This window comes from Trifolium pratense, linkage group LG6 (genome assembly GCF_020283565.1).
Source record: "Trifolium pratense cultivar HEN17-A07 linkage group LG6, ARS_RC_1.1, whole genome shotgun sequence".
Lineage (NCBI taxonomy): Eukaryota > Viridiplantae > Streptophyta > Magnoliopsida > Fabales > Fabaceae > Trifolium > Trifolium pratense.
The window spans coordinates 25,315,232-25,459,410 of NC_060064.1; the positions used below are offsets into that span (position 1 = coordinate 25,315,232).

At 32.3% G+C, this 144,179-nt stretch overlaps 11 protein-coding genes and 1 long non-coding RNA gene across 25 annotated transcripts; 6 read left to right on the forward strand and 6 right to left on the reverse strand.

Annotated features, from left to right (window-relative positions):
- Nucleotides 1-5,395: 5,395 nt before the first annotated feature.
- LOC123888402 (glycerol-3-phosphate 2-O-acyltransferase 6-like) lies at nt 5,396-9,148 on the forward strand. Its single transcript, XM_045937456.1, has 2 exons — nt 5,396-6,148; nt 8,160-9,148. The coding sequence occupies exons 1-2, from the start codon at nt 5,522-5,524 to the stop codon at nt 9,027-9,029; spliced, it is 1,497 nt and encodes a 498-aa protein (XP_045793412.1). The 5' UTR covers nt 5,396-5,521; the 3' UTR covers nt 9,030-9,148.
- Nucleotides 9,149-30,168: 21,020 nt separating this feature from the next.
- On the reverse strand, nt 30,169-30,825 carry LOC123891978 (putative F-box protein At3g16210). The gene has a single exon (XM_045941836.1). It carries the CDS (start codon nt 30,823-30,825, stop codon nt 30,169-30,171), a length of 657 nt encoding a protein of 218 aa, XP_045797792.1.
- Nucleotides 30,826-32,930: 2,105 nt separating this feature from the next.
- On the reverse strand, nt 32,931-36,320 carry LOC123888403 (alpha-glucosidase-like). The gene is made up of 5 exons (XM_045937457.1): nt 36,063-36,320; nt 35,123-35,832; nt 34,796-35,026; nt 34,048-34,694; nt 32,931-33,950 (listed from the first exon to the last, which is right to left on the reverse strand). Exons 1-5 carry the CDS (start codon nt 36,293-36,295, stop codon nt 33,138-33,140), a joined length of 2,634 nt encoding a protein of 877 aa, XP_045793413.1. The 5' UTR covers nt 36,296-36,320; the 3' UTR covers nt 32,931-33,137.
- A 5,198-nt stretch (nt 36,321-41,518) lies between these two features.
- Nucleotides 41,519-47,221, forward strand: LOC123888405 (sulfoquinovosyl transferase SQD2-like). The gene is made up of 11 exons (XM_045937458.1): nt 41,519-42,112; nt 43,768-43,834; nt 44,020-44,090; nt 44,764-44,881; nt 44,995-45,068; nt 45,184-45,239; nt 45,323-45,406; nt 45,494-45,581; nt 45,653-45,730; nt 45,861-45,917; nt 46,530-47,221. The coding sequence occupies exons 1-11, from the start codon at nt 41,760-41,762 to the stop codon at nt 47,023-47,025; spliced, it is 1,542 nt and encodes a 513-aa protein (XP_045793414.1). The 5' UTR covers nt 41,519-41,759; the 3' UTR covers nt 47,026-47,221.
- A 2,934-nt stretch (nt 47,222-50,155) lies between these two features.
- LOC123888406 (putative UDP-rhamnose:rhamnosyltransferase 1) lies at nt 50,156-51,975 on the reverse strand. The gene is made up of 2 exons (XM_045937459.1): nt 51,115-51,975; nt 50,156-51,019 (listed from the first exon to the last, which is right to left on the reverse strand). The coding sequence occupies exons 1-2, from the start codon at nt 51,856-51,858 to the stop codon at nt 50,456-50,458; spliced, it is 1,308 nt and encodes a 435-aa protein (XP_045793415.1). The 5' UTR covers nt 51,859-51,975; the 3' UTR covers nt 50,156-50,455.
- A 10,943-nt stretch (nt 51,976-62,918) lies between these two features.
- Nucleotides 62,919-65,928, reverse strand: LOC123888407 (transcription factor DIVARICATA). Its single transcript, XM_045937461.1, has 2 exons — nt 64,798-65,928; nt 62,919-63,876 (listed from the first exon to the last, which is right to left on the reverse strand). The coding sequence occupies exons 1-2, from the start codon at nt 65,238-65,240 to the stop codon at nt 63,375-63,377; spliced, it is 945 nt and encodes a 314-aa protein (XP_045793417.1). The 5' UTR covers nt 65,241-65,928; the 3' UTR covers nt 62,919-63,374.
- A 1,626-nt stretch (nt 65,929-67,554) lies between these two features.
- LOC123888408 lies at nt 67,555-70,387 on the reverse strand. Of its 11 annotated transcripts, none has more exons than XR_006802060.1 (6): nt 70,130-70,387; nt 68,950-69,985; nt 68,718-68,860; nt 68,515-68,628; nt 68,138-68,325; nt 67,555-68,021 (listed from the first exon to the last, which is right to left on the reverse strand). It is a non-coding gene; the product is annotated as an uncharacterized LOC123888408 (long non-coding RNA). The 11 variants fall into 11 exon arrangements; XR_006802057.1 differs by having other exon boundaries at nt 68,950-69,715; nt 69,898-70,382; XR_006802058.1 differs by having other exon boundaries at nt 68,950-69,228; nt 69,351-70,372.
- Nucleotides 70,388-74,847: 4,460 nt separating this feature from the next.
- On the forward strand, nt 74,848-79,748 carry LOC123888409 (protein NRT1/ PTR FAMILY 8.1). 2 transcript variants are annotated; one of them, XM_045937463.1, is made up of 5 exons: nt 74,848-75,090; nt 76,542-76,741; nt 77,025-77,242; nt 77,467-78,017; nt 78,694-79,748. In XM_045937463.1, the coding sequence occupies exons 2-5, from the start codon at nt 76,636-76,638 to the stop codon at nt 79,523-79,525; spliced, it is 1,707 nt and encodes a 568-aa protein (XP_045793419.1). In that variant the 5' UTR covers nt 74,848-75,090; nt 76,542-76,635; the 3' UTR covers nt 79,526-79,748. The 2 variants fall into 2 exon arrangements, with proteins under 2 accessions (XP_045793419.1, XP_045793418.1); XM_045937462.1 differs by lacking the exon at nt 74,848-75,090 and adding an exon at nt 75,190-75,349.
- An 862-nt stretch (nt 79,749-80,610) lies between these two features.
- LOC123888412 lies at nt 80,611-81,807 on the forward strand. The gene is made up of 2 exons (XM_045937465.1): nt 80,611-81,057; nt 81,139-81,807. Exons 1-2 carry the CDS (start codon nt 80,728-80,730, stop codon nt 81,583-81,585), a joined length of 777 nt encoding a protein of 258 aa, XP_045793421.1. The 5' UTR covers nt 80,611-80,727; the 3' UTR covers nt 81,586-81,807.
- Nucleotides 81,776-84,380, reverse strand: LOC123888411 (pentatricopeptide repeat-containing protein At3g09060). Its single transcript, XM_045937464.1, has one exon. The coding sequence runs from the start codon at nt 84,286-84,288 to the stop codon at nt 82,201-82,203; it is 2,088 nt and encodes a 695-aa protein (XP_045793420.1). The 5' UTR covers nt 84,289-84,380; the 3' UTR covers nt 81,776-82,200.
- A 7,466-nt stretch (nt 84,381-91,846) lies between these two features.
- LOC123888413 lies at nt 91,847-102,584 on the forward strand. 3 transcript variants are annotated; one of them, XM_045937467.1, is made up of 4 exons: nt 91,866-91,963; nt 93,257-93,446; nt 100,729-100,896; nt 101,899-102,584. In XM_045937467.1, exons 2-4 carry the CDS (start codon nt 93,342-93,344, stop codon nt 101,947-101,949), a joined length of 324 nt encoding a protein of 107 aa, XP_045793423.1. In that variant the 5' UTR covers nt 91,866-91,963; nt 93,257-93,341; the 3' UTR covers nt 101,950-102,584. The 3 variants fall into 3 exon arrangements, 2 of the variants coding, with proteins under 2 accessions (XP_045793422.1, XP_045793423.1); XM_045937466.1 differs by lacking the exons at nt 100,729-100,896; nt 101,899-102,584 and adding an exon at nt 94,116-95,387 and having other exon boundaries at nt 91,847-91,963; XR_006802061.1 differs by lacking the exon at nt 100,729-100,896.
- A 34,730-nt stretch (nt 102,585-137,314) lies between these two features.
- LOC123891979 lies at nt 137,315-139,618 on the forward strand. Its single transcript, XM_045941838.1, has 2 exons — nt 137,315-137,500; nt 138,950-139,618. The coding sequence occupies exons 1-2, from the start codon at nt 137,387-137,389 to the stop codon at nt 139,616-139,618; spliced, it is 783 nt and encodes a 260-aa protein (XP_045797794.1). The 5' UTR covers nt 137,315-137,386.
- Nucleotides 139,619-144,179: the final 4,561 nt, after the last annotated feature.

The window sequence follows — 144,179 nt, forward strand, 5'->3', positions numbered from 1 at the left end:
ACTCTTTATATTTTAAATTTTGCTTATTAAAAAAACAAAAACATATATAGAAAATATGAATATATGAATATTATTTCTTAAAAGTTTTAGATACCGTTTGTTCTAGCTTTTTTAGGTGTAGAATTTATTTTAACTATAAAGCTAGAAGTAATAGTTTTAAAATTAAAATTAAAGTTATTTGATAAATCTTACTTTTTTAAAAAGGATAAGTGTTGCCATCCAAAAAAGATTAGTAACATCACTTATTGTTAGGTTTTTGTATGTTGACTACATTTTGCAAAAACATCTTTTACCCAAATGTTGGACCAATGTTGTAGCACGTGAGTACAACATTAATACTGACCTGAAGCGCGCCTAATTTTTATATCATATCTTTGGAAGAATTGTTTCAGATATAATTTCGTGCTTATCTAACAAGTCAAGACGTGCCTTCCACTGCAAGTTACCTAAGACAGTTTGTTTGTTTTATTCAGTCCAAAAATATGTTCAATAGTTTTGGAATGCATCAATTTTTTTTTTGGAGTGAATCTTTTCTTGAAGAATTATTTGAAGAAAATCTTTGTGAACTGGCCATCGTTTTTTCGGCTGCCAAATATATTTGATGCTAATATATTTATGTGCTACAAAAAAAAAAATTGGACAACAAAAATATTTGATGCAAATATATTTGTGGAAGATTTAATTTTGAAATATATCCACTGAAAGTTTCTTGGAGAAGAAGTAGCTTTAAAGCCCAAATCCACAAAGTTTTGTCTATTTAAAGAAAGGTGCATAACCTAATTTGTTCACCGAAGCCATTATTCATAAAAGATGAAATCTTTAGGGTTTCGTGTCTTGTAGCCACTCTCTAGGAGAGTTGGTGTAAGTGAACCACTCGGATTGTGAGATGTCACTGTGTCATCACTCAGAAACCTGTAGATAATGAGTTGAGTATTGTACTTGAAGGAAGCTTGTAAGCAACTCCAAATTGTGAACTTAGTCAAGGGTGTTGGCTCTGTATTAGTTTCAGAGGAGGGTGTCTCCATCATTGGTCGTTATTAAGTTGATAACAACGCTATATGTGTTGTTAGCGGGAATTGAGACAGAGTCTCATATCTAGGAGTTCCTAGGTAGGATTTGCACAAGTATTGTCTAGGCGATAAGTCGTAAACCGAGGTGTTTGATGAGAGCTTTGAACTAGAGCTATTATAGTCAATTCATTCCTAGATTGGTATCCTCCAGATTAGGTAACGTTGCACCGAACTGAGTTAACAAATAACTTGTGTTATTTATCTTCATGCACTTAATTTATTTTTAACTTGTCTATTGTGTTCTGTATTGGTGCGAGATGTTGTATCATCTTTCGCAGCATCTGTCCACCAGCCTGCCAGAATTTCAGTTATTGTCATGTTTGTCTTCAATTCATGTATGTGTAATTATTTTAGATGTATAATGTGATTTTCTTTTAGTTGATAATGTTTTTAATAATAAAATAAATAAATATATACTATGTTCTAGTATAAATTATCAATTTTAGTGGAAATAATTTTTAACAAAATTTTACTTATTAACTTGTGGCCGAACTGTAAGTTACCAATTTTCCTTTCATATAAAACAAAAATAATGGTTAGAGTCTTTAAAGCTATATATTTTTCAAGAGGGAACTTTTTGGGTGCCAATCTTGGTCACAACCCGAGTTTCATATGGTGTAGTATCCATGCTTCACAGGTAGTAGTTAAAAGTGGATTAAGATGGAAAGTGGGCGATGGGAGAAACATCAATGTGTGGCAAGATGCATGTGGTTAAGAGATGATGAAAATTCTTTTGTTACTAGCTCAGTCATTCCGGTAGCGGAGAGTTTGCATGTGAATATGATAATAAACTAGCTTGACAAACTTATAATAATATATAAAAATTACATAAGCTGTTTGCATAAGTTCAAAAGTAAGCTAATCCAAACAGGGCCATATTAATGATTATGCAGGTGTTGTTATGCAGCAAACTGAGATAGCAGAGGCCAAGAAAAAACACAATATATTGTTTATAAGCATGATACTAATTTTTCTAATATTTTCTTAGAAAAAAATTCAATATTGACTATAATGATGAATAAAAAATCAAAAAATATCAAATTTAATATTTTTGACAATTTTGATGAATAATATTTAGTTACTATAATCATTTTAATGATAAGAAAAATGATTTCCTTTAAAAAATATTCATTTACATATTAATTTAGTTACCTGATGTACCGATACATTAAGAATTATCATATGTACCATAGAATTTGCCTTATAGCAATTATGTAGTCGGCAGAGCATATGACAGAGATAGAAGGCGAGAACAGCAGCGCGACACTGCTGGTGCAGTTGTTATAACAGATGGACGACATCAATTTGGAATGAATAATTCCATTTGGACAACTCCGGAGCAAGGAACATTGAAGTGCAATATTGACGCCGCTATTTTCAAGGATAGAAATTGTTATGGAGCAGGTATGTCCATTCGAGACGTGGAAATTTCATTAGAGCACAAACCATGTGGAGGAAAGGTAGCCCACTACCTCATGAAGCCGAAGCTTGGAGCTTGAAGGAAGCACTACATTGGATCAAGAATTTGGGTTATACTAACATATCATTAGAACTAGATTGTAAACTAGTTGTACATGGTGTCGCCGGTAATCTCAATTCTAAAACTGAATTTGGTGCTATTTTATCTCTTTGTAAGGCAATAAAATTGTTATTACAAAACTTGAAGATATGTTTTATTAGGAAATAAGTCAACAATGTTGCTCATTTGTTAGCTAGAGCATCATTGTCTTTTGCTAGCTAGTCACCAAGAGTTTGAATACCTACCATTAGGGACGGATTGAAAGGGGGGCAGGTAGTGGCCAAGGCCCCCGCCTCCCCCTCATATATGTATATTATTATGTCTCAATTATCTATCTATAACACATTAGTTTAGTATTATGAATTATACTATGGTAAAAATAAATGACTAACATAAAATATATCGGTCCTTAAATATATGAAATATTAATTGTCAAATAAAGTGTATTGAAATTACAAAATATTCTCAAATATGTCTATTATTAGTAATTTTTGGACAAACTGACTAGCATAAAACATATTTGAGGACCAAACTAACAAAGGAAAAATAAATTTGAAAATTAAAATGACTAAAAAAAAATATGTTTAAGGCTCAAAATAATTATTCTTATTTCCGGCCACCCGTGCAATAAGTTTGTGGATCCGTCCCTGCCTACCATCTTGTATTATGAATGTTTTGTCGAATGAAATGAGTTAAATTTCTTACCGTAAAAAAAAACAAATAATAAAAATTAAAGACTGTCGTGAATAATGCAATGATCCGCTTAAAATGTAAGGTGTCGCACACAATTGAAAGAGAAATTTATTAGTAAATAGACAATTTCAAAATGGTTGGCCGTGAATCATACGTACAATTCATTAAATTTATAAATAGTTTATACAATACTATACTATATATTTACAGAATGTAGTACTACTAGCTATCCTTTTTTTATCAAGTAGTTTTTTTTTATTTTTATAAGCAAAATAGTATTACAATATAAGGGAATACAAGAGATACTCAATCTCTTACAATGCAAAACAAATTATAGTATATTTTGAAAACAACCATAAGGATTAAAACACTACTCAGAAAAAGACAACAAACAATGACATTCAGATCGGCCACTAAACCAAACCCAAGATATAGCTTTAATATCGTCCAATATAGAGACGGCATTAGGCAAAGTCCCATTGAAAATCACATTATTCCTAAGCTTCCATATGCACCTTGTGGTATCTAACCAAATCAAGTGTCTAATAACCTTTTTTAGATTTAATCATATTTCCGAAGTGCATAAAGTTATTCAATCCTTCCATATCCGGTGACAAACTACATCCTACCCATCTAAAAACCTCATTCCACACACCTTTGATAAAAGAACAACGAAAGAAAAGATGAGAACAGTCTTCAATGTCCATAAAGCACAAAATACAAGGGAGATCATGCAGATTGAGTACAATACCTCTGTGGTTTAACGTTGTCCTGATAGGTAATTTCTGTAATAATAACCTCAGACAAAAAAAATTAACCTTCGATGGAACATCATTTTTCCACAAATTTCGAATGGCGTCCAGCACATTAGAATCCCAACTACCGAAGTTTTGAAATTCAAGCAATAAGGTATAACAAGATTTTACTGAAAAAATACCAACCGAGTTCGGCACCCACCTCCACCTGTCAATACCATTCAGATGTAACGAGATACCTGTAAGCAAATTCTGAAGTTCAAGCAGCTGTCGATTTTCAATATCACGCCACTATCAATTTTATTAAGTAGTTTAATGGCTTAGAAATTTCACCTTAAAGTAGAATAAGTGGAATATCCGGGGTTCGAACCCGACTACTACACATATAGTGTGATATCCCTACCAAACTGAACTAAGCTCACAGGGACTACAAGCTATCTTTTTTTAATGGTGAATTGGTCAAAGTCGTTAAAGTTTTAAACATGTGGTCAGAGTTTCATTTTCTACTTTATACGAATGGAGAAAATTTGGTTAGAAGGGAAGAACTTATCTTATATGTTTCACATATTCTCTGACATAGATTAGACATCGTTGAAAGTTAATACAAATATCATATTAACCCAATCACTAACTATCATTTTATTCTAGAAAATTATTCCACCACCTATTATTAATTTCTTCAACCGTATTCCTTTTTCTAAGAGAAATTTATCAACATGTGTATATATTGTCCTTTTTTTTTCATTAAAAAGATACGTTGATTGCACATGCACACCTTTAAATGAAGGTGCAGAGAAAATCATGTTATGGACATGGAAACAAAAATGCTCTTACTCAATCAATGATACTATGCCGTAAGAGAGTCACAACGTAATGGTGGAGATTTTGTGGTGGATATAGGAAACTAAAATCATATATTAGTGTCCAAAAGGTTCAAATAAAATTCTACTTAATCATGCATATCAAAGAAACAGAAAATGTGAGAAGGGATTTTAATTATAAATTTAAAGTTCGCAAGGTGTCATTTCACTAGGGTTTTTGTTGTTAATTTTAAAAAAGAATAAGGATATTAAAAAGTATCTAATTACATAAAAAAGTTTTAGGAAAATAACATGTTAATAAGACAAATGTGTTAAATTTTTATTGGAATTTGCACACTCAAATTTCTAAACATTAATATTTTGTATCATTAAACTTAAATTTTTACTTTTAGATAGCTTAATATGCACCTTAGGTAAACTTTTGCATGACCCAAAATTGTAAGCACGAATCATGATATATGGAGACATATGGTGTGGTCTCCCACACCCTACCCCTTCCCATTTATTATAACTGCGCAACAATAGGTCAACAACATTACCATTTTTCTTCCCCAACTCCTTTTAAAAACCCCTCCTCCTTTTATCTCCTCATAACATTTCTAACTTTTCTATATATCTCATTCACTTCACACCCATCATCTCAACCTCACATCCCATTTTCTTATGATCATGGGAGCTTTTCACCATTTCAAACCAATCTCAAAATGCAACAAGACCCAAGATAGATCAAACCAAACCGTGGCATCCGACTTAGATGGCACGCTTCTTATATCTCGAAGCGCTTTCCCTTACTACATGCTTGTTGCTACCGAAGCCGGTAGTTTCCTAAGAGGAATCATCCTCTTAATCTCCGTCCCTTTCGTCTACTTCACGTACCTTTTCATCTCTGAAACCATTGCCATCAAAACATTGATCTTCATAACCTTTGCAGGTCTAAAGATCAATGACGTTGAAATGGTTTCAAGGTCGGTGTTGCCAAGGTTCTATGCTGAGGACGTGCGTCCTGAGACATGGAATGTGTTCAATTCTTTTGGTAAGCGTTACGTTATCACGGCTAGTCCGAGGTTGATGGTGGAGCCATTTGTTAAGAATTTGTTGGGAGGTGATAAAGTGATTGGAACTGAACTTGAGGTGACAAAAAGAGGGTGGTTGACTGGGTTTGTTATGGAACCTGGAGTTCTTGTTGGGGAGCTCAAGAAAGAAGCTGTTGTCAGAGAGTTTGAGTCTAATTTGCCTGATTTGGGACTGGGAGATAGTGAAAGTGATCATGACTTTATGTCAATTTGCAAGGTTAGTATAATTCACATTTCTCTCACAAAGTGTATGTTTCTAACTTTTCATCAAACATATTTAACATAGATTTATTTATGCTTGTGTTATTAGTGATAGCTAGATTACTCTTAAATTACTCTCCAAGTTTTTATTTTTAGGATATTTATTGTCCAAGTTGATAAAATACATTTTATATAAAGTATCAATGAATACCAAAAGAATTTGTGTAATATAATGTAAAGTTTAATTTTAAATTGCGGTTGTGATTGCATTGTTAAGATCTTTTTTTTTTGGTAGAGGCATTGTTAAGATCTTTAATAAATTACGAAATCAAACTCAGATATAATTAGAATTGTGAACGAAATTTAGTCATAAAAATTACCTCAAAATCTTAATGTTATGTCCATAATTAGTGTTGCGGACCACAATATTTAAAATCGCATCCAACAAAATAAATGGACATTTTTTTTAGGTTACAAAATGGACATTAAAATATCCATTTATTTTGATACATCAGAAAATAAAATAAATGGACATCATCATTGTAGTATCATTATCATTCTAATTTATATTCACTCAATGTTGATTTGATTTTTGTTCAACTTAATTTCTATTATTGGAAAGATGCCAGTTGTGAGCTTTCATTGGACTGTTTCTTAGCTCAATCAACCTATATTTTTTTTCATAAAAAAAGTTAGTACTATACTCTTTTCTAAATTTAAATTTATGTTTGGTGTGAGAATTAATGACTATGACATATGTTGTTATTGGCCATAATGAGCCTCTCTTCCAGTTCCAGTCTTTGTTTCTACTATCTCACGGCATACCCCTCCATTGTTTGATCTATATCATTCTTTTTCCATATACTTACCACCATCAACATGTGGTCCCTCAATGTTTTTGTTTTTTGTCGAGTAGCTAAGTAGATAATAATTTTACTTTTAAGATGAATAACTAGGGTATCTGAAATCCGAACCTGACCCATAGATATATAATACAACGCCCCTGCTAACTCAATTAAACTTACCGGGAAGTGGTCCTCGATGTTCTATATGCACTATTTTGGATAAAGTTTAGTTCCTTTATTTTTATTTGCCACTCTGTTTTTCAGTTGAGTAGCTCTTCTCTCTATTGTAAACCATAACTCTTAACTACTTTCATATATACACTAATTATTGTGACTTATAAGTCATGCATCAACCATATTTAATTTCCAAATTGAGTGGTATGTAGTACTTCCACAAATTTCTAATGTCTAACCACTTTGAACATAAAATCCAAACCCTATACTTTGTTATTCATGTAAATGATATGCAAAAAGTGTAAAATTATAATCTCACTCCATAACTAATCATGAGTTACTAGTAAGCACAATCCTTGTGACTTTGACTGTCTCACAACTTAATATGGTCAAGGAATTCTTAAAGATTGTTTGATTAAAATCAGACGGTTTAAATTTAAAGTTCAGCAAATAAGTTAAAACTATAATTACAAACCATGGATCAAAATCACATGACTGAGATAGGGAACAAATTTCAGAAATTAATCTATACAATATTATATAATTGTGCAAGCCAATTTTTTTTTGCTATTCTAGTTAGAGAAACATTCATAGGACTAATTTTAGACAAGAGTTGGTAATGAAATTTTGTAATAAGACAGCATATCAGCCAAATTAAAAACTAGCTCAACTAATGATCATGTTTTTTTTTAATTAAGGCAATATTAGAAATTTAATCAACGGTTACAACTTTTAATTGGGGTCACTAGCTATAAAGTACTAATACGGACACAAATATCTAACACGATATATTGACACAAAAGTGAGTGAATGTAACATCATGTGCCAATGTCATATAATTGTTGGATAGTGACACATGTCAGATACTAGACACACATTTAATCTGAAGTGTCAGTGTCACATATAAGTTAATAGAAGTTAAATGCATGAATTTGATGAAAAATGTCACTCATGATTACTATAGATCTTACAAAAGTCATTAACTACAATATTATTTTCCCCTTGCAGGAAGGTTATATGGTTCCAAGAATTAAATGTGATCCTCTACCAAGAACTAAACTTTTAAGCCCCATTATTTTCCATGAGGGTAGATTTGTTCAAAGACCAACACCAATTATTGCCCTATTGACATTCCTATGGTTACCAATTGGCATAATACTTTCCATCTTAAGGGTATACCTTAATATCCCATTACCTGAAAAAATTGCTTGGTATAATTATAAACTACTAGGAATCAAAGTAATTGTTAAGGGTACCCCTCCACCAGCACCCAAAAAAGGACAAAAAGGTGTACTATTAGTTTGTAACCACCGCACAATTTTGGACCCTGTGGTTACAGCAGTTGCATTAGGGAGAAAAATTAGTTGTGTCACATATAGTATAAGTAAATTCAGTGAAATAATTTCACCAATTAAAGCTGTGGCACTATCAAGGGAAAGAGAAAAAGATGCGGCAAATATAATGAAATTACTTGAAGAAGGCGATTTAGTGATTTGTCCAGAAGGAACGACTTGTAGGGAGCCGTTTCTTCTAAGATTCAGCGCACTATTTGCTGAATTAACTGATAGGATTGTACCGGTCGCAATTAACACAAAACAAAGTGTGTTTCATGGTACAACGGTTCGCGGATTTAAAGTGTTGGATCCTTATTTCGTGTTCATGAATCCGGTTCCTACTTATGAAATCACTTTCTTGAATCAAATTCCTAAAGAACTTACATGTAGTGGTGGAAAACCTGCTATTGAAGTTGCTAATTATATTCAAAGGGTTCTTGCAGGAACACTTGGATTTGAGTGTACCAATTTGACAAGAAAAGATAAGTATGCTATGCTTGCTGGTACTGATGGAAGAGTTGCATCTAAGAAGGAAAAAGCTTGAAGTAGAAAAAAGGGACAAAGTTTTTTTCCCTTTTGATTGATTTCTATATAGCTACCAAATTATGTTTTGAAATGTTTAGATTTTTATGATAGTAATAAAAACTTATTCTTATGATGCCATTGAAAAAATTACATTTTATGTATATTTTTTTATTACTATTGATGATATATACAAACTAAAGTTCCTATTATTGGGCCAATTCATGAACTTTAGTTCATTTTGTTCCTTATAAGAACATGTGGGACAAGACAAGGTAGATAAGCTAGGGTAACATACCATATTTTTTATCTGAATTTGTGTGATACAACATGTAGAAATAAGTGAATACATGTAATGTCTTTTTCTGTCATGTGTCTGGAAGAGCAGCTGAGATGGTGAATTAAGGTTAAGAAAAAATATTTAATATATTAGAGGCACGAGTTTAAATTGAAAACAAAAATACCCCATATTAAAATTCAAATGATCAGGTCTCAGATTCAAAACCTTCTAGGACTACAATTTATGTGATAGATCACTCTATACAAGACTTTGCTCTGCTTTCAAATAATTAATGAAAGAAAAAATTCAGTTAAACCAAGGGGAATCATTTAAGAGTCTGGGTTAATTCTTCATATGTGATTAAACTTTACCTATCTTGAAAAATGTTGATTTTTTTTTTTAAAAAAAAATGTTGATTTTGTTATTATAGGGTGATTCATTAGGTAATATTTACTCTACCCTTTCATAACTTAGGGACATATTTATCCATTACCCAATGTGAACAAACCACATAAGTATTTTTGTATGTGGTACTCATAATTAACTTGTAACCTACTTTTATTTTACATGCATATGATTTGTTCTCATTAGTTAATGAGTAAATACTATAAAATAATAAAATTATAAAGAAATAGTTAAGAAAAAACCGATTTATTATGAAGTTAGGGAGGAATTTGGGCATAATCTTTTTTTCAGAAGAATGAATATGTACTGATAGTGTAAATTAATTTTACAGTGTTGAGCAATGACAATCATGTTTTTCGTCACGTCACTCTACTTAACTCCACTTTCTTGATATGACATGAAAAGATTGAATCATTCTTATTAGTTGTCGGTGTAAAATTCATTTACATTTTAAACTTTTTTTTTTATTGGTGATGTAACTCAATAGTTTTAATGGGTGATGTACTCGATAGGTTTCCTTCAAACATGTTAGTTTACTGTCTTTATAACCGGTTGAAGTACTCCCGTATACTATCAATCTATCATTGCTTTTTCAGGGCGTCATTCCTGATACTGCGGCGCTATTGGACTCTATTAAACTCTATTCGTGGATATGGTTTAATGGTAGATATGGTCGTAATGTTTTTTGTCCTTTTTCTAATTGGTGTTTGAATCCAATATCTTGTATTCAAAGTGCCTAATCTTTTTGTTGTAAGGGTTTGAGTACCCCTTGTACTCCCTTATAATAAAATTTGCTTATCAAAAAAAAAAATCTATCATTGCTTATTTGACACAACTACTGCAAAATTAAAAATTCTGTATTTTAAGAAAATTCCAAATTCCAGGCTTCAAGAACCAAATTAATCTTTTCTTTCGAAAAAAAGAAACCTTATTAATTTCGAATTTTTGTTCATTCAACTACATAATTTTTTAATATATAAAAAAAATTAGGCTTTAATGCACTTTTGATCTCCTATTTTGAAAATCACGAACTTTTGATTAAAAGCCAACTTTTTTATCCTTATTTTGAAAAATCTGAACTTTTGATCCCCTATTTTAGATATTTCTGAATTTTAGTCCCCGAACTCAATTTGGTCAAATTTTTGCTGATGTGTCAAGCTCGTTAATGATGTGGCAATGTCCATATTGACAAAACGCTTCCATGTCTTTAATTTTTTTACATCAAATATTTTAAAAGTATTAAACAATAAATTAATTAAATAATTAATTACCAATAATTAAAAAAACATAAATTACACAAAAAAATTAACTATTAAGAACAAAGTCAATGAACGATTGAGAGGGAGCGAACAAAGACGAATCATGTTAACATGAGCGTGATGATTTGTGTTTCTAGTTTCTTAGGGTTCCATAATTTAGGAACCAACATTTACTTTTCTCACTTCTTTGAGTAAATTATTGATTTTTAATTATATAATAATGTAATGAGCTTGACACATCAGCAAAATGTTGACCAAATTGAGTTGGGAGACTAAAATTCAAAAAAATCTAAAATAGAGGATCAAAAATTTAGATTTTTTAAAATAGAAAATCAAAAAATTAACTTTTAAAATAGGGGATCAAAAATTCAGATTTTTTAAAATAAAAATCTAAAATACATTAAAACCAAAAAATTACATGATCCCAAAAATGAGGCCATGTGAAGTCCTACTACTCGAACGTCATGCTCATGAGTAGTGTGGTTTAGTTGGAAATGGTATGAATGTGTGTGTCACTTTGATAGATATATCTTCAAAATCATGGAAATGGTATTTAGATGACTTGGTAGTATTGATGGAGTTGCGGCTGTAGCACGTGGAACCATGAGGTTGCATTGATTTCCTATGTCGCAAAAATTGCTTCTTCGTCCTTATTTGTCCTCCCTTCGTCTCAAAATAATTGTCATAATTTGACTAGGTGACAACTTCGTTGCCCATTTACAGAAATTGGGCATATCAGCCCATCCGACCTGTCACATAAAGAGTGGTAGATAGATCTCCACTTCCAATGTCATTAAGATTAGAATAATTTTTCAATTTTGGCAATGAAACTTTTGTTATTATCAAACAGACCCCTGGCCATTTCGTTTTCCAAGACTAATGAAGGGCCACACACACAATTCAAAGTAATCTTTTACTATTACTTAAAAGAAAAAATTAATTAAGTAATCTTTTATTACTTTTTTCCTTTCACGGAAGTAATATTTTATTACTTATTACTTGTGTTAATACTTCCCCTGTCTTAAAATATAATGACTAATGATACATAATTTTAATTACGAATATTTTTAATTGTGTATTAGTAAAAATTATAGAAATTTGATATTTTGAAAATACTCGTCGAAACAAATCAAATAAGATCTTATATGATAATATTTATATTTATATATTTTTAGAAAAATACGATCAAAACAAGACATATAAATAGTGCACTTAGTCAAATGAGATCTTATAAAATGGGACGGAGGGAGTATAATACAAGTAGATTGATTTTTTATTTCAACACATTATATTTTAAGTAATAGATGACGAAAATTTCATTATACTGTTTTAAATAAATTGATAATTCATTTAAAAGATATTGTTTCCTCTATTTCTTTTTAATCGTTGTTTTTTACCACTCCATGAATGTAAATGTTCAATTTAGAAAGAAAAAAAAAACTAATATATTTAATTATTTATTATAAAAATCATCAAAATTTTATATTTTAAAAATATTCATTGAGACAAATTGAACAATCTCTTATTTTCTAACATTTTGTTTTATATATTAGTAAAAATTTATAGTATGTGAATAATGCATACCGGTTAAAAGCGGTACTTAAAAAGAAATGAATGGAGTATATTTTAAAATAAAAATATAAAATATATAGTTAATTATGATCATAGACGATGCTGATAAATGATTTTATAAAAGACTTATATAGTCTATAATTTTTAACTGAACTAACAATGCCTAATCGTCGGTATTCTTATATTAGATGCCTTTCGCTCAGATTTGAACTTATGATCTTGCAGTGTGTTGTGATATTTATCACTTTGTCTAAAAAAAAGGAGATATATTATCGTATTTGAGACTTATATAGAATTCGACTTGATTAGGTATCAAGCTAAATCTCTTTTTTGTGGTTTTCACCACCAGTATCCAGCCTACTGAATCGCCTAATCTGGTTCGGATGTCAGTTATGGCATCTAGTGGTTTCAGCCCCCTCCCAATCGCAGTTGCGAGGAATCGAACCGTGCTCTTACCTACCAGAGAAATACATATTTTAATTATATTCTAATTTTAGTGGGTTTTTAATTTTTTTTAAGGTTGTGTAAATTACAAAATCACCCTTGTGAAAAAAATAGATTTTTATTTTACATTTTTTATTATTTTACATTTTTTTATTATTTTTTATTATTTTATATTTTATTTTTAAATCACTCTTATTTTTAAATTTTTTTTTACGAACATATCATGTCTCTTATGTTGACCACCAAACGACCCTTAATAATCTTATGCACGTGCGAGTTGTGGGTTATACATGTCGATTTGCATACCTTAACTCATATATACAATTTGTTGGAAGCTACCAACTGAACTACATTTATGAGACAAGTTACATTTTTTAATATGAAAAGTTACATAAATTTTAATAAATACTAATGTGTATAATTTTTAATAAATAACTAGTTTGGAGACCTGTGCATTCGCACATATCATTAATTTTTATTCAATATTTAAGTTTATTATTATATTAAGGTAGAAAATTTATTTAAAATAAAATATTTAAAAATTTGTTAAAAAATATTGTTAGAATGTAAGTAAAATTATTGTGCTATTGTAAAACTTGTCAAATCAATAAATTTAATTTATTAAAGTCATTGTCCCGTGTATATTTTTAAATAAATTATATTATTATATTTTGAGGATCGAATCAATGACCTCTAGCATACTACCCAAACCTCTCACCAATAGACCAAACCTAGTGACTTATGTTTGTGATAATTTAGTAAATTTGGATGTAATTAAATTTATTTATTATTTTATAGGAATTAACTTTATTATATTATTTTATGCGTATTTACTTCTAAAAGAAACTAAGCTGATCGCTTTGCTAGGGTTTGTTACACAACACAACCCATCGCAACCCACCATTTTATTATATTAGAAATAGATATGTATAACCGGGACAATAATTTTATACTAAATACACCCGGAAAATAAAAATACTTTTCCTAAAACATTATCTAACTTGAACAATAACTATTTTTTTTCGTGATAAAATAATATTAAATTTTTAATATGGACAATAGCTTATATTTTTAATAATATTCTATTATAATACTCAAAAATAATATTCTATTATAATATATTTATTATATTATAAATATATTAAGGATCTGTTTGGATTGACGTATTTTTAATACATACAATTTTTGTTCTTATCTTAGATTATGCAAATAAATACTCTAAGTTTTTCTTTTTATTGGACCACCTAATCTGGTTCGTAGTCAGTTCTGACATCAAATGGTTTCAGCCCCTCGATAGGATTTGAGGGAGTAAGTTTGTACGTTAATTGATACCCTCTCCGTGACACTTTATAAGCAAAATTGTACCTTTTCAATTTATTGTATGTAGACCAGATAAATTAAATATACAATGAACTTAAAAAATGCAATTTTGTTTATAAAATATCGCAGAAGAAGTAAATTTTTACTAATGAAAATTATATATTTATAAGATGTTTTTTCATAAACTATATTGACAAACTTATAAATAATATACAAAAATTTCTATATTTTTAAAAATTATTTTTTTACGAACCTTAAATATCAAATGCAAAAGAAGAAAAAAAATTGTATAAGACTATAAGTTTTTTTTTTACTAAAAAAAAAAGTGTGCACTATAGATGCTGGTGGAATAAAAAAAAAAGTAGCAAATTTTCTCATAAAAAAAGAGTAGCAGATTGAGAAGGTTGGTACTATAGAAGATTATCAAGTGCCGATGGATCGAAAATATTGTGAGCAATGTTAATGTGAGAGAGAATAATAGGTTTTTTTTGGGAGAACATTAATGTAAGGGGTTAAACTGCAATTGCATAAAATAAATTGCTAATAATAGAAAATTATACACTTTTAATGAGAATAGAAAGTGAATATGGATAGACCAATATACTTTTGACAACTAAGTTGGGTAATTCTAGCCCAATCACCTGGGATGGGTAGTTAAGAATTTGCCATTTGACTATGTCCACTATTTATGCAAACTATTTTGACCATATTTTTTTACTAATATATAAAGATAAATAGTAGCATATGAGATCTTGTTAGATTTGTCTCGATGAGTACTATTAAAATATCAATTTTTCATAATTTTTAGTAATACACAACTAAAAATATTAATGATCAAAATTGTGCATCGACAAATGTGCAGTTATAAAATGTGACAACTATTTTGGGACGGAGGGAGTATAATGGATGGATGAAATCCCTCCATTTCATAAAAAAAAAATAGAAATGTCTATTACTATATTTTTGAAATAAATAAATAATATAAGTCACTTGGTTTGATATAGTGGTGAAAGGTTTGGATAGTATGTTAGAAGTCCTGAGTTCGATCATTAACTCGATTGTAAACCAAAAATAAATAAATAATATAAATATATATATTATTAGAATTGTTGACATTAAATTGAGCTTTTTATACATCAAAATCGTAATTTTGATGTCCATTTACTTGAAGAAATGACGAAGAGCTTTGATTTATATTTTTCTTTCTTTTTGTATTTGTTTTTTTTCCTTTATATAATCTTTAGATGTCCGCTTTTAAAAATAATATTCTCTCCGTTTTTTTTAAAGTGTCTATTTAGAATAGTAACATCAAATTAAAAAAGTGTATTTTTGCATTTTATTTTCCTATTATATCCTAATTTTAATCCACCAATAAATTTCTATTTTTTTTGTACACACTTTCTCTTTTCAATAAATTTAATATATTATGTAAAAAAATTAATATGTTATGTACCAAAAAAAAAATTAAAAAAAACTTTAGTTTTCTAATTATATAACATTAATTAGTTTTATTGAAAAAGATAAGAGTAATTGACAATAGATATAATCGACAAATCGTACCCTTAAAATACCAAATAAATAGTTAAATAGAAACACTACATTCGACATAAATAAACATTTAAAAAAACGAAAAGAGAATATATTCATTATCCTTTAAGTTTATCCATAAAAGTGGATAACCATACTTAAAGGTGGATAAAATATATTCATTATCCTTAAACTTAATTTCAGGTAACATTTAAATTCTTTAACTTCTTTTTTCACCGAGTAAGTATTTTATGTTTTATTTTTTTTTTAAACCGGGTATCCTCTGCGCGTAATTGTAGAGACTAATTCCTCGAGTCTTGTGGGATCTAAATGGATGGCAAACTCTCCCTAAGAGTTTTAACATTGCTGCATGCCCAAGCCAGAGATCGAACCCAGGACATTGATTAAGCTAGAAGAGACCAGCGTCATCTCATCTAAGTGCTCTTAGGTAAGTCTTTTACTTTTAAATTGTTAACATTGTTATTCTTTTTGAGAGATAAAGACTTGGCAGAACATTTGGAAGTTGAGGTTCATTGTTTGGTTTGAGGTTTGGTATAATGGACATGGCTGTTGCAATTTTGCAGTTTGGAGGAAGTTGAGGTTTTACTTTTTTTGGAGGAAATAATGATTGTATCTCTTATTGTGGAGTTGGTGGACTTTGTTGTTTGAAGGTGATTAGAAGAATTTCGTTTTCCATTGCTGAAAATAAAGAAAGTCGTGAAAGGAAGCAGAGAAAAACATGTGCAGTGAATTAACAAATTCTTATTAAATTCCAAGCCTGCAGTGAATTATCTTTGCAGGCTGGTTGTGTTATTGGTAATACTAATAGGAGCTAGCTTTTTTCATCCATGCCAGTGTGTTAAGAAGTGCCTTGAAGATATTATAACATGTTTGTTAGGAATCATAAAATGATGTTTATGAGGGACTAAATTGAAGGATGTGAATATAGTTTAGGGACCTTTTAGTTATTTTTAATAGTTTGGGGACTAAGTTGGTGAGAGAGTGATAGTTTATGGACTAAATTGACGGATGAAAAATAGATTAGGGACCTTTTAGTTATTTTTAATAGTTTAGGGACTAAGTTGGTGAGAGAGTGATAGTTTAGGGATTAAATTGACTTATTACTCTAGAGAAAATAGTTAGATATTAGGGTTAAATATTTTTATTTATAATGGGTTGAATATGTTTATAATCCTTCTAGATATATTAAATTTTATTTTTAACCCCTCTAAAAATTTCTTTCGAATTTTTATCCTCTAAATATTTTGTTTTCAATTTTAGTACCTACTTTTTTTTGTAAATGTTCAAGAGTAATTTGACAATTGATACTCCATCATTATTCATTGGTGTTTCAAGAGAAGGATCACCCATAGATGAACAATTTGTGCTTCAAAAGTGGAAAAAAAAATGTCTCAAATATCATCTAATTGTGAGGGCTTGGGACACTTGCTTCCCTAAGTACATGCGATTTTCACACAAAGGGATTTTTTTTTAAACAGCTAAATTTTATTAATAATACAACCAAGCTCACGACGAGCACAATATATATATAAATACGTCATAATGAAAGATAAATAAACTAGCGTAAACACTTAATTCTACCGGTACCAATTTCAGGCTCGTAACAACCCCTAAACAAATTAAACTATTCCAAAAGTACAACAAAAGTAAAAGAATCATGTACCAACAACGCCCCACCCATCCTATTCAACATTAAACCTCGTCACATCAGCCACAACCAAAATGACACCCCCTAAACCAAATAAGAGTCTCTGCACCAAACATCAACACCTCTAAAAAACCCGAATCGAGAAAATGAATTATTCTTCTTAACAATTAATAGAGTATTAATTTTTTATTTTATGTTAGTATATATGTTAATATATGTTAATTGATAAGTGTCGAATTTTAATAGCCGATATATATTTTATTAAAGTTAATTAATTAATTAATTAATAATAATAATGCCATCTATTAATAATGAATTGGTCCAAGTGATAAGGGTTTTGATTTCCTTAAATATGTGGTTAGGGGTTCGATTCCTAACTCATGCGTATGAGAAAATTCGGTTGGGAGGGGAGAATCCACCTTGTGTGCTCCACATGTTCTCTGACGGAGATTGGTTATCACTAACAACGGTGAAAACTTCGTACCAATATAATGCTAAAAAAGTAAAAATAATAATACCATCTTTAAACCTTCCTAGCTAAGAGATCCATATTAGACAAACATATATAAATCGTTAAATTGATAATTATTCCCAAACTCACCGAGAAGCACTTAAAATTTAATTGCAATGTTGAACCTAACTTGTTAGGAAGGTATTAATGGAAAAGCTAATTGTATTACTAAATGAGATTGTGGTCCTTTCCTTCTTTACAATAAAGCTGGAGGATCAATGGGACCATATGCCATTACAATGAAATCTGCAAGACATGTTTGTTATTATTATTTAATAATAATGTGGAGGTGCCATCCAGCTGCGATCGATCGATTTCAATGGGAGTTATTTTGCAGTGTACTAGTCCGTATCTGTATAGTGTATATATAGTAGATAGTAATTACCACGCCAAAGTTACTCAATTATTATGGAAGTATCATGTGTCAATGTTGAGTACCCTCTCCATATCATAAATATGTATTAACAAAGAAGAAAAATAATAATCAAGTTATTGAAATCAAGCGGTTAATGAGTTTCACTAAATGTTTGGGAGAATTCGAGTTCGATTCTTAGGTTGAATAATTTTTTGATCAGATTTTACTTATCCGACTAAGTTTATTTAATGATGAGAAATTTAGATAGTATACTACTATATAGGTCTTGAGTACCCTCTCCAAATCATAAAATACGTATAACTAGGGGTGCTCAAATCCAAATCAATCCAAATAAAAACCGTAAACCGATAAAAAAAAACCGAAAATCGCAAAAAACCGAATATTTTTGTATGTGTTTGAATGTCCTTTGTGAAAACCGCCGGATCGGATCGGAGATCAATTTTTCAAAACCGAACTAAATCGCATACATATGTTTTAATATTTATTTATCTTTTTATTAGCATGAATATATATTGCATTAACCTATTTTTTATTCATTTTAAATTTTGTTAATACTATTTGTTAGTTTAATTTAATTAATTTTTCACTTTTTGATATGTTTCAAAATATAATTGACAATTTTTGTAAAAAAAAAAATATAATTGACAATTGTCATTCCAAATTATTAACTTTTAATATATTATATGTTATTTCTTACATCAAACTAAATATTTATTTTGTCAAAAAAGTCAAATTATTATTTTATAGTGGTTTTTATAATATTAATATTTAATTAAAAATTTACATTTTATAATTTGGATGTCCAAAAACCGATCCAAATTAAACCGCATAAAATTGGATTGGATTTTTTTTGTTTGTCATCCAAAACTTAATCGAACCGCAAATAAATTTATTTTTGGATCAGATGAGTTTTTCCCTCAAAACCGATCCAAACCAAACCGCGAACACTCCTACGTATAACATGTTTACTGCCATTTGGAATATTAACTAGAATTTGAAGATTAGTTAAAAATGTGCCTTAACAAAAATATAACAATCTCATTTGTTTGTTCCTACAACCTTCTAATAAAATCACCATTAGTGTTTATATAAAAGAAGAAAAGACAGTTTTATAATTATGGATGTATATATCAACAAATTAAATTTCGTCAAGTTCTTTCTATTAGAATAAAGGGTTTGTGACCAATAATGAATTGGTGTGAATGGTAACAGTCATAATCTCCTTAAGCATGTTGTTTGGGGTTCAATTCCTAACTCATGTGTATAGAGAAAATTTGATGAGCACAAAAGAACCAACTTTGTGTGTCCCACAGATTTCCCGACGGAGATTAGTTATCGCTAACAGCGATGGAAAACTTCGTACCAATATATATCATGATAAAAAATAAAGGGTTTGTGTTATGTGTGTAATATTGCACATATTAAGAAACAAAAGTAGTGATTTTTTTTTTATTGAAAAACAACAATTTTTTGTTAAAAAATTATATATTTAATATAAAATATACATAATTTGCAATACAAACATACTATTTTAAACTTCTTAACATCTCCAAATTTGCACATATAGAAAAATCATAGTATAAAATTAGTTTAGCTCAAAGTCAATGGGTCTCAAATCAAGTTCATCAACCGCCCCAAAATTATTATATTCACCAATGTACTCCCTCTCCATTCCAAATCATATGAAAAAACAACGTGGAGCATTTGGCATATGCGAAATAATATTGTATTTCGAGGAGCTTGTGCTAATGCTTCGTCTTTGTTAGACGAAATTATTTATATTTCATGGTTTTGATTCATAGGCCATTTAAGGAAGAATGTTAATTTAACTTTTTCTGATTGGTGTAGTAATCCCTTAGTTTGTTTTCAACGCACTTAAGACGAATTTGTTCGAATTGTAAGGGTTGAGTACCCCTTGTACTCCTTATAATTCAATTTTGCTTATAAAAAAAATGAAAAAACAAAATCACATTTATTAAGAAAAACTAAAATATCATAATTTGGAGTATACTCTTTTGTGTTTGTTTTAAATAAATTTCATACGAAGATATGAAATTAATTTTCATTAGTTATTGTTTATTTTGAAAAATAGAGACAGGACAAATTAAATGTATTTTGCTTTTAATTTCATGAGAGTGTGTAAAAATAATTCTTGAAAGGGTGAAATAATATAATTTGGGACAAATTAAAGAAATTAATTTTTTTCTTTCTAATAATTTGGGACAAAGGAAGTATTTATGATGATAATGAATATACAAATGATATTTGATTCGTCCCTTATTATAGGATCCTTTGACAAAAATTACTGATATTAAAATAAATTATTAGAATAATAAATTTGTCTTAAAAATGCGTGACTATTACTAAATCATATTTGTGCATAAATGTATTCATTGTTTACTTTTTATATTCTAAGACAAGTTAATCGTATTAATATGGGATATGTATGAAAATAAAATAAAATAAGTATATCTAAAAAATTATAGATGATTTTATATTTAGGGCACATTTCTTTATAAAAGAGTTTTATTGAAATTTTGTTCTTCAAAGGACAGATGTTTTACACGTTGTTTAGGACAATTATATAAGTTGTATGATGTCTGAGAGAATGTGCAGGACAATATGGCACAACAATATAAATAGTAAGGAGAGCAATAAAGAACACAAGCAATTGTTAACACAGCTCAGTGAAACCTACACCTATATTCTAGGGGTTACCAATCCATGAAATTTTTTTTACTATTTCGAATTAATACTTAAGTAACAATTACCTAAAAAGTGTCTCAATTACCTAAAAAGTGTTTTTGAACCATGTCATAAAGAACATTAGAATAAAAATAGAATTCATGAGATTAAGAATAGAGAATAACACTAACTAATACTTCAATGTTCTTGCATGGTTTGTTCTCCTATCCACTTGTTTCTCAAATTCTTTCTTATGCATTGAGATTAGCTTAATTTTGTCTCACCTCTCCGCCCCAGTAAGCCTCCGTTCAAAAATACTTTGTTCCCAAATATTTTTTCTTAAGTGGTAAGAATTTTTTTTGATAATTTCTCTTCCCTTGTCCTTGAATAAAAACTTTAGAACGCGCTGTCCGAAATTATTTTAGTTCAAATTTGGAAACAATTCGGAAAAAACATTCCAAAATTTGTATTCAACACAAAAAACAATTCGAAAAATGTGTTCCGAAATTTTGATTCTAAAGATAAAAGTGGAAATTCAGGACGAAAAAAGATATGAGGAAGAAAATATTTCCTTTCTTTTACTCTTGTATCACCGCCAGCTCAGACCTCCTTGTTCCACTTTCTTTCCCAAGCTCTAACTTTCTATTGGGCCATCATTGCCTAATTTTACTTGGGCTTGTAGTCCTGTTTTTATTAAAAAAAATTCTCTCCCCATCCCGTGTTTATTTTCTACGGCTGTTTTTTTAATTTTGTCTTTAAATAAATATTTCGGAACGCGTTTTTTGAATTTATTTTTCCTTGGAAACTATTATATATTAACTCAAGGAATAAAATGAAAAATAAAATTTACAAGGACTAAAATCAAAATTTTCTATAATTAAAGGGACCACTTTCATATTTAAGTCTTTTATTTTTTATGCAATCAATGTCAAACATCTATCCGATCTATGAATATTATTAACAATGTGTTTGTTTGTAATAATCAATGACAAATACGTGTCTTGTGTTATTTTTATATACCAATGAAGAACATGGTCCATTAGTGTTATATTTGTTTGTATCAAATTATATGGTACTACTCTTATAAAAAAAAAAAAATGGTACTACTTTTTTTTCAAAGAAACTATTAATTTAAACAAATTTCTTTGAGGCTGTATTTTATCGGACAACTCAATTTTTTTTTTTTAGTATATGGATTAAATAAGTTTTTATTCCCTATAAATATTTCAAATTTTATTTTTGTGTTTGGCACGAGCTTAGAGACTAGTATCGTACACATGTCACAACTCATAATTGACTAGTCCAATTAATTAGATTTTGGTACGAGTGTTAAACAGTTGAAGAATCAAATCTCATGTTAATATAAGGCTTTATTCGTTATAGTGTTACTTACGACTTGTGCACAATGCATCATTTGACCAACTGCTTAACCATAGACTTGGCCCTTATACAAATGCTTATAGTATTAGAGCTTATAACATGAGAGCTTATATATCAAAAATTCTTATACTCAATAAACTATTTACGTTTGAATATATATACACTAAAAAGTACTTAATTACATAAATTGAAGTGTTTAGATGCGTCATTACATAAACAATTTTTTATTTAAGATCGAGTAAAAAAGATAAATTTTAAAAAAGATAGGGATACTTTTAACAAGATAAGTGCGAAGAAGAAAAAAAATAACGGTATAAAAATAAGAAAGTAAGTTTAAAATTGACTCAAAAAATATATTTTAAAAAAATATGTTAAAATTGTGTAGAATGGTGTAGGCGAGATTCAAAGTGAGATATTTTTTCATAAGTTCCTTGTTAAGTCTAATGATAAACATATTGTGAGAGCTTATCATAAATATGACATAAATAGCTTATGAAATTGTGATAAACTTTTTTTACTAATTTATTCATTCAAACACTAATACAACGACTTAGTATATCAATAGATAAACTTACATAAACTTAAAATAAGTCAATCCAAATAGGACCTAATTCAATAACATAATTTAGGCAAGTGAAGTTTATACAAGGGAGATTTAGGCAAGTTTTTATATTTATCAGCTAGTTGAAACGTTAATTTTACCGAACACATCAATTAGTTTATCAGCTATATATAAACTATCAATCATCAGCCATCAACCATAAACTATAAGCTATCAGTTAGCTTATTAGCCATCCACTATTTTTGCCAAATAAAATTCGTTGGTTGGAACCTTTTAGACAATAGGAGTATATATACAGCTCTTCAAAACTTTGACACATTAACTCGTGACTATACACGGTAGTAGACTAGTAGTACTCCTCACTAAGATTCATAAATCCTTGATTATTATTCAAGTGTGAACATTTTATTATACATTTAATTTATATATATATTGGTATAATGTTAAAATGGATAATTATGATAGGTTCAAAAATTAATAAATATTATTTATAAATTTATTAGAATTATTTGTCTCAATGATATATCGAAAGTTATGCAAATACGATATGTATCCAAGAATTCACTTAATCGTATTCCAGCTTGCGGGAATCTTAGTAAGCATGATTTTGTTCACTCAAATCCACTACCTAGAGTTCCTAGGAGACACATGCATTAATTAACAATTGAAAATCATATCTTATTGGATTCTTGATCATGCCATGCACTGTTTATTCACAATACCGTCTGGAATTTTTGTTTTATCTAAAAATATTTTCTGTGATGACTAAACTCACATATTTTAAATATGGACAAATAATTTTTTTTTTAAAAAAATCGAATGAATTCAAGCATCTGCATGCAAATCATTATTTATGACAATTATCAATTAGGTTGTACTTGCAAAACATTTTATCTTATTTCTTACCGTGATATGATTAATGGATTGATAATTATAATAGACATATATATGTTAACCTTCTATTCTTACACCAAATGAATTTAATAATGAAAAGTTCGGTCGAAAAGTATTTAAAAATTTGATGAAAGATTGTTACACTCACATAAATCAAATTTGAGTTTTACCAAACAATTTATTCCAAATTTTTTAATCATTTAAGTCGAATCAATATCATTATTATTAACATACGTGTGAACATTAAAAATTGTTTTAATGAATCACTAGTGTTTGCCTCGCCAATCTTTTTAAGCACGACTTTTTTTTTTGAATAAACTAAATTAGCCCACCCAAATTGACGTCAGAGAGAATCGAACCTCAGACCTCAAGAGGAGCACGACTTTTAAAGTTAATTTGCCAAGCTTATAATAACTGTTACACTAATTTTTATAAAGGGTTGATTGTGATGTTACTCATGCTTTAGTTAAATTATTTCAACAAAAAAAACAAGAAAAGAAAAGGACAAAATTGATATGTTGTCTCATGAGGAAGCAATTGTTGGGTCAATTTTTTGTTCCCTTTTTGATGGGTTTGAAATTGAAAGATGAATTGAAGAACTGAACATGTAACTAATTATTTGTTTTAATATTATTTACATTTTTAAATATAAAAGATTAATTAGAGGAAGATAAAAATATATTTTGAGATATAATAAATTCTATATTTTGAGAAACACTTTTGTTTATACCAACAAAATTGAGGTTGCCTTTGCCATGCATTATTGGTCAAAAGGGATATTGTAAAGCTGATAAGATATATCAATGGGAATATGAATATCCCTTATTTGCAGAATACGTTTGACAGTGGCCTTTCAACTGTTTGTTGGACAAAATAGAATAAATGAGGTAACCGTGTATTTCATGTTTTGGGACGCTGTAACAGATATAGACCGTCAAATGCAGAAATTGCCTCCATTGCGGTGTGTTAAAAGTAAGAGATTATACGATTTTTTGTTGCATAAATCAGATATTTTCTGCACGTAATTGCAGAGACTATTCCTTCGAACCTTGTGATAACTTTACTTGGTCGTTTTGAAGGTTACTAATTATTAAACCTGCCCTTAAATATTCTTTCCTGTTTACTATGAAAACATTAGCACTTCGTTAACGAATCTTAAAAACCAAAAAATAAAAGAGATTGCAAAGAAATGTAATGAACATGTTTGAGACTAACATTTTTCATCCAACAATTAGCAAAACAACATTAGTGCTCTAATTATTTTAGTACAAACAATGTATTACATTGAATGCAACAATAGCAACTCAAACTTAAGATGAATTAATTAAGCCAATGTTAATATGGGAATCTCTACTCAATCATCAAAGTAACATAGTGCAATGTGATGAACTTGTTTTTTATCTTTGCTTCGATTGGTTGAGGAACACCGAAAAATTACTATTCAAGAGTTTTAGAGTTCAAATCTTGAAAACTTACATAATCTACTAACATTTGTCTATCTAAAACAAAAAAACAAAACAAAGACTAATTAACATCTCTTTCTTAACAAAACTAATGAACATTTAAAGATACATCTTAAAATCTCAAGCAAGTAGCAACCTTATAACTTAGGAGAATTCAACTAAACTCAACTGAAACTTGGTCTCTCCCTAGTTGAAGAAGAATGTAAGAACTCAATGCAATCTTCAACAGTTTCGGCGCGATGTGAATCAGTAAGGTCCGATATCGAACGCGACCTTATCAAAGTAGATGAAGAAGAAACTTTCCTAGAAGATCTTCTTTTCATAGAAACACTTCTTATAGAACTTGCAACCTTTGTTCCTAGCTTCACTAGAAATTTCAAAGGAGCCAATCTTGATTTTTCTGTGGTTAATTTAAAATTACCATTTCCAATTTCCCTTTTTTTCTTGAGAAAAATTGTTGGTATGTCATTGACATGAGGACTAAAGCATACCCTTTTGCTTTTATTTGACATTTTGAATAATTATAATTTTGAAAGAGGAAAAAAAAGTTTTATTTTTTAGTTTTTGTGTTTGGTTTTGTTAAGGGAAAGAGAATAGAATCTAGTGAGGGGAGAGAGGGGTGTGAAGAGGCAAAATTGGAATGTTTGTTAGGAAGAACAGTTGGATGGGAAGAGTATATATAGATAGATAAATCTATTTGAAGGACAAAAAGCTACAAAGTGAATATGGAAAAAGGATATACTAGGATAAAAATTAATTATGACTTTTTTTCTTAAGTATATATATAGTGTGACAGTTTATTTCAGCATTTATTTTCATTAATTATCTAGAATAACAATTGTTTTTCTTAAAAAAGTTAATATTTTGGTCCCCAACCACAATTGAGGCCACAATATAAATGATTTTAGTTCTCCGTGAATCATATTACATCTGATGTGAGACTTCTTAGTAGATCATCTCACGTACAACACTATTGGGTTTGGTTGGTGTGTGGATATAAATGGTGGGTGGTCTGATAACGGATGGCCCAACGGATCTCGGAGAGGCTCTGATATTATTTTAGAATTGAAAGTTAACTTAACTCAATCCTATAAAACCAACTTGTATGGTGAAGATTATCTCTACTTTATAAACCCATATACATCCTATCTTACATCCGATGTAGAACTTCTTTAACACTCCGCAACAACATCACAACCAAATATCAGTTGCATCGGCCGTCGATATAAAGTTTCGCACGATAATTGCATAGACAACTACAGTGTTTATGGGATATTAAACCAATCTAAAAGCTTAACTTAATCCTGAATAAAGTCACTCACTAACTACTAGTGTTGCTGTTGCATCAATTTTATTTGACCGCAATTTGTTGCAATATTAAAATTTGAACACAATCACAATGGTTAATGCAACCACAATTTAAGACATTCATATTAAGAGTTGAGAAATGAGACAAAGCATGAACAGAAAGAAGATTGTGTGAGTGTTTCTCATAGACCAAGGAAGAAAAAAATAAAGGGTTTGGTCAAAAGACAAAGTGGTAGATGAATGAAGACTTGACAAAGGGACAAAGAGTAAAACAGTTTTGTTTGTAGGAAAAAAGGGAAGTACTGGTAACAGTGAGACAGAAGGGGAGAGGAATTGGTAAACACATCGTTGCTTTTGAGGTGGAATTTTGCAGGGCCATGTCATGCTTTTTGTTACCCATTTGGTTCTGTTTTTCTGAAATCAGAAATCGAGATATCATCAAGGACTGGCCCTTGTTGGTATTCTTGTACAACAAGAGAATATGTAAAGAAGTGAAGAGGGAATCAATTTGAATTGGGTTGTTAATGTGTGTTCGGTTTTGCGGTGATATAAATTGTTTTTGAGTGTTGGTTCTAGTTAAAAGCAAGGTTTTAGTTGACGGTGAGTTGAATGTAAAATAATTTATATTGGTGTAAAAGTAAGTAAAACAATAAACACTAAACACTAGCTAGTGTAGAGGGGAGTTTTACATCGGTTAAAAAATGAGTTTTTACATCGGTTATGCGACCGATAGAAACATACGTGATGTAGTACGTTCAACCCATCTTATGTTAAGTGTACAAATCGATTTTAGCATAAAAAACTGAAATTTCTAACTTCAAGTTAGAAACAACTTTAATAGTGATGTTTGATTGTAGTGTATGCATTCCTTTGTGTCTATTGATTGATTGTGTTAATAGTTTAGGTTTGTATGCGTCTCGTTTGCATTATGTCGTAGAAACCTAAATTAGGGATCTAGTTAAGAGCTCAGGTGAATCACTGATTGTATTTCAGGTGTGCAAGGGAAGGATATCTTAAGAAATGTTAGCATTTCAAGTTCAGGTCAGTATTTGCTCAATATGAGAGAGTGTAAAGTTGGGAAGAATATGTGTACTTTAAAAATGAATGCATGTGGCATATATAGAAAAGTGACTTGCATAACAGTTTTTTGGATTCCACCATATGTGAGTGGAATGAATCACAAATATCTTGCGAAGGAGTCATATATCCGCTATTATTGGTGTATTGTAAGGATATATTGGACTTGTGAATGTGTCATTTATAAGCTATGTATGAAGTTCTATTGAAAACGATACGCCTTAGTAAATATAGAGATGTTAACTGGTTGAAGATGATATGGGCCATTTGGATATTTGGTTCTTTGACTATTCCGAAACACTTTGGTACTTGTTTGATTTGATTGTCCTATCACGGTGAAAAATCACGTCCATCTAAAATATACAACTAGTAGCTTCATGTTCACCGTGCGTTACTTCCCCCTCACCACACACGTTACCAAACCAAACATGCTATTTGTTGATTTTACATGTTTGCCTTTAAAGAAGTTGAATGTTATTATTGGTATGAATTGATTATCTTCCAACTACATCTGTATTAATTGTGTTGACAAGAGTATTGAGTTAATGGAATCAGATCCAAGTATTTTTAGCATTTTGTTGGCCAACCTAGTGAATCATGTAAATCATGTAAATCTATTAAAAAAACATACAAATGAAAGTTCAAATTTGCCCCTCCTAACACCACAATCATCCACTTGTCATTTTACTATTGTAATTAATTTCTTAACACTATGGGAAATAGAAACAGATGAATGTAACGAAAAAATTTCGTTTGCTGTAGAATATTGTAATGAATCAAAAATTTGTAAAAAAGATGTAGAATTTGTTAAAATATTTTTTGCAAAAAAACATATTTGATAGGTAAAGAAGAACAAGAAGAAGAAAAAAAACCGGTATAATGATGATGAAAATAAAAAGTCTTGGAGAGTTTGAAAAAGGCGTTTGGGAAGATTGTTGAAAAAGTGAACAAAGAAAAGAAGAATAAAAAACCGGATGCAGTGATGATGAACTGTGAAAGTAATAAAGAATAAAAAAATGAGAATCCGTCGAAATCTCATAATATGAGGAAAGACGTTTTGTAGTTCAAAATTCATTAAAAAGTCCATCAAAATTCATTAAAATCTTATTTTTTAAACAATCCATCCATCGAAATTAAAATACTTTTGAATACCACAAGACTTTTTTGTAAGTTGTAAAGAGTCTTGATTGAATACCACTAGACTTTTTTAAAGTCTTTTGAAATCCTAATTGAATACCACTAGACTTTTTTTAAGTATTTTAAAATCCTAATTGAATACCACAAAATTTTGTCATCATAATTTTTTTTTTAAATCCATTAAAATCTTAATTGAATACACCCCCTAAAGGAGTCCAATAAGTGTCTTTTTTTTCTTTCTTTCTTTCTCACCACCAGTATGTATTTGGTCTACTGGACCATCTAATCTGGTTTGAGGTCAGTTCTGGCATCAAATGATTTTAGTCATCTCTCGATCGCAGTTGTGGGGATCGAACCATGATCCTACCATCAAGTACAACGCTAATCACCACTGAACCAACTAACGATCGGTAATAAGTGTCTTCGACATCAATAAACAAACAACACACATTTTTCAGTATTTATAGAAGGAAAACAAAAGCCCTAAGGAATAGCACTACATTTTTCAGCATTTATAAGTCATCCAAGTATTTCATCAAATCAAAGCCGTGAAATGCAAATACAAAATGTTAATGCATTTATAACTATCTAATACTTCCCCATTCTTTCATCAAATGGCCGGCACACATTAACACAAAGGACATTAAATCATTACGAAACTACATTTCATTGCAATATAAGTATATAACTAAATTAAAATTTTAGTAGTCGTTCATTGGTGCAAATAAACAACAAAAAGAATTAATTATTCATTCCTCTAATAGGAAGAAAGCTTTTCTTGTACTTCCCTGCAAAAGCATACTCCCCTACTTTAACATCAAGCTCCTCAATCATCTTAGTATATAAATCAATCCAAGCTAGTTTATTATCTTTCTTTTTGAAGAAGATTATATTGCTCAAATTTCCAACTCCGATGCAACAGTGTGTGAAAGGTAAGCGCGTAATAGTAAAAAGTTTAGTCCACGATTCTCTTACGCCGAATTCCCCCAAAATTGATATGTGAATTGTATACTTCTTTTTTGAGATCAATACAATTGACTCATTTAAAAGCACCAATTGTCTCTCCGCAAATATAAAAGGACAACTAGCAACCAAATATGAGGGCATGGGTGTTGTAAACAACTGCTCAATGCTAAAGTTAAAAGACACCAAACATTCTTCAAAATTACGTGAATCATCAGTTCCAGCCCACCAATGACAAACTCCATTTGTGTACACTCCGATTCGGCGATTTAGAGTATAGCAATAACGATTTGGTATATTGACATCAAGCTTCTTCCAAGAGTTACTTCTTATATCTCCCAGAATGTTTCATATGGTGATCTACCTTCATCTACAATCTCTTCATAATCTTCAACTATGATATTTGAATCTATAAATCGAATAACTTTATAGTCATTTGTTATATGATCATAACCAAATCCATGAAGTTCATAATAAGGGTGTCCATGGGGTGGTACATATACAAAAGGGCTGCGAGGAATGACGCTGAATTCAAGAGTAGTTGGGTTCCAAAGTACAAGTCGTCTTCCGAATCCTTGATTGAGACAAAGAATGCCATTAATACTAACAATGCCCATAATATAAATATCACAATCATCCTTTTGAAATGGAGGTGGCCAATCTACTTTGATCCTATCTTCAAACCTCTGGCCAGGGACCAAATAAAACTCATAACGGTATTCGCCGTAATAATAATCTCCTTGTCTCTCACCATTTTGTAGGACGAGATATGTATCATCATAATGGTTACTATTAGATATGAATTTTTTGCGGTATATGGTCATGAAATAAGAGTTTTGAAATAGAGTCGCCCATGATTTGCATACACATTCAAATCTTTTCAATGATTTTAGAGGCAATTTTGAGAGAATAAAAAGTATGATATCTGGATGTAGATAATTTCTAACCTTGTTACTTGTCGTCACAGCAGCTTTTGTTTCTTCCATCTTCATATCAATTTGCAATAGATAGAGGTCTGCCCTAGTTATTGGTTGATCTCCAATGACCGTTCAAGCTACGAAAAGAATATGAGAAACCTACCTACCAAATTTCTGGAATCCAGATAAATAATTTGGAATCCACCAAACCCTAGAATCCACTATAAAGAGAAAATCTCTCTAATTTATTCAATCAAAAAGTGTGTATCAAGCCTACCCTAATTTAGCTTAAATAGCAAGGAAAATAAAATAACAAATCTTGATAATAAAAAAAAAATAACAAATCTAGATAAAATCGAATCTGCATATAAACATAATATGTGTAGCAAAGAATTCACCAGGTATAAAACTATTATAAGATCAGAAAAGAAATCCAGTAGTAATCACTTTGTAGGCTAAAAAAAAAACTTTAGTAATATATTAATATCTCATCATTTTATTAAAAAAAAATACTAATATCTCATCAAATTTTGTTTCTATTCTTTTCAAACGGGGTTTGTTTCTATTTTTTTCAAACGGGTTTGTTTCCTTTCTATTTTTTGATACATATTTCTCTGTTAAAAAAAAAAAAAAAAAACCTCTCCATATACTACGTAGATTACCTTGATCTTCCAACTAAATATCTCATTTTCTATTTTATGTCACATGTCTATCCCTCGTTTATTCTAAATTGTTTTTATTTAATGTGACACATCATGTATTTTTAATTATCATACATAATATGTCGGTATATTGTTGGACACATGTATAAAATAACTTTAGACTGACGGTGCATATAAATTAAATTTTTTTTTTATGTATTTTATTTTATTTGAGAAATCTTTATGTGATGTGTTGTCAAAGTTTGACTGGAAGGACCAAATACTATTTTTTGGTCACGGGAGTATGCAAGAGTTTCTCTACATGTGCCTACTTTTTTATAATTTTTGCATGGACATATTTTTATTATGCGTGCCTACTTTTTATTTCTTGGATACGATAGATGTTTGACATTGATACATAAAAGATAAATTATTTTAAAAAATGAATGAATTAAATATGATTTTTTATTATTTTTGCGCTGAAATGTTTTTAATTTTTTCAACGATCATCTTTAATACATTGTAGAAATCTCTCTTGCAAAAAGGTTAATTTTTTTATTTAAGGATGAATTAAATTTGAATTTTTATGAATAACACTAATATTACTACTCCATCTATTTCAAAATAATAGAAAAACAGTTTTCGATCATATTATCATACACCGGACAATAATCTTTATAATGATGAATAATTTTATAACGGGACTAATTTCGTATTATATAATACTCGACCTATGATAAAAAAAATATTGCGGCCACGGCGCGACCCGTGCGTACACATGGGTATTTTGCTAGTATAGTATAAGATGTAGAATTCAAAACTCCAATATTTAAGTGGATTAATGAACCAAATGAAATTGATCATTAGATTGGTTTCATAATTATGCAGAAAAATATGTGTGAATCTGAACATCATAAAAATGTGTGCATCTGAACATCATGTCTATGTTTCATAACAATACATGCAGAAAAATGTGTACATCTGAGCATAATGAAGGGGAACCCTCTAACTTATATTTATTTTTATTTATGTGTACATATACATGTCTATGTTTCACTTTGATTAAGATGTTGTTACTTGAACTTTTCCCAAACCCTTGTTTATGTATTCATAGCAAAGGCAAATGTAGAATGAAGCCAAAGGTTTTATGCATAGACACTACTAGTAGCAATGGCATGGACCTCTCATTTCCTTTTCAAAGTGCTATCATTTACTTTGGCCTCAAAGGTTATTTCAAAGAAAAGAAAGAAAAAAACTTTTATATATTTTGCTTCTTCTCATTGTTTGGTTGAACTCTTACAAGAACTATTGAATTCCTATTAAATTAACTTCACAAACTAGAACTAATAGCTTATGCTTAATCAAATGAACAATACTTGAAAAGGTCGAATAACAGTAATAATAATTTGGTTGAATAAACGAGATTGCGAGAAGAAGAGAAGTACAAATGCACAAAGATGAGGGAGTAGTACGAGATGCGCGCAGTCTAGAAGAGAAGTTGATGATGATAAGTACGCAGATAAAATAAGAATTAGTGAGGAAAATAATAGTAAAGTGGAGAACAATAGTTTAACACGGTTGAACATAACATTAATTAGAATTAGAAGGTACATTTAAAAAATAAGCGATCAAAGTTACATCGAAAACTAAAATCTGACTAACAAATTTTTATCAATCTGACAGGTACTGTCTCTAATGCAGGCAGGGAGTAACAATTTATTTCTGTTACAAAAAATGACATTACACAATTGGCTTCTCAATCTTAAATTGCTCTCCAATAAGCTGTGTCAAATTTGCAACTTCTTTGATATCAAAATGAGATGAGTTAGAGTTACCACTCTTAGGTATTCCCAAGAAAGTTACCTTTTCAATAATCCATTTTTTATCCAAAGCAAATTTTGCATTAGTAACATTGGAACTAACAGAAACAGTATTGTTATGCAATTCACCATAGAATTCAACAAGTGTCCATTGCCCTTCAGGTCCTCTTAAATTCAAAGACTCGCCATCATCCAAATAAACTCTTCCATAACTATTTCCATTGCTACCAAAAGCAACCAATAGTTCGAATGGCGTGTTACGCGCCGCTTCTGTTGTCATTGCTTCACCTTGTAAGGGTAAAATGTTACCTTCACCAAGATGCACATTTATGTGATCAGCTGGTGCATCAAGTGTGACATATTTTCCCGTTTCCGCAACCACGGAATTCGTGAGATTGAAGAGATCAAACCAATTTCCTTTAGGAAAGTATGCATCAACGGTTACCGCACCGGCCACTACCACAGGTGAGACTAGAACACCTCTGCCTATTAGAAACTGTGAGCTTATTTCATATGTATTAGTATCCTTGGGGAATGAAAAGAAAAGTGGTCGCGCAATTGGTGTCCCTTTTTGATTTGATTGGTACATTTGTGTGTAGAAATGTGGAAGAAGGCGGTAACGAAGGCCGAGCACTTTTCGAGCTGATGCTGCAACTGAATCCCAAAGGTAAAGCTCTTGCCTGTTGGAATTTTTATCTGAATGATCTCTTGAAAACGGGTAAAAGGCCCCCAACTACATTGTAGAAATTAAAAGTATCAAAAACCAGTTTGGATAATCAATTTAATTAAGCGCTTATAACATAAATACTTATCATATAAGTGTTTGTTACCTGGATCCAACGCTGACAAAGTTCTTCATTTGTGTTTCCTTGGAAGCCACAGATATCTGCTCCAACCATAGGAACACCAAAGAGGCCAAAGCTCAATATTGTTGGGATTGAGTATCCTAAGTCATTAAATGAAGCAGCATTATCTCCTGTCCAATGAGCCGTATACTTGCCGGAGCCGACAAAAGTTGATCTACTCAAAACGAACGGCCTTTTACCAAATAAATCCACTAAGGCCTTGTTAGTCGCTTTGGCTTCATAGAATCCAAACAAATTGTGAGCATCATACTCAGTGATGTTACCATAATGGTAAGCTGTTGGTGGAACTGTTCTTTCGATAATCGGCCGTTGACCTCCTGTACTATGAATTTTGTAAGGAGGATTATCAAGTTTAGATGCAGGATCGGAACTAGAAGTTATGAAACTTGCTATCTCATTCATGTCAAGCCAAAGACCATCGTAATCAAGAATATCTTTAAATAACTTGATTTCTTCACTCCACCATTTTTGGCTATTAGGATTAATAAAATCAGGAAAGTAAACTTCACCAGGCCAAACTTTACCAAGATAATTGGTTCCATTTCTCTTTATGTAAATATCGGCTTTCAAACCTCTATTGAAGGTTTCATATGTACTATTTGTACCGATACCTGCAGACAAAATTTGCCTCAAATCAATGACATATCATAGATGAATGAAACATTAAGATAGCTCTAATAGAGAAAGATACTTTTGTGTCAGAATTAGGTACCTGGATCCACGATAACGACATATTTCTGACCGTTTTTGTGAAGAGTATCAACAAAAGTTTTCATCTTATCTTGTGGAAAATTAACAGGATCAAGTGTGAAAACTTTATATGCATCCATGTAATCAATATCTGTCCACATAACTTCAAGTGGTATACTAGCTTTTGCATAGTTGGCTACCACTTCTGTCAGATCATTTACATCTTTGTAGCCATATCTACACTGTTGAAAACCTGTTTTAAGTAACAATGATATGTGGATTAGCATGCATATATAGGAATTTGATGATATAATGATTGAATCAACAACATCATTAGAAATACACTTACCGAAAGACCAATAAGGCATAGGAGCAGGCCTACCGATGAATTCAGTATACTGATCCAAAACCGATTCAGGAGCTGATCCGGCGAAAACATACAAATCAAAAATACCACCGATCACCTTATAAGTAATACGATCACCGGTGTAATTAACATCCATTCCATTACTATTAAGAAGCAAAACACCATGTGTAGTTCCATTTTTGAATATTCCATCAGATGAAGTAGTTTTTCTCACATCCAAATAAAAAGGGTGAGCGCCATAAGTGTTCATATCAACATTGGAACTACCAACATCTTCATTCCAAAGGGTCAAAACTTGGTTTGGTTGTATCTTGAAAGATTTCTTTGTATGCTCCCCAATACCATACAGAGAAGATCTGTTTGCAGGTAGAGAGGAAGAAAGTTGCAAGTACTGATCTTTAAACACGAGAAAAGTTTCGGGGTTAGAGTTATCTGGTAGAGTGTTAAAGATTATATCTTTCGAGTATTTTCGTGTGATGGTGAAACCAAATGGGGTTGTGCTGTGGAGTGTGAAGACAAGGCTTGAACTTGGATGTGTGATTGTGTGTTCTGTTGTGTTTTGAGTATCTTGTGGTAAGAAAAAAGAGTGAGATTGAGATGATGATTTTCTTGGAATCACTTCTTGTGGAATTTCCCATCTTTGATTCTTTGAATCAGTGATTCTTACTCTTAATCTATCCTTAGTCTCAAAACTGCAACAATTCAAAGATCAAAATTTAGTTAGTTTTTTCTTTCTTTGAAAAAAATAATAATTGAATTATGAAGCACAGACACATAAACGGACACCAGACGCGATACGGACCATGTAATTATAAGTGTCGGTGTCAGACACCGCTTCATAGCTGGCAAGAAATATATGGATAAACATAACCAAGAAAAAACAAAAAACTATGATTGGTTGTTGAGGTAGTTAGTTAGTTACCTGGCAGTGAGTGTGAGGAGTGGAATGTCAGGTCCATAAACATCGGAAGAATTGATGAGTTTAAGGTCAGCAGTCAAAGATTTTCCTGTTGGATCAGTGTTTACTGTTGTGACAGTGTAGCCATAACCAACTTGTCCATTTGGTATATCATCTGCAACAGTTTGGGATAAAATGACACCAAAAGTAATGAAACAGAAAGGTAATAGTAGTAGTGAAGTTTTTCTAGTAACCATTTTGTTTGTGCTGATTATGTGTTTGTTTGATAGAAAACGATTATGTGAATATCAATTTATAGTAAAAATGAAAGAATGATGGAGACAAGTCATGTTGACTAGGAGATAAGATAAGTTACAATAGTCATTAGTAAGGATTTTAATAAGGATTAAGGACTATAATAATACCTTCCTATAATATTTGTCTTATCGGTGTACTACTTTGCTCTAAAGGTGTCAGCAGGGTAACCGATCGTTAGTTGATTTAGTGATGATTGACGCTGAATTTGGTAAGGAAGACCGCGATTTGATTAACCCTCAAACCAGATTCAACTGGTGGTGAAAAAACAAAAAAAGTGTATGCAGAGTTAAAAAGAGCATCTTCTAAAAATGTATTCCTTTCGTATTGAATTATCATTACTAGCAATAACATATATATGGTCAAGGACATTTTATTGTACATCAATGTCATTAACATGATTTCTTTTTTTTTTTGAACGTCATTAACAAGATTTTTATTGTGCTTAAAAGTGATTAACTTGACATTGTAGCCTGACTATATGTTTCTTCGTCAAAATCAATCGACATGTTTCGTGAGCTTAACTCAGTTGATGCATTATATATGCAAGGGTCGGGCTCGAATCCCGATTATCCCAATTATCTATTTTAATGGTAGAATTTCTAGCCGCCGACTACTTATAAAAAAAATACATTATTATTTGGCAAATACTAATTGATTATATGTTTTTCATATACTCTCTCTGTCCCAAAATATAAAGGGAAAATTTGTCAACACTAGTACAGAAAGGGGTTTTAACTACTAGTAAAAATGACTTTTTACGTCGGTTGGTGACCCGTCGTAAACACCATCGTCGTTGTAAATATGGGGATTCCACGTCGGTTTGTTTTTTACCCGACGTGATATCCTGATTTTTGCATTAACTTTTATTTAAAATAATGGGGATTCCACGTCTGTTTTTCCATTTCCCCGTAGTGAAATATGGAGTTTTCACGTCTGTTTGTTTTTCACTTCTGATATTTAGATATCAGTAGTAGAATCCCTTATTCTAAAGTCTTTTTTCTAGTAGTGCAAACAAGGTTTATGTATCTAGTCAAAATTTTTAACCAAATATATCAAAAAAAATTGACCAATTTTCCCTTATGTTTTGGAACGGAGGGAGTATATGTGGCCCAATATACGTACACAAATTACAAACATTTTTATTTTATAATAAAAAATTACAAACATTTTAGTGTGACCACAGATTGACATGAGGATATGTCTTGCAGCTCAAAATTCAGTTAGGATGCGTTTGTTTAAGCTTTAAAAAAATGATTTTTTTTCTTTGTACTATTAAAAATGCTTTTTATGATAATCTAATATCTATATCTAATATAATAAAATTGATTATCACATCAAATTTACTAATTTATCCTTATTAGTTGGTAATTTTCTAATATCGGTATATAAGCAGAACTACAATACAAAGACGTTGTATAATAGAGGTTCACTTCTAATCTCATTCTTAGAAGGACACTACGTAGCCTCCAGACCACCAAAGAAGACCATCAACCCAACCCATAAAGATACCACTAGACTCTAACTCCCGATCTCGAATCAAAAGTGATTAGCCCATCAGAATCCAAAAAGCAGCTCCGCGAGCCAAAATTGATGGGGCACCGGTAGAATGAAAACATAGGTAGATAAGTCTCAGGTCGCAGTCCGCCTCCAAACAGTCAACACTGATGCGAAAGAGGTCAACCAGATACAAAGAAACCAGCAAATCTCAGCAGATTTGGAAACCATCAGAGCGAGCCTCAAAAAAGATTCCTACAACAAATCTAAACAGATTTGTAAGCGGTCAGAGAATCCTGTAACGTGTAGAAAACCAATCACACTCCACCGGCGGCGCCAAATTGAACACCTTCACGTCAACACCTCACTACCACACCCCGCATTACCTGCAACTCAGATTCAACGCAACCGCCACCACCACCACCCCCATCACAGATCTGTCGCAGCCACCACCACCCCATCCACTACAAGAATTTCCAGCATTTGTGGCAGCCAAAACCGGCCGGAAACGTCAAAAAAGCACTGGAAAGGGGTTTTGTGTCGGTCATAAGCCGCCGGAAATTTTTGTCGGTCAATAGCGTTAGTCCCAAACCGCCGGAAACAAAATTTTTATTTTGCCCACTTTGACATTAGCGTCAGCAAGAAGCCGCCGCAAATGTAGTTTTTTTTGTGAATATAATTCATCTTTTTTGTTTGTTTTTTGCATTTTTTTGTTTTCTTTTTGCATTTTTTTTTGTGAATATAATTAAATCTATCAAATAACAAATCAATAGTTAGAACAAATTAAAATTAACATAACAAATAGAGAAGAAATTTTGAGAGAAACAAATGAAAGAGTAGTAGAAATTTAGAGAGAAGGGAGAGATAATGTGTATAGAGAGAATTTTTTTATTTTTTTTATGAAATGAGTATGAGAAAGTGTTGGTTGGTATCGATGATCCATCGTTTATTCATTCATTACAAATGTCTTATATAGGCTTACAACAATTGGGCCAAAACTAGTCAAGCCCAATCAATCTAGGCCCAATAGCAATTGCTTCCTAACATACCCTCCCTTAAGCTAATCATTATAAACTAATCAACTTAAACTTACAAAGAATCACGAAAGCAAAACTACAAGAAACAAACAAACACAAGCTCAGGCGCGCTCATGAGCACAAGCACTGCAAAATACAAACATAAGCAAATTGTAATGAAAAAAACAGGCAAGAAAAGGCACTGATGATGATGATGCAGGAGTCATACATCCTTTAGCAACACACTAAATCAGCTTGGAAAGTCACACATTCCAATTCCCTCCCTCAATTTGCAGAAACTTTCAAGTTTGAGGGCATTTATCATGATATCTGCTAGCTTCTCCTGTGACTTGCAGTATTGTAATTCAACTACTCCATCTTTGCTTAGATCCCTTAGAAAATGGAATCTCACATCTATGTGTTTACACCTACCGTGTATGATAGGGTTCTTAGATAACTTGATAGAGGAACTGTTATCACAGTTGATAACAATGCAGCCAGCTTGCTCAATGTGCAAGTGATCTAGCACACTCTTCAACCATAAGCATTGACAAGCACATGAAGCTGCAAATACACACTCAACTTTAGTTGTTGATAGAGTAACTATAGGTTGTTTTTTTTTATGACCTGCAGATTGCACTTTCCCCTAAAGTAAACACATATCCAGATGTGCTCTTTCTGTCATCATGATCTCCAGCACAGTCTGAGTCACTCCAACCTTGTAGAGTTAAATCAGTGTTGCTCTTGCATTTGTACAACATACCAAACTTCTGTGTTCCTTTCAAGTATCTCATTATTCTTTTAACCACTTCTACATGCATCTCAATTGGCCTCTCCATGTATCTAGCAGCCAGACATACTGCAAAAGTCATGTCAGATCTAGTAGCTAAGAGATACATTAAACATCCAATCATCTGCTTGTATGTAGTAGCATCAGTAGCTCTCCCATTTTCATCCTTCACTAGCTTGCATCCGGTGACAATTGGGCTACATACTTTGTTGCAGACATCATTCCAAATCTCTTTAGAATTTCAGCACTATATTTGTATACTTTGTTGCAGACATCATTCCAAATCTCTTTAGAATTTCAGCACTATATTTGTGCTAATGTATGAAAATTCCTTGTTCACTCTGACTTACTTCAACTCCTAGGAAATACTTCAAATTTCCAAGGTCAGTCATTGCAAACTTATCCTTCATTGATGCTTTGAATTCATCCATCATTAGAACATCATTACCAGTGTAGATAAGGTCATCTACATATATGCTAACTATCATAATCTTTTTATTACTACCTTGCTTGACAAAGAAGGTATGTTCATGAGTGCATCTTTTAAACTTTCCTGATATGAAGTAGGACTCTATCTCTAGGAGCCTTCTTCAAACCATATAGGGTCTTTTTAAGCTTGTAAACCTCATCACTTTTCCCTTTCTGATATCCCAGAGATTGCATTACACACACATCTTCAAGCTGCAACACGACCCATTTTGCTTTGCTACCAGTCTGGCTTTATACTTCTCTATCTTGCCCTTTTCATTTTATTTGGTTTTGAATATCCACTTCGGTTCTGCTTTAAAACCGCCGAAAACCGCTGTGACCCGGATGGGTTGATGGTTGAACCGGGAACCGAGTTAACCCGCACGCGTGAAACCGGACCGATTTGAAGAAGAAATCCATTATTTCAAAAAAATCTAAATATGTTGCATATAGGAGTTGAACTCAAGTCACTTGGATATAGTTGCATCACCATTACCACTAGGCCACTCACATTTATGTGATATTCTAAATAATTGAAATATATTTAATACTACTATACTACTATATTAATTATAAAACATCATGGCATGTATTAATAAATACATTGATCATTTTTTTTCCTTATTATTTTTAATTTAATATATATTCACGGTTTTATTTTAATATAATATATTAAATTATGTATTATTTTTTTTGGACTTATAAATTATGTTGTTCTAATTAAAAATTATGATATAATAATACTTTTATTGACTAAATTATAATATTATACGGTTAGATATGTGAATCAAAATATAAATAATGATGAAATGAAAAGCTTTTGTGTTTTTTCTTTTAAATATATGAAATTTTATTGAAAAAAGTTTGAAGGAAATTTTTTTTTATTAAATTTTATTGTTATGAAATTCAAGTTAATATATTTAAAATTTTTATATAAGCCGGGTCAATAGTCATGCGGTCTGACCAGTGACCCACTGGTCTGACCAGTGAACCAGTGACCCACTGGTCTGATCGGGTCGATCACCGGTCCGGGTTTTAAAACATTGCATTTGATTCAATTGCATTGATTTCTGATTCCATTGCTTCTCTCCAAACTTTCAATTTTGCTGCTTCTTCACAAGTGTTTTGACATATCCTTTTTATTTCATTTCATACTTATAAGTTAGTTCAACGCTAATTTTATTAGACACTATAAATTCAATCGGCTAATTTATTCGTTATAAGTTAAAAATTAGCTTATAAATTATCCGCTATATACTAGCTTATCAATTATCTGTTATTTTTTAGCAAACAAAGCCAAAGGTTTTTTATCAAAATGACTACTATACTACCTACCTATACCCTAAGCTTTGCCAATGTCATACAAAAGTATTTTTTAAGTTTATAATAGAGTTGACGATCGAACAACACTTCAAACATGCTTTTAAAACTCTTTATCACCGGAACAAACCTAGTGGCTATGCCATAAATGATTTTACAGTAATCTAAAAACGTATATTCCAAAAGAATTCGCTCCAATTCACATAGCTCCCATTCCTTCATAAGTTGATTCCAACTTCGTTGGATTTTCTCTCACATAGTCGAATCAATTCTATCCAAATTGTGTAAAATTTGTTTCTTCATTATATTGTGAATATGAATTCTACTACTCTCTCTATAAATTCTTCTCTCCCTTCATCATCATCATCATGTTCTTCATACCCTTCTATTACTTCTCTTAAATTTCAACTTTTTTCCCCATTTGGACCAAAACCCATTTCTTATTCTTGTAATAAAGCACGATTGTGCTATTTTCAAGGGTCAGAAACTATGAAGGGTAGAAAATGTTTGGTGCTTGAAGCTACAAAAATGGATAAAACAGAGTCTGATACTTTTGAAGAAGAGGATAAGGGAGAGGGTACTTCTTCTTCTACTTTGGTTGATGCTGAAAATGAGACGAATTCGAGGCCGAGAAGAATTGCTCTCTTTGTTGAACCTTCTCCATTTGCGTGAGTCCCTTTTTGTTTTGGATTTGTATTATTCATTTTGTGTTGTATTTTCTAATGCTTTATTGAATTTTGGTGTTTGATGTTGAAATTGAAACCTCCTTGCAATTGTTTTGATTTGTCCGGCTTCTTAATTTTCTCTTCATGTTACATAGTTTCCAACACTACAAAGTCAACACTATAACCAGTTGTATAATGCTATGAAGCACTGACACGGGACACGACACTGATAATAATTAGAGAAAATTACAAAATTGAATGTAATCACATGTGTTGGATACTGATATGTCTTCAATAAGAAGTGTCGTGCTACAGAGGTATAATGTCCTTGAAAGTGTAGTTCAGGGATGAGTTGAGACGCTGAAAGAGTAGTATGAAGTAGGTTCAAGATTTGATCCTTGCTGCTAACAAATGTCCACTAACATTTGTCAATAAAAGCCACTATAACCAAACCAACAAGGCAAGATTCAATTGCTGTTTTTTCTAATTTTTCGTTTTTGCAGCAATTGAGTTGGTTTGGTTTTAGAAGGAGGACTCGTCGAATTGGAACAGTTTTAGCAGCAATTACCAACAAAGAGCCACTATAACCAAACCAACGAGGTCAAATTGCTCTCTTTGTTGAGGTCTCGTTGGTATGGTTTTGTTTTAGTATTTAATTGGAACAGTTTGATGAATTTACTGAGTTGGCATGTATTTTTATGTCAAAGTTTGATATTTGGTGCATCTGAATTTATATTTGTTTAGAAGTTGGAAGTGTGTGAATCACAAAATTGATGTTTGGAAAGTGAGCATACATAGTTGTAGACATTAAGAGATAATTAGATTTAATATACAATTTGACCTTTGAAAGTAGCAACAAGCATTGCTTTGGTCCTGAAAAAGTTAGTATGCACAAATTAATATCTGAACGGGTCAAACTCTTAACACAAGTCCGTCTTTCTTGATTCCCTAATTCATCCTTTTGTTCAATACGTAGTAGTAGCATCAAGTGCCACGTGTTGCCTACTTGCCAGAACGACAGGTTCGTAAAACAGAAGGAAGGGTTAGTGAAGTTGACACATTTGAGGACTAGTTTGTGCACATGAACAATTCGAGGGACGAAAACAACATAAGTTGTCACCTATGGAACTAAATTGTATATTAACTTAAATATTATAACTTAACAATTATAAAAAATATGCTATACTATAACATATCTGATTATTGTTGTAATCCAATCTAAATTGTTATAGAAGTTCAATAAATGAATGTAATAAATTGTGAAGATCAGCTATGATCCTAAGAGTATTACTTTGAAGTGTCTGTGCTTCCTTCACCCTACTCTGCCTTTGCATATTGTTTTAAAGTAGGATTGAGATTACAGTCTGCAGGAATCGAGATATGTGCATCAGATAGATTAAGCTGACTTTTTGACCATCTGTTTTGGATATCCATTCTATTAGTGCAGTCTCTCTATCAGAAAAGTTGCATCTAGCTATTTTATTGTTTTGATGAGCAATTAACCAACTATGTTTTCTAATTTCTGTGTCCCTTGCAATCGAAATGAGATTGAACAAAAATTCACATTATTCATGTGTCATTTTTCAAAAGATGTGTCATGTTATCTGTGCCGAAAAAAGATATGTATCTTCATGTTCTCGGTGACATCTATTTTGCAGATATGTCTCAGGATACAAAAACCGGTTTCAGAATTTTATCAAATGCCTTCGTGAAATGGGAGATGAGGTAACTTTTCTACTTGTTTTGTATCACGGTATCCACATGTTTATTATTTACCTTTAATTTTTGGTGTTTACTGTATAGTACTCCCAATAATTCAAAGAAAATCCGGAATAGATAGCTTCTCCATTGTGAATATATTCTTTCAACATTTACATTGCATACTAACTACTTGCGTTTGTTTGTTATAGGTGATTGTTGTGACAACGCATAAAGGAGTGCCCCAAGAATTTCATGGAGCCAAAGTAATAGGATCTTGGAGGTTGCTAAAACCGATCTGTTTTATTTGCTTAGCTGATATCTCTTTTTCATCTCATTGCTCTACTTATTATAAATTTATTGTTTTTGAATCATATATTTATCAACTGTCATCCCCTTACCACGTCTTCTGCTAGCATATGATGTGCATTTACTTTTAAGATTTCACTCATAAGTGTTTATGGTTATGACTTTCCTATTATCATCCTTTTATGATTTTTGATGTTCATATTTCAATTTAGAATGTGAGTAGTTGGTGGATATGCTCTTTAAAAGTATGATTACTATCATAAAGAGCAATAATGATGTTCGTGTGTTTGAATTACGTAGCGGAGGCTCAATTATGTAGAGTTGGTATAATAATTATAAGATTCCCTATTATCTTAATGGATTTAATTCATATATACTGTCACTGTTTTTTACAATGTCATCAATCATAATCGTCAGATGACTTAGATCATTAGAAACATTTGACTTCAATTATAACCACTTCTAATGTCACAAACGTGATTGACTGTGATTAATCGATAGTGTAAAACTTTTTAGTGTATCAAATTAAACTCTTCATTACCATAATCACAAGATTTGATTTGCTTATTCATGTATTTTTTTAAAACTATCAGTACAATGTTTTATACTAATACTTTTCATATTCCACACACAAATCGGAAATTCAGCTTTCCACTCCCTTGGTATCAGAACGTACCCCTCTCTTTAGCACTTAGTCCAAGAATAATTTCAGAGGTAGCTCGGTTCAAGCCTGACATAATACATGCATCATCACCAGGCATAATGGTTGGTCGCAATTCTTCTATATCATAATTTATTAAATGTTTGTGTTAATAAGGATAATGTAGTTGTGAAGATTTATTTGTCACATTGCATGTCTGATACTACCTTATTTTCAGGTTTTTGGTGCTCTTATCATTGCAAAACTTTTATGTGTTCCAATTGTCATGTCCTATCATACCCATATACCAGTGTAAGTTTCAGTCAGATTTCAAATTTTCAGAATATATTAACCATTTTAGATAGTGTGTCTCTTCCGTTTACGATTTTCAGGGTTTTGCTTATTTTTAATCTTATTGGGTCTTCAGGTACATTCCAAGATATACCTTTAGTTGGCTGGTGAAACCAATGTGGTTGGTCATAAGTATGAATAATTTCTTGCTTAATTTTCGGATTTGGACACAGAATTTTTGCGAGCATAACATGATTTTTTTATGTTTTATGTAGAATTTCTTCACAGAGCAGCTGACCTGACTCTGGTGCCATCTGTTGCCATTGGGAGGGATCTTCAAGCGGCTAGAGTAACAGCAGGTGAACTTGAAATCCGCTTATTCTCAGCACGCCTTTGTCAATGCAGCAAAATTTAGAGACTGATTTGGTTCTCTTGTTGATATACAGCTAATAAGATTCGTCTTTGGAACAAAGGTGTTGATTCTGAAAGTTTCCATCCTCGATACCGTTCACATGAAATGCGATTAAGACTGAGGTTTGAACCTTTGTCATTTTTTTTGTTATCTACAAGTTTTGGTAATGATTGGTTTCATTTTATTCTTACAGCAATGGTGAACCTGAGAAGCCTTTGATAGTTCATGTTGGACGGCTTGGAGTTGAAAAGAGTTTAGATTTTCTCAAAGGGTAGAACAAACTTCATCTTGCAATTTGCTTAACTTCTCTGATATTTCTTACCATGAAAAATAATATATCTTTCGTATGAATATCTTTATTACTACGCTGCCTTTGACATCTGAACCACGTGGTTTTGCAGACTCATGGATAAGCTTCCTGAAGCTCGAATTGCTTTCATCGGAGATGGACCGTACAGGTGACCTATTATGACATATCTCTAATTATCCATTCCAGTTGTATTCTGTGGCTTTTAACGAACACTTTTTTATTCGTACCTCTTCCACTTCAAATCATATAATGGCCAATTGTCATCAAGAAAAAGATTTTCTTGCTTCATATTTAGGGTGCGCTTGGATTGGCTTATAAACAATTACTTTAGGTTATTTATTAGCATAAGCACTTGCCGGAGTGTTTGAGTGATCTTGCAGAAACATTTTATGATATGTTCGGAAATTGTTTTAAGCTATTTTTAATAAGCTCTCCAGGATAAGTTTTGAAGATAACTTATTGCTTACATGAAAACAGCTTGACTGAAATTTTTCTTTGATTGTTAAATTACGTTATACATAAACACTTATATGATAACTGTTTATCTTATTATAACTGCTTAATTATGTTGTTTACCCAAACAGACCTTTATTCTTTTTCCTTTGAGGTCTTTCTCTATGGCTATTTCTGCTCTCATTTCAATTATTTTTATTTATAATTCATTTTCTTCCCGCTCTAGATAAAGCAATCTTAAATGTAAACACTTTGGTAACTTTTAATAGTACGAGTTCTTAACTTCCGAAAAACAAAATATTACCAGGGAGGAGCTGGAGAAAATGTTTGAAGGTATGCCTGTGGTATTCACAGGAATGTTACTAGGAGAAGAACTCTCTCAAGCATATGCTAGTGGAGATATATTCGTTATGCCTTCAGAGTCAGAGACACTTGGATTTGTTGTTTTGGAGGCCATGTCTTCAGGGATACCTGTGGTCGCAGCACGCGCAGGAGGCATTCCAGATATAATCCCTGCAGATCAAGAAGGTAAAACCGGCTACCTCTATAATCCAGGCGATCTTGACGACTGTTTGAGTAAATTGAAACCCCTTTTGTTCGACAAAGAGTTAAGAGAAACCATGGGAAAAGCTGCGCGTAAGGAGATGGAGAAATTTGATTGGAAGGCAGCCACGCGAAAGGTTCGCAATGAACAATACAATGCTGCTATTTGGTTCTGGCGCAAGAAAAGGGCGATACTATTTAGACCCTTACAATGGATTGCTAAACGTGTTTTCCCATCACCGCAAGTTAACTATAGATGATGTTAGGAAACCTTCCAAGATTAGGATTGTTCCTTTCTAGGTTTGAGTTCACATAAAAATTGTATTCTTTGGGATGAATGTGTGGTCAATTGCGTGTAATGCATTCATTTTTCTGAATATAATATAAGTTACAATATGGTGAGGTGCGCGCCTATTCTATCTATTTTGTATTTAATTTACCTATGTTGATTCAAAATCTCTGTTGGATGTGGCATGAAATTCATACAAATAAGAGCTCAATGCAAAACATATAGGGATTTAATTTTCTTCAATCATCCAACCAAATAAAAGAAATCAAAATTTCATAAATATTTCTACACTGAGTATGTGCAATTATAATATAACCAAAAGGTAAAAAAGAGAGCTAGCTTATGAATATGAATGACTTTATTATTATTATTTATGGACAAATGCACATCATGAATGTGTTCCATGTTATACTGTAAACAATAACTGGATATGTTTCCTTCATATTACATGCATAAAACTAAAAAGTAAAAAACTAAGTAATGATGAACAATATTGTGCATATTAACACCATCACTACTACATATACTACTACATAGTTAGCATTGGTAAAATGCTACTATAGTATCAACATACTGAAAGCAAAATAGAAGGAACACTTTATTCTTGTGCATATTCGCTAATGAAGATGAATTAAATGGCCGGCCTGAATGGATCGCCGGTTACTGTCATGGTAATGGCGATTGTGATGGTGGTGGTGTGTCTCCAGTCTGGTGGTCGCTTCCAAATACCAGGAAGACAATTAATGCCTGATCAAATTAAAAACAATATATTAATCATAACATTTTTCAGAATATAAATTAAATGCCAAAAAATGTCCATGAGATTAATTAATTAATATTAATACCACAATATAGCATATTCAGAATGAGGAATTGCAAATTTGAACACAAATAATAATATTAATAATTAGTACACTACATATATTCTGCTTTAATGAATCGAGATATATACAATACATTAATCATAACATTTTTCATAATATATTAAAAAAAACACAAAATCAAATGCCAAAACAAGTCCATGAGAATGATTAATTAATTTTTTATCAAAAAAAAAAATGATTAATTAATTATAAATAGCACAATATATAGCATACAAAATGTGGAATTGTAAATTTGAACTGAAATAATTAATTAATCATTCATAATATATAAGTACAGTACTATGTATATATGTTCTGCTTTGTTCATCAATCATTTAGAAAGAAAGATGAAGATAGATAACAGTAAGTATATAACACAAACATGCAAATGAGAATCATCATGATTGAGAAAGAAAGAAAGAAAGATGAAAGAAGAAACAATATTTCCATGTGATTGAGAAAGAAAGAAAGAAAGAAAGAAAGAAAGAAAGAAAGAAAGACAGAAAGATGAAGATGAAGAAGTTCTTACAAAGAGACTGATGAGAAAAACAGTTCCAAGTAGAACTTTGACTCTGAATGAAAGTCCTCCATCTCCTCCTCCTCCTCCTCTTGGCGGTCCACCACCTCCTCCTCCTCCTTCAGCTGGTTGTTCTACCTGCAGTGGTTCAGGAGCTACTCGATTTTGCAATGGATGCGCCATGGTTTGAAGAGCTAGTGCACTGAAAAATGGTTCTTGAGAGAGAGAGAGAGAGAAAGAGAGATATCAAACAAAACAATGACTTGAGAAAATGAACTAACGTGGATATTTATATATAAGATCCTATAACTAACTCAATAACGGTTTTCTACTTTGTTTGTTATAGTTAGTTATTTCAACTTTGTTTGTTAGTTAGTTATTTCAACTTTCTTGATTCTGAGTTTCTTTTTTTTTTTTTATAAAAAAAAAGACAAAATATTCTACTTGGTAGAGCAAGACTTCCATGGTCACGTAATTATATAGTCACGCTTATATGATTTTTGATTATTTAAGAAATAATTAAAAGAATAAAATACAAAATTCAAATTTTATGAGTGTGTTATATTTGATCACATGACGATATAAGAATATACTTTAGTAAATTTTAGTAGAACTGAGTTCTTAACCACCGAAAACAATACTACAAGGGAGGAGCTGGAGAAAATGTTTGAAGGTATGCCTGTAGTATTCACAGGAATGTTACTAGGGGAAGAATATGCTAGTGGAGATGTATTTGTCATGCCTTCAGAGTCAGAGACACTTGGATTCGTTGTTTTGGAGGCCATGTCTTCAGGGATACCGTGGTGTGGCAGCACGAGCAGGAGGCATTCCAGATATAATCCCTGCGGATCAAGAAGGTAAAACCGGCTACCTCTATAATCCAGGTGATCTTGATGACTGTTTGAGTAAATTGAAACCCCTTTCGTTCAACAAAGAGTTGAGAGAAACCATGGGAAAGGCTGCGCGTAATGAGATGGAGAAATATGATTGGAAGGCTGCCACGCGAAAGGTTCTGAATGAACAATACAATGCTGCTATTTGGTTCTGGCGCAAGAAAAGGGCGATACTATTTAGACCATTACAATGGATTACTAAATGTGTTTTCCCATTACCACAAGTTAACTATAGATGATGTTAAGAAACCTTCGAAGATTAGGATTGTTCCTTGCATACGAATTGTATTCTTTGGGACGAATTGAGTGTAATGCATTCATTTTTCTGAATATAATGTGAGGTGTTGCACGCGCCTAATGTCGTGTTAATGTAAAGTTGATAAATATGAAAGCATAAATCCTTCATGTCCCTATTCTATCTGTTGGATTCAAAATCTGGATGTGGCATGAAATTCATACAAATAAGAGCTTGATGCAAAACAAAAAATATTCAATAAAAAAACTTAACCATTCATTTCAATTTAAGGACAAGATTATTCGGCTGCTAGCTAGTAATGGAAAAGGATTGCCTCCTGTGATTTTTTTTTCTCATGTTTTTAAGTGGAAAATCTTCACCCTTAAATCTACTTTTCTTTTTTTTTTTCCTTCTCCCCATCTTGCTAAATCAAGGGCTGGAAATTAACTAGACTCTTACATCACCGGAGACAATCCTTTCCCAGAGGCGCTCGATAGCATGTAAAAGGCTTTCAATTTCACTCCTAAATACCCATTTCGAGATTTTAGACTAGTTTCCTTGATATTCTAAGGCATTAAATCTATAGAAATCACTGAATCAAAAAACTTAAATTGCATATTGAAAGAAAGTTTGCACTAGGCAGCATTACTATGCAATACATAAAGAAGAGCAAAGGAACCACCAAATTCCAATGCACTTTGATTATTACATTATAATATGACTCTAAACCTTAGACATTTTTGTTATGTAGCCTAGTGGCTATAAATTCCACCTTTAAGGTGGATAAGTGGGATGACCGGGGTTCGAACCCCGGCCCCGTGGATATATAATGCAATGTCCTTACCAACCGAGCTAAGCTCGCGGGACTCACTCTAAAAAGAAAAAAGAAAGTACTAATGCATAGAGGAAGGGATTTGTTGCTCCACATAATCAACAAATTCATCTAAATAATTTTGGTGCAACTCCATGTCTCCAACTATCTTGCTCATCTCTTCTGCATTACTTCTATAGCTCTTTCCTTCCTCCTTTACCATCACTGATCTCAATGCTTTGGTCACTGAATCTCTAGTACATTTCCCATCATATCTATTTACTTTCACCCCTACCATTTTTTCTTCCATATGTTTAGAAATTAAACCTTGTTCATTTTCAAATGGTAACATAATAAGTGGACATCCAAATTTAAGACTCTCTATCACTGAACTCCAACCACAGTGTGTTAAAAATCCTCCAATTGACTCATGTGCTAAGATTCTCAACTGTGGTGCCCAATTACTCCAAATTAATCCATTCTTATTTAATTGATTCTCAACAAGCCAATCATGTTTAACTTGGTTTTTCACAATCCAAAGAAAAGGAAAACTAGATAACTCTAATCCTTTAGCTATCTCAAAAAATTCTTCATCACTTAATGTCACTTCACTTCCAAATGCAACATAAATCACTGACTTTTTTTCCTGTTTATCCAACCACTTAAAGATATCAGTGATCAAAGTTGTGCGTTGGCATATAGAAATCTAAAATGACAAATAAAAAGGAACAAAGGGAGTACCTGTTTATCCAACCACTTAAAGATTGTATACCAATTCTCATCCTTTTTGTCCTCACTGAATTGTAGTGAAGGTGGCAATAATCCAACTGGAATAACTTTTTTCTTGCTCAAATTTTCAAGTGATTCAAGATACTTACCTTCAATCTCCATGCAACTTCTTATAGCAATAAAATCAGCACCAAAAAGGGTTTCTTTGACTCTGAGCATATCTGAAACACCAGATTCATTTTGTTCATAGTGTACAGCAGAAAGAATACTGTCATCATCATTTGACTTTCTTCCAAGTATGAATTCCACTGCAAAAGACATACCAAATGCACTATAAATTGAGAAAAATATACTTAAGATGCCAAGCTTTGATAATATTGGTGGTAACCAATAAGGTGCAAAGTCATATATGAAGCAATCAGGTTTGGATTTTTCCAAAAATTCAATCAAAGGTTGTTGAAGACTATCAAATGCTTTCTTGAGATATGGAACAATGTGTGTTGGAATGTCCATAGTGGCTTCTGCATTCTTAGGGAGATTTTCTATATGAGGAAGTGGAAGTTCTATCAAGTTTACCAAAGGTTGTAAATTTTGAGGTAGTTTAGAGAGACGTTTCATGTTTCTAGGTGTTGAAATAAAGGAAATTTTGTGACCCTTTTGAGCTATAAGTTTAGCAAGCTCAAAGAATGGACTTATGTGACCAAAAGCAAGCCATGGAAAAACAGCAATGTGAAAATTCTTAGGATAAACTTCCATGGTTGTATGTATAATATTGGTGTTTAAGGTATGGCAAAAATAGAGGTAATAAACTTCTTAGATGTTTTTTTAGTCAAAAAAACTTCTTAGATATTTTTTCTTTCCACATGTGGTGTGTGATGGTATGCTAGAAACATCTTAGCTTCTATGACACATAGTAGGGACGGATTGGGGTTCACTGCAATCATTCTTAGCTAATATGACACATAGTAGGGACGATTGGGGTTCACTACAATCATAATATATTGACTGCAGTGCAGTCGACTATATGTAAATTGCTTGATCAAGATTAGATAGTTCAAATTTTAAGATCAAATTTTATAATTAAAATTAATCTTAAAATCTGAACCGTTTGATCTTGATCAGACGGACCAAATTTACTGACTACATGTAGTTAACCGCACAGAATTCAAATCCAGTAGAGAAAGAGACACAAATTATGTTTAAGGAGGACTGAGTTTATAGGTATAATTTACTAATGAAAATAATTAAATTTTGAAAGCAAATTATATAAAAGAAATTATAAGATAAATATATAAAGTAAATCTGCATTTTATGAGTCACTTTTTTTATTCAAACTTTTTAGTCACTATATTTTTACATACTTATCGTAAGTTTGATCTCAACACATGTGTTTTGCCAAAAACAATTGAAGAAAATCTGCGAAATTTTGGAAAGAAATCAATCCCATCGTGCCACGATAGAGGGCATCGTACCACGATGCATCTCTATGAGACATTGTGCCACGATGGAGTGCACCGTGCCACGATGGTGTGTGAAGCCCAAGTCCAAATCAACTATAAATAGAGCTCTCATCCACCACAATTATTCATTCATAAATTTAAAGAACTATAAGTCTCTAAGGAGCAAAGGAGGGGAAGCAAGGAGGGCTAAGGAGCCCTCGAGGGAAGGCGACTCTCCCCACCATAGGGAGACGTAACTTCCTCAACAAGGAATCAAAGTTATTTTGTATGTATATTTTTACTCTTCTGTTTTAATATGTCTATGAGTATCTAAATCTCTTTAAGTTAAGTCGAGTAGATGAACTCCTCTATATATGCTTGAGACTATGTAATTTGGTTAGAAAAAGTTTGCATTAATTACTATTCAGTTTATTATCTATTATTATCTATTAATTACTATTCGTAATACCGGACATATTATTGAATGAAACATAAGGGTTAAGTGATCTCCTGACAATACTTCTAATCCCGAACTAAGAGAGTATATAGCTAGCCAGCATTGAGAACGGTAGTAGAAGTACCCGAGGTTAGGGGCAAAGGATTAATGGTACAAATAGTTAATTTTTGCAGGTTCTACAGCCGTTCAATCAAGGTAAGGTTAACGTTGAGAATTTTTAAAGGCTAATTAACACGTGACAAACAAGGGTTCTCTTATCATTGGTTTAGTATTAGCGTTTTCGATTGCAATAGGGTGATTTTAGTATGCGACGACACATTTCACTACTTGATGATCAATACGCCAGATAATAAAAGAAATACTAAGCAATATAACATCAGTTACCAAGCAGGAGTATAGGAGGGATTCGAAAGCACTTAACCTATATTTCCTTATCTAAATTCTCTTATCTTATATTATATATTTCTGTTTCAAAACCTTTTCAAAAACCACAGCGAATGCAAAGTATCTTTAATATTTAATTCCTAACGGAAAATAATCGTTTTGGCACGATCTCTGTGGAGACGAACTCATTCAATTGAGAATTTATTACTCGATGACAAACTGTGCACTTGCCAGACCATAGTCAGTTGTCTTATGAAAAATGTAAGGCCATGTAGATGGTCCATAGCTTGGAAATTTCTTTTGGCGCCTCACGTGCTTCTTGTGCGCCATGCTAGTTTTCAATTTTCTATTTCTGCTACTTAAGTAGCGGATGTTATAAAAATGATAAGTTTTAAAAAAAATGAAATCTATCATCCAACATATTTTTGAACTAAAAAATTGGCATGTGATACATTTTAAATGATGTGGTATATATTTGATAATGGGAACAATCCAATATCGATGGAATTGTAAACAAACTCCATCAAAAACATCATTCAAAACATATCATGTCATCATATTTTAGACCAGTATATTGTTATGATTAAGGGATCTTTCTCATTGATTACTAATGATCACCACACATACTTTATATAGGCAATGTGTCATATACAAGCATTGGGCTTAAAGTACAAACACTTGATATTGGGCTTGCATAATTCTAGGCCCAATATACAATATCCAACATATCCTCCCCTAATTGTATAACCCTACAATTACAAAAACAAACAGCAAACTATACAAAACCTAGAGGAAATTGCTAGGCCAAGCTAAGGCAAACACACTAGCAAGCCAAAACAAGAAAACTGCGCGCGCGCCTAGGCCAACAGGCAGGCCTGCAAGCTGGTTAGGCCAGTCAAGCACACAGCCAACTGCTGCAGGCTACACAGACAACCTGACCAATTCCACAAGCACACTTCACACTATCATTTCACTGTATTCTTCATCCCTAAACCAGCCTTCAATTTGTAGAATGCATCAATCTTCAATGGTTTTGTCATTATATCAGCAAGCTGCTCCTGAGATGGACAGTGCTTGAGCTCAATTGTGCCTTCCTTTGCAAGATTCCTCAGGAAGTGAAATCTAACATCAATATGTTTGCATCTACCATGCATAATTGGATTCTTGGACAACTTTATGGATGAACTATTATCACAGTAGACAACAGTTACCTCTCTTTGTTCAACCTTCAAATGACTCATGACATTTCTTAACCATAATCCTTGGCAAGCACATAGTGAAGCTGCAACATACTCAGCCTCAGTGGTGGACAAAGTTACAATGGGCTGCTTCTTTGAAGACCAAGAGACTGCACCAGTTCCAATCATGAACACATATCCAGAAGTACTCTTCCTATCATCTAAATCTCCAGCATAATCAGAGTCAGACCATCCAACCAATTTGGCTTCATCTGACTTATGACTGTACATTATTCCATCAGCAAGAGTACCCTTCAAATACCTCATTATTCTTTTAACAGCTGTGACATGAAGCTCAGTAGGTCTATCCATAAATCTAGCAACCAAGCACACAGAGAAAGCTAAGTCAGGCCTGGTAGCTAGCAGATACATCAAGCTACCCACCATCTGCTTGTATTCTCTAGCATCTGCAGCACTTTCATTTTCATTTTTGACAAGCTTGGATCCAGGCACTATAGGACTGCAAACCTCATTACAATGTTCCATGCCAAACCTCTTCAATATCTCAACTGCATATTTGTGCTGATTTATGAATATTCCTTCCTTAGATTGAATAACTTCCACTCCAAGAAAGTACTTCATCTTTCCTAAGTCAGTCATTGCAAACCTCTTTTTCATAGATTCTTTGAATGCTTGTATCATGTGCAAGTCATTTCCAGTGCATATCAAATCATCAACATATAAGCTAACAATCAGAATCTTACCAGTTCTATCATACTTCACAAATAAAGTATGTTCATGAGGACATTTTTCAAACTTCTCATCATTGAAGTACCCTTCAATTTTGCTGTACCATGCTCTTGGAGCCTGTTTCAAACCATAGAGGGCCTTCTTCAATTTATACACACTATTCTTATTTCCCATCTGATATCCAAGAGGTTGCTCAACATAGATGTCTTCAGCTAAGTCACCATGTAAAAAAGCACTTTTTACATCCAATTGAAACACATTCCAGCTCTCTTTTGCAGCAAGAGCAAGGATTGTTCTTATAGTATCCCATCTAGCTACAGGAGCAAAAACCTCATTTTAATCTATTCCATGCTTCTGAGTATATCCCTTAGCAACCAGTCTAGCTTTATGCTTCTCAATTTCACCCTTTTCATTGTACTTAGTCTTGAAAATCCATTTGACTCCAATTGCATTGGATCCTGCAGGTAGGGTTGTCAATTCCCAAGTGTTATTACTTTTAATGGACTCCATCTCCTGATCCATTGCAGTTCTCCATACACCTTGTTTCTCAGCTTCTGCATATGTCTTTGGATCTTCAGCTTGTGTATAAGTAGCCAAGTTGTGCAGATCATCATTATCTAACTCACTACCAGATACATAGTCATTGTGACTAACTGGTGGTCTTCTATTTCTTGGACCTAATGAAGTTGAGGCTTGCACATCAAGATCATCATCTTCAGAGTCATTTGGAGTTTGAATAGGGTTTGAAGGGAGACTTGCATCTGAATCACTTCCACCATCTTCTACATTGTTGTCTAAATCATTGACTGATTCACTATTCTCTTCTTCAGGCTCATCAACAAACTCACTATGTCTCTTGTCTTCTAATTTGTTCCAATCCCACCCTTTCTTTTCTTCAAAAATTACATCTCTGCTGACTAGAATTTTCTTTTTCTCTGGATCATACAGTTTGTAGGCCTTGGATTCATCACTTATTCCAAGATGTATGCATTTAACACTCTTGTTATCCAGCTTAATCCTCTGACTGTCTGGTACATGAACAAATGCCAAGCACCCAAAAACCCTAAAGTGCTGCACATTAGGCTTCTTCCCACTCCAAGCTTCCTGAGGAGTCATGTTTTTAACAGATAGGGTAGGGCTTCTATTCATGACATAAGTAGCCCATTTCACAGCTTCAGGCCAAAACACTTTAGGTACTTTCTTACCAGCTAGCATGCTTCTAACCATATTCATCAATGTTCTATTTTTTCTTTCAGAAACTCCATTTTGCTGTGGAGTGTAAGCAGCAGTTAATTGTCTTTTGATGCCTTGATTGCTGTTGCCTCCATTGCTTGTAGGGTTTATGGGACCACATATGTCAGAGTGTACCAGCTCCAACCTCTCATTTGCCCTCCACACAGCTTGCTTAGGAATGACTTCTCTGTGTTGCTTGCCAGTCAAGCAATCTTCACACTTGTACTCAATTTCTTTCAATACTGGTAATCCATCTACCATATTCTTTTTAGCTAGCACATTTAGGCCTTTAACACTCAAATGTGCATATCTATCATGCCATAACTGTGACCAATCCTCTTTTGAAACTGTTAAGCATTTGGGTGAGATAACTGTAGCAGTCAAAGTGTACATCCTGTTACCTGACATCTGTGAGGTGAACAGCAAACCCTTGTCATCATGAAAGATCTTGCAGGTATCATTCTTGAAGATGATTGTGACATTCTTCTGTTGAATTTGACCAATGCTTAGAAGGTTGGTCTTTAGGCCTGGAATATAGTACACTTCAGTTATAACATGTACCCTACCATTGATTCTTAGCTTGATATTTCCCTTGCCTACAACATTCATCTTTGAATCATCTCCAAGTTTCACAGTGTCCCTATAATTTTCATCAAATTCATAGAGCCAATTCTTGTTGCCAACCATATGGTTGCTACAACCTGAATCAAGATACCATCTTTCAGTCTCAAATTCCTCACAATCTTTGCCTGTCATAAGAAGAAACTCTTCTTCATAGTCTGCTTCAGCATATTTTGCTTCCTCCCAAGTAGGACATTCATTCTTGTAGTGGCCTAACTGATGACATTTGTAACATTCAACAGTTTCTTTGCTTATTCTTCCTCTGCCACGCCCTCTTGATGAACCATTCCTTCCTCTCCCTCTCCCTGCACCAGAGACTGTGAGAGCTTGTTCATCGTGGTTCACCACTTTCTTGCTTTTCATCTTTTGCTCATGCACTATCAGGCTGGATTGAAGTGCATCTAGAGACATTGTAGTCACATCATTGGACTCTTCTATTGAACAAGTGACATAGTTGAATTTCTCTGGCATAGACCTCAAGATTTTATCAACAATGGTTGCTTGCTCCATTCTTTCACCTTGAGAAGTCATCTTGTTCGCAATTGCCATGATTCTTGCAAAATACTCAGTCACAGTTTCACTTTCACCCATCTCAATTACCTCAAATTCTCTGCGAGAAACTTGAAGCTGAGCTCTCTTCACCTTTGTTGATCCCTTATACTTCAATCTCATTGACTCCCAAATATCCTTTGCAGTATCTTTGGCAAGAATTGTTTCTAAAATGGCACGATCAATAGATTGAAACAGGTAATTCTTTACCTTCATATCAGTAATCTTGCTTGCAGCTGCAGCTTTGACTTGCTCTTCTGTTGCATTTGCAGGCACAATTGTAACTCCATTCTCTATCAATGACCAATACTCCTTTGATCTCAGCAGGTTTTCCATCAACATGGCCCAGTGATCGTAAAATCCATCAAACCTAGGGATTGAAGGTTTCAGAAAATCTGAATTCTCTGTCATGCTTGATGCGCAAGAAAGATAAAGAACTGATGAATTTGCAGAAAGATGCAGATTGAGTCTGCAAGATCTTTGAAAAACTGAAGAAGAAAGAAGTTTGTTGAAGAAGAAACACTTTGAAAAACGGTTGTAACTAACTTTTTGATGGTGGTTTTGCAAAACCACCACTAGGTCCTTGGATCTTTGGTGATGATACCACTTGTTATGATTAAGGGATCTTTCTCATTGATTACTAATGATCACCACACATACTTTATATAGGCAATGTGCCATATACAAGCATTGGGCTTAAAGTACAAACACTTGATATTGGGCTTGCATAATTCTAGGCCCAATATACAATATCCAACATATATTAATATTTGAAGGACGAACCAAAGTTCAAAACTGTCATGTTTTAAAATAAGAAAACCAATTAATATCACAATATAATATGAATATGGATATCAAAACTGTAATTAAGCCTAAAATATTAGTGAAAAAGTCCTTTATTTTTTATATATTAAGCAATTTTTTTATCTTTGAAGTTATTATAATAAGCTATTTTCTAAAGAAAGAAAAAATAAAGCTCAATATATATATTTCTCTAAGATCCGAAATTACTAAAATATCTATTTGGATCTATATGAACCACTTCGAACTCAATTAGCTAGTAAACATGGGGGGTAAACATTGCATGTAACATATATGAACCACTTCATACTTTTGTACATTCAATTATTCACCTTAAAAAGGTAATATTGTACCACTAAACTACTTAAAACAATATACATATGGTTTAGTTAGTAAAATAGACCCTTAAAGATATTTTTTGTTTTACATTGGTCCCTTAAAGAAAAAAATATTCGAATAAGTCCCTTAAAGAAAAAAAAAGTCTGAATAGGTCCCTTAAAGACATCTCCGTTAATCAGTTTGATCCTTTCCGTCCATTTTTTCGAGGACCAAACTGATTAACAGAGATGTCTTTAAGGGACCAAACTGATTAACGGAGATGTTTTTAAGGGATTTATTCGAACCTTTTTTTTCTTTAAGGGACTTATTCGGTCCTTTTTTTTTCTTTAAGGGACCAATATGAAATCAAAAATATCTTTAAAAGACAATTTTACTAATTAAGCCTATAGTATCTAAAAATACACTTTGGTGATTTTTAGGAACGTGAGGTGTAGAATGTTTATTTATAGAAGTTAATTGCTTAGTGCGAGAAAATAGAGGTCATAGTTTGGTAGTTGGTACAAAGGAATTGTCGAAACAAGGACATGTACCAATTACCAAAGACTATCCAAACCCCAAAGAGACAAGAACAAACGAACGATAAGGAAAATGCTTAGATTCTTATGTCAAAGTGAAAAGTGGAAGAAGTGCAACATATATAAGCATATCATAATTTTTTTCTATCATAATTTTTACCTTTTTACTTTAATTATAAGTCAAAATAAATCAAAGAAATTATAGTTTATGTATTTGTTCCAAAAATATGATCAAGTATATCAAATTTCTTTAATCCATTTTTGCTTATAATTTTATGGTCGGAGTGAGAACTATTTTTTCAAAAAATTGTCAATGTCGTCAATAGGATAACGGATCCAAAAGCCAACGACTCGTTGAGACAGCAAATTAACGGATTATTTATGGCTAATTAGCAATCCAAGTTCACCGGCACAGAGGAGGCAACCAGAACCTTAACACAAAACTCACCACCCACAACAACACCAAGAAAAGGGTGAGTGGGACCGCAGACAAAGCGGGTCTCAGGACAAACAACAAATCCATTTATGGCAAGCTCGAAAGAAATTTGGAATCAACCATCAGAAAACAGAGCTACAAAACCGACCACTACAACCTGCTTCAAAGAGGCTGGCCATGACGGTTTGAGATATCCAACCACCTCCAACAGTCAAAGCTTGAGGGAAAAAATAGAGCATCGGCCGTCGCCGACGATGCGGGTTGAAAATGCCCCTGCGAGTTGAGACCCATTGATTTATTGGTTGTCTTTGTATATGTAGAAAGTAAAAAATATAAAAAGAAACATAGAAAACTATCTATTAATAATGAGGGTCATCTATCCATTTTTTAATATCATGATATTAATTAGTTAAAAATACAGTTATAAATGTTTAGTAATATGAAAAATAATAAAGTATCAAACTACAGTTTCCCTTTTTAATATCATGATATTCGTCGTAACAAAAAATTATTGCACTATTACTCTTTCGGTTAATCTCCTTCAATATATGTGTCTTTTTCATCAAAAATATCAACTATTTTGGAAGTCAATGTTAACTACTATGGTGCAACAAAGGAAAGAAAATTAACTGAAAAGATAATACTGCAACAAGTTAAAAAGTAAAGAACTTATTTATTACCTAAAAACTTAAAGAATCTAATAGTTATAAACACGAAACTTAAAGGTATTTTGTCGTAGTTTATATGTTTTAAGTCTCTTATTATTTAAATGAATGAACGTGTGAAAAGTTTAGTTTCTTAGAATTTTAAATATGCACTTGTTCTCAAGTCTAGTACATAATTAGTACATGAAAATATTGGATTTTCATCCTCTCCATACCATCATCTTTCTTATCATTCTATATCTCCTTTTAAAAACTCTTCTGTCTTATTTTCAAATTTATTTATCAATATTCACCCTCCTCCAACCTTTGTTTTCCTTGATGGAAAGGAAGGAAGAAAACAAAGGATCCAATTTATTTTTTTTAGTAAAAAAAATCTGGATATTAGAAAAGTTTGACCCACATGAGTTCAACTCCACTCAAATTTATAAAATAAACAAACAATTTTATATTTATTCTTTTTTTTTTTGGTACAAAATATATTTATTCTTTTATTTAATATAAACAATACCATACCTTTAATGAATTAAAAATACTTATATTAATTTAAGATACCAACTCAATTAAAAAGTGGAATCAAGGGAACCAAGTACTTTCTTGTCACTTTAAAGAAATGATGTGTGACTCAACAATTTAGGACCAAGCATATGGTGACATGGCCTTAGTGTCCAAATCAACTGCTTCCACTTGCCTTAAAAAGAACAGGAATGAATGATTCTTTACATTGATCATTCATCATTCATCATTCCACCCATTAAAGTTCTTCTTCTTCACTATTAATATTCTCCACATCAGATCCACATAACAAAATGTTTACTAACTTAACATAAATAGAATCAAAAGTAAATGGTGGACTTAATTAGGACATCACTAATAAAAAATGAGTTCTTGAACAATTGTGATCTTTCACCTTGAATCTTTTTGTTCACCAGGTTGTGGTAGAACTAATGGTTTAAAGACATTATGCTTCAAATCAAATGCTTTATGATAAATTTCATGTCATATTAGTACATGAGAACCAAAAACTACGTCAAACTTTTGTCCATATTTGGAAAGCTTTTTGCTCTAAATACCCGAAAACAAAGTTTTAAATTGTGATCGCGTTACAATCTTTGATAATGTGACAAATCGACGTCAAATACAAATGGAATCATGGTTGCAATGTGGTCACGAAGACATCTAAAGTCTTTAAGAACGCATAAAACCATTTTATAGCATTGGAACATATTAAATTTTCTATCATAATTGAGGACAATTTCCATGCTACAACAATTATATTGACACATTAGATTTTCTATGGCCATGGATAAGGACAATATTGTTGGATTTGAAGTGTGAGTGTTAAGTTCTACATCGATTATAAATGAAAATAATGTTGAATTTATAAGAGAGATGACTCATTAACCTAATGTCTTAAAGTTTTAATTAGGTGGAGATGTGACGTCTTCTTCTCTTGTGGTTCTGGAGCATTTGACCTTATGTTTCTCCCGAGTTCCTCAGAACTCCCCAACAAGTGGTATCAGAGCCATAGTTCGGCTTGGTGAGGGAGTGAGGGTGGATCCTGATATTTGATCAACTATAGGATGTGAGAACTCTCATTTAGGGGAAAATTGTTGGATTTGAAGTGAGTGGTTAAATCTCACATCAACTATAAATTAAATTTATAAGAAATACGACATCTTTCTCTTTTGTTTATCCTAAAACATTTGACTCGATGTTTTTCTTGACATTCCCCGAAATCTCCAATAACTTTCCATGCTGCAACTGACATATTACTCTAAAAAAATAAAAAAATTGTCAAACACCCATGTGGAGAAAGAATCTATGGAATCTTAAAATGAGGGGTTAAAATCTAGTATGTGGGCCCACTTTAGGTTCTTGTTATTTTTTCGCTTCGGAGAAAAAGTTGTAAATATTCTTATAGCTGAGTTGGCATAATATATCTCACGAAAATTAATTTAATTTAAGAACAATATTTAACTAATAGCACTCATAGATGCTCTATATCATGACTCGAATCAACTTTCTCTCCATTTTTTATTATTTCTTTTATTCAATTACTATAGCTTTAAAATGATTAGGAGGTGTATGAAAGAAATTTGTCCTCACGTCATATTTTTACATTTATATTTCACAAACTATATAGTAATATGGAGAAAATGAAAAGAATTTCATCTCATCATGACCCAGATCGCAATCGCATACATATTTCAAAACATTGCTCTTAATGCAGACTTTTAAAAATAGGGTTTTCTCAACTTTTGAGAAGAATATTTCTACATTAAGTTGTTTAATTATCATATTCCTTTAGGAGTAGTTTCGTTTAATACGAGATTGCTTCACACCTCGCAGTGCTTACACCTCTCGCCTATCAAAGTTCTGCTTCGACTATTCATGATTCTCAATTCACAACGACTATTAACGATCATAATCTTCAATCGTCCAGTAGCCATTTGCCATAAAAATAAGCACCCAAAATATATTTATTTTTTTATACAAATCGCACCATTAGTTCTAGCACATCAACACATGATTGATGCCTTTACATAATTCCTTGAGAGAATTTGGAACTACATATTTATTTGAACAATCTCATAAAAACTTGAGAGATAACTACATAAAACTTCAGTCTATGTAGCAAGATGCTCACTCAAATCTGCTAAGTACAATCAAATTCCCAAAACATGTAATCAGAAAATCATATCACACACACACATGTCCAAACTAGAGCTAGAATTTTAATATCAGAAACAACATGAACTAATCTCTTCATAGATTCTAATTACTAAGGACTAACTTAAGTCCTTCTCAACATACATAAACAATCTATGAAGCAACTCATCATCACCGAAAAAGGTTTAGAATTTTAGTACCTTAAAAACTCTAAACCCTACATCATGTGCATAATTCATTGATGCTGCATAGATTGCATTTGGAAAATAGTATCAAAAGGTGAAAACTGAAATCCATGGTGAGTGCCTCGGAGTATATTTTGACCCGGTGATTTCGATTCTTGTGAAGAAATCCCACACAATGGTGCCACATACATGTTTCCTTTAGTTGAATTGAAAACAAATGGCATACCCTCCTCATCTGGTATTTTCAAGTCATATTCCTGCTTAACCATGCCGGACAAATTATGATTCCGTGGTTGGTTCGCGGTATTCACCAAATGGTCTGGAGAAGAAGGATTGTTACTGTCTGATGAAGGAGATTTAGTTTCTTGTAGATTAACCACTGTGATGTCATGGATACTGGATCTTCTCTTATCCTTCCCTCCTGAAACTTGCCTTATGAAATACTTTTGAGCATGACTTGCGACTTGAGTTGGTGTCCTTGTGGTCACAAAATTCCTAGAGATATTTCTCCAGTCTCCCTTACCATACTTCTTCAGACCCAACAGAAATTGCCTGTGGTTGATTAACATGAAAATGTTCTATTAATAAAATAGCCAAGGGAACAAAAACACAAGGTTTGAGTCGGATATCAAATGCAAGGAACCAACAAGAAAAGCATTATCAAGGCAAAACCATATAATAATCTATGTAGCACCGACACTTCGGAGTGTTTAGACTGAAGGTGTTTGGTGTCTAACATCGACATGACAACATTGACACTGACACATTTAGTTACATTCAACCACTTCTATTTTTTTAAAATTATTAGGGGTGTCTCCGTGTAAGTGTATGTCTAGTGTTTTTGTTTGTGCCTCATAGATAATAATTAAACACAGCTTGATTCATAATCGGTCAAACAAACAAAACACTTAACTTTCCAAAGAAACATCTTAACTACAATGTTTATTTGACATCCAAGCTTGCCAATGATTCTCGCTTTACTCAAGTATTCGAATCATCAATAAACTAAGTGAATCAACAAAAACTAGGTGAATCAAGGATATAGACCGTGAAATCACAAGAGTTAGATCCCTGTAATAAATTATTTTTCTAAATAAACATACATAATTTTTATATAATATTATAATTATAATAATTACATACGAAGAAAAGGTAGACGGGCAACAAGTTGCGCCGCTAAACCTTTTTGGATTGTAATAAATTAAAATTCAAAATAATGTCTCAAATTAAAAATCTTCAAGCATAATAGTTTCAGGGAACTAATATAGCTTTCAGTACAATTTTGACAACTAAATTGCCGGAACCAAAATAACTAATATAGGAATCATTTTGTTAATTTCAGGGAAAGTTTCCTAAGCACTACAATTTTAAGGACTAAAATGGAGACTCACAAAATAAATTTAAGCATTGATCTAAATTTCTGCACAACATATACATAAACAAATCAATGTAAAGGCTATGATATGCAATTACCTATGCTCCTCTTCGGTCCATGGCACACCTTTCTTCCTTTCCGGCTCAGACGACCGAGTCGAACCACCCCTTTTCTCACCAACACTACAAAATTGCTTGAAATCATCAAAGCCTTGATTGTTATCCCAATCCAATGTGAAAGAACTAGTTGTATAACCAGGAACCGGTATCAAACCGGCTTCAATAACACAAACATCTTCTTCAAGCTCCCTATACTGCTTAATCACATCACCTACAGTTTTTCCAGGAATCATCTCTGCTACCCTTATCCATCTATCAGGAGTATCCTTATCATAATAAGCTAAAGCATTCTCAAACAGCTTATTCTCTTCTTGAGTCCACTTAGAACCCTTGTTTTCTTCAAACAACCAATTGGAATTTTGGATATATGAAGCTGGTGATAGAACTTCAATTCCTCTATTCATTGTTCTAGATAACATCATATAATAATCTAACTCTTTTCTCTCTAATAGAAAACTTCAAAGAGAAAGAAAGAAGCCACAAAAGTTGAACTTGTTATGACCAAAGAAGCATATTATCAAACAGCATTTGGGCAGAATCTGCTGCTTATTTCAGCTACCCAATTAACTAAGGAATCTAGAAAAGCTCTTATTTCCAAAATCCAAGGAAAAATTCCATAATTTTTTAACAGATGGTGTGCAAAGTATGAACTTTTATAAAAACTAATCAGATCTAAAAGAGAATAAAAAATAATCACCAAAAGAAAGAAAATATAAAAAAGTAATTTTTTTACAAAACTCACATGAAAATTTAGAAGATAAACCTTAATCCATAAACCTGAAAGGTTTTGGAGATAAATTTAGTAACTGGGCCAGTTCAAAAATGCATAAAAGATGTAAATTTTCATAAATATGAGCTGTGGAATCTTAATAGAAGAAAAACAATGAAGTTGTAAAGTTTGAGGTGAAAATAAACATAAGCACAAGTGGTGGTTGTGAAAGAAGCAGTGAAGTGTAGGTGAGTGGAACAGAACAAAAATGGATTATGCTGTTTGTAGTGATTTGAAAGACAGCGATCTATGAAACAGGGAGTTGAGTTGAAGAGTGAGAAAAAGAAAGAGAGAGAAAGGTCAATGGGGCTGAGTTGTGATTGGTGGAAGTAATGTTTCTGGTGTGGTGGTGGCTGAGCAATTATTTATTTTTATAGCTCGGTTCAGTTGGATGTCATAAGTCATGTTCCCTCCGGATCTTATTACAAGAAGAAATTTACTTTTTAATTTCATAAAATGTTGAATATATTTCGGCCATATTATTGACTAGATACATCTAATATTCTATGAATCTAAAAAATAAGTTTCTTCTTACCGGAGGGAGTAAAATTAATATTCATAAGAAGATAAATGTGGAAAAAATTATTAAATTTGTGGTGTATTCAAGTATTTAAATATTAAACTTTGGTGACTACTTCTCTACCCTCACATAAATTGAGGGTATATGTCCTATGCTGACATGACACCAATCAAATTCAGTCATATATGTGTTCAAGCCAAACATAATAGTTTGGCCGGTTCGGTTTGCGCGCGGGAGGATTTTAACGGTTCCCGGTTCAATAGATGAATTGGCTGGTTCCAGGCGGATTGCCGCGAGTTATTTGTAGAACCGATTCTGCAGTTTATCCGGACCGCTCACACTACCTGTTCCCGATCGGACCGGTCAAACCGACCAGTCCGGTCCGATTTTTAAAACTATGATAAATAAGGATATGTTAGTTGAAAAACAACAATATAAAATTAAAGTTATATACAAATACAAATACAAATATGGTACTTTTTATGAGTGAATATGTGTATGTAACTAGTTTTTGACCCGTGCTGTCGCACGGCCCACTAGATTTTTTTTTCTTCTCAAATTTTTCTTTTTTATAACATCCACTACTTAAGTAGCGGACAAACCCACTACTTAAGTAGAGAAAAAATTAAAATCTTGAAATTTCATGTAGGGTATTTTTTTTCCTCAAAATTTCTCATTTTTATAACGTCTGCTACTTAAGTAGCATAATGATATAAATAAAAACTCTTAGGTCGGACGAGAAATTGACTGTGTACCGAAAATGAATCTCTTATCTTCCCAACACAAAAATCAATCTTAACTATATTAGCCCTGAGACATCAATTTTTTTTCTTCATCATATAATAGAGCCAACTACACCTATTAAAATTCTTAACACTAAAGCATATCTCATCTCCATCACTATGAATTTTAATATTTTCAATATAAGGTACACTTTTTTTTTTTTTGAATGGCTATCAGGAACAGGAACACTATTTATTTAAAAATATTTAATGCTAAAATATCAAATTTGAGAAACTTATATAATAAACATGAATCAACACTATTTTTAATATAAGGAACACGATTGTGTTTAAAAGTTTGCCAAAATACAATCAAAGAATCAACACCATTTTAGCTATTACTTATATAAATTAGTCTACAAACTCAAAACATTAACAAACACATGATTAAGTGATTAACATCAAACTCCATATCAGGATAAAAAACAATAAATCAAAGTCACAACATTAGGTTCTATAGCCACACCTTTTTCTATCATTTTCCAACCTGTATCATGGCCTAAGCATACATGCTAAAGAAGCTATCAGTGTTGCAAATACAATCGCATATTCCAAAGAATGATTTCACAAATCATGCAGATCAATTTCATTTTGTTTCTATATAAAACTACCAATGAAGAGTAAGAAATTGACTCTGCAGCAAAGTTTAATTAAGAAGTCAAATATAAAATAGAACTAAGTAGTTTCATTATCATAACTTATAATACATTGAAGATCACTGCATGCACATCAGAGCAATACAGGAGAACACATAACATTCAACTCCATATCAGGAGACAAAACATCACTGCATATACATAAACGCAATGCAGTGGAACAAACAACTATTATTTAAGGCACAATCACAATGAGCTCAACATAACACACATACAATACTAAACTTAATAAGAGGTACAACCAATTATTTATGATAATCAAGGATTCATGAAATCCATAGAATTCATTCCTTCTCTATCTTGACTTTCCTCAAATGTTTTTTCCCTTCAACTTGAGCTACAACATTCAAAGATTCATTGAGGTCCCTCTTCATGGTCATTGGCGCACACTCATTTGTATCAATCTTTTGGACTTCAGCAGGAGAGGTCACAAAATCAACATCATCTACTATTTCATCTGAATCAACATCAATAATCTGAGACACAGCCTCCAAATTAAGATAGAAAAAATCATGGATTTGTGAAGAACAGCAAAATGAAGTATAGTGACAAAGCATATTGGTAACAAAAACAAAGGGTGTTTTGTAAAAACCTTGACATGAGTAACATATGGCCCTGGGCAACAAAGATTTCAATAATTTTTGCATCTAAGCAAACCCTTTTGACCCTAAATGATCCATCAAATTTGATTGTTTGCTTCACACCCTTATCGATAGTAAAAAGCATCTTCTTACCAACCAGAAAATCAAATTCAATGGGATAAACCCCTTCATTTGATGCCTACATTAATGCATACAGATATAAGAGAGTACCCCTTAATTTTGTTTTGGACGGAGATAGAAATAGCAGCAACAATCGGATTTATTACGAGACAGCTACTTGTTAAATTTATCTCTCTCAACTTGGATTTCGTGAGTAGAACAAACTAAAAATATTGCAGCAAACTTGTAACCAAAAAATTTTATATACCTTTGGGCAACAAAGTAAGCACATGACTTCTCCATCAAATAACTTATGTCAGAATCAAAGAGAATGAATCCAGCAGTAGAATCACCATCGCTCACTTCAATCTTGACCTTGAACCTATGATTCAACAAATATATTTCCAAAATTAATGAAACTTTCACAATAGAGTATACATTTGTAAGAGAAAGTGAAGTAACTACATATACCTAGGAACAACTTGAAATATATGTTTCACACATCTATTTTCTTTTTAGGATGCATCCGTAGAAACTCTTCATCAGGTGGAGGTTTTGCACTCCCACCAATCAAATGCACATTGGAATCAACATCAACGCCATGAAGAGCAATCCTACCAAAATAAGATGTGAACATTAGAATCTTACTACCAACTTACAAAAGTATGCAGGAAAACATAAATTCTTCCAGTCAATAGCTAACCCATTCATAAAAACTTATGCAGGAAGGCCTTTAGAAGATTTTCCCATCTTCTTTCAAATCATCAACATAGTCACCAAATAGAGCACACTCACATTTCCCACTATTCAAGCAAATAAAACACACAAATAAGCCTATGAACACATAAACATCATATCAAAATGGGCAGCATGAAAAACTTATACCTTGAATCCATAACCTCAATCACAACCATTTTTGTTATCTTACCATCCCTAACATACTCTTTTTCAGCAGAAATTCCAGTCATTAGACCAATTACATCTATTAAATAATAAAGGAGAATCATGTCAAACTAAAACAAACATAACTTAATTATTTCTAACCTTAGAAACTAAGTGGTGCATATAATGAAATTCAATGGTTAAAGACTCATATATCTATACACTTGACAGAATTGACTTTATCACGGGCTGAGTTGTTCTGCATTCTATCTGGTCTATTTAGATGGTGGCTATCCAGAACGCATGATACCAACTTCAGAAGCATGGATTTTACCTTCGTAACAAATGAAACACACCATATAAATTATGAATAACAGAACATAATAAATCCTCCAGCATGATGGAACATTTATTTAAGACATAACATGATTATCGACGGAAAAAAATGTATGTCGATCCTTGTCATCCACGAGCACCATTTCAATTGAACTGTCTCCGAAGGATTGAGGAAAGCCGGGACTTTCCACAAGCGCAAAACACAACCTTAATACGAATCCCCTCTTTCTCAGGTAAAATACCGCTTAGAGCTTTTCCATGATTAAAGAAGATGCAAACAGATTTGTGTGAGCAACCTTGTTTGTTTGTCCAAACCTCCCTCCCAATTTATAGCAGAAAAAAAACTAATAAAAAAACCCAATTTTTTGAATTTGAAAAACGCTCTCAGATTTGTATCCAGTTTAGGTTGAAAGAGAGAATAATGACATCTCACCTTAATACAAACATTTTATTTCCCAGGCAATATATCTGCAACATCATCGAACTTGACATCCACCTTCGCCTTCTCGTTATGAACCATCCTGTCCAAGCCAAACTATAATTTGTTGGTCTCGACTCTTCCCCATCCTCAATTTATAGACAAGTGGATTAGAAGAAATTCAATCAGGAGGGAAAATTATAGAGAATTCAAAATTCAAAACTACACCAGATGAGATTCGACCTACACCAGATGAAACTAATAAGACGAGATTCGACCTAGACCAGAAGAAACTACACCAGATGAATCTACTGCACAAATGAAGAACAAAACGATGCAATTCGACCGGATTCATCGCATCTCCTGAGTCGCAAAACCTAGCATCCACCGATCTATGGATAATAGCTCTAGACACAACGCGAAAAAGAAGAAATAAAAAAAAAAAAAAGAACAGCCAAAACAGTAGAAGATGGCCCACCAATTTCTATCCTACGTGGCATGGCTAAATGCAATCTACAGTAGCCAAAAAACGGTTCTTTTGTGTCAAGTATATGGATATTGTGTGTGTGTATATATAAAAAGTAATTCTGATTAAAAAAAAGAATTAAAATAATTCTTTTGTTTTTCCACCAACACAACTCACAAGGGAAGGGTATTAGGGTATATATAGATATAGATACATAGATGTAGCTAAAGCCACGACCATATATTTAATGATGCATGATCTCACCATACAACAAATGATATACACATTGACATGTACCCAAAAAAAAAAAAACAAAAAATATACACATTGACATATACTCTCTTCATCCCAAAATATAAGTAAAAATTAGTCAACAAAAATGAATGTATTTGATCCAAATTTTTAACCAAATACATCAAATTTTTTTGACTAATTTTTGCTTATATTTTAAGACGGATGGAGTAATAATATATAGATTAAAATAGTAAAACAACCTAAAAGCACGAGTCTCTAATAATTTGTAAGGGAAATACATGAATGCAGCAAACAATGCCCTAACAAAACAAGGCAAGAACGTAAGCCACCTTATGGGTGCGATTCCTTTTGCTTTTATTTTGTTGTTTGTTTAGTTTTGGACTATTCTTGTTGTTGAGGGTCTGTATCAATTTTCTTTGTCTTTTGCATCAACCCTCTCCCTCCAAAAGCCAAACACACTTCTAAATGTTTAATAATTTAATAATATTTAATTAAAAATATATTTTTTATAATGTTTGAAATATTACAATTAAGTTGATTATGATCCTCTTATGATTGCTTTTAATTCTGATCTAACCTGATGATCAGAAAGGTTGAGGCCGGTCCGTTGAGCAAGCTTTCACACCGAAGGGGGGGTTTGTACCTGCAGGTGCTCCGATACCTAAGTCAGCAAGAGAACAAGAGATACAAAGAAGAGAGAGAAAGTAAGGTATAGAATGATTCAGAATACCTGGCTCTCCTGTCTAGGAGAGCTTATATAGTGCCCCAGCGCTGGGCCAAAGGTTGGTCTATTGGGCCGGGATAACCGGCCCAATAGACTCAACTGCCAAGATAGTCCCTGTATCGTAGGGGGAGGCCGTTATCTGCCTCTATCTTGGTTGGAGCCGTTCCGCTATTCGCGGGTAAGGGATAGACTCCGTGACAGCTGTGGTTGGATAAAGGAGCATGTGCTAAATGTGCTGCTTAGCTGTTAGGCTACGGTGGAATGGGTCAACATGCATGGATAGATGAGCACGTGTTAACGTGCTGCTTATCCGTTATGTCGAGCAGGACACGTCATTGGCTGACGTGTCGGGGAAGTCTCCCCTTATTGGGCTGTGCCCCAAATGTCGGGCAGAAGCGATTGGGTCAGCTCTTGGCCCAGTCCAGAACAAATTCCTTGAACATGATATCCTCCCTTGAGTTAGTTTTTAGTTCCTTACAAGAAAGGTGATGCATTTGCGGTGATGATCCTTGAGGATTATTACAAGGGAATTGGTCTTGAAGGGTCCCCTTTCAATTAATTAACTCTTGTGCAGCCGATTAATGCTCAATAATATTAGATAAAAAAAAAAAAAAAAAAAAACTATTGGTATTTCACAAGAATATTAAGGCCAAAAAAATCCTCAAGGGATATTGGAATTCCTCTTTCTTTAGAAGATGTGACTATAATAGAGCCACCTCACTAGATTTTTGGAACATATTGAGGACAATTAAAGGATTAAATCCTTGTTGAAAGGGACAGATTTTTCATTTTATTTTTTTTGTCAAGGAAAGGGAGAGATTTAATTGCTATAATTGTGAACATACTTTCACTTAATCCACTAGGTTTGATCTAGCGATTAAGGGTTTATGTAATATGCATGAACTTTCAGATTCGATCATTTACTCCTTTATGCAAGGCAATTTATGGTTATCCTTCAAACTAGTATAAAATAATACATAACTTAGCTCATAAAAATAAAAAATAATACATAATTTTAAAGATTTGGTCTAATGCTGAAAAGATAAATCTTACATCTAAGAGGTGTATGTTAGTGTCCTTGAAGGAAGGTAATATAAATACCTATATAAAGATTCTTTTAACTCTAAAGTTTTTAGACCGAAGTATCTATTAGAATATCTCAATATCTCTTTATATTTAGAATAGTCATATTTGTATAGGAAACACAAGTACGTATATTGATTAGTTTCTAAATATAAGTATAAACAATTTTGTATATTACAGCAAAGAATATCAATAAAAAGGCACGGGATTGAATTCTTACAGTATCATCGTTGCTCTAAATTTTGTAATATATACAAAAAATTAGAGAAATTTGAGTGACAAATAGTATAAGAAAAATTGGTTTTAGTGTCGTCGAAAGCCCTCTTTGAAGCTTGATCGGTTGAATATTGAACAGGCATGTAGTCACAATAGTACAAAGTCTAAAGGTTTGACCGAGATCATAATGGGGTCATCAGATATGTAGTAATTTTTTTCTTTAGCAAAAGTTTGGAACAATTGTTGTTTATAGATATAATAAATTTCGTAGATCCACAATATCACAAATTAAAAGAACAAAGATAAAGAAAGAACACTTACAAGCGTGAACCTTTAGGGTCTGTTTGGTTCAACATAAGGGGAGGGGAGGGGAGGTATTTTAATGAAGGGGAAGGGAGGTGAGGGGAGGGGAGGTGAAATTTGTACTTACACATATGTTTGGTTCAAAAGAAGGAAGGGGAGGGGAGGTGAGGGATTTTAATTAGATATATGTTTGGTTCAAGAGGGGGAGGGGAGAGATTTTAAAACTAATTTACTTTTTTATCCTTATAATTTTCATATAGTCTGACAATTTTATAGCTACTTGGTGCGAATTAACCTATATATCCACAATATTTTCTCAATTTTTATGATTGATCTAACCCAAAAATAATATTTATAAGTTTACATTACCTATAAATATATTTAAAAGAATTTTTTGATAATTATTAACAAAAAAAAACCTTGTACTGATACTAATATTGTACAAAATAGTAATATTTATTTATAAGTATAAAGATTTTGTACTAATACTAATATTGTAAAAAAAAAAAAAAATCTTGTATATTATAAGTTATAACGTAACAAACTTAATGATATTTTAAAAAATATAATAGTGCATATAAATACTAACTAATATGATGCAGGTAAAAAGTAAGTAACCACGTTGATTTTATATAAAAAAAAATAACAACGTTGATTCAAAAAATTATATGAACTTTACAAGATAACAATGTAATACAAAAAAATTAGCACAACCGTTTATGAATATAAAAAGACATGCGTAACAATAAAAAAAAAAGTTTGGAAAAAAAATTAGAACTAAAAAATGGATAATTTTGGCATTTTAAAATAATTATGAGGACAATTATGTCAAAATAATTAAAATGGTAATGATATCTTTCTCCTTCCCTCCCCTCCCCTCCAAATCCCCCCAATTTGGGGGGAAGCAAAAATTGGGATTTGGAGGTATTTTGCTCACCTCCTCTCACCTCCCCTCCCCTCCTAAAAATTGAACCAAACACAATTAATTTAAAATATCCCCTCACCTCCCCTCCCCTCCCCTCCCCTCCAAAACCCCCGAACCAAACAGACCCTTAGCAACAATTGTATTTTGGGAAGACGGTTTTGAAGTCACTACGGGAAGTAACTTCCATGATACACCTCTAAATAAGATACCACGCGACGAATAACAAAGTCATTACTTTGGAGATCGATAAGAAAGAGTTTGTTATCTGAAAAATTTGTATTAGTTTTCGAAAGTCACTAAAGGCTTTGAAGTGTTTCTATTGTTCGAATAAAGAGGAGCTTCGACCTACACAGCATAAAATTTGAGTAATATGTCAAAGCTGATTTCAAGAAGATTGTACGAAGAAATTTAGTATTAAAACAAAAAAAACAAAACAAAAACAAGAAATTTAGTATATAAAAAAAAAACAAAAACAAGATTAAACGGAAAAAAGAAGAAGCAAGATTTTTAGTTTCTTTCGTATTGTGATGAAGTTGTAGTCATGTGTAACAAGATTTTCAATTAACATGCAAGTAAAAAAAAAAAGCAAAACAAAAACAATAAAAAAATTATACGAAGAAGTTTAGTAAAACAAAAAAAAAATAATACAATAAAAAGATTATATAAAATTTAGTCAATAAAAAAATTAGGAAGGAGGGTATAATAGACAACATATAATCTTAAATTATCAAAACGATAAGTAATTTGAAACAATTTTTTTCTTCTAAAACGACAAGTAATTTGAAACGGATGAAGTAAATTTAAAGAAAATAAAATTGTTGAGATATCAATGCCAAATTAAATAAACATTTTAAAAAAATTATAAAAAAAAAACTTAAAATAAATTAAAATAAAAAAATAAAAAAAAATAGTAAATAATACTATGTATTATCTTATTTTTTTATCATGTGTGCACCAAATATATAATAACATATGTGATATCTCTATCCAACCACACTATTATTTCTTATTTTTATCTAGTTCCATTTTTTTAAGGTCTATAACTAATTTCATATTCTGTTTTTTTTTTTTTAGAAAAAGAGGGCTAAAGCCCATCTAATTTCATATTCTATCATATATCTATCTTATCTTTTGCATCAAACTATAAACTCTATAAGTATATATAGACACACAATATATGAATCATATACATGATGCATTAAAGCAAGGTGTAGCCGCTGATTTGGTCAAGAAAAGGTACGTAAACCTTAATTTGTTATTGTTATCAAAAAAGGTAAATCCTAATTAAAACAAACTTTAATTTAAAGAGTGACACAATGTCTATGTAGCTGTATATGTATTAACGCCAATAAATTGCAGAAGTTGCATAGCATAGTAGTATTCGATCATCACACTGATGAAATCGTTATATGATTCAATATATGATTGCACAACTGTACTTTCAATACTTTTTTGTTCATATTTGTCATTACACGTTTCGTTCACTCACGATAAGGTGATGCAAATTCTCTTATTCTATGTGCCAAGAATAATCAATTTTATGATTTTTTGCCACTCTTAGTTATTATCTTTATCTCCACTTAATTGCATGTACTATTCCTAGATTCTTTTTTCTTCCATGTACAATTTTGTTTGGCTTAGTTTCTTGAATTAATTTCATTGTATTGAATTATGAATTAGGATTGCCTGATTGGAATTGGAATTTTTTTTCTTTGCATGTAAATAATTTTTTGTTAGGGTTTTAAAAAAATTCTCATCAAGTGCAATTTGAATGTAACATCAAGGTTTTTTATGCGTTTACCACATCAACGTGACCTCAATTGAGACTGCATTGACAATATTTACCTGTGATTTTTCACAATATTAAGGATCGCGACACAATTGTCGCGGGCATCGCGATTTGTATAGTTGTCAGTATGCTTTCTTCAGCATATTTATTGACCTTGATTTTATGCTGAGATGTGATTTGCTTTGAACTGTGTGTGATAAGAACTATTTATGAGTATGATAGGATTTTTAATTATAGTTATATTTAATTATTATATTCAATTGCCAATGTGTCACATGAATTTTTTTTTTTTTAATAAGAATACCAACTGATACCTAAAACTTGCCAAGAAGGGGAAAGTTGTACCTTCACGCCTAAAAAGCCAAAAAGGTGCAATATTTTGTGTGTTATTTGAGATCACTCACACTCTTTCTGTTGTTTAGTCTTTTGTTATTATGATGAGAAATTGGATTGTTTATTAGTCTTTTTGATTTGATGAGAAAGTAGATTGTGTATATTACCTATAAAAGGGTGTGTGTGTGTATATATATATATATATATATATATATATATATATATATATATATTGTTTCTGTTACATGTTGTTATCATAAGGTAGTCTTGTATTTTACTATAAAGCACAAACACTCCTCAAATTAGGTGTGTTCCAGTGTCGTACATGCACCAGTGTCAGACACCGACACGATACTGACACTTATTATTATACTGAATTATGTTATTTTTCAAATTATTAGCAGTGTCGACGCGTCATTATCTATGTCGCGTCAGGTGTCGGTGCTTCATATTTTACATGTGTTTTGATATCAATAAGTGCACTCTGCGTATATATATATATATATATATGAATTATGTCTCTTAGTTACCTCTAATTAGTTACATATTCATTAATTTTTTTCAGGAAGCCTACAAATTGACATTTGTAGGTAATTGAGTCTTTGAAGATAATAGCAAAGAGAAACAGAACAGTGAATAAGGAATCTGAATTGATAACTATGGCAGAAAATGAAATTTATACACAAGATGGAACCATTAACATAAAGAAAAAACCTGCCAACAAGATAAAGACTGGAAATTGGAAAGCTTGCTGGTTCATTCTTGGTAAAGGATTATTTTCTTTTCTTTTTGTTTCTTAGAATTAGAAACAATGTTGTGTAAACTTGCATAATGGATTTGAATGTTTTTATATCAGTGTTTTCAATTGCATATCGCGAAAATAGTGGTTTGTTTGAATTCCGCTATGCTACAGTGCTATAGCGCTAGCTTATCGTAGAACAATAGCAATTTGTTCAAATACCGCTATGCTGTAGTGCTGCTATATATGCTTGTGATTTATAATTTGAAGACCACAAGATGCTAAATTTTGAAACGTTTTTTGTGATAGGAATGGAATGTTGTGAAAGATTGGCATACTATGGTATGAGTACAAACTTGGTGAACTATCTTGGGGAACGTTTCAATCAGGGAAATGCAGAAGCTGCTAAAAGTGTCACAACTTGGTCAGGAACATGCTACATCACACCATTGCTTGGAGCTTTTTTAGCTGATTCATACTTGGGAAGATATTGGACAATTGCTAGTTTCTCTATTATCTATGTCATTGTAAGTTTAGACCACAAAAATATATTCTTTATTTGTGCATATTTATGTTAAAGGCATTTAGTTTTCACTCTTAAGTTATAAGTTGTGTTCATAAGCTCTTCCAAGCAGTCTCAGATGTGCTTATGCCTGCAGATAAATTCAAATGAGTCAATCCAAATAGGCCCTTGAATTCATAGGAGGGTCGAATTTATTTTATTAGTAACAAATGTTGATTTTTTCTGCAGGGAATGGGACTTTTAACATTGTCTGCTTCAGCACATGGACTTAAGCCATCATGTGATGCTAACGGCTGCCATCCAACATCGGCGCAAACTGCAGCATGCTACATAGCCCTCTATTTGATTGCTCTTGGTACCGGCGGTATCAAACCATGTGTGTCATCTTTTGGTGCAGACCAATTTGATGAAACAGATGAGAAAGAGAGAAAAAAGAAGAGTTCTTTCTTCAACTGGTTTTACTTCTCAATTAACATTGGTGCGCTCATTGCATCATCGGTGTTAGTTTGGATACAGATGAATGTAGGATGGGAATGGGGCTTTGGAGTACCTGCAGTTGCAATGGTCCTTGCACTTGTATTTTTCTTCGGTGGTAGTCCTCTATATAGGCTTCAAATACCTGGAGGAAGCCCTCTTACAAGGATTTGCCAAGTCTTAGTTGCAGCCTGTAGGAAATTAAAGCTTCAAGTGCCTGCTGATAACTCTCTTCTTCATGAGACTATCGATGTTGAATCTGTCATCAAAGGAAGCCGCAAACTTGATCATACAAACAACTTAAGGTGAGTTATTATAGACATATCTATATTCACTTCTATAATTAATTAACATCCACAATGAAAATGAACAATTCATACTTATCATACTTCTAATGTAAGTGTAGGATAAAGATATTTATAGACTTGTTTGTTTAAATAACTTAATTAAGTGCTTTTGTAGCATAAGCGATTATCATATAAGTGTTTATGTATAAACTTTACATCAAAAGATAAAATAAAGTCAAATTGTTTACCTATAATAAGTTGTTTTCATGAGATTTATGGAAATAAGCTGATAACAGTTTATGACTGTAATAAACTGTTTTCGTAAACTCTTTCAAATAGTTTCACGAGTTTTATGTTATGTCCGTAGATATTTAAATAAGTCAATTCAAACAGACACATCGAACAAAATGTACTTTCTAGCGATTATGTTATTATTATGATAATAAACAAAGAACTTCTATTGAATACAAAGGATAAAGAATTTGTGAATGTTTGAATTGGCGGTGAGTTTGACAAATTTGCGTTGGCACTGTGATTTAGTTTAAGCTCTAAGTCGTAGCTTTTGCCAAACCGCATTCGCACCATGATTATGCCAAACTCACTTCATTGTAAAACATATTTTATTGATTCTTTTACTCTAAATCTGGATTTATATTATGCTTTTTCGGATTAAAAAAGCGTTGAATCCATGCAGGTGTTTGGATAAGGCAGCCATAGAGACACAATCTGACCGAATGAAAGGTTTAACAAATCCATGGAGGCTTTGTACAATAACACAAGTCGAAGAACTTAAATCCATAATCTGCTTACTTCCAGTTTGGGCAACACTGATAGCCTTTGCAACTGTATACAGTCAAATGAACACAATGTTTGTTCTACAAGGCAACACAATGGATCAACACATTGGCCCTAAATTCCAAATCCCATCAGCTTCCCTCTCCCTATTCGACACACTAAGCGTCATCTTCTGGGCTCCCGTTTACGACCGCATCATTGTCCCATTAGCAAGACGGTTCACCGGCCATGAACAAGGATTCACACAGCTCCAAAGAATGGGAATAGGCCTAGTCATTTCAATTTTCTCAATGATCACTGCCGGCATTCTAGAAGTCTTCCGCCTCGACATGATTCGCAAAAACAATTACTATGATCTCAAGACTATCCCTATGTCAATTTTCTGGCAAGTACCTCAATATTTTCTTGTTGGATGTGCTGAAGTTTTTACCAACATTGGTCTATTAGAGTTCTTCTATGGTCAAGCACCTGATGCAATGAGAAGCTTAGGAGTTGCTCTCTCACTCACAACTATGGCATTGGGAAATTACATTAGTACTTTACTTGTTACTATAGTAACAAAAGTTACCACAAGACATGGAAATCTTGGTTGGATACCAGATAATCTGAATAGAGGCCATCTTGATTACTTTTACTGGCTTTTGTCTGTTCTTAGCTTTCTCAACTTCCTTGTGTATCTATGGATTGCAAAGAGGTACAAGTATAAGAAGGTGGTTGGAAATGCTTACTGAGAATAATGGCTTGAGACATTAAGATAACATAGTTCTATTGATTAAGGTTTAGTTTTTTATTTGATTGGTTTTTGTTCTGATATTTGCATAATTTTTTATACATTTATATGTATATATAGATGTTATTTGGAGTTGTTGGTAAATTAAAAGACTATTCTGAATTTCTGATGTTGGTTTTTTGGAATTTCCTCAAATTTATATTTATAGTTAAAGAGTTGATTCAGAATTCTGTCTTGGGCTAGAAAGTCACTTTACATTTAGACTTTACTACGTACCCTCTTCAACATATTAAATTAGTGGTTTAATTGCATTTTGGTTCCACTGTTTTCACTATTTTGCAGATTTAATCTCTCTGCATTAAGTCCAAATATTATATAATTATAAATGAGTTATGTGTATCTATGAAAACCGCCTAAACATTCAAATGAAGATCGTGGATGCTATTGTCAAACTTTATAAGCACTAATTTCTTAAGGAAAAAATGAGTCTACTAATTTCTATGAAAAAATTGAGTGTGATTTATCCTAAATATGACCATTTCATGTAACCAAAAAAAGTGACTACATATTAAAAGAAAATGTACTGTAATTAATTAAAGTTGTCTTCTATAATATTTCATCCATCCCATAGTACATTTACTAAATTATTCTTATTAGTTGAAATAACTCTAAAATGAAAGATATTGACTTGAAAATTATCCAAATAATATTAATTAAATGATACAATTGAAAAAATAAATAATTAATTCATTTAAAATTAAAAGAGTTATTTGTTTTGAGACAATTAATTTTTTTTTAACAGATAGATCGCTTATTATAGGACGATATGAGTAGTTAGGTGAATCAATATACTATAAATAAAAAATATATTAGTAGAATTTTTAAATACTTTATTGGTATTGTATTTCTAAAATGACAAACAATATGACACAAACAAATATTTCAAATATTGTACAAAATATAATATCCCAGAATTACCTCCTATTATTATTATCTAAACTAAAACATAGTGGATTCTTTCCAGCACAAGACAAAAATGTCCCCATCTTTGTTTACAATGGATAACACAATGGGAGGTCAAAATTACTTGATGTTAATAACACACTTAAATTTGGTCTTGATGCATCCCCTTTCTCCTTCAGTTCAATATAGCTGTTTTTCCTTTGAACCCTTGCATATACTTACTTCCACTGTTATGGGAAGATGATGATTGCTCTCAAAACCATACATCCCTCTTTCAGACATACTAACATCAAATGTAATATCCACTGCACACGACTTCACAAAACAAGAAGTTCTACTTTATGCCTCTGCAAGTCGAATGGGTCTGATTCTCAAGCTCCTCGGCCAGGAGATACTAAAAAACAAGAACTACTAGCCCAAATGGCCATGCTTCAAACTCGAAAAGTCCGTCTTATAGATTATCTAGATGAGAGATCGGCATACTTAACCCAATTTGGTGAAAAAGTCAATGCCGAGTTTGAAAAGATTGGAGAAGATGCCCTCAGAGATATAGATGAAGCTGGTGCCAGAGTATGCTTCAACTTTTGAGCTAGCCATGTAAGATGTTACAATGATAATTAACTCTTATTTATATTCACTTGCATTTAACAGATAACAGCAAACATGGATAGCCAGATGCTAGAATTCGAGGAATCTGCAGAATTTAACAGACAAGAGATTGAAGAGCGTGAAAAAAAGTTAGAGGAGTTTGAAATTCAAATAGAAAACGACAGAAACGAAGGGCTATTCTTTAAGAACCTCAGAAAGAAGGTACCTGTTGTTGATAAAGCACAAGCCAAAGAGGAGGCAGAAAAAATTAAAGATGTAACTCGAGAAAAAGCTGGTAGCAGAATCAGAAAAAATGTTTACCGCTTCTTCATTGGCCTTCTGACCTTTACAGTAGTTTATTCTATTGCCTCGTCATCAACTGATTGGAGGAAAGTAGCAGTTTTTGGAGTAATTCTTGTGGCGTTGATTTCTCAGTTCATCTATGAACAAAACATGTCAGCAGAAACTAGGACCACAAGAAGGACCAACAATGAAGAGGCAGATAAATGAGTTAAATTTTTACTTTTATTATTGCATGATATAATAAACCCAAGTATAGTCTTGCAACTTGGGCCTGATATTACCATGCAGATTTGCTTTGGCATCGACAACAGAAGATATTGGATGATATCACTAAAATCACCAAAATCTGAGTAACTGGGTTATCTTGTGATGCTGATTAAATTCTTTATAACCTATGTCAATACTCAATACAGAAAAACATATTTTCTATCTTTAGAAATGTACCTTTAGAAGCTAAATTTACCTTTTGCATCTTCTATCATGTAACTAAATACACTGAAAAAACTAAGAGCTATACAAGGTGATTCCTTCTGTTTAGCTTCACAAATTGGCGTGTCAAACACAGGAATATAGTAGTTGCTGCTTGAAACTCCCAATGCCTTAAAGAAAACAACCAACCATGTATGGACAGACTGCAGAGGCAGATTAAAAAATTTCCCAAGGCAAAAAAAATGCACATGACCCTGCAGGCACTACCTTTAATTTTAATCCTATTTTTTTGTGGGAAGCCAACAAAATGCTTGTATATCAATAGAATGTGCCTGTAGTCGATGAACTGATCAACATAAGGAAAAAATGGTAACCAAAATAAGTTCTTTTAAATCAAGTTGATTCACCATAAAAAATCACAGCTCTAACTAGTATATTCCAAGTAATAACAGTTGGCATAACACCATGAGCCAAAGCATCATTTAGAAACCTAACTGCATCCGACACTCTACCACAAGAGCAGAGTCCATTAAAACTAATATTATATGAGATGATGTCAGGTTTTAGCCCATCTTCTGAGATTTGTGCCCAAATCTTTGATGCCTTTTCACAGTCACCAACTTTGTAATAACCCTCCATAATGGTATTGTGGGTCACAAGATTAACACAGTTTCTCTTTCTCATCATCCAATAGAGCTGCAAACCATATTCCACTTTGCCAGAAGAACAGAGTCGATGGATGACAATGTTATGCATTGTAATATCAGGTTTAAATCCCTTTGCAAGAAACTGATAACACAACTTAAGTGCCATCTCATTCTCATTCATCTTGCCCTGACAAAGACCATCTATCAACGTGCTGTATGTGATAATATCCGGTTTCCACCCTTTCTCCAACATTTCCTCAACACAATGGTATGCCTCAGGAAATCTGTCTGCTCTGCAAAATCCATTTATAAGAATATTATAAGAGACAACATTAGGTGAGCAACCTTTGGTGCTCATTTCCCTAAAGACTTGAATTGCACTGTCAACTTTGTAATGTTTCATAAACCCATCCATAAGTGCATTGTACACATGATGGTTCAATTTACATCCACGCTTATCCATCAAATTCAAAACTTTAGCTGCTTCGTCAAATCTTCCTTCTCTGCACAACCCATTTATCATTGATGAGTATGCAAAGGTATCCATATCACCATCTCTATCATCGGCCTCTTCCAACACCCGTAAAGCCTTACTCACATACCCATTCTTACACAAACCATGAACCAATACTCCGTAAGTGGCAGACTCTACACCACAATCCATCTCAGACAAAACCTCCCACAGTTTCATTGCTTCATCCACTTTCCCATTTTCAAACAACCCTTTAAGAAATATATTATAACTTACCACATTATGCAAACCAAACTTCCCCATCTCCTCCCACAGCTCAAAACTCTCATCAACCTTCCCAGCTTTACACAACCCATTAAGCATTGCATTACAAGTAACAGCATCCGCTTTAACCCCTCTCAAAACCATTTCCTTGTAAACCCTTTTAGCTCCATCTAAATCCCCCGCCTCACACAACCCATGAATCAAAGCACTATAAGTAAAAACATCATGCTTCCAATCATTCATCTTCATCCTCTCCCATATCTCCAAACAGTCCTTAAACCTCCCACACCTACACAACCCACTAATCATAATATTATAACTAACAACGTTCGGAAAAACAGTTTCAACTCTCAACAACCTATCCCACATCTCCTTCCCCTTCAAAAAATCACCCATTTTAAAAAACCCATCAATAATAATATTATAACAAGTCACATCAGGCTCAACACCTCGTTCAGACATTTCATCAAACACCTCCAAAGCAGAATTCAAATCACGGTTTTTCACAAACACATTGATCAAAGTACCATATGTAAACCTATCAGGATTCATACCCACACTCCACATCCACGTTACCAACTTCTTCGCCTTCTGAAACTCACGCTTCTTACACAAAACCTTCATCAAAACATTATAAGTCTGCACATTAGGCGAAACACCCACAGTTTCAAAATACGCAAAGAACTTCTCAGCGCGGTCCCATTGATGAGATTCAGCAAAAGCATTAAGAAGAGTATTAAACGATCGAACACCTGGCGGGCATCCGAAAACACGATCCATATTTTGAAAAAGCTTGAGAGCTTGATCTGGCATTGAGGTTTTTGCATATGCTTTCAACAGAGTGAGAGGAATGTCTTCAGGGCATTTGAAGTTTTGAGTTTTTTGGATGGTTTGAACGATGTGGGGGGCGTGGAAATGGAGGAGGGTGGGGTCGGAGGATATGCGGCGGAGGATGTAGAGGAAGACGTCGGTGGAGTGAGTGTAGTTTGGGAGACGTGTGGCGGCGTTGAAGAGTTGGAGGGCGGAGGTGAGGTTTTTTTGAGAGTCGAGGAGTTTGAGGAGACGGTGGGGAGAGAGAGATTTGGGAAGTTCCACCATTTCGCGGCGGAAACAAATTCGAAGTTGAAGGATGCATTGTTTAGTTGAGGCTTTTGATTCTACAAATGCTTATATATAAAAGAGAGAGAGGATAGTTTCTCTCCCGGTTTTCTCTTTCCAAAAGAATAGGTCTATTACAATTACTAAAATACATTATAATATTATAATATATTAATTTTGCATTGAGTCTCTAGTCTCTACTATCATTTTAAAAAGTAGAACAATTAATAAGGTAATTTTGGAAAAATAGCATTAAATAAAGTTAATTTTGGTAATTTTTGTTTATATTTATTTTTTTGGGTAAACAAAAGGTATCCACCGCGCGCAATTGTAGAGACTAATCCAGGTAACTAAGATCAATTTAAGGGGTTGACCTCTCACAACAAATGTTTCTCCATACGTATTGGCCGGGGATCAAACCCAAGACCAAATGGTTAAGGGACCGGAGTATCTACGATTTGTGTCACACTATGTTGGTACTCCCTCCGTCCCAAAAAGAATGACCCAGTTGACCGAAACACGCATGCCAATGCATAACTTTGGCGACTAATATCTTTAATTGTATAATAGTAAAAATTATAAAAAATTGATATTTTGAAAATACTCATCGAGACGAATCTAACAACATCTTATATGTTAATATTTATTTTTATTTATTAGTAGAAAAATATGGTCAAAACAATATATATGAATAGTGCATATATTCAAAATGGGTCATTCTTTTTGGGACGGAGGGAGTAACTTTTGCTTATATTTAAGGCCAAAATTTCTTGTTGAGTTTTACTTGTAAATAAGTTTGGAGGGAGTGTCCTGTTACTAATGTTATTAATTTTATCTGGTCTGCCATAAACCAAGCTAGGTTCAACTCCAAGATCCACTGGAAAGCCGAAATTGGCAAATTGCTAATGCTTTTTTGGAAAGGCCAAAAAGAATATGTAGTAATTAATAAGGTAAAGAGTGGCATGGGACATATACCAATAGTAGTACATCATGATCTTCTACGTACAAGCCAACTGCTGCCAAACACCAAACAACACTAATCTAAAGAGCCAGATTTAATGTCAGCCCACACCCCTCCTTTACCATGAAGTAATATGCCAGCAGAGCCTCCACAAACATAAAATTACAAGAACACGAATACAACAAAAAAATTACAACAGTGTAATTAAATTTGGCTAATATCACCTTCTGCTAAATCTGATTCCATTGTTGCTTTATCTCGGAATGCCGCCAACAAAGCTTCTTATTCATAAATTTCAGAAATCACTATCTTGAAGTCCTTTAATGTTATTATTCACCCCCTAGTGCTCTAGATATCAAAGAAGTGACCTGGCTCCTCCTTTTGCCTTGAAAAAGTGTAATTCAGATGATGATGCATCTAGGGATAGGAATGACGATGGGTAGGGTATTATAGTACTCATTCCCATACAGTTTGAAAAAATACACGTATTCATCCTCATATCTGCATGGGTAACAATCTTTGTACTCGTCCTCATACCCTATGGGTACCTAGGGTTGGGAATAGGTCAGGCGGCCTAGAGGCACCTTCGGCCTGTGTAAGCCTGACCTGTTTATTAAAAATGTCAGGCTTAGACTTTGAAAAGAGTCTGTTTACATAAATAGGTCAGGTTCAGGCTTCTAAAAAAGCCTACAAAGCCTGATAGGCCGGCCTGTTTATATTTAATAATTATTATTATATAATATTATTATTTATATTTTTTTTTACAAGGAAAAAATATATTATTTAGACATAATATTTCACGCAGCACACAAATAGAAATTAAAAACCTTACCTTCATCTCTCATATTTGTTATTTTATTAGCTTTTAATTAGTGTGCTAATCATTTTATTAGTTTTTTCTTAATGTTGTAGAAATCATAAAAATTTAAATGTGAAATAGGTTTTTAAGGCCTGTTTAGCCTATTTAAAAAGATTATATAGAGGTCTCTATGTAACACAAACTTTTAAATAGGCTACAAGGCCAAGCCAGGCTTTAAAAAGGCTCAGGCCAGGCAAAAAAAAAACATTTGATAGGCCGTAGGCCAGCTCAGGCCTGAAGAAAAATTGTAGGTCAGACTCAGGCCTATCAAAGCATGGTCTGGCCTGTTCCCAACCCTATGGGTACCTAAGTACCCATACCCGTACCCGTTACCTGCATTGTCTGTGTGTCTATTATGTAAATTTATGTCGATAAAAATAAAAAAGGCATGTCTTATGTTATAGTGAGTTTGTTAATAAAAAAATTTTACTGCTAAAAAAAAGGACATGCATTATGTTATGGTGAGTTTGTTTGTTTTTTTTTAACTGAATTAAGAGCGTTTAAACATCCAGGAGAAGGATGGACATCCTGTTAGAGATTTTCCAAAATATATTTGAAAGGTTGCGATGGTTAATTTGAAATTCAAATTAATTTTTTTGAAAGCTTTTCAAAGGTTGTATTCCTTCCTCATTTGACATAAGTTTCTCTATAAATAGAGACACTTGGGAAGCAGAAAATCATGTTCCCATGAGTCAGAAATTCTGCCTAAAATATCTAAGTCATTTATTCATTTCTATAGTGCACAAGAGTAGTTGAAGAAACTTTATTTCTGTAAAAAATTTCATTGATCGATATGCTTGATATGTATGTACAATTCATGTCAAGGTTTCCAATGTATCCTGAAGGGGATTCGCCGATAAACCCATTTGCATCCGGTTTACATAAACTGGTGAGGGCGAATCGAACCTAAAAATTGTTAGAACATTTTGTGTTGGGGGACTGCTGCAAATACATGAACAAGAAGAAGTTGAAGATGGACATGATGATGGTGCACATAAATTCCAAAGCATGTGTGGACACACTAAGCTCATCCCAACTATGTTGACACCCCAACTCCCCCCATCCCATGTCTATAGCTCATATATAATATATATAAAATAAAAAAGATATATACAAGGGGGGACCTTTACCCCAAAGAAGAGACGTTGAAAGCTAAGAGAATCGATAACAAGGGAGACCTAGTTTATCCCTTAAAAAGTCATCCTTAATACACACGGGGATGTTGTCAAACCACGTAAAGTGATGACCTGAATGGCCCATATTTGTCAACTTATCCGCACAAGTATTACCCTCGCGATAGATATGTGAGTAATATATATTCAGATCAAGGGATAAACAATTACCCCATCTATTGCGAAGGTTCCAAGGGACTACCTCAAGGTGAGTTTGTTAATAAAAAATTTTTGTTGCTAAAAAAAAATTAAGGATATTGCTGGTATTATGAAAAATCCACACAAAAAATATTTGTATCCTCATTATATATAGATATAGATGTTAACTCCACATTTATTCTTAATTTTTTATTTTTTTAAATGATAATTTAATTTCGCATAAATATCTCAATAAGTATTTGTTTCTTTCAAACAGATTATTTTCTTCTTTATATTTAGCATTATCATATATCTCTCTCAACAAACTATATATTTAAATTTATCTTCTTTTTTTTGTTGAAGTTTATCTTCTTTTTATTTAGTATATATCTCATTATATTTAGCATTTATATTCTTCTTTATGTAATTCAAATGAAGTTTATGATACACTAGCGGCCAGATCGCGTCTGTCTGTGTCTATTATGTAAATTTATGTAAAAAAATAAATAAAAAAGATATGTCTTTTGTTAGGGTGAGTTTGTTAATAAAAGAATTTTTCTGCTCAGAAAAAAAATCAAGGATATTAAAGGTATTATGAAAAGTCCATATCAATTTTTTTTGTATCCTCTTTATATATATGTATAGATGATATATTTAATGTTTTGTTATAATAGATACATAAACTCAATAAATTGTCCACTTCAATGGTATACTGATATATATATATATATATATATATATATATATATATATATATATATATATATATATATATATATATATATATATATATATATATATATATATATATATATATATATATATATATATATATATATATATATATATATATATATATATATATATATATATATATATATATATATATATATATATATATATATATATATATATATATATATAGCGGTGTAGTATCAGATCCCAAAGATAGTAAGTCTTTTCTTCATAAGAAAAGTCTTTCTCAAGGATTCTATAGAAATGGATATATCATATATATATAAAAGTATATATGATATATGAAATCGAGATAGTTACCTTTCATTCATAAAATTCGAATAAGAGCGTTAGTGTTAATGTCGAGGCTTTATTCTTCGGAAGGTAGGATAAAAGATAAAACTAAAAACAAAGGATTAAATAAAATGATTAATCCAAATTCAAGTTTGAAACTCATGTAATTAATATCTTTTCTTCTTGTTAACTCCAGAAAAAATGGAAGATCAAGAGAATTGACTGGTGAGCCGTATGAGTCAGGAAACTCTCAAGTACGGTTCTAAGGGAAGGAATTGACTCACCTATTCCGACCGCGGAGAACAGGCCATTCGACAGGGAGATTCTGAAATTGCAGAATCTTGGTTTGATAAAGCTTCTGAATATTGGAAACAAGCTATAGCCCTTACCCCAGGTAATTATTATATATATATATATATATATATATATATATAAATGAGTATAAAAGAAATAGTAATAGAGTAAGAGAGGCACATAATGAGGTTTTTTAATCTTACCCATCCATTTTTGATCCAATGACTATTATTTCATTCTCATATTCTCATATATCTTTATCATTCTCATAATATACATTCTATATATATATATATATATATATATATATATATATATATATATATATACCGTAGTGTCTACATTTTTGTTTTGAGCGAGACAATTAATTATAATAAAAGACACTACATTGGATTAAATTACAATGACTTCTCTTTAAGCCCCCCGTGTTTCTTTTCCTCCCCTTGGATTTAACTTTTTTGCCCTTCAATAAAAACTTCGGTTTCTGCGAACCAAATTTTGTTTGCCTTGAAAAAAAATTCGGTTTCTGTTAACCAAATTTTTCATGAATTTGAACTAGAATAAACTTCAGTTTATGCGAAACGAAGTTTTTATCAAGGGCAAAATTAGATTTTTTTGGAGGTATAAAAGAAGACAAATGTTAACATGTGCACCTAAGGCACATGTTAAGAATACAAATATAGAAATATTTTCTCGAAACATGTGTATTATATTTTTAAGCATTAAATTCGTTTATAATATTAAATGCAAATTTCTAATTATAGAAACTTTAACATGTGCCCTATATGTACATGTTAACAGCACCCATGAAAGAAACATGGGGCTAAAGAGAAACCGTCTTAAATTACTAAAAGAATGACACTTGTAAACTTGTTCATAGAGAAGAAACATGAGAATGACACATGTAATTTTTATGTTGAACAAGACAATTAATTATAGGACCAAACTTATGTACAGTTCTATATACACAGTTCTTACTGTGCTAGATACATGGGGGAAGTTATTTTTATTTAAAAACAATTTTCTTTTTCTTTTTTTAATTAAAAAAAATATAAATAACTACCTTTTTGTGAGAGGAACAGCAAAAACTGCATCTAAAGAAATGCATATAAGTCTTGTCCTTAATTATAAGTGACACCTACTCTACCCCTTAATAATTTAGGGTACTTATCCAACAAATAACGAAAACAAGTCATATAAGTAAATTTATATGTGGTACCCACAACTAATTTGTAACAAACTCTTATTTCATATAGTTTTTTATTTTATTGATTGATAGATAAATATCTCAAAATTATGAAAAGATAAATTAGAAAAACCTAATTATTATAACTAGCGGGCCAGACAGACGCGTTCCGCGTTTGCCTATGTTTAACTTATGTAAAAAAAAAAATATATGCCTTATTATGGTGAGTTTGTTAATAAAAGATTTTCGCTGCTAAAAAAAGATGTGCCTTATGTTATGGCGAGTTTGTTAATAAAAGATTTTTATTGCTACTAAAAAAAATAGAGGTGTGTTATTTGAACAACAATTTTGGAACAACTTTTGGGACAACTTTTTTTTCTTTTATTCTTATTGGACAATAACAATGGAGAGAGAAAAAGGAAGAGAGAGAATTAGAATGTAATGTGAGTATGAGAGAGAAAGTTGTCAAAAATTGTTCAAAAATTGTTATACAAATAACATTTCTAAAAAAATAAAAGATATTGTCGGTATTATGAAAAATCTACACCAAAACTATATATTCTCTTTATATATAATATAGATATAGATATAAATATAAATAGGGTAAATAGGGTTTTACCCCCCTGCAAAATGGGTGAATTTTGCATTACCCCCTACAAAATTTTTTTTTGTGATTACCCCCCTGTAATATAAAGATTCATTTAATTACCCCCCTAATTCGCCAACTAGACATGAAATCTTTTTTTTTATGATGTGGCATGCATATGTGGATTTTCTTTGAATTTTTATTTTTTTTTATTATTATAATTATTCCAAATCATTGTTATTTAAAATAAAAAAAAATAAAAAAATCTTCATCTCAAATCCCACAATTTTTTTTTCTCCAAAAAACAACCTTCATATCAAATCTCAGGAAGCAACTTTCATCTCAAATCCCTAAATCAAAAAAAAAAAAATCATCATCTTCACAATTCCTCCAATTCAAACTCTTCCTCCACCTCCTCCATAACCACCATCACCAACAACCCTAACATAATCAACCCCTTCATCCCTCTCCTTCCTGGTCTCTACCTCTCACGTGTTCATTCATTTGATCTTGGTGAAAGATATGGGTTGGGTTAGCAATTACAAGTTCAAGAAAAATAACAACAACACATGTTCTCCAAACATCATTAATCTTGATTTAATTTTAATTTTTTGGAAAATCAACAAACAACAAAATTGAGAGTGATGCTGCAAGGAAGAGAGATGCAATTGGTGGGAAAGAGAAATGGACGACGACGGTGGTGGTGGCTGGTGGTGGAGAATGAACCGTAAGATTTTATGTTTTGAGAAACTTATGAGTTTTTTATGGTTTTGGATTTATGGGTTTGGGATTGAATTGATGAGATGAAATTTAAGATTGAAGATGAAGTTTGTTGTTGTTGTTTGTTCTTCCCATGAGAGTGGTGGAGATTGTTGATTTTTCTTGCTATTTGTTTTTCCCCTTTTTTGTTTTTTATTTTTTATTTTTTTTAAATGACATAGCTCAATATGTGGCAAAATAAAAATTAAATAAATAAAAACAGTAAAAAAAAAACCATGTGTAAAAAAAAAAGCCACGTATGGTTGCCATGTCAGCAAAATTAAGATTCCAAATCCATGTTGTCAATTCAGGGGGTAAAACAAAGAATCTTAATATTATGAGGGGGGAATCACAACTTTTTATTTTACAGGGGGTAATGCAAAATTCTTCTATTTTGCAGGGGATAAAACCCTATTTACCCATATAAATATAAATGATAACAAGCAAGATACAATTTATGATATACACAAATATTTTCTTAATTGTCCCACAAGAAATATCTATATATTGTTAAGATTTGTTTGTTATTGGGCTTTTTCAATATAAGTTATTGGCTTACTCTAATTTAGGCCCATTTGGCACAATATAAAGCAACAAAAATTGTTAACCTAATTTCATTATCTTTGGGGGAAATCGCTGCATCCTTATCTTCTCTTTCTCTCTGTCCGCTGTGCTTCTTCAAAATAAAGAGGTGAGTCATTTGTTTTTGTTCTTTCTACGCGATTTGATTTATTTCCTTGTATAGATCTTTTATATTCTTTTCTTCTTATTGCTTGCGTTTACCTTTTCTTCTATTGTGATCTCTTTGACCTTTTCTTGTTTCTTATATGTATGAATCAAACGTGATGTTTTTTGTATTCAAATCATCTTTTTTTGCAAATCTCATCTTTTCAATTGATTATTATGTGTAAGTCTCAACTATTGTTAGGTCAATTGTAGATTGATGTAATTGATAAGTAGTTGTCTCATACAAGGTTGTTAGAATCGAGTTTTTACGTCAACTCGTTTAAGTGAAATTGAAGGGTAAACTCGACTCTCTAAACTCGTAGAGATGCTCGTAAAGTTTACATTTAATTTCTCAATCTTTGCAATTTCTCGATGAAGTCTTATAATTAGGGACGAAGATAGTATAAAATTAATAATTTATAAATATTAATGTTAGTGATGATTGAAAGTATTCCCATTACAACAACAACTATATAACCACAATATAATATATCTTGTAAAGAGTAATATAATCTTTTTTTTTTTCTTTCTTTGTGGCATTGTCGATTGGGTCACCCATCATTTATATACTTAGAACGTTTGTTCAAAAACGTTCACGTTTCTAGTTTAAGATGCGAACATTGCATTTATGCTAAAAATCAAATATGACTCCTTAAATCATGCATGATATTATTTGGAGGAGTTCTATATATGATTGAGTGATTGTTAAAATCTCGTTTTAAATTGTAAACTTTATTGATTCTATGTTTTTAGGTATAACTTTATCGATTCAGATCACATTAAAAACATTATAGACACTATGTATGTATTATTTGGAGGTGTGTCATATTTTTAATTTGCAAATGTGAATTTCTTGTAGTTACAAGAATATTTTATGTTCATGTCTCCTTAGAAATCAAGGATCAAGTACACAGTAGTACGATCCTATATTTTATGTTCAAGTAAGGTCGTTAGTTACAAGAATATTTTGCTTTGGAGGAACAACAACACACTGAAAATATCATTCTTTTTTTTTTTTTTTCCTCCGTTTTTCATATATAAATATGACTTTCTAAATAATGTATTATTAAATATGATTGAATAATTGTTAAAATCTCATTTTAAATTGTAAATTTTATCGATTCTACGTTTTTAGATAAACTTTATTGAATTAGATCATGTTAAAAACATTATAGACATATTTATCATGTCATTTATAGCATAGTATTATTTGGAGGTGTCTCATATTTTTACTTCTACAAATGTGAATTTCTTGTAGTTACACCATTCGAGAATATTTTGCCTTTAGAGGAACAACAACACTCTAAAAAAATACTTTGGAGCGGTTCGAGGGTAGATTCAAGATGATATGGTCAAAATCTTCCGAAAAGAAGTCATCACACCATAGACTTCATAATCTAAGGCATAGAGTTCCGGCACCTTTGATTTCTATATCTAAAAATCAAAAGGTAAATTTAAAAAATTTAAATTTGATTGTGGCATCCCCATTTAAATGGACATGATTTAACATTTTAAGTCTTATGTGTGGATAAAATTTTGTTAGAAACATAAAATCCCATTTGTGTTCAATAAATTTCTCGATGAAGATTATCATTGATAAACGACAATGAATATTTTGTATATAGCATAATTATAAAATAAGTGACTGCCATATTTTTGTATTATCCTTTTTTCTCTACGTTAATCTGATTTATTATTATTATTTTTTTTGGAAAAGGCCATGAAACTGATTTTTTATTATAGTTTTATTGTTATCTATGATGAAACATTGGTGATAGCTTTTTTTTATTGGACCATGTTAGAAATCTTATGAAAACATATATACTTTCTCTTTATTTTGACAAAAGAAGAAAGAAGATATGCTTGTTTTATATTGTTTTTATGCGCATTACTTAAAAATTTGGAACATGCATAATGTACTTTGTTATTTCATTAATATAAGTTGTTATTCTTTATCTTATATTGATATACACTTATTTACAATGATTTGAGAGGTATAGATCAATTTGATAAATTGATAGATTCTGACATCTTTTAATTAAGGTATATCTCTCTGAAGAACATTTAAGTTCGTGTCTAGTTTTGTCTATTATAATAGAGTCATTTTTTTTTTTCAGAAGAGGAAATTTGACTGGTATATATATGATGATAAATTCACTATTAATTTTGAACTCGTTGGTAGAGAAAAATATGATAGTGAATATACCAAAGATCAAAGAAGATGCTTATCTTCTCCCCGTTCATATTCAACACTAGCTGATAAAAAACAGGTCATTTTACAAAGAACAAAAGAACTTGTTCTTCCTACTCTAGATGACAAAGAATATTGTGGTATCAATATGGAAGACTATTCTCAACTAAGTGAATCGGAAGATTCTATTAATGGGTCAAGTTACCCTATGCATCAAGGAAGCTTGAAAATCCAACGTAGAGATTTAACGGGTAGTATTAGTTGTAATAGTAGTAGTAATAATTCTATTCTTGGTTTAAAGGATAAACCAAGAATAGAATTTGTGGAAACATTAGAGGATAAGTCATTCGATGAAGATTTTACGGATGGTAAGACAACAAGCAAAACTATGAAAGACATAGAACTGGTTTGCTCAGTCAACAAATACTTACCTGCCAGGGGTAATCATCTTCCAAGGCCAGTTATTCCCATTGGACCTATGTTTCAAGCAGAAGTCCCTAATTGGGAAGACAAGACCGACATAAAACAATATAATGGTGATTATGGTTTGAAGTGGTTAGGCACCCAAATTTGGCCTATTCCTATTCCTATTATTTCTGAAACTAATACAAGAGATATACAAAAAGGTGTATTAGAGTTACGCCCGCTTGAAGATCTTGACAAGATTTTACACTAAAAGACCTTGTTTAAGAAGTTACATTATAACATCTTTGTCACACTCTAAAAATCTTAGGAAATCTTGCGGAGGGAACTTCAATTATCAAGTATTTGGTAGATAGGGAAAAACTTTCCTCTTGAATATGATAGTTGGGTAAAAATTCTGGCACCTCTCGCTTACAGTGAGATGCAACCTAATTTGTTATGCAACCTATTAGAGTGTGTTGGGATGTTGAGTTGAGTCTTTGTGGTCTTGGTTGATTGATGGCCTACTTGACTTCCACTCTTTCTTTTGTAGTTGATCCTTTTTCTTTTCATTGGGAAGTTTGGCAATTTGGTGGTGTCAGTTGTTGTTGTTCTTGTAGTGTTTGGGGGCACTTCAATTTGTTTTATTGGTGTTGTTTCTTTTTTCGTGAGTATTTCTGGTATTCCTTTTTTGTTTGTACTATTCTACCTTTTTATATAATATTTTTGCTATTCAAAAATAAAAATTGTAACCAACTAGGTAAGTATTTGTACACATGGGTCTTATATTAGTTTCCATAATAGTTTTGATAGTGGTGAAAGTAATAGTCATTAGCTATATTAGATTTGGTTGGCCCTAGTGCGAGTTTCACATAATGATTTTTTTTAGCGGTAAATATAATATTAACCAGGTCCATGCACAAGATGAACAAAGATCGGTAAAAAAATGAATTACATAACATCGATGCCTTATATACGCCTTACCAAAATCCTGTCTAAACGAGGTCTTCCTCCTAATGAACAAAAACCACACCTAAATGAGGTCACCTCCTAATCCCATAATTAGGAAGGCACCCTCACTTGACACTAACTTCCAATCTCAAAGCAAAGGAGATCAACCTATGAGAATCCAAATAACAGCTCCGTGAGACGAAAGGCTGATGGACAAAGGTAGAAACAACAACTTCGCAGACAAGTCCTAGCTCAAAGAAATCATACATTCCAAAACCCTGTAAATCCAAGCAAAACCGAAAGAGGCACCACCAAACACCCACAAACAAGCACATAAGAAATATACTAGACCCTGGGAGAATAGTCGCCACCCGGGCGGTCGAGGTCTACTAGAGACAACGAATCCTGCAAATTTAAACAGATTTGGAAAACAATCAGAGAATCAGATACGCAGAGAACCAACCACACCCGACGGCAACTGAAACCCATCACAACCAAGCACCCAGAAACAGAACACGACCTGAGGATAAAAAATTAGTTGACACCAACACAATAGATCTAAAATAGAGTGAACAATACAAAAAGAAAAAGAAACTAGGACAGATCAAACAGAAACAGAACAATCTTGACAATAAACCACCACAGGCACCAGCACAAACCTTGCCGGAACATGGGAAAACGCGGCCAACGAGAACTACCACAAAACCACCGCCGGTGATCTTAGAAACAGTGGTAGAAAGAGCAACACCTCTCATTGCAACACCACCATGTGTGATTACATTGCAAAGAAAGGGTTTGGATTGAAAGGAAAAGCAATGCGGTGGATTTATTACTCAAGTTTTCCAAGTTATGCTATTACTCTCAACTACCTTTCTTATATGTCACGACCCAATCCCTGGTCATGATCGATACATATGCCACCACTAACTAACCCTGTATTTAGCATGTCAAGCTTAATACACTATAAACTATAACAAAATATACTTGGCTAAAATATAGAGTTATTGAAATTATAGGTCGATTGGGAGGATCCCTAGTGCTACGTATCCCTAAACGATTAAGGAACCAGAGTCACATAGTTCTCTAAGTGTTGGTTAACTATCAACAAAGTATATAAAAACTATTTCATTTCATTATGTGCACCTAAACTACTTTATCTCTTCGTAATGGCGAACATATACCACATCATCCCTTCGTTTTGGCGAACGGATATACCACATTATTCCTTCGTTTTGGCGAACTGGTATTTGATATCACACTATCTTTTCATTTTGGTGAACGGATACCACTTTGTCTCTTCGTGGTGGTGTACAGTTACTGCATTATCTTTCCGTTGTGGCGAACCGATATACCACATTATCTCTTTGTTGTGGCGAACAGATATACCACATTATCTTTTCGTTGTGGAGAACGTATATCACCTCATCTCTTCGTGGTGACGAATGAATACCACCTTATCTCTTCGTGGTGGCGAACGATATTAACCACTAATTTTTATTAGTTTGCATCATTAACACTAAATTTTTTAAGTAAATAAAATCGTGAAACTAAATTTGAATGAAATGAACTTCTTTTTAAAAATTTGTTTCTTCCATAAAAATAATGACTTAGAAATCGTGTCACCTGGTAAATTATCTGCTCTCAATTTCTTATCATTCAAAATTTCTAATCTGGCTTATCCTTTAAATTCTCAAGCTAAGGGGATTAATGCTCAACAAAAGATATAATTAATCTAGCAATACTATTAACTACTTAATCAATTTGATTATATTTAATCTAGCAATACTATTAACTAAGGGGATTTTAGTCGATGTTTCTCCCTGAGATTGAGAAGATGGTGAGGAGAGAGAAATTTGTGAAAGGCACACTACTATGTTGTAGTAGAACCAATTTAAAGTTGTCGAATTGCTTGTTTGGATGAGTGTTTTCAGCATTGGGCTCATGTTTAAATTGTTAAGTGACTCGACAAAGATGTTTTCTCTCCCCACCCCCCGTGTTTCTTTTATACCCCCTGAATTTCTAATTTTACCCTTGCAAAAAACTTCGGTTTATAGAAACCAAAGTTTTTTTTGCCTTGAAAACCGAAATTTACTTTGAATTTGTACTAGAAAAAATTCGGTTTCTGCGAACCGAAGTTTTTTGCAAGGACAAAATCGGAATATTGGGGGGTATAAAAGAATCACGGGGGGTGGGGAGAGAAAACATCCTCGACAAATTGTTTGGATTGGAAAAAGTGAATCACTTTCTTGGCAAAGCTATATATATATAGAAAAAAATAATCACTTTCTTGGCAGAGCCTTGTGGCGGAAATATTCCACCAATAAGTTTATTAGAAAAAAATAGTGGCGGAAAGGCTCTGTATATACCTTTGATAAACAAAATCAACCTGTAATTGCTAATGTCCAAACACTCTAGGAGATTTAGAAAACAGAGAAACACAAAATCAAGCTCACTTCATGGCGTCAAATATACTAGCAAATTGGTTTCGCCAATAAATGTGTAGTTAGTGGTGGAAATTGACACTTTCTGAGGGATACATTCCGCTAGTAAATGATATTTTTCTTGTAGTGTACAAACTTTGATTCGTCAAGAATGTCTTATGCACATTGTGTTTATTGTATGATTTATCCATCAATTCTAACTTGTTCTTTTTGGATCATCTTAAGAAGTAACTGATGTTCATACTTTTTCTTAAACTTTGAATATGATTGACACTGTTCTTGTAAATGCAACAATGAGTTGCAAGTTGCGCATGAAACTGATCAAAACTTCTTGTTAACATCTTTTTTCACTAACACCTTGCCTAAGAGTAACGTGTTGTTCCTTTGTATCTAATAAGAACTAATAGACACATTTATCATTGGTCAAGGATCCATTTGCATAACTTATTTTTGAGTTTATGTAAAACAACTTATGCAAATAAATATGATTTTATGTATTATTATAAGTTTTTAAAGGTTTGTTAAAAAAAAGTTTTAATGGTAGTTTTTAAAGTTAGTTTATGGAAAAACAGTTTATAGACTTAGTTCTACTTTTTTTTTTTGAACAACAAATATATTATATATAAATATAAAAACGTAAAAAATACAAGAGAAAGTTCAATAAATCAAGGAGGTACTAAAATTACATTCCACCAAAACAAAACAATCTCTAAGATTAGAAAACAAAAGGAAAGTACTAGGAAACAAGCAAGTACACTACCAACAAACTAGAAGCTCTCTAATGCATCGCCACGAGAAGAAGACCCATTAGCAAAAGAGAGGCAATGATCAACCATAGGTAGGACAAAATAACAAGAAGACCTCCAATTCCCCTGATCTATCGGGACCCAACATGACACTCATACAAACTCTACCGGTTCAAGCATAAAGTATGATACACACTTCTACTTCTAAAATAATAATATTAGTTATTGTCAAATTTACTAATTTGTCCTTATCTGTTTTAATAATATTTCAAATTTTATATCTTTCATTGTAATTTTACTGTATTATTAAGATATGTATAAAAATAGGAATGCAATAAAAGTAAATGAATCTATGCATGAAATTAAGAACAAAATAAAAACAATAAAAAGATTATAGAAAATTTATTAAAAAAAATTCCAGAAAAAATCAGAAACAATAAAAAGATTATAGAAAGTTTAGTTAATAAAAATTATAGAAAGTTTAGTCAATATTTTTCTTTTTATAGAAAAGCATAAACAGTAAAAAGATTATAACATTATAAAAAATTTAGTCAATAAAAATATTAATGAATGGATAAGTTGAAAACACTTAAAAACAGGAACAATATAAAAAAACTAATATATGCATAAAAATAGAGAAAAAAAATTATAAAAAGTTTTTTTTTGACAAAAAAATTATAGAAAGTTTAACATGCAATCTGATTTGAATTCTCATTAATGAGACATGAATTTATACATAAAAATAAGAACGAAATTGAAACAATAAAGAGATTATAGAGAGGAGGCATTCTTACATAGGCACAAAACAAAACATTTAGACACAAATTTAGGCACACAAACATCAATAAAAAAAATTAAAACAAAAATTAAATAGTCACATCAATTAATATAATTTTATTCATATTTTCTTTAAATTTTTTTTCACCTATGTGAGTGTGCCTAACAATAATTTGTTTGGGTTTGTGCCCATGTTAGCATTTCTCTTACGTTTGTAACATATAGGCCATTTATGTTTTTCAAGTAACAAACATATCCTTTAAGTTTTATGTTTGTAACAGATATGCTCTTTATGTTTTTTAAGTAACAAATATGTCCTTTAAGTTTATAATTTGTAACATCTATATCCTATTTTTTAAGTTACGGAGAAAAACGTAAAGGACCTATTTGTTACTTAAAAAACTTATACTACCTATCTGTTACAAACGTAAAACTTAAAGGTCCTTTATATGCATTTTGTCAATAATAAAATTGGTTACTATAAAGTTTATTAATTTGTCATTGTCATAAAAGAATTTGGATAAATTGTTAATCATAATTTATTACAAAAATCATATATGGAGTAGACCTGTCAAAATAGGCAAGTCTGAATGACCTCGATTTTTTTCGGGCTCGGGCCTTAAGATTTCAGCCCGATTTTTTCTGAATTTTTTAGTCCGACCCGATAAAGTCCCTTTAAAATATGGGCTAGCCTGAATGGCCCACGGGCAACCCACATCCCGAATAAATTATAATAAAAATATGGTTATCACATATCAATAAGTTAAATTAATTAACTTTTTGATATCTTATAAATAAAAATTCGAATAATTAGAACACATTAATTAGAATTTATATAAAAATATACACGGGACAATAACTTTAATAAGACATAATTATTTGATTTAATAATTTTACAAGAAAACCAATGATTAATTATTTAAACATGTTTTTATTCCTAAAAGGCATGTGATACAGTGCTAGATTGTACTAAAGTTGTAGCAGATGAAAACCCTCTTATTATTGATATAATAAGGTCGGAAGAGGTAGCAACTAGTGTGCTCGTAGGAGATGTTTTAAATATTGAGGAAGAGCTATGTCCTAACATTTCAGTTGAAGCAGATCTTGTGCAACTGTCTGGATCCCACCCCAATCTGGGTGTGGTATGAGTTCTTCGCAAGTCATTGTTACTGATGAAGTTTTAAATCCTAATGTTGCTCATGATTTGGCAATTTTACAATAGTATTGGAAGGAAAATGATGGCAGCGACATTGGGCATAACGTTTTTACCAATGAGGAAGAGAGAGCGGTAGTGATCAATTTTTTGAAGAACCGTGAAGTTGCTAGGGAAGAGTCTTTCATGGAAGTGGTGTCTAAGACTAAGAAAAAGAATCTGCAGAAAGGTTTTCAGGTTCGTAATATCCGCTCTAAGGGTAGGATGTCAGACTGAGTTTTCTTTGTTCCTTTTTTTCCTTTTATTTTCATTTCCTCTTTGGTGTTTTATGCTTGTTATTTTCTCGATATTTTCATTTTATTTCTCTTTTCATGCTTGAGAAGGTTTTGGTTTATGTACCCCTTCTCTTTTTGTACTTGCTTCGTTTTATATCTATTTAGGGTGTTGCAGATGGCTCACCATTTGCTCCAAAAAAAGGGATCCTAGTGGTAAAGGTCTTTGTCACCTTAAGCATGTGATTTGAGGTTCGATTCCCGACTCATGCGTATGAAGAAAATTCAATTGGAAGTGGAGAATCCACCTTGAGTGCCCTAGTGGCCCCCCTACAAATATTAGTCATCGCTAATGACGGTGGAAACTTCGTACCAATAACAAGATAACCAAAATAAAATTGTACAAGAAACAGAAGTGTGCTTGATAGACGATGCTTTCTGCATTTTTTGTAATGATACGAGGAGTGCAAAGTTTTCCGATGAATGAGAAACACGAGAAGATGCAGACAACAACAACAAAAATGAGAAAGAAACGAGCCTAGTCAACTATGAAAACTAATAAATAAATAAATAAAGATATTTAAATTTTACTTCATTATATTGGAAACGTTTTTTAATGGTGTTGTTTTTTTTTGTTTACAATGAGTTGGGGATCGAACCTAGAACTATGACATACTACCCAAACCTCTCACCACTAGACCAAATTCAGTGGCTTATTTTTTTAATGGTGTCTTAAACTATATAAAAATAATAGTAAATCAATGACAACTCATTCAAAATACCGTTGCTTGATGGATATTGCTGAAACAATTTTTTAAGATGTTTTATAAGAAGCGTTGTATTACATAGAAAATGTTCAATGTTGTAGTGATTGATAACACGTAAAATGCACTATTATTTTAATTTGATTTACACATGTTTTAAATCGATTTTATGCTTTTATATTGATTTTTCGTGTTTATTTCAGGTATATGTTGAATTAAGGTCATTGCGTATCGAAACAATGAAAAAACGGTGAAAAAAGTGGAAAAATTTCAATTTCCAGTAGGTTGTGACAGTCAAGATAGCGTCAGACATCACCGTCGCTACAGAAGTCAACGCACAGACAGGAAAGGAAAGTTCAACTACACACTGACGGGCAGGCCGTCACACCTAGTGACGCCAGTAGGCCGTCGCAATCTGGAAAATAAACAGGTTCTTCATGAAGGGCTGAACGTCACACCTTGTGACGGTGATCAGCCAACGCAAATCTTGTTCAAGCAGTTTCTTCTTCCGCTTTCCTATTTTTTCTCCCCTACTTCAACACGATTTTGGAGCATTTCAACACGAATTTCAGTCTATAAATACCAGTTTGTAATTGATTTTTCGGATCAAAGCTTTATGAGACCCAAAAATTACACTTCTTTTTTTTTGACAAAAAAAATTACACTTTTTAAAAGCAATTATTTTCTCATATTGCAATTTTATTTTCTAAGTTTGGAGCTTTGTTTTCATATATCATCGGCGGCCATACGTTGCCCTGTTGAGCTTTTAACAACAACCTTCAGTAATTTGAATTCAGTTTAAGCTTTTTCCAGGTTTTCCCATTCTGTTTAGTGTATTTACTTGTTAATTTGCTACTGTTTCTAATATATTCAAGTTGCTGGATTACTACTTTTCAATTGTTACTTTTATGCTTTATTCAGTTGTTGCTTTTCACGTTTCCCTGTTCCCTGATTCAAGAAAGATGAAATTTCTTGATAAAGCTTTATTAATCTCTATTATATATATAGCGCGATTCTTACGGAGCTCTCTCGTGAATTCTCATAAAAATTGTTTATGTGTCATTTAATTAGTTTATGTATCTTAATTTTTTATAATCTATGGATTTTTTTTATAATTTCCAATTTTAAGCTTTCCATAAACCTTAGTTCAAATCATTTTAGGGATGCAAATTTATCAATGTGAGTGGAGATTCATACGTAGATTTTTTCATTTGACGCTCACACGTGAAAATTGCTTCTTTGTAGTACAATGACAATAAAAAGTTTGAGAATAGAAACATGGTTAATATTCATTTGAGAAACCGTATGAAATTTACAATATTTTTTTGTTAATGGAGTCCATATAGAGTTACGGGACTGGGAGATAGACACGTGAGAGAGAGACGGAGGGAGAGAGAATAGTGTTGTTGAACGGGGAATGGGGGAGTACTTCTGACCCCATTATGCCCCTATAACATCCCTAAACATATGTCGTATTTTCATTCTCAAGTAAATTAAATAAAATTAATCTCATAAACAATTGAAAGAAAAATATAGACAATATTCAAAATAATATAAAATGAAAAATGACACAGACAACCTTGAAAAGAAAAAAAAAAGAACTTAAACAAATAAATATTATTAAAAAAATGAAAATTATCTTGTGGGAGAGATGCAGAAATAGTGTGAGAGAGAGAGAGAATCTCTCACGGGTATAAAATGATAAACGTGGAACACTTTTGACCCCATTATTAAAAATGCACCTTGATTAATTAAATTTTCATTTGAGAATGAAATTTATAATTATTTTATATTTATACGATCACTATATAGTCTCAGGGATGAAGATTAGAGAAAAAATCTATCTCTTAGTAGTGTAGAACGAGAAGTGAAATAATATTATTCATCTCGCTTTATTCCGTAACATCGTTAAACATATATATCATGTAAAATCTATCTCAATTTTATCTTAGAATTTTTAACCAAATTATTCAAATAATATATTAAAATAAACACATAAATAATATTAAAAAAGAAAATAATCCTGTGCATGACACGGGCTAACATACTAGTTATTATTGATATTACTATGTCCGAGTAGATTTCTAGAGGTTGTGGAATATAATGACCGTCGTACCGAAGGTATTTCGATAAGTGATATGATTAATAAATATAACAGGAATTATTTTTAAGTCCGAGAGCTGAAATTAAGGCGATACTGTTTTCAATTTGAAAGAATGAGATTTGTATTTGACCGTAGAAAAAATCAAAAATTAAATTTAGGGAAAAATCTACTCACCTCCCCCTGAAGTCTATTAAGTTTTTATTAATACACAAACACCCCACTTCTTTACTAATACAGTTAAGTTTTTTTTTGTGAGATCAACATCCCCTGTTCTATTGATCTAGGATTTATAGGGTTACTTATTTTTGTAGGAGACTGAACTTTTAATCCGTTTAAAAGGGCGTTAATATTTCTTCTCATGCATCTTTTTGTGGAAACTGGTACTTGCCACATGTTTACAAACTGATATGTAGTGGTTATGGAAACCTCTTAATTTTCTATGGAAATCTCTCTTTTGTTTCCACCATCTTTAGCCGATTTTACCGTCTATGGAATTATTAAGACTTGGTCTTCCTTTTTTTTTTTTTTCTTTGAAGAAGTTTCATATTGGGATACACTTTTATCACTGTTATCTAACAGAGATTGACGGTGTTAACACTAAGGGGTGGTTTCAGGGGCGGATACAGACATGAATTATCGGTGGGGCTAAATTTTTTTAGCATTATCGAAAAAATTCATCATCATCCCGATAATTTAGTTAAACAACAAACAATATATGAAATTACTAATAATACAACATGTATATTCAAAAAAAAGAAGGTGTTGCTCCTTCAAATCAGAATGCCTTGCAAGTTATAAAATGGACCAAGCCTACCACCAGGCGTTTTAAATGTAACATAGATGCTTCTTTCTCATCTCAATATAATAAAGTGGGAATTGGCATATGCATTAGAGACGAGCTTGAAGCCTTTGTTTTGGCTAGGTAGGACCAATTTACTCCTGTGTGTGCAGTTCATATTGGAGAAGCCCTTGGGTTACTCTATGCTCTTACTTGGGTTCATGATTAAATTCGGGACCGGTTGATTTTGAGCTTGATTCAAAGAAAGTAGTAGACAGGTTCCATGCACGTACACATGATGCTACTGAATTCGGTGATATAATCACGCATTGTAAGAGTATTTTTTCCCAATTTTATAATAACTCTCGTGTTGAGTTTGTTAGGCGACAAGCAAATGAGGTTGCTCATAGTTTAGCTAAAGCGGCCACATATTTAGCTAGTCCCCAAATTTTGGTTGATATACCATATTGTATTGAACACATTCTGATTAATGAAATGCTATAAGCACATTTCCGTAAAAAAAAAAAAAGAGACCAACAGAGCAACAATCCAAAAAATTACAAAATTCTCGGAAAAAAAAGGCTATAACTAATTGAATATATGTTAAATCATACATATTAATATTACTATTGTTTGATACTTCACAAGATTCTACCTTGGACCAAAATATATAGAACCCAAAATTATACTCGCTTATAGATTATTTTGATAAACTTTTTTATAAGCTTATAACTTATGGAGTAATTTTTATTCCAATTTTACTCATATCATCTTACTTGAAAAAATTAAACCTATTGTTTTATGTTAGTTCAATAGTTAATTCTACAAATTCAATAATTAGTAATCCATTATTTTTTGACAAACAAAATCAAAATTGATTATTATAAAAATAAAGTATATAACTTAAAATCATACATTTTGTATAACTAAGGATTTGAAATCAACAATAATAGACTATAAACTAATATTTGCACTAATATTTAAATTAATGTGTACCAAGAGACTTACAGTCATTAATAATAAACTCTAAACTAATATTTGCATCAATATTTGTATGAATATGTATAAAGAATAACTTAAAATTATTTCTAAAATTATTATTATTTTTCGAAAAAATTTGGGCCGAGATGGTGTGGCTATAGCCACACCAAGCCTCACAAAGGTCCGCCCCTGGGTGGTTTGTGTCACTTAGAGAAACAAATAGGGGAGGTTTGTATTTTAAACTTTTTAAGTAAAAATTGATTATTTTTCAAACCGAATTTTGAAGTCGTAAGGCGTACACGTGAAAGCGGTCGAATAGATTACAAAGTCAAAATTCGTAGTCGGGCGCACGAAAGCGGACAACTTCTTTAATTTAATCTTTTCCTGTTATAATTATAAAATAAAACTTATCGGGTACCAATGGTCGATGTGAATTTTATTCTAGTCTCTCGTCATTATATATTAATTAAAAACAGTCATTTTTCTTATTTCGCAATCAAACTAATTCGCACCGCCTTAGATAAACAACGTGGTACTTGACAATTTGGTCTCCGTGGGATCAATAGTCTTTTATACTATAACCGATATTTTCGTGCACTTGCAGACCCATCAGTGATCACGTAAATAACAAAATGACACAACAACATAACCTTACAAACTATCTGTCAAAAAAAAAACTTACAAACTAGAAACATCCATTTTTTTTCATCACCAGTTTAATATGACTCGGTAGGTCAATTCTGGCATCAAGTGGTCCCAGCTCCCTTCCAATCGTAGTTGCGGGGATCGAACCGTGGTCCTCCTTATCAAGTTCAGCGTCAATCACTACTGAACCAACTAACGATTGGATCACCACTGAACCAACTAACGATTGATAACTAGAAACATCTTTAATGTAGAAACAATAATTTTTTTTTGACACATGTAGAAACAATAATTATGCAGCAAGGACTTGTTAAATCTCAAATGATTTTGGAAATTTGCTCTATATCCTTTGGATTTGTTTGAATATTGGGCTTGCTATGTAGGCCCATTAGTTTCAATATAAAAGTCTAATTTTCACTCAAACTCATCAGTTTTTTTTTTATAGAACTCATGACTTCTTTGTTGAAGGGAGCCATCTCTAGATCCTTCTTTTAGTCTCTTCATCTGTCATGCTGCTGCTATGGTGAGTCGTTCTTTCTTCATTTTCCCTTTTGCATGCGTTTTCTATACTTTGTCTATTGTTTGGTTTTCTTTTTCTTCGTTAAGGATCTAAACAAAGTGTAATCAAAGCATAATTGTAATTTTAGTCTAATTCTGCAAGCCATATCTCAGATCTGATCTTGGTGTTCCAACAATTAAGATGTGTTTTCTATAGATTTTCTCCTATATGATCAACGTTTTCTAACTATGGTTACGGTACTGGTACCCGATATGATTACCGGTACGGAATACGACATCTTTAGAAAATCTAAGATACCGCCGATAGGTTAATATAAAATATTAATTTTTTTTAAGTGATTACTTTTGGAGATCTACTTTTTTTGTCCACTATCTCCACTATTTTCATCATTGAAATATATAATAAAAAAATTGAAACACTTTTAAGAGATTTTTCAACGGCCTATACGTTTTTGCTGTATCCATCATCTCAAATCAACTAAATAAAAATAGGTATGAATCCGTGCATACCGTTCGAGTACCGTGCATGTACCCGGTACAAGTACGTACCTATGCTTCATAGCCTATGATGTTAATTAAGATATGTGAGATTTGATCTTAGTCTAATTTTTTTTTGGGGGGTGTTTTCTATAGATTTTCTCTTATGGATGTTAATTAAGATGTGTCAGACACTAAATATAGACACTAAATATAGATATGACACTAAATATGGATACAAATACCTCTTCTAAACAAGATTTAAACTTTAATTTGTCAAATTTGTGAGAGTCTAGACCTAATCTCTTTGGTTGTCAGATTTAGTTCATTTTTTCAAATAGGTTTAATTATATTTTTGGTCCCTTTATTTTATAAGATTAACGATTTAAGTCCCCTTATTTTAAAATCAAACATTCTTGCCATCCTATTTTGATATTTTTGCAGTTTTGGTCCCCACCTCATTTATTAACCAACCGGTAGGAAAAACGCTGATGTGGCAGTATCCACGTGGCAAAGAACAAATACATATCAACAAATGTATCATTTTTAATAAAAAATATAAGCATTTTTCTTGTCAGTTGGTTAAAAAACACTGATGTGAATACTATTCTTTGCCACATGGATACTGTCATATCAACGCTTTTTAACCAGCCGACAGAAAAAATGTTGATTTGGATGTTGGTCTTGCCACGTGTTGTTCTTGCCACATCAGTGTTTTTCCTGCCGGCTGGTTAAAAAATGGGCTTGGGGACCAAAATGCAGAAAAATAAAATAAAATAAGGAGGTAAGAATGTTTGATTTTAAAATAGGGGACCAAATTCTTGAATCTTGTAAAATAGGGGGAGCAAAAGTGCAATTAAACCTTCCGATTATTGTTTAGTCTCTATGTTAGTTTCCATTTATAAAGAACTATAAAATTCTTTTAATCTATTCAAACTTGTTTCGAATCTCTTTCCACCCAAACTTCTTCAATCAAAATATTAAATGTTACTCTAAATGAAAACTCCCTAAATTTGTTATTCTTCAAAAACAAAACTCATATTTCATAAACCAAGTCATTAGGCTCAGGTGGTTAATGAGCTTCACCAAAAAGGAAGGATTTCGGGAGAACCCGGGTTCGATTCCTGGGTGAAACAATTTCTTGGCCAGACTTTACTTACCTCGCGGCCGAACTCTGGACTACTAGGGTCCCTTTCCCCTAGGAACCAGAGGGTTATAAAACAAAAAAAACTCATATTTCATAAAACTAATGATACATAAACCAAACCGAACTACTCGACCAGTTGAACCGTGAAAATCGAGTAGTGTTCCATCTAGATGGCATATTGTTAATTGCGCGCTATAACGATGATATAACAATGTAGTGTGGCAGCGAGGTCCTCCAGTGCCACACCATTGGACCATGAAACACTGTTGAGAATAGCAATGATAGCAGCCGCTATAGCAAGTGTAAAGCGGCGCCATTGCAATGCAATCCCAGTACCGTAGAGGTTTGAAAACCGATATTGCAATTTTGGGAAATTTGTTCACGAACACTAATTTTTATTATTATTTTTTGATTTGTTGTAGGTATGTTGATACTTTTGCACCATTTCATTGACTTAACATAGTAACGGACTGTTATATCGTTCAATTGTGGCTGCTTTTTGTTCTTCTCTTTGAGTTCTTGTTCTCTTTGTGCTACCGTCGTTCCTACATCTTGTTAGAATTTCTTCAATTTCAAAAACAAAATTCTACTTTAAAAAGTGGAAACAAAATTGCATTTAATAGCCACATACCCCTAATCATTGCTCTTGCTTGAAGATATTGAGGCTCTTCCAAATCTTCTACAGTATCACTTTGATAGTGTAAGTTTTATTGAAAGAGATATCAGATTTAGAGAACCAAAACCAATGAACTGTTGTAACTAATGAATACTTTGCCTCAAGTGGAACAACTAGAAACTTAAAAAAATATGCTTTTGGGTTGTTTGATGGTAGTGATATGATGATATGTTCAAAAGACCTAGCATGTGAAAATAAGTCATCACATCATAGACTTCAAAATCACAAAGATCATGCCCTTTTGAATTCTAGTTCCAAAAATCCACAGGTATGTATTCATTTTTTTTATACAATGTGACATGGATATATCATCAATATTTTAGGGTAAATTACAATTCAATCTCTCTATAGACATTTAAATTACATGTTTTGTTATGTTAAAATCAACATTGCGGTGTCCTTGTAAGTTTACCTTAGTTGGTAGGTATATTGTATTATATAGGCAGGAGTCGGAGTTCGAACTCTGAACACTCCACTTATTCATCTTAAATGTCAAGTTCTAGCAACTTAATTACTTGACAAAAAAAAATCAACACCGTAGTAATTATGTATTCTCCTCTAATAAATGCATGAGAGATATCTATGAATTGCACTAGTTTTTCTTGAGAAGTAAGAGCACATTTGATGTGTAGGATATAATAGTGACATGATGGGTAAAATAGGATAATGATAGGATCTTCTTAGGAGTATTAGATTGGAATATGGAAGTGTCACATCTCTTGGGTACATTACAATGGTTTTCTTTGGTGGGAAACCTTGCCCCGTGTCTTTACTAAGGACTAATTTAGGGACAGTCTCCCTAATTTTGGATTTGTTTTTTGTTTTTATTTTCTTTTTGTTCTTTTTGGTTTTATCTAGGCAAGGTTTGCCCCCCACTTTGTATATATAGTTTCGGAACAGGATTTGATGCAGTAATTATCCACACAGTTTTCACGCTGTATTTAATCAGAACCGTCATATTTGAAATTAATGGTTGAGATTGTTTTGTACTGATTTTGTTAAGATGTAATCTGAACCAACCGATTTGAAATGGATGACTGAGATCTGCTCCGCATAGTTTCTCCTTTTTGGCATATTATAGGGTCATGCTACGTATAGTTTCTCCATATCTTAACAGCGTGTAACTGTGAGCTCTAACTACAACAGAGCATCGTGATCCGTATAGTTTCTCCTTTTTGGCATATTATAGGGTCATGCTAACATGTGCCCTATGGACACATGTTAAGATATTTCAAATAGCAATTATGTCTTGAACAAAAAAATGTTTGACTTCTAAAAAGATAAAATACACAATTTTTCATACAAAATTACTATTATAGTGCACTAACAAATGCCTTAAGCATACACGTTAGTTTTTTCCTATATTATATATGAGCAAAGATACATAAAATTAGTGCTACTAGATGTCCCTCTAATGTCAACTAGTTACTATGATGTTTATAATGCTCTTAATTTACCTAAAAAATAGGACATGATATAAGTAAGATAACTGTTAATGTGTTTGACACAGGATAACAAACATGATAATTATCGTAACATATTTTTTTATACATACCTCATAATAATATGTTGAGATAGATATCATATTTAAATGACAAATTTACTCTTGTAAATTAATTATTTTTTTTACTAAATTATTTTTTAATACTTTAAATTTTATAAATAAAAAATTTAAATAACTAATCAAATAATTTTATATAATTCTAAATAAAAATCATGAGCAAATAAACTAGTTAAATTTTTTATAAGAATCATAATCAAATAAATAATTCAATTATACATGTTAGGTAAGATAAATAAATATATGATATATCTTATAGGTAAATAACAAAACTACCATTGCCAGAAAATTATATTTAATTTGTTATAAATTAAATTAATATCCCTATTTTAGATTTTTTTTTATAATTATTTTACTTTTAAATATTCTAATTTTAGTAGAATTTTGATTCTTTAGATTATATAAATTACAAAATTACGCATAGATTTAAAAATTAACTATTTTACTTTTCATTTAATATCAAATTATTTTATTATTTATATTTTATTGATTTCATTTTTTATTTAAAAATATATTGTATAGAGTAATTAAGTAATTATTTTCTTATCATATCATGCCGGGTAACCCAGCTCAACTCAGGATAAGATTTTTAATTATAGAGATAAAATATGATAAGTTTCAGGATTAACTTATCTTATATCGTTGTCTCACCAAAAATTGGATTGAGACAAGATATGATTCAGTTATCATAACTTGTCTCTAATCTTACACATGAATCTTTTAATGGTTGCTTATAACTAGGATATTCAAGACCATTTGAATGAGATACTTTGAGTTTCCTCTAGATTAAATAGAGGCTTGTGTTTAAATTTCATTTTTTTGGGAATGCAGTGTAATTAAGACTCTTTGAAGGAGAGCTTTGACGACAATTATAGTCATACTCAACTCGAGAGATTTGTCTCTGCAATCATATATATATATATATATATATATATATATATGATAACTAATTAATTTACACACCTGAAAACCATAAACCAACATTTTGAAAGAATTTTTGTTTTTTTAGTTATAACTTTCAATTTAAAAGATGATTTTCTTTTTTGAACAAGCCAAAATGAAATATATATTAATAAACAGTCTCCCCAGCACAAGATGTACCAAGAACGACTAAAAATATTTACAAGGAGTCAAGGAAAAAAATGATAAAATAAATCATACAAGACCCAAACAAAGTAAAGGATCAAACCACCAGCTATGGTAGTTTGAGACTAAAGACACACTCGTCGTCTTCAACCACCTATAGAAAAACAGTTTGATATTTTCCAACAAATGATGAGCAGTACTTGTTGAGCCGCTGAATAATCTATGATTTCTTTCCGTCCATATAACCCAAACATAAGCAAGTCAAATAAGCTACATAAAAAACAGTTGTGTGCGAGAGCCACCTACTGAAAAAGTGAACTAGACAAAATGATCAGATAAAGTAATATAGTCCAACATAGGAACACCAATCCACGATCGAACCAAAGCCCAAAGAGAACCAGAAGTACTGCAGGAAAGGAACAAGTGATGAGCCGACTCGACCCCACCACATCCAAAAACACACGAGATAGTTGTAGACGATATGATGCCTCGGGTGACCAGGTTGACTTTAGTGGGCAGCCTATCCCGCAGTAAACGCCATGCAAAAAGAGAAACCTTCAGGGGAACCTGTTTGTGCCAAATAAGATCATAACTAGCATCCAGAATAACAGAGTCCTGAGAAGTCAAAAGCTGATAAGCGTCGCGACAGAGTAGCCATGATCAGGGTCATGCAACCAAAGCCACCTGTCTATAAGTTGAGCCTGCAAAGAGACACCAAGAAGTAAGGCCTGACACTCCCTCAACATCTCCTCTTCCCAAGCCCACAACTGCCTCCGCCACACCCACGCCCCCCTCCTGTCTCAGCTACCAACCTTGATTTGTTCTCGGACAAGTCATACAAACGCCTACCCTCTCACACAACGGACTCCCTCCCAACCAAGGATTGGTCCAGAACAAGGTATCAGACCTATCCCCACCTTTTTTAAGATACTCTCGCCAAACCATCCTCCTGTAGAACCTCTAACACCGTCCCTAATCCTCACAATCTCCCTCCACCACGAAGACCCTCGTCTGTCCCCCGCTTTCACCCTACCTCCCTCCACACCATAACGAGCCGCTAGCACTCTAAACCACAGACCCCCTCTATACAACAACAACCTCCAACACCATTTCCCTAACAAGGCTAAGTTAAACTCCATCAACTGCTGAACCCCCAAACCCTATACTCCTTACGCAAACAAATAGTTTTCCAGCTAATCTAAGAGGTTTTCCTAACATCCTCACCCCCCCCCCCCCCCAAAAAAAAAAAAAAAAATTAATCAAAAGAGATTCAATAGAAGAGATAGTATATGAGGGAGCTTTGAAGAAGGAAATTAAAAGATAATTAATATTGTATTCTCTACTATTAATTTTATTTAAAATATAAAATTTAATTTTTTTATCCACTTCTATGATTTTTCAAATTTTTTCTTAATCTTTTATTGATAACAAGATTTAAAACAATATGTTAATGATGTGAATAGAAAAAGGGAAAAAAAGAAGGACATTGCATTATATATGTAGGAGGCTGAGATTCGAACCCCAGTCATCCTACTTACCCAACTTAAGGGTGAAATTTCTAATCACTTGGCTAATTGACAAAAAAAAAAAATATGTATGCCGATTTCGATTATGCTAAAATTGATTAAATCAAAACACTAATTAACTTTTAAATTTAGGAGAACGTATATTTTAATATTAAATGATACCGTAATTAAAAGATCTTTTTAGAAAGGGATAATAGGGATTTAAACCACCCCCCAAATGTGGGCGAATTTTGGTTTACCTGCAATATTATATTTTTGTTAACCCCTCTGTAATGTAAAGATTCTCTCGTTTACTCCCTCATGGAATATGTTGACTTAAATTCCACAAAAATGATGACTTAGCATGGTCAGTGAGGGGGTAAACCAAAATTCCCTAACATTAAAGGGGCAAAAGAACAGAATCTTATGTTAACATATTTCATTGGGGTAAACGAGAGAATATTCACATTACAATAAAAAAAATAAAATTATAGGGGATAAACCAAAACTCGCCCACATTTCAGGGGGTAAACACCTATTAACCCTTTTAGAAATGAGTGTGTAATTTTCTATAATATGTATTAAAGTAAATCATCAAATTAGTCTGTAAAATTGTAAGTTTTGAGTTTGATTCTCTCTGTTGTCAATTTGGGTGGGCTAATTTAGCTTCTTAAAAAAAAATTGTAAGTTTTTAGCTATTGCAACTTATGAATATACAAAACATCCTCAAAATTATTATTAACATTTTTTTATTTTTTTTTTAATTTTAGAAGAGGAAATTTGACCAATACAAAATTGATGGTAAATTTGCTACTAGCTATGAACTCATTGGTATAGAAAAACATAGTAGTGAAAATGTCAAAGATCAAATAAGAAACCCAACTGTTTCCCCGTCATGTTCAACACTATCAGATGGAAAAAGAATTATTTTACAAGGAACACAAGAATATGGTTTCCTTGCTCAAAATGGAAAAGCAGAATTTTGTGGTGTTTGTAAACAAGACTATTCTCACCTAAGTAATTTTGATGATTCTATTAAAGGGTCGAGTTTTCTTATGAATCGAGCGAGCTTGAATATCCAAATTAGAGATTTTAGGGTTGATAGTATTTATTCTGGTCGTACCAAGACATCAATCGAGGAGACACCAAAAACAAAAGACATAGATCCCATTCAGTCACCGAAGAAATTTTTGCCTTCGAGGGGTAACCATCTTCCAAGACCAGTTATTCCTATCGGACCTAGGTTTCAAGCTGAAATTCCGAAATGGGAGGGCACAACCAACATAAAAAAATATAATAGCGATGATTGTTTGAAGTGGTTGGGCACCCAAATTTGGCCAATGCCATCTTTATCTGAAACCAATGCAAAAAGTATTGGAAAAGGTAGACCGGACTCATGCTCATGTGACAATCCTGAATCACCCAACTGTGTTAAAAAACACGTTGCTGAAGCTAGAGAATGCTTAAAATTGAAGATCGGTACTGCTTTCTTAAGTTGGAAGTTTGACGAAATCGGAGAAGATGTTTCAAAATCATGGACAATGGAAGAGCAAATAAAATTTGATTCTCTAGTAAAATCGTATCTACTATTGAATCACACAAAATTTTGGAAGCTCGCCATGGAGTATTTTCCATCAAAATCTATGAAGTGCATGATAAATTACTATTACAATGTATACATTCCTAGATGGATGAGCATAGAAACAAGATCTTCCTTTGGTGAAGTTGATCGTGAACCAAAATGATAACTACAAGATTGAACGTGCATGTTCTCATCTAAAGGTATGACTCCGATTCTAATTTGCAATATTTTTGCAATATTTTGAAATTGAGTACTACAAATCTTATTACTCGGCCTTACACATAATACTGTAATTAACTTGCAATATTGAACATGTTAAGAGTTTGATGTCTTGTTGAATATATACAAATTCATCATTTAAAATAAATGAGGTAGTCCTTAATCACGCTTCAGATCCTTAAATAAGTGTCTACAGTTGTGTGCAGATGATATCAAAGAACAATCATGTGTCAAACTAAAGACATCATGTCTTTGTTGATTGACTGCTTCGTGATACTTCAATATTATTGAATATTTGGTAAACAAGCTTGTAAAAAATATGGAAAAGTAGTATTTTTTTTTCGAATGGCAAAGTGAATTTATATATATGAAGACACCTTAATGTTCTATAATATAAAAAGTTAATATTCTATAATATAAAAAGGATTATGAAATGTTCATGTAGTTAAGAGCAATGTGAAGACACCTTAATGTGAAGACAAGCTTCTAAATTGAAGTTATTTTGATGAAGACAAATATGGGAAAAGAAGAAATAGATTGATTATGTTCAAGTGCTCAAGGTTGAAGAAATTCAAATTATCACATGAAGATGTTGATCAAGTTATGGTGAATAATCTTAGGTACAATATGCAATTCATTGTTATAAGCTTTCTAAAGTTCTAATCTTAGGTACAATCTTAGGTGCTCACAAACTTTCATCTAAACCTTTCTAAAGTTACTATAATAATGTTGCATGATTCCCATCCAAAAAGGTTTTTAACTTAGAATTGTCTGCTTTGTTAACAGGGTTTGAATCTTTGGTTGTTGCACTTTTCTCTTTGTCATCAGCATTATTCTCTGGAGAATACCTTCTGAAATTTGAGGAATTTAAGGGGGGTTTCTCTAATAATTCCTCCTTCAAAGCTAGGTTGGACGCTTCAGCAACGGTCCAAACAGTTTGTAATCTCATCTTCTCTTGCAACGAACTTTTCAAAACAATAATATAACGAGTCACTTTCTGATTCTCGGACTCACCTAATTCATTACGTTCAGAAAAACGTAAGAATTCAACCGTGTACTCGGTCACTGATTGCTTGCCCTAAACACATACAATATACATCTTATACAAAATTTGTTCGTTATCTTCAGGTAAAAGTCTTTCAAGCATCAACTGTTTCATCTTTCTCCAAGTTCGAATAGGGCGTTTCTTTTGCTTCTTCCTTTGAACCGTTTCATCTTTCTATATTTTAACTACACATTTGGTCCCTTACGTTTATTTTAGGTTTCAATTTGGTCCCTTACGTTTAAAAAGTATCAATTTGGTCCCTTACGTTTATTTTAGGTTTCAAGTTAGTCCTTTCCGTCAATTTTGTCACATGTGGCAGTCAATTTGCATATGTGGACTGACACGTGACACTTGGACACAGTGACACGTGTACTGTTCAAACGTTGAAAGTGACAAAACTAACGGAAAGGACTAACTTGAAACCTAAAATAAACGTAAGGGACCAAATTGATACTTTTTAAACGTAAGGGACCAAATTGAAACCTAAAATAAACGTAAGGGACCAAATATGTAGTTAAACATTTTTTTTAATTATTATTATTTTTTTTTGAAATTACAATGAAGGATATAAAACATACAACGTGGTTAAAAGTAATAAGGATAAATTAGTAACTTTGGTGGTAATCGATTTTAATATATTATTAATAGACAACATATACGGTATGTAAAGTAGTATGTGTAAGGAATTTCCCATTGAAACGTACATTAATTTACACTCTTTTATTATATGGTTAAATATGTAAAATTTATATGTAAAAGAAACACAATTTTATGACAAATCTTTCACTACAACTAATTTTTTTAGGCTTATATTACATTGAAGTTGGAAATTGGCTTTGATTCAAAAAATATAATTAGCGTCGGTCAACACCGTCGCTAAATGCTTAGTGCAGCGGTTGGACGTGCGTCGAGAAAAGAGGCGTCGCTATTTGCTTTTTTTTATAAAAAAATCGGCTTGTTTTTTTCCCCACAATTTTTTTTTAAAACTTTTGTTTTTTCAAAACAAAATATTTGTTAAAAAAATAATAAATAAACATAATAAGGGATTGGTTTTGCTATTCAAAAAGGATTAGCGGCGCAGCTTGTTGTCCGTTTACCTTTCATTCATATGTAATTTCCCTATATTTACTAATATAATTTGAAGTACTTCAAATTATTAGTGTTTCCCTAAGCACTTCAATTACCATTACCAAGTAATTCAACCTAAAGCAAAATATTACAATATCAAATCGTTCACATCTAAAACATCCTTCAAAAGATATTAATGTATTTCAAAATATAATATACTAAAGTACTCGATCAATATACTAAACTACTCAATAATCACCCTACTTCAAAATTTAAGATATTAAAAAAATACTTAATTGCACATTTAGTAATTTATGTTTATTTTAGGTTTGAAGTTGGTCTCTTATGTTTTAAGAATTTCAAGTTGGTCTCTCAAGTTTCGAAAATTTGAATTAGTTACTCCCTATTTAATCATCTTTATAGGATTAATTGACTAATTAATATTTTAGAAACTTGAGGGACCAACTTGAAACTTTTAAAAACTTGAGGGACAAACTTGAAACTTTTAAAATATAAGGGACCCATTTGAAACAAAATAAACATAAGGGGCCAACTTGAAACATTTTTGAAGAAACCAAATGTGCAATTAAGTCGTTTTTTTAATATCTTAAAATTTGTTGGAAGGTTTTAAAATAAGAGTCGAGTGGAGTATTTTCTATCATCGTTAAAGAAAATATCTAGATCCACCATCGATCATTTCCAATTCTTACTTTAGGCTTTATTATAAAAAAAGATTGATTTTTAAATTCATTAAATGATTGATGTATCAAGTCTATATTGTAGGTCACATCAATTATTCAATTAACTTAAATATAAATTTTTTTCTATAAGGGAAAGTACAAAATTTCTATATTTTTCATTTTGTAAAAAAAAAAAAACAAATCTATATTTTCAATATTCTTTGGGCTTGTTTGGTATTGGGCTTAATTTGTAGCCCAATAATTTCAATATAAAAGTACTTTTGTGTAACCTAATTCATGTCAACTTCAAAAAAAACCTAATTCATGTCAAGGAGCCATTGCTACTACACCAACCTTCATTTTTCTTTTTCATCTGTCATGCGTTCTTCTTCTTGATTTCCTGTGAGTCATTTTTTCCTTCTTCTTTCTTGGCTTGTATCTCCTTCTCTATGGCAAGACTTTTATGTTTCTTTTCCAATTGCATGTGTTTTCTACTTTGTGGGTTTTCTTTGTCTTTAGTTCAGATCTAGTTTTTAACTTTTCAATTATTATAAATAAGCCTCAAAACTCTCATATTTTCAGCTTTTTGAGCACTTTGTTCTCTCCACCAAAAAGTTTATTTTGGAGTTTGTGGGGGAGTAATAATAAGAGAGAAATGTTACATCTTATTTAAGAGTATGGTTTTAAATTGCGGTTGTGGTCGCAGATGCACTAACGGTTACAGTTGTTGCGATTGTGGTTACGGTTACAGTTGTTGCGATTGTGGTTATTGTAGTTGCGGTTGCGCACAATACGGTTGTTGTGGTGTAAAATCATTTTGAAATTTCACAAATTATATATAGAATGACACCACTATGTCATTACATTATTTACTCACAATTGTAGAATCTTAGTTTATTCCATAAGCATTGATTCGAACGTGATTAAAATATATGGTTGAGAGATTGTTAAAAGTTAGATTTTCGTTAGATTTGATGCAAATTAGGATTTGAGATTCATAAATTTTATTTTTTTTGAGAAAATTTGAACGAACATGGCCAAAATCGTCTAATGTGACTTTTGATGTAGCTTCTGATGTGATTATAATGCGGCCGTACACGTGAATGAAAATCACACCGCAATTGCGTTGCGACGTAGTTGTGGAGGCTACCGCAATAGCAATACTGCGATCGCAATTATGGATGTGGACCGCAATTTAAAATCATGTCGAGTGTTTCTTTTTTTTTTTTTTAAGGATATGAAATGATTGTTTAGCTTTACCAAAAAACAAAAATGTTTATGATTAATATAATTTTTAGTAGTGGTTTAAGGCCAAGTCTATGGTGCATAAGTTAGATGAATTTTTCACTATGCATAAGTTTGTTTCAACCATTGGATTAATAAGTCTCATCATAGAATCAATATGTCACATCATATTTCATTTAATCTAATGGTAAAATTTATTGATTCAATGATAAAAACAATGTTGTGCATGATGAAATATTTGTTTTTTTGTTTATAATGAGCTAGGGATCGAACCTAAAAAGTTGCGGTTTAAAACTTAGACATCAATGGTGTTTTTGTAGAAAATAATAACTCTTCTATTAAGTATATCTTTGAATTGACGGTGGCTTTAGTCAAATCATGGTGGCAACGTAGTTTTTGTCAAATTAAGTAAGTTTAAGAGTGCAACCTAAGAGGGGAGTGAATTAGGTTTTATAACTATTTGGTTATTTTTAGAGATGTTATGGTAATTTTATTTTCTTGAAAGTTTGTGATAAATATATGAATAAAGTACAGAAGAATAAAGAGAGCAGTGAAAGAGAAAATGGACACAAGAGATTTATAGTGGTTCTCTAATGGTACGCCCACTCCCTTCACACCCTGTGAAGGATTTCACTGTGATCTTTATAAAGTGAAACAAGAGAACAATCCTCTCTTTTTCACTCTCTTGCTTCCAACAATCTTGGACAGCAAGGTAATTCCCCTTATGATCTCTACAAAGTGAAACAAGAGAACAATCCTCTCTTTTTCACTCTCTTGCTTCCAACAATACTGGACAACAATGTGATTCCCCTTATACAAAGTGAAACAAGAGAACAATCCTCTCTTTTTCACTCTCTTGCTTCCAACAATCCTGGACAGCAAGGTGTTCACACTAATCTAAATTTTATACAAGAGTTTGGATACAAATTTGAGTACAGGAGAATTTTGATACAACAAAATTCCAATAGTTTGTTTTCACTTTCAATATATTAATTCAGAATAATAAACTTTAAGTGCTCAGGAAACTTTTATCTAAATTAAATTTAAATTATGCAAGAAAGTTTCAAAGAGTTTTATGAAAGTTTGTTTAGAGAATTTTTATGAAAAAGTTAATGAAAGTGATTCGTGTTTTTGAGAAAATTCTGATGTATATTTATATAGAAAATGATACCTCTTTGAAAGAAAAAATTGCAATGATTTGGAAGAGGTATAATAATGAATAGGTGTAAAACGAATCAGAATTTTCAATTTCAAATAGAGGTAAATCGATTTTCATCAGTAGGTAAATCGATTTCCCTTCCTTTTTTAACGTTAAAAAATCTGCAAAATTACACAGGGTAAATCGATTTCCCTTTGAAATAAATCGATTTTCCTGTCAAAAATTCAGCAACAGAGTGTTGGTAAATCAATTTCCCTGTCAAGGTAAATCGATTTACCTGCTTGAAAACTTGAAAAAAATTCTAAGTTAAAAACCTTTTTGGATGAGAATCATGCAACATTATTATAGTAACTTTAGAAAGGTTTAGATGAAAGTTTGTGAGCATGATTGTACCTAAGATTAGAACTTTAGAAAGCTTATAACAATGAATTGCATATTGTACCTAAGATTATTCACCATAACTTGAACATCTTCATGTGATAATTTGAATTTCTTCAACCTTGAGCACTTGAACATAATCAATCTATTTCTTCTTTTCCCATATTTGTCTTCATCAAAATTACTTCAATTTAGAAGCTTGTCTTCACATTAAGGTGTCTCACCATGGGGTTGTCCCATTTGGGTTTGTGCAGTGGTGTTGACTTGGAATCTTAGGCTATGTTAAGGTTGGTGGTAAGAAATGGAATGGACATGAATAGAATGGTAAATAATCAAGTTACATTGTTTGGATTTATAAAATATGAATGAAATGGAATGTAACACAATGGAATAGAACTTCACAAATGATGGAGTGATAATTTTTTCCATTTCATCTCTGAATAGCCAAACAATCGAACGAAATTTATGTTTCATTCCGTCCCGCTCCACTGCATTCAATTATGTTCCATTCTGCTCTATTTTGTACCATCAATCCAAACAAAGTTTAGAGTGCGCTCCTCGTAAGGTCTCAGGTTTGATTCTCCCAGGAGCATTCTCCGACTTTAAATAGGATCGCCGTAAGTGGACGGTGGGATTAAATTGCTTAGAGTAATCATTGCGATGTAGTAAATACCACAAATGAGATACACGCTGCGAGGTTTTGAATTTAAATTCAGAAGGCATCCAACTTATGAATATGGACATTGTTATAGATGAATTAGGCCTTATGGACAATCTAACAGCTCTGTTTGGATTGACGGAATATAATGGAATTGAGCAGAGCGGAATAGACTGGAGTGAAATGGAATTGAGCGGAATGGAATAGATTTTTCATTCCATTGTTTGGATATTCTAAAAAGGAGATGAACAAAATTGAAGGTAAATAGGATGAAATTCATTCCATACTATTCCATTCCATTATTATTTTTCAAATACAAACAATTATTTTATTTAATCCCTTTCCATTCAATTCGATCTCATTCCATCAATCCAAACACGGGCACTCCACAATCATTCCATTGCAGCCAGCTAGCATTATTTAAATGTGTCTCTCATTTTCCTTTTGTAAATGTGAATTTCTTGTAGTTGTGATGCTTGTGAATACTTTGCTTGGGTGGAACATGGCATAAAAAGTATTCTTTAGGGGTGTTTCAAGGTGGATATACGATAATATGGCAAAAGACATAGCTTTCAGTCCTTGTGATAAGAAATCATCACATCATAGTCTTCAAAATCAAAATCACAAAGTTCACATGCTTTTGAATTCTAGTTCTAAAATTTCACAGGTACGTATACATATTTACACTTGCTCGTATTTACTTTTCAATGAAGAGTAGTTTTAATAGGGTTAAAGGGGCTTCTGTTCTTGTCAAATGATTGTACTCAAGTAGTTAATATATTTCCTCTAAAAATAATTGTTTCAAAGATCTTGAGTTCGATTCCTATAGAAATTAATTATTGATCAGATTTTATTTAACTTGCGGTCGAATTTTAGATCATCACAACCCCATTTCCCTTAGAATTTGAGGGTTAACTAAAAAAAGGATTCTCTTTTTGGAATAGAAGAGGGGGTTATGATCTTGACATAAGGGCGAGATTTGATTTTTTTTTATCTCCAGTATCCGGTCGATGAGACTGTCTAATCTGGTTTGGGATCAGTTCTGACATCAAATTGTTTTAGCCCCCTTCCGATCGCAGTTGTGGGGATGAAAACTGTGGTCCTTCCTATCTGGGCTTCTAGGTTTTATTAGATGAAGATTTGATATTTTGTGTGTGTGGAGTTTATAGGGTTTCTTGAATAGTTATTGGGTTTTTTAATTCATCTTTTAAGTAAAAAATGATAATGATAATTGTTTTAGTATTTTAGAAAGTAAATGAATAAAATTGGAAAGAAAAAATATAAATGATTGAACTGTTACTTAAAATTAAGTCAAGAGACATCAGTTGCAACTTTGTAATACTACCTTTGCCATAAAAATAAGACTCTTTTAAGAATTTTCTTTCTCTTTTTAAAAGACCTCTTTCAAATTTCTAAGGGTATTAATTATTTCTTTACCAACACACAACTTTAATTATAGTTCATCTTTTTCTACATTCTCTAATAAATACTCTAAAAAAATAACTTCTTGAAGAAAAAAATTATAAAAACAATATCAATTGGCAACAAATTTAATACCACAATTAACTTTGTTAATCTCCGTGATTTTCTCAAAGGTGAACACTCCAATATACATATTATGTGGATATGTACCGGTACATAGGGGTGTACGTGGGCCGGATTGGATTGGGTTTGGCCAAAACCAAAACCCAAACCACATATGGTACTCCGGGTTGAGTTTAGTAAAATAACCACCCGTTATAACATTGGGCCGGGTTGGGTAAATCCACTAATTTCCGGGTTGGATTGGGTTGGGTTGTGGGTTACCCAAATTATTTTTCTATTTTTTTATATTAAATATCTAAATGTTGATTCATCATATTTTTTCATAAAAAATAACTCAATCAATGTATTTTCTTGAAAAATAGGGTAACTTTTTTTCACTATAAAAAATAATCACCTTTTTTTTTGTGTAAATCTACTAATTTACGGGTTGGATAGCGTGTTATCCAAATGATTTTTTTGCTTTTTTTAATATCAAATGACTAAACCATGAATCACTATATTTGTTTATGGAAATTATTCAATTTTTTAAAATTTTAAAAAAATAATGCGATGAATTATCGTATTTGTTCATAAAAATTATTCAATCTTTTTTATTTTCGTAAAAAATAGTATAACTCATTTTCAATATAAAAATATTTAATAATCAAATGAAAAATCTTTAGTATTTTCATAAAAAAAATTCAAAAAACATAGAAAAATAGTATTTATGATTGGTCCACAAATAGTATTTAATATAGAAAAATCAATAATTACTATTTGTAAACCAACTAGTCAGAATCATCCACCTCAGCAAATGTACCGGTACATATCAACATAATATGTGTACCTTCTTCGAATTATATTTAGGGATGGAGGTAGTATTTATTAGTTATAAATGCCCCCATGTAGAGACGAGAATTGATGATGTGTCTATTAGTCCACTTTTCTTGAATGAGGATCGGCTTCCATCATGACAAAAATTAAACTTTCATTTAGTATTCTTATTTTTTATTTAATTTACTATATTTAAAATTTAAAATTTTGTTTAAATTTGCTTAGTTAAGATTGATATAAAGATTTGATTTTATTTTAAATTTAAATTTAAACTAGGATTTGCACAAAACCCTACTTCTTCACAGTTTAGGTGTATATGAGTTTAAATTAAAATTATTTTACATTGAAATGCAATTAATTGAGATGAATTCAAACGCAAGAATTAAACATTGCTCACTTTATATATTTTTTTTTATTACAGAAGAGGAAATTTGATCAATACATAAATGGTGGTAAATTTGCTTCTAGTTTTGAACTTGTCGGTAGTGAAAATGCCAAAAATCAAACGAGAAACTCATCTTCTTGTCTTTCATGTTCAACACTATCAGATGGAGAAAGAACTATATCGCAGGGAAGACAAGAATATGTCTCCCCTGCATTTTGTGGTCATTGCACAGAACACTATTCTCACCTAAGTGGTCATTGTAGGGATTTAATGGCTAGTAATAGTTATTCTTATAGTACCAAGGAGAAACGAGGAAAAGAGGAAGACATAGATCTCGTTGACTCACTGACACACTTTTTACCTTCTAGGGGTAACCATCTTTCAAGATTGGCTGTTCCCATTGGACCTAGGTTTCAAGCTGAAGTTCCTAAATGGGAGCACACAACCAACATAAAACAATATAACAACGACGATTGTTTGAAGTGGTTAGGTACCCAAATTTGTCCAATGTCTGGTGTATGTAAAATGACTGCAAATGGTACTGAGAAAGGCATGCTCGACTCATGCATGTGTTGCAATCCTGAATTAGTTAATTGTGTTGAAAAACATGTTGGAGACGCTAGAGAGATTGACGCCGCTTTCTCAAGTTGGAAGTTTAATGAAATTGAAGGTGATGATTCAAAATCCTGGACAAAGGAATCGTAGAAGATATTTGATTCTCTATTAAAATTGAATCCATTATCAGGTGACAAAATTTTGGAAGCTCGCTATGCACTATTTTCGATCCAAATTAAATCTTTGAACTGCATGATGAGCTACTATTGTAATTTATACATACCTAGATATATGAGTATAGAAACATGAACTCCCTTTGGTGCAGTTGATTGTGAATCAAAATGATATCTACAAGATTGAATATGCATGTTCATCTAAAGGTATGACTATTATTCCAATCGGCAAAAATTTGAAAATTAAGTACTACAAATCATATTTTTACCTAACCATTGTACTTCAATTCAGAATATCGAACATGTTAGGAGTTTGATATCTCACACATGCATTTCGGATGTCAGTATCATTTATAAGATATAGTCTTTAAATTCGCCTTAGATCCTTAAAAGTCTGGTCTTCATAGTTGTAGTCTTCATAGTTGTACGTAGACAATATGTGCTATTTTTTGATGAAGTTATTATTTTATGAACACAAACTTATTAAACATAGTCTTAATTAACCAATTTAAACAAGCCTTTAGAAATAAAAAATGAATCCATCTTGCCTAGGACTTTTTTACATAAATGGTGGTAAATTTGCCCAAGCATAAAAACCACATGTGGCAATGGTCGGATATATCTTTATCCCGCACCCATTGATCATATGTTTTCCACTTATCAGGCAATGGTCGGATATATCTTTATAGATGTTTTCCACTTATCAACAAGGCCTTCCGATAATAGAAAATGATCTAGTCTACTCATCGAACTACCATTTGTACTAAATCACGTAAACTTTTTGCCCAACACCCGTAGATCCACCACTTCCATAACTTCTATCTCTCTCTCCCTAACTCCCTCTCTCCCTCTCACTTGGATTAATTTGGATATTTTACAATTTTTTTGTTATTGTTGTTGTTGCTGCAATTGTTCTCTCTCTCTCTCTCTTTATCTCTAACTCTCTCCCTCTCTTTCCCCCTCTCTCTAACTCTCTCGCTCTCTCTTCTTCTTCTTCTTCTCTCTCTAAAATTCTCTCCCCCCCTTTCTCTCTCCCTCCTTCTCTTGTTATGCAAATTTAACGTACATGTCATCTCCACAGAAGGAATAAACGGAGGTATTTGACAGACGCCAATCAATCAATTATAGGATGGTATTTTAACATTTCAAAAATTTCATGGAGGTATTTGACGATTTTTGCAATTTCAAGGGATATTTGCTTTGATAGTAATATTATATATTTTTCCAGCCACTGTGATTAGGTCACAGTTCACTAGCTAAAATGGTTAAATATGTAAAAGTAACACAATTTTTGACAAATCTTTCACTGCAACAAATTTTTGTAATACATTAAATTTAGTTGAAAGGTTTTAAAATAAAAGACGAATGGAAATAACTTTTATTTTTATATAGATGAAAGTTTAAAATTTCTATATTGTCAAAAGATTTAGGCTTTGTTTGGATTGATGAAACAGAGCGGAGCAGAGTGGAATAGAATAAAAGGGAATTGAGTGGAATGGAATAAAAGAGAATTGAGTGGAACAAAACGGAATGGAACAAAAATTCCACTCCATTGTTTGGATATTTTACGGTGTGGACGGAATGGAACAAGTTATAATCTATGACAGAAAACGAAAAACAAAAAGAACAATAGAATAATACAAAACATGAAGAAGAAAAAATTAATTTTATAAATTAGACACCAAAATTACATCGATTTATACAATTCTTCAATTGTTTCAACTTCAAGTAAGGAAAATTAAATATTACTCTATCCGTCCCAAATTGATTGACACAGTTGACCTTTTCACGTATGTCGATGCATAATTTTGACAATTAATATTTTTAATTGTATAATAGTTAAAATTATAAAAATTTGAAATTTTGAAAATATTCGTCGAAACGAATCCAACAACATCTTATATGCTAATATTTATTTTTATTTATTAGTAGAAAAATATAGTCAAAACAATGATCGGATATATCTTTCTCTCTCACCCTATCTCTCTATGTATTTCCCTCTCTCGAACGAATTTGAATATTTTACATGATTGTTGTTGCAGTTGTTCTCTCTCCCTCTTTTTACCCAACTCTATCTCCTTCTCCCTCTCTTTCCCACTCTCTCTAAATTTCTCCCTTTCTCTCTAACTCTCTCCCTCTCTCTCTCTATCCCCTCTCTCTCACTCTCTCACTAACTCTCTCTCTCCCTCTCCCTCTATTTCTCTCTCTATCTCCCTTTCTTTATTTCTCTCTCTATAACTCTCTCTCACACTTCAGTCGAGGGGAAATTTACCTACAGTTTTAATAATTTACGGTGTATTTTTTTTTTTAAATTCAGTCATATTAAATTTTTAGTAGTAATTTGATTGTATTTTAGTAAGTTTTGTATAGTTACATTATAAAAATAAGGAATTTAGTTCAATTGAAGATAGTACGAGAGTTTGAAGAAAAAGTGTGATTTGGGTTGTTAAGTTGTTAAATATATCTTTAGTGCTAACTGATTTATCTTTCATGCTTATTAACAAATTGTGGTACGATTTGTTTTGCTAATTTGTTAGATTTATCTTTAGTGTTTATCTGTTAGTGCTGGAAGAATTATCTTTGATGCTTGTTTGTTAAAGTTGTTTTATTTTGTGCATATAAAAGAGATCTTCAGCAATTTATTTGACACTAAAATTGAGAGAGCAAAACGGCTAGGAACATTTTAAAGGTCAAAGGAATTTAATTTTCATCATTGGAAACACCTTTGAGCTTCAAATATCTTCTGCTATTCATGTATAATTCTCAAAAATCTTTTGTTGTTGTTATTATTATTATTATGTCTAGCTATATCCCTTAGGTTAGATTAGGCAGATAAACTTCTTTGGATCTATGTTTAATGTTTTTCATTAGTATACGTATTCGTGAATTGTTCAAGATACTGAATGATTACTAACCCTCCTTTTAGTACTGGAGCCGAGATAATTGTTTAATCAAGTAGTTTATGTAGATATATCGAGTTTTTTTTATTGTGACTTTAGAATTAACGTACTTTAATACTTTCAATAATTTTGGACTCACCTAAGACATTAGAGTGTTGCTATTAACAAATAGGGTTTAGAGACAAGACATTGGTCTTAACTATTTTTGTGTTAATTTGTCGTGGTATAAAGAATGAATTTTAATGTATGACCGCAATTACCCAATAGTGATAGGAATTTGAGACAACTTAATTGTTTTTCTCATCTGAATCAAAACAAAATTATCTTTCTTGTTATTATTTATTTTGTTGTTACTATTTCTACTAAATCAATCTAAAAGCCCCTCAAATTACTGCTTTAATCTTAAGACAAACTTATTATAAATTTATACTTGCTAAATAATCCATCAATTTTTCTTTTAAGTTGTAAAATTCAGAGACCGATTCCAATATTTTACAAGGTTGTTGTTGTTGTTGCAACTGTTCCTCATCTTCCTCTCTCTCCAAGATTATCTATCTCTTTCTCTCCCCCGTCTCCCCCCCCCCCCCCCCCCCGCCTTAACTCCCTCTCTTTCTCTCTAACTCTCCCTCTCTTTCTCTGCTTTAATCTCAAATTACTGCTTTAATCTTAAGACAAACTTATTATAAATTTATACTTGCTAAATAATCCATCAATTTTTCTTTTAAGTTGTAAAATTCAGGGACTGATTCCAATATTTTACAAGGTTGTTGTTGTTGTTGCAACTGTTCCTCATCTTCCTCTCTCTCCAAGACTATCTATCTCTTTCTCTCCCCCGTCTCTCTCTCTCTCCCTCCTTAACTCCCTCTCTTTCTCTCTAACTCTCCCTCTCTTGCGTTCTCTCTCCTTCTTATTCTCTCTAACTCTCTTTGTCTCCCCCTCTTTCTCTCTCTCCTTTTATGCAAATTTAGCATACACGTCATCACCACAAAAGGAGTAAATTGAGTCGGGGACAATTTGATAGACGCCGCTTAATTTTAAGGTAGTATTTTAACATGAGTTGTGTTATTTGTACAACTATTTTGCTACAACATGTTTGGACAACATTTTTTTCCTTCTTCATCTTGCACAAAAAACAATAAAGTGAGAGAGAGTAAAAATATAATGTGAGTATGAGAGAGAGTTGTCCAAAATGTTGTACAAAATTGGTTGTACAAATAACATTTCTCTTTTAACATTTCAAAAATTTCATGCAGATATTTGATGATTTTTGCAATTTCAAGGGATATTTACCATGATAGCAATATTATATATATTTTCAGCCCCCATGATTAGGTCATAATACACTAACCACTCGCCACAAACTCACATTTTCAATTTCCAACATTTTACTACCCCCAATTTTCTTCTACTCTCCAATTAAAATCTCCACCCTTTCTCTTAACTCTACTCTTCTTTTTTTTTTAGGTAAAAGGTGAGCAAATGGTGAACCATATGCAATACCCTATATATATATATATATATATATATATGAGAAATACAGATAGAGAAAGAGAATGGGGACATAACGAAAACCTTTCAAGATCAAAAGCAAGAAAATAAAATCATGACAAAGCGAAGGAAAGAAAAATCAAGTAACCACCCAAACTACGGTTTGCCCTTCTTTCTGTTGCCCTTAAACACCACCTCTGTGAAAGGCTACTCCCTATCAGCAGCATGATTCTCCAGATGATTAATTGCCGCCGCATTCTCTTCCTCATCAGCATACATCTTATGTCCAAAGTCGCCTATGCCGCTCGAACAGCCAACAAGACCCAAATTCGGAGTTTGTTTGTCCACTTTTTGTGTCGTGACCAATTCCTTAGCATGAACATCCTCTACCTGCACTATTTGCACAACTTCAGAGGAGATACTAGTTTCTCCCTCAGGATTTATAACATCTCCTACCTTATTCAGTACCTCCTTGGCTTTTATCATATACTCAATAAGTGGATCTTCATCTGTCGCAATTTGCTTGCCTCCTTCGGCAACCGTTGCTGGTGCAGAAGGCGTCACAACAGTTGGCACTTTCCGATTGTGCACTAAACTCGCAGAGTTTTTTTTTTTGTGAAATCTGGTACTTGCAATTCTTAAAAGAATGCCCAATAATTTGACAAGAGTGACAGAACGGAGGAAGATTCTCATATTCAGCATCAACATAAAAATCAAAGTCATTCCTTTCAAGAAGGATTTTTCTCGCAAGTTTGAACTCAAATCCAGATCTATTAAAATTCTTACAAAGTGACCAAAAGTTCTCTTCTTAGTTGCCTCATCGAGAGCCAAAGGACTACCTACAGCCCCCGCACTTTCAAACAGAACTTGAGGTTGCCAATATTCACGGGCAAGCCCATGAATACGAATCCATGTTTGAGCATTATAGTTGCTTGCACAATATATGGGTTAAAATCAACAGACCAAGAAAAATTCTTAAGTAAACCCGGTGAGAGGTTCCAAAAATCTATGGATCTCACTGCACTTAAATCATCCAAGGATGAAAAAATAAATTCAAAATAGCCTTTACCTAAGGAAACCATGGACCACTCCTCATTAGTTTTTCCATAACTTGAGAATTCTTTCCTTCAAATCTTGCATACGGATAGGGGATGAACCCTTCGGGAGAGTAAACCGTCCGTGAAGGACATTTTGACAATCAATGACACCGGCTAAATATTCAGCCTCAATAATTTTGATCGAAATTTGCTCACCTTTCAAACAACGTTGAGGTCGGGATATTGCACGAATTGGATAAAGCTTGTGCAAACGACTTGGTAGTCGTCAAAGAACCTTTTGATTGAGCAGCTTGAGCCATGAATGATTCCAACAAAGCAAAAGCAACAAAACAAAAGATCACAACAGAGAGCAAAGAGAAGACACAAAATCCAAATCAAAACAAAATTGCTACCAAAATTAGGAAACCTATAAACAGTACTGTTTCTCACCCTAGAGATAGTGGAAGGAGCTTCCACGTAATCTCACAGTACAGAACACGAGGAAAACCACAACAGAGCAGAAACCTTAAGGAACGACAGTGATTGGAGACACAGTCCTCTGTCGTTCTAGAAATCGACCCGCTTAAGAAGAAAGGAAGGTAAACGAACCCAGTGAACCGCCAACGGATGTGACTTGTCGATATGAGATTGCATCCCCAAATTTGCGACTCTACTCACTCCTTCTATTAACTCTACTCACTCCTTCTATTAACCTTGCTCCTCTTATATCTTTAAAGGACATTGTAATTTATATAAAATTTTGTGTATTTAGATTTGTTTTGTCGCTATTATTATGTATTTTATAAAAGTTCATAATATTTTTCATTAGGAAAAATATATACACTACTGCTCCTTCCCTCCCTAATTATAAAATTTTTTTCTTTCAAAATTCAACATACATTATATTTAAAAAAAAAACACTCATTTAAGATATCATTGAAAATGTGCATAATTACATACTCCCTCCGTCCCAAATTATAAGAGAAAAAATACATTTTTTTTGTCCCAAGATATAAGGGAAAAAATCATTTTCAAGAATGTTTTTTTTCTTATTCTCATAAAATTAAATACAAATTGCATTTAATTTTTTCTCTCTCCTTTTTCTCAATAAGCAATAACCAATAAAATTTGTTTTTATATCTTCCTATGCAATTTATTACAAGGAAAACTCTCAAAAATAAATTTGAAATTATCATGTTTATTTTTTCTTAATAAGTGTAATTTTTTTTTTTTTGCCTTATATTTAGGACGGTGGAGTATTGTGCCATATGCAGAATTCCACATGCGCTATTCACGTAATTTTATTTAAATGGCATCGTTCAAAACAATGTGAGACATGTTTGGCACATGTTTAAGCAGTTTTAATTAGGAACACATATACACAGCATATGTAAGTAATTTCCCATCGAAACGTACATTAATTTTCTCTCTTTTATTATATGGTTAAGTATGTAAAATTTATATGTAAAAGTCTCTCTTTTATTATATGGTTAAGTATGTAAAATTTATATGTGAAAGTAACACAATTTTATGATAAATCTTTCACTACAACTAATTTTTTTAGGCTTATATTACATTGAAGTTGGAAATTGGCTTTGATTCAATAAAATAATTAGTGTCGGTCAAAATCGTCGCTAAATGCTTAGTGCAGCGGTTGGACGTGTGTCGAGAAAAGAGGCGCCGCTTTGACATTTAGCGGCGGTTCTTCAGAAGCGTCGGTATAACCACAGGTAGCTTGTTAGCGTCGAATGTGGTCACTTTTGCGGTGGTTCGCAACCGCCATTATTTGTAGTATTTTGCAGGTTTTTTTGATCTATTAGCTATGGTTGGCACTGTCGCTGTTCGCTTTTTTTTTTTATAAAAAAAAACTGCTTTTTTTTTCCCCACAATTTTTTTAAACTTTTTTTTTCCAAAACAAAATATTTGTTAAAAAAATAATAAATAAACATAATAAGAGAATTGGTTTTGCTATTTAAAAAGGGTTAACGGCGCAGCTTGTTGTCCGTTTACCTTTCATTCATATGTAATTTCTCTATATTTATTAATATAATTTGAAGGGTGGTTTTAAAAAAAATAAGAAATTTCATATAGTCCCAAGTACTTCAAATTATTAGTGTTTCTCTAAGAACTTCAATTACCATTACCAAGTAATTCAACCTAAAGCAAAATATTACAATATCAAATCGTTCAGATCTAAAACATCCTTCAAAAGATATCAATGTATTTCAAAATATAATAAACTAAAGTACTCGATCAAGGAGTATAGACCTATATCTTGCTGCAACACTATATACAAGATCATATCAGAAGTCCTAACCAGAAAAATGAGGGAGGTGATGACTAACATTGTTGGTCAGAACCAAGCTGCCTTTGTGCCAGGTCAGATTATTCATAATCATATCTTGCTGACATATGAATTAATTAAAGGGTACAATAGAAAAGGGGACACCCCTAGGTGTATGATGCAACTTGACATTCAAAAAGCTTATGACACCATTGATTGGAAATCTATGGAATGTGTGCTAAATGAAGTTGGTTTCCCAAAACAATTTACAAAATGGATCATGGTAGCTGTGACTTCTGTCTCTTATAGATTTAACATAAATGGGAGCTATTCCACCATTATGAAGGCTAATCGCGGCCTTCGGCAAGGGACCCTATCTCTCCTCTTTTATTTGTCATCATGATGGAGTACTTAAACCGTTGCTTTCGAAGGATACAAAAGAACCACAACTTAAATTTTCATACCAAGTGTGAGAAACTCGGCCTCACCAAATTTGCTTTACTGACGATCTTTTATTATTTTCCAGAGGTGATAAGGGCTCTGTTACAATTATGTTGGAAGTCTTCGACAAATTCTCTAAGTCAACGGGCCTCAAAGTCAACCCTTCTAAGTGTTGCATTTTCTTTGGTGGTGTAGACCAAAGTAGTAAGGATGATATTAAAAGAATCACTCACTTTGAAGAAGGTAAGCTTCCTTTCAGATACCTTGGGATTCCAATGACTAGTAAGAAATTATCTATTCAAAACTACATGGGCTTGATTGATAAAATTGTTGGGCTGGTAGTATAGAGAAGAGTCGTAAAGCCCCCGTTGCTTGGAAATCTATTTGTCAGCCTAAGCGTAATGGTGGTCTAAATCTCATTGATCTAGAGGTTTGGAATCGTATTACTTTGTTGAAGCTTCTTTGGAACCTTAGTGGCAAATCAGATAGCCTTTGGGTGAAATGAGTCCATACGTACTACATTAAAAATCAGCAGATTATGGAGGCTTGTATCCCGGATAATGCATCCTGGATTATGAAGGCTATTATGCAGCATCGCGATGGTATCCATCAGAATCATGTCTGGATAGAGATGTTGAATGCCTCAAAATTTAGCATGAAAAAGATGTACATGGCAGTTCATGATAGAGCTCAAAGTATTGTGTGGAGAACCTTGTTCTATGGAAATGTGGCCTGTCGTAGAGCTCTTGTTAACCTTTGGATTGCTTGTAATGAGAGGTTGGCTACTCGCGACAGATTACACAAACATGGAGCAATTGATACAATCCGATGTTGCTTCTGCAATGCTGATGAAACACAACAACACCTAATGTTTAATTGTAGTGAAACAAAGGGTATTTGGAGAAAAGTCCTGCAGTGGATACAAGTTGATCACAACCCTTTGGGCTGGCGTCACGAAGTGGATTGAATTATTCAACAAACAAAGGGAAAGGGAAGCCGTGCTAAGATCCTAAAACTTGCTTTTACTGAATGTGTTTATGAAATTTGGAGGTATAGGAATGCTGTCAGCTTTGGTAACGCTGGTCTAAACCAGCATACTGATGAAAAAATAATTGATAATATAGTGTATAGAGGATGGACAAATAGGAAGTTAAAAACACACCTAGCTAAACTAATGATGTAAAGAGGCTAGTGTTTGGTTGTTTTGTCCTTTTTTTTGATATATTTGGCTGAATCCTTGAGATTGTCGTGTACTTGATGATTTTTCGTTTAATCAAAGTTTTCCTTGATTCAAAAATAAAGTACTCGATCAATATACTAAACTACTCAATAATCACCCTACTTCAAAATTTAAGATATTAAAAAAATGGCTTAATTGCACATTTAGTCATTTATGTTTATTTTAGGTTTCAAGTTAGTCCCTTATATTTTAAGAGTTTCAAGTTGGTCCCTCAAGTTTCGAAAATTTGAATTAGTTACTCCCTATTTAATCATCTTTATAGGATTAACTAATTAAAATTTTAGAAACTTGAGAGATCAACTAGAAACTTTTAAAAACTTGAGGGACAAACTTGAAACTTTTAAAATATAAGAGACCAATTTGAAACAAAATGAACATAAGAGGCCAACTTGAAACACTTTTGAAGAAACCAAATATGCAATTAAGCCGTTTTTTTAATATCATAAAATTTGTTGGAAGGTTTTAAAATAAGAGACGAGTGGAGTATTTTCTATCATCGTTAAAGAAAATTTATGGACCCACCATCGATCATTTTCAATTCCTACTTTAGGCTTTATTATAAAAAAAGATTGATTTTTCAATTCATTAAATGATTGATGTATCAAGTCTATATTGTAGGTCACATCAATTATTCAATTAACTTAAATATAATTTTTTTTCTATAAGGGAAGTACAAAATTTCTATATTTTTCATTTTGTAAAAAAAAAAATCTATATTTTCAATATTCTTTGGGCTTGTTTGGTATTGGGCTTACTTTGTAGCCCAATAATTTCAATATAAAAGTACTTTTGTGTAACCTAATTCATGTCAAGGAGCCATTGCTACACCAATCTTCATTTTTCTTTTTCATCTGTCATGCGTTTTTCTTCTTGATTTCTTGTGAGTATTTTTTCGTTCTTCTTTCTTGGCTTGTATCTCCTTCTCTATTGCAAGACTTTTATGTTTCTTTTCCAATTGCATGTGTTTTATACTTTGTGGGTTTTCTTTGTCTTTAGTTCAGATCTGGGTTTTAACTTTTCAATTATTATAAATAAGCCTCAAAACTCTCATATTTTCAGCTTATTGAGGACTTTGTTCTCTCCACCAAAAAGTTTATTTTGGAGTTTGTAGGGGAGTAAATGTTACATCTTATTTTTATTTTAAGAGTATGGTTTTAAATTGCGGTTGTGGTCGCAGATGCAGTAACGGTTACGGTCGTTGCAATTGTGGTTACGATTATAGTTGTTGCGATTGTGGTTATTGTAACTGCTGTTGTGTGCAATACGATTGTTGCGGTGTAAAATCTTTTTGAAATTTCGCAAATTATATATAGAATGACACCACTATGTCATTACACTATTTACTCACAATTGTAGAATCTTAGTTTATTTCATAAGCATTGATTCGAACGTGATTAAAATATATGGTTAAGAGAGATTGTTAAAAGTTAGATTTTCGTTAGATTTAATGCAAATTAGGATTTGAGATTCATAAATTTTATTTTTTTGTGAGAAAATTTGAACGAACATGGTCAAAATCGTCTAATGTGTGACTTTTGATGTAGCTTCAAATGCGGTTATGATGCGGTCGTACACGTGAATGAAAATCATACTGCAATTGCGGTGCAATGCAGTTGTGGAGGCTACTGCATTAGCAATATTGCGGTCACAATTGCAAATGTGGACCGCAATTTAAAATCATGTTGAGTGTTTTTTTTTTAGGTTATGAAATGATTGTTTAGCTTTACCAAAAAAAATTAATGTTTATGATTAATATAATTTTTAGTAGTTGTTTAAGGCCAAGTATATGCTGCATAAGTTAGATGAATCTTTCACTATGCATAAGTTTGTTTCAACCATTGAATTAATAAGGGTTCGTTTGACCAAACTTTTTTTTTAAAGCTTATGCAAACAGCTTACCTAATATAAATTAGGTTTTATGCTATTTATAAGTTCACACTAGTGAAAATTGTAATTTTATAAGCTATTTTATCATAAACTACTTTGACAAACTTATAATAATATATAAAAATTGCATAAGCTGTTTGCATAAGCTCTAAAAAAAGTTGGGCCAAACAATGTTGAAATTTTTTGTCACCATAGAATCAATCTGTCACATCATATCTCATTTAATCTAATGGTGAAATTTTTTTATTCAATGATAATGTTGTGCATGATGAAATATTTGTTTTCTTTTTTTTTACAATGAGCTGAGGATCGAACCAAAAAGTTGTGGTTTAAAACTTAGACATCAATGGTGTTTTTTAGAGAATAATAACTCTTCAATTAAGTATATCTCTTTGAATTGACGGTGGCTTTAGTCAAATCATGGAGGCAACGTGGTTTTGTTGAAGCTTCAATTTGTAGTTTTTGTCAAATTAAGGTGTCTCACCATGGGGTTGGCCCATTTGGGTTTGTGTAGTGGTGTTGACTTGGAATCTTAGGCTATGTTTGGGTTGGTGGTAAGGAATGGAATGTTCGGGAATAGAATGGTAAATAATTAAGTTTCATTGTTTGGATTTATAAAATATGAATGAAGTGGAATGAAACACAATGGAATACAACTTTCCAAATGATGGAGTGGTAATTTTTTCCATTTCATCTTTGAATATCTAAACAATCGAACGAAATTTGTGTTTCATTCCGTCCCGCTCCACTGCATTCAATTATGTTCCATTCTGCTCTATTTTGTACCATCAATCCAAACAGAGCCTTAGAGTGTGCTCCTCGTAAGGTATCGGGTTTGATTCTCCCATGAGCATTGCTCCGACTTTAAATAGGATCGTCGTAAGTGGACAGTAAGATTAAATTGCTTAGATTAATCATTGCAATGTAGTAAATACCAGAAATGAGATACACGCCGCGAGGTTTTGAATTTAAATTTAGAAGGCATCCAACTTATGAATATGGACATTGCTATAGATGAATTAGGACTTATGGACAATCTAACGGCTTTATTTGGATTGACGGAATATAATGGAATGGAGCGGAATAGACTGGAGCGGAATGGAATGGAATGGAGCGGAATGAAATAAATCTTTCATTCCATTGTTTGGATATTTTAAAAAGGAGATGAATAAAATTGAAGGTAAATAGGATGAAATTCATTCCTTCTTATTCCATTCCATGGAACATTATTTTATTTAATCCCTCCCCATTCAATTCGATCTCATTCCATCAATCATTCCATTCCAGCCAGCATTATTTAAAAGTGTCTCTGATTTTCCTTTTGTAAATGTGAATTTCTTGTAGTTGTGATGCTTGTGAATACTTTGCTTGGGTGGAACATGGCATAAAAAGTATTCTTTAGGGGTGTTTCAAGGTGGAGATACGATAATATGGCAAAAGACATAGCTTTCAGTCCTTGTGATAAGAAATCATCACATCATAGTCTTCAAAATCGAAATCACAAAGTTCACATGCTTTTGAATTCTAGTTCTAAAAATTCACAGGTACGTATACACTTGCTCGTATTTACTTTTCAATGAAGAGTAGTTTTAATAGGGTTAAAGGGGCTTCTGTTCTAGTCAAATGATTGGACTCAAGTAGTTAATATGCTTTCTCTAAAAATAATTGTTTCAAAGAACTTGAGTTCAATTCCTATAGAAATTAATTATTGATCAGATTTTATTTAACTTGTAGTCGAATTTTAGATCATCAGAATCCCCCCTTTCCCTTAGAATTTGAGTAACTAAAAAAAGGATTCTCTTCTTGGAATAGAAGAGGGGCTTATGATCTTGACATATGTGCGAGATTTGATTTTTTTTTTTTTTACCACCAGTATCCGGTCAATTGGACTGTCTAATCTAGTTTTTGGGTTAGTTCTGACATAAAAGTGTTTTAGCCCCTTCCGATCGTAGTTCTGGGGATGAAACTGTGGTCCTTCCTATCTGGGTTTCTAGGTTTTATTATATGAAGATTTGATATTTTGTGTGTGTGGAGTTTATAGGGTTTCTTGAATAGTTATTGGGTTTTTTAATTCATCTTTTATGTAAAAAATGATAATGATAATTGTTTTAGTATTTTAGAAAGTAAATGAATAAAATGGAAAGAAAAAAATGATAAATGATTGAACTGTTACTTAAAATTAAGTCAAGAGACATCACTTGCAACTTTGTTTTACTACCTTTGTGTTAAAAATAAGACTCTTTTGAGAATTTTTTTTCTCTTTTTAAAAGACCTCTTTCAAATTTCTAAGGGTATTAATTATTTCTTTACCAACACACAACTTTAATTATATTTCATCTTTTTCTACAATCTCTAATAAATTCTCTAAAATAATAACTTGAAGAAAAAAATTATAAAAACAATATCAATTGTCAACAAATTTAATACCACAATTAACTTTGTTAATCTCCGTGATTTTCTCAAAGGTGAACACTCCGGTATACATATTATGTGGATATGTACTGGTACACCTCAACAAATGTATCGGTATATATCAACATAATATGTGTAGCGAAGAATTTATCTTTCTTCAAATTATATTTATGGATGGAGGTAGTATTTATTAGTTATAAATGCCCCCATGTAGAGACGAGAATTGATGATATGTCTATTAGTCCACTTTTCTTGAATGAGGATCGGCTTCCATCATGACAAAAATTAAACTTTCATTTAGTATTCTTATTTTTTATTTAATTTACTATATTTAAAATTTATTTAAAATTTGCTTAGTTAAGATTCATATAAAGATTTGATTTTATTTTAAATTTTAATTTTTTTGAAGAAGATTTTAAATTTAAATTTAAACTAGGATTTGCACAAAACCCTACTTCTTCACAGTTTAGGTGTATATGAGTTTAAATTAAAATTATTTTACATTGAAATGCAATTAATTGAGATGAATTCAAACGTAAGAATTAAACATTGCTCACTTTATATATATTTTTTTATTACAGAAGAGGAAATTTGATCAATACATAAATGGTGGTAAATTTGCTTCTAGTTTTGAACTTGTCGGTAGTGAAAATGCCAAAAATCAAACGAGAAACTCATCTTCTTGTCTTTCATGTTCAACACTATCAGATGGAGAAAGAACTATATGGCAGGGAAGACAAGAATATGTCTCCCCTGCATTTTGTGGTCATTGCACAAAACACTATTCTCACCTAAGTGGTCATTGTAGGGATTTAATGGCTAGTAATAGTTATTCTTATAGTACCAAGGAGAAACGAGGAAAAGAGGAAGACATAGATCTCGTTGACTCACTGACACACTTTTTACCTTCTAGGGGTAACCATCTTTCAAGATTGGCTGTTCCCATTGGACCTAGGTTTCAAGCTGAAGTTCCTAAATGGGAGCACACAACCAACATAAAACAATATAACAATGACGATTGTTTGAAGTGGTTAGGTACCCAAATTTGTCCAATGTCTGGTGTATGTAAAATGACTGCAGATGGTACTGAGAAAGGCATGCTCGACTCATGCATGTGTTGCAATTCTGAATTAGTTAATTGTGTTGAAAAACATGTTGGAGACGCTAGAGAGATTGACGCCGCTTTCTCAAGTTGGAAGTTTAATGAAATTGAAGGTGATGATTCAAAATCCTGGACAAAGGAATCGTAGAAGATATTTGATTCTCTATTAAAATTGAATCCATTATCAGGTGACAAAATTTTGGAAGCTCGCTATGCACTATTTTCGATCCAAATTAAATCTTTGAACTGCATGATGAGCTACTATTGTAATTTATACATACCTAGATATATGAGTATAGAAACAAGAACTCCCTTTGGTGCAGTTGATTGTGAATCAAAATGATATCTACAAGATTGAATATGCATGTTCATCTAAAGGTATGACTATTATTCCAATTGGCAAAATTTTGAAAATTAAGTACTACAAATTTCAATTCGCAATATCAAACATGTTAGGAGTTTGATATCTCGCACATGCATTTTGGATGTCAGTATCATTTATAAGATATAGTCTTTAAATTCGCCTTAGATCCTTAAAAGTCTGGTCTTCATAGTTGTAGTCTTCATAGTTGTACGTAGACAATATGTGCTATTTTTTGATGAAGTTATTATTTTATGAACACAAACTTATTAAACATAGTCTTAACCAATTTAAACAAGCCTTTAGAAATAAAAAATGAATCCATCTTGCCTAGGACATTAGTCTTAACCAATTTAAACTAATTTAAACATAGTCTTAACTACTCAAAGGACTATTAACCATGTGTCACAAAATTACCAACTTGTTACAAAATGACATTAGGAAATTTTGATTTATTAATTGTTTACATGATATAATATGTATATACATAAGAACTTATTTTTAGTACCAACAGTATACTTCTGGATCGCGTTAAATGATATATTTTGACAGCCTATTATTTTATGGACTCAATTTGGGTTGAACTTGCTAAGTTGGACTAGGTAATCGGTTGATTGCTACTAGTTGATACGATTAAGTTAAATATTGCGGTTTGGTTTGGTTTTCTAAAATAAAAACCGCAAAAAAACCAAACCACGTGGTTTAGAAGAAAAATTATCCGTGCGGTTTAAACTACATGCGGTTTTTTGCGGTTTCGGTTTGGATTGGTTCGGTTTGCGGTTTACTTTTAGATTGGTTCGGATACGATCACCCCTACCATGTGACATGCAGTGGTATGTATGGGTGTACGCAGGTTGGGTTGGGCCGGATTTGGCCTAATCCGTTATCCAACCCGTTCAATATTCAATGGGTTGGGTTCATCGTCAAACTCGCACTTTCACTGTCAAATTCGAACCGAACCAACCCGGTTATTAACGGATTGGGTTGGGTTGGGTTTGCGCGTTGCTAATAAAATTTAAAATATTTTTTTGATAGGAAAAAACATTTTTTAAAATCTTCTAAAATAACCTACAATACAATTTAGCACAATTATGATGCATTTCTAACACTTAAATTGAATAAAACATCCTTATTTAAGTTCAAATAAAAATTCATCCTTCGTAACACTTAATAAACTAAACAAGAGTAGCAACCCGGAAAGAAATTCATCGTAACACTTAATACCACTGGTATGGCCAGTTTGGCGAGCTATGAATGAAATATTGTATTGAAAACTAGAAAGAAAGAAAAAATCATTCTTTTCGAGACAATTTTTACAAATTAGTCACTCATTGTAAACGAAAAATTTTCTTCATGGACTGGGCAACGGGCCTAAAAGCAAAATCAAACTAGCCCAATTAATATGAGAAAGGAAACAGGCCCAAAACAATTAAATCCTAAACGCCCATTTGGCGACATAAGGTCTGGGCGAGGTAGGCAATGACTGATAACGCCTATAAGACGGATTTACCCACGATAACAAAATATCTTCATCCTTCCCTGCCTTGGTGATTAACTTGGGAATGAAGAAAACAACTCCTTGAAACTGCCATGGCTTGGAGACCAAGGTTTTTATTCCTACTTTCACGCTGCATCACCGGAAAAGGCGCTGAAGACCGGATTTGTAGGAACCCTAGCTTGGAGAAGAAGACTTTAGCGGTCTATAAATAGTTTCATATTTTCATCTGTAAAGGGATCGAATTCTGACTTATTAAACTCCCAGGGTTGTTGGGATTGAACTGAGTGTAATCACACCATTTGATCAATAATACAAACCCCCTCGTTTTTTACCAGAACATTTTGGCGCCCACCGTGGGGCTGCGGTAAAATCATTTGATCCCAGCCTATCACAGCAACTAGACGAAAAATCAAACATCTTCACATGGCTGGAGAACATGAAAACAACGATAATTCTAGCGTTAACACCTTGCAAGCCGCCGTCGTAGAAATTCGGCGTTTGCAGACTCACATTGCGGCCATCAAGGCTTAAAGGGCAGATGAGAAAGAAGCAGAAGTTACAACTTGACATCTCTTTTGGATATATCTCTATGTTATTATTATTATTATTATTATTATTATTATTATTATTATTATTATTATTATTATTATTATTATTATTATAGTTTTGATCCGGAGGATTTTGTTTGGCTCCACTCATCAATAAAGAAAGAAGCGTGTATACGGAGAATCGCATCGCGTCCTCGTCTTTGCATCGCCATGTATCTGTTATCACACCATCCAAGAACCGCCACGCCGCCACTAACACATTGTTTTCTTTACGGCAACTCTGCTCTCAATCCAGGCGGAAACAATGAAGTCGCCATCGCCGCCGTTATATTCGTTAAGAAATCGCCTCCGACGTCAGTTGTGGAGAAATTGTCATCGCCGCGGTCGGTTATGGAGGAATCGCCATCTCACCGTCGGTCGTTCTGTTCATCTCGATCAGGTGTTAACGTTCTTTTCTTGCAACTTACCATTTAATCATATAGTTCTCACTCCTTCTGTTTTGATAATATGTTATTTGTACTTATAATTAACACAAAATGCTTCTTAGTTATTCAAGGAAATTGTTAGAGCACCACAAAAATAAACTGCATAGCAACATGAGATCATGTTGCATTCTATTAGTAGGGTACTGGATAAGTTGAAACAATGAAACTATTAAGCGTTGAACTCATATCATCCCTTCCTGCATTGTCCCATTTATTTGCCATGCAACTTGATCAATGTGATGAACAAATTGATGTAATTAGTGATAGTAATGTACCAATAGAAAATGAAACTAAGGACAATATTTGGAGTGGGACATTATACTGTATTGATATAGCGATTATATGCTTCTGATGCTAGAACCTCAAACTACCAAAAGTTCTATGATGTTTGGTGTTTAATCTTTTAATTTCTCGATAGTATAGCTGTTGATTATTATAGAGAACATCTGATGCATGATACTGTGATAGTTTTATTTCCTTTGTACCTAACAAAGTTATCAAGTTGATCATAGCACAGGGTAACGAACAAATGTGGAAAATTGAGATGAAAATTCAGTAATTATCACTCGGCGAGATAGAAGCCGCCAACTAATATTTCAGGTTGAAGCATATTCCGCGATGACTACCGCAATGGAACTCAGTCTCACCACGCCAAAACATAATTGTTTTTCTTGCTAGGCGAGGAGCGCCGCAACAAACCACCCATGGCGGTATCATTTTCGTTTGTTTTATTTTTCATATATTATTATTGTTGAACCTCTAATGTATCAAAGCTTATTTGCAGTAATCATGATTAAGCTCCGGGCTCTGAATCAATGAAAATGGTTATCTCAAACTTGAGCTCCGAATCTTTATCAAAGATCAACTCAGATGTGAGCGCTGAACCATAAAACAAGGTTGAAAGGCCTTGGCGTTACCTGTAAGTCTTACGAGTTGGGTACGTCAGAAAAAGCAAAATTAAACAAGGTTGAAAGGCCTTGGCGTTACCTGTAAGTCTTACGAGTTGGGTACGTCAGAAAAAGCAAAATTAAACAAGGTTGCAAGGCCTTGGCGTTACCTGTAAGTCTTACGAGTTGGGTACGTCAGAAAAAGAAAAATTAAACAAGGTTGAAAGGCCTTGGCGTTATCTGTAAGTCTTACGAGTTGGGTACGTCAGAAAAAGCAAAATTAAACAAGGTTGCAAGGCCTTGGCGTTACCTGTAAGTCTTACGAGTTGGGTACGTCAGAAAAAGAAAAATTAAACAAGGTTGCAAGGCCTTGGCGTTACCTGTAAGTCTTACGAGTTGGGTACGTCAGAAAAAGAAAAATTAAACAAGGTTGCAAGGCCTTGGCGTTACCTGTAAGTCTTACGAGTTGGGTACGTCAGAAAAAGAAAAATTAAACAAGGTTGAAAGGCCTTGGCGTTACCTGTAAGTCTTACGAGTTTGGTACGTCAGAAAAAGCAAAATTAAACAAGGTTGAAAGGCCTTGGCGTTACCTGTAAGTCTTACGAGTTGGGTACGTCAGAAAAAGCAAAATTAAACAAGGTTGCAAGGCCTTGGCGTTACCTGTAAGTCTTACGAGTTGGGTACGTCAGAAAAAGAAAAATTAAACAAGGTTGCAAGGCCTTGGCGTTACCTGTAAGTCTTACGAGTTGGGTACGTCAGAAAAAGAAAAATTAAACAAGGTTGCAAGGCCTCGGCGTTACCTGTAAGTCTTACGAGTTGGGTACGTCAAAAAAAGCAAAATTAAACAAGGTTGAAAGGCCTTGGCGTTACCTGTAAGTCTTACGAGTTGGGTACGTCAGAAAAAGCAAAATTAAACAAGGTTGCAAGGCC

What these genes read in the sequence shown, in the direction of transcription:
- LOC123891978 (XM_045941836.1), bottom strand. Translation starts at nt 30,825, where the DNA reads ATGGAAGAAACAAAAGCTGCTGTGACGACAAGTAACAAGGTTAGAAAT.
- LOC123888409 (XM_045937463.1), top strand. Translation starts at nt 76,636, where the DNA reads ATGGCAGAAAATGAAATTTATACACAAGATGGAACCATTAACATAAAG. An exon ending in AGCTTGCTGGTTCATTCTTG is followed by an intron (nt 76,742 to 77,024) that starts GTAAAGGATTAT and finishes TTTTTGTGATAG; the next exon opens with GAATGGAATGTTGTGAAAGA. An exon ending in GATCATACAAACAACTTAAG is followed by an intron (nt 78,018 to 78,693) that starts GTGAGTTATTAT and finishes GAATCCATGCAG; the next exon opens with GTGTTTGGATAAGGCAGCCA.
- LOC123888403 (XM_045937457.1), bottom strand. Translation starts at nt 36,295, where the DNA reads ATGGTTACTAGAAAAACTTCACTACTACTATTACCTTTCTGTTTCATT. An exon ending in TATGCCTTATTGGTCTTTCG is followed by an intron (nt 35,027 to 35,122) that starts GTAAGTGTATTT and finishes TACTTAAAACAG; the next exon opens with GTTTTCAACAGTGTAGATAT. An exon ending in TGTCGTTATCGTGGATCCAG is followed by an intron (nt 34,695 to 34,795) that starts GTACCTAATTCT and finishes TTTTGTCTGCAG; the next exon opens with GTATCGGTACAAATAGTACA.
- LOC123888413 (XM_045937466.1), top strand. Translation starts at nt 93,342, where the DNA reads ATGATATGGTCAAAATCTTCCGAAAAGAAGTCATCACACCATAGACTT. An exon ending in CTATATCTAAAAATCAAAAG is followed by an intron (nt 93,447 to 94,115) that starts GTAAATTTAAAA and finishes TTTTTTTTTCAG; the next exon opens with AAGAGGAAATTTGACTGGTA.
- LOC123888406 (XM_045937459.1), bottom strand. Translation starts at nt 51,858, where the DNA reads ATGGAAGTTTATCCTAAGAATTTTCACATTGCTGTTTTTCCATGGCTT. An exon ending in TTAAGTGGTTGGATAAACAG is followed by an intron (nt 51,020 to 51,114) that starts GTACTCCCTTTG and finishes TTGGATAAACAG; the next exon opens with GAAAAAAAGTCAGTGATTTA.
- LOC123888407 (XM_045937461.1), bottom strand. Translation starts at nt 65,240, where the DNA reads ATGATGTTATCTAGAACAATGAATAGAGGAATTGAAGTTCTATCACCA. An exon ending in TGGACCGAAGAGGAGCATAG is followed by an intron (nt 63,877 to 64,797) that starts GTAATTGCATAT and finishes AATCAACCACAG; the next exon opens with GCAATTTCTGTTGGGTCTGA.
- LOC123891979 (XM_045941838.1), top strand. Translation starts at nt 137,387, where the DNA reads ATGGCAAAAGACATAGCTTTCAGTCCTTGTGATAAGAAATCATCACAT. An exon ending in CTAGTTCTAAAAATTCACAG is followed by an intron (nt 137,501 to 138,949) that starts GTACGTATACAC and finishes TTTTTATTACAG; the next exon opens with AAGAGGAAATTTGATCAATA.
- LOC123888412 (XM_045937465.1), top strand. Translation starts at nt 80,728, where the DNA reads ATGATGATTGCTCTCAAAACCATACATCCCTCTTTCAGACATACTAAC. An exon ending in TAGATGAAGCTGGTGCCAGA is followed by an intron (nt 81,058 to 81,138) that starts GTATGCTTCAAC and finishes TGCATTTAACAG; the next exon opens with ATAACAGCAAACATGGATAG.
- LOC123888402 (XM_045937456.1), top strand. Translation starts at nt 5,522, where the DNA reads ATGATCATGGGAGCTTTTCACCATTTCAAACCAATCTCAAAATGCAAC. An exon ending in ACTTTATGTCAATTTGCAAG is followed by an intron (nt 6,149 to 8,159) that starts GTTAGTATAATT and finishes TTCCCCTTGCAG; the next exon opens with GAAGGTTATATGGTTCCAAG.
- LOC123888411 (XM_045937464.1), bottom strand. Translation starts at nt 84,288, where the DNA reads ATGGTGGAACTTCCCAAATCTCTCTCTCCCCACCGTCTCCTCAAACTC.
- LOC123888405 (XM_045937458.1), top strand. Translation starts at nt 41,760, where the DNA reads ATGAATTCTACTACTCTCTCTATAAATTCTTCTCTCCCTTCATCATCA. An exon ending in ACCAATGTGGTTGGTCATAA is followed by an intron (nt 45,240 to 45,322) that starts GTATGAATAATT and finishes TGTTTTATGTAG; the next exon opens with AATTTCTTCACAGAGCAGCT. An exon ending in GAAATGCGATTAAGACTGAG is followed by an intron (nt 45,582 to 45,652) that starts GTTTGAACCTTT and finishes TTATTCTTACAG; the next exon opens with CAATGGTGAACCTGAGAAGC.